Here is a 138,009-nt window from a genome sequence, read left to right as displayed (position 1 = left end):
CTCCCGAGGGGGCTGCGAGTGTCTGTTGGAGCTTCGCACGTGTCCACCCCGGCGCAAAGCAGGTAACCAGCTCGGAGGAAGGAGTTACCAGCACTCTCTCCTGCGAAGGGGTGGGCACAGCGGCGGAGGGCGGAGGGAAGGCGGAGGGCGCCGCCCGCGCCGCTCGCTGGGGGCGGACGGGGGCTGCGGGGCTCCGACTGGGGCTCGGGGCCGAGCCGGGGAAGCAGCGGGGGTGAGGGCGGGGGCCCCGGAGGCCGACTCTGCCGGAGACCCACCCGGCGGCGGCTGCGGGGGTTAGGGGCTCGCTGCGCAGTGGCAAGCAAGTGTGCAAATTAAAGCCTTCCGGAGAGAGGGGAGGCGGCCGAGACCCGGCTGTGCTCTGAGGCTCTCAGCTCCCCAGCTCTCCGCTCCGAGTAGGGGGCGAGGGGGGGGGGTGTAGTTAAATGAAAATTTCCGGCTTTGACTGCAACTGGAGTGAGGGATCTTGCAACTAAAATAAGAGGCGTGAGAGGAAGAGTGGGATGTGTCGTCGGGAGTCCGCGGAGTTTCCAAACACAGGGTCGCCCAGAGTTGGGGGTTTTGACAGTGAGGCAGGGGGTGGGGGTGGGGGAGTGATCAGCAGTCTGTGATGTGGACGGATGGAAAAAACACAAAACAACCAACCATAATTATGAGGGGCCGGTGGGGATGGTAAATACCAACACTTTCCAAGAAACTGAAAAATCAGACAAAAAAATAACTCTTCTCTATTAAAAAAAAAAGTCTGGCAGGGCGCCTTGCAGAAAAGAAAATACTAATCTGTCCAAGCACTTTTCACTTTCAGCATGAGCTACATTTGTTTTGTTTTCCTTCGCTTCCTTTCGGCCTCCAAAGCCCTATCTTTTCCTTTTGGACAGAGGATAGGATTTGGAAATTGTCAGGCACTCTGTGGTTAACGATCTACTTGAAGGGGCTCGCCGGCTCACAATTATTCAGTGGTTAGCAATTGCTGAGGGTTCACTAAGGTATTTCTGGGGAGCTAAAAAGACTAAGATCTAATATAAATATTAGAATTGGAAGATAATAGGCACACATACACACACACAACAAAGAGGAGAGAACGTGATTCAGTGGGTACTCAGTTTAAATGCATTGTTGGAATTCTGAAATTTGAAACCTTGTAAGAATGTATACTTCACCTGCTAAGAAAACCTGAACACAATTATTGCAGGTGAAAATGATTTTGGACTATAAAAAGTCTTCAAGATCCTACAATGGAGTAAAACAACAACAACAAAAAGCTCCTTTTTTTCTTAAGAATTCAGTGTTCTCTAAAGTCTGTATCTGTAGAATACTTGAAACCCCTTTACACATCTTAAAGCAAAGTTTAAAAACATGTATTTATTTCAGAGCTCTATGGAAAAATTGAAATCCAGCAAAATACTGTTTGAATTGGAAATATTACCTCTATAAATCTTTTGACTTTTTGAATTAAACCATGTTGCTAATGTCAGAGTAAATCAAAATTTTGCCCTTATAAAATTTATTATATACTACAGTGAGAAGTAACAGGTTAGGTGAATAAAAATTGTTGTATTTTCATTAGCAAATATTTTGCAATGCATTGCAGTAATTTGTTCTTGAATGATAAAAGTGGGTATTTGTGTTTCCTTATGCTTAAGAAAATTCATAAAATAGATTTTGTGTTTAGGAGTGTGTCTTCGAAAATTCAGTTTCTGAACAAAATTTGTAAAGATATCTATAACCTCATAGAGACTGAAGAAAACAAATGGTTAGATTTTATATTTATATAAAATATTGGATCAGTACAAATCACTAATTAGACTTTAAACTAGAGATACAAATGATTTTAAAAATTGTTATGCTCATCAATGATTTTTAAAACAAGATTTACTTGCTGGTGACTAACACATTTATGTAATTTAGAAATAATTGTCAATAAATAGTCAGGAACCAGCAAGTGATGGTAAAAATTTATTTGGGTAAATAATTTGTTTTAAAAATAGTAAGCCATAAATATCTTTAAAATTAAGAGAAAAATGTTCTTTCTAAACTGGGTTGCATTTTTAATTACTGAATTTGACAACAACCATAGATGGATTCGAAATTCCATGATTGAGATTACTAGATCACTTGTATGAGGCAGGAAGAAAGAAACTTTAATTAAATACACTGAGTGTTAACTCTATGTTATCTGCTTTCTCTGATACTGTTAATTTATCATTGTCCACTCTCTCTGGTTATGGTTCATATGAAATCCCAGTTGGTTACAGCCTTAGACCAGGAAGTTTTATAATGGATTGTGTAAAATTACTAAATACCAGATTGTTTTTGTTTATGGATAACTTCCTCTGTAGGTAACAGGTTATCATAACAAAATTTGTGCAAAGTTTATAAACTGTGAACAAAATTCCGACTCCTTTGTTTAGAAGCCTTTTATGAATGAATATATGGGATTCAAGAATAATGATTTACATGCCATGTATCTAATATCCTAAAGTTGCAAATCAACTTACAGGTTTTTAAAAATTAGAACTCATGGATTTATCTTCAGATATGATGTAGTTTATACTGAAAATTTTCCTAGTGTCACATAAGAGATGCTTTCTGTGTGTGAACACTTTATATCAAATATCTGTAAACTTTTGTTTTTACCTAAAATAAAAATAAAATTTAAAGTTCTGGTCTATAACTTGTAATCTTGTTTAAGGAATGAGTAATTTATTTAAAATGAGTAATTTGATGATGTACATCTAATTCTAAATCATCTCTGATTTATATTGGCTATTGGAATGTATAAAATGTATTTTCCAGAAACTTGGAAATAAGGTTTTGCTATAACCTACTACACAATTTTTTTAATTGGAGGTCCACCTAAATGTATACTTTTAGCCTATAAAGGTCTTCTGTTTATTGTTTTTAGTTAAATAAAAAACTTTTCTGGCTTAATAACTTTCAAATCAGTTACTCTTATCTTTAACTTGATTTATATGAGTATGTACATGTTATTTTTATTGAATAATTACTATGAAAAACTGTAATTTTAACAGAAATAGTAGAATGTAATACAGTGCATTTTCGTGCATTCTTTCTTACCCAGGCTTTTCCAAAATGTTTTCTTAGGTTTTCACTTAAAATACTGAAAATTTACTAAACATCCTAGGAAAACTCAATTACACCACCAATTTTTTCAATTGTAAAATTCTGAATTTTAAATGATTTGTAAATTCAATCTTCTAAATACATTACTTCCTGTCAATTTGGAAATGACCTGGGGTTTTCTCTTTTCTTGTTGCATGTGATCTAGAGTAGTGCATTGAAGAAACTTACGAAGGTTTTGGTATTTGCCCTGAGGGGGAAAGAAATATATCAGGTAGTAGCTTAGAAACTTAAGAAGAAAAAAACCAACCATAATATTTTTTTTTGAGACTTTCCATTTTCATGGGTTCTGTTGCTCTATAATTATCCCTGTGCTCCCTCTACAACATGTCAGTACTATGTTCACATTTGTGTAATTGTCATATTTTTCTCTTTTGATAGTTACTCCTATCTTCTATTTGCTTAGCGTGTTTGTGTGTATGTGTGTGTGAAGACTTGTACGTTCTTCGCATATTGTCATGACATGTTCAAAACGTGTTCTTAAGACCCTTTCATCTATATTAGTATTATGAGTAATCAGAAAAATAACCAGATATTTATAAAAGATGGTGATAATCACATTGAAAGACCTACATTTCCTTTTGATTTCTAGTGTTCTACTTCACTGATTTCTAGCATTTCTTTTCTAAGGTAATACTTGTATTTCAACCATACACGTGGCCTAACAATTGTTATTGTGTTGCCATAGCTGCCTTCTGTTGAGCTAAAAGGTGTGTCCACGTTTTAGAGAGACGGTTCAGATGAAGCAGAGAAGGTACAACACAGTCGGGGGGAATCATGATAAAGTGGGGTCTGGGAGGTAGGAGGAAGGGGCAAAGAAAGGCACCTGGGAGAAAGTTCTGTGAATGGTCTGGCGGCAGGAGCAAGTGAAGGCAATACTTGCCCAAGTCCTGGGACCAAGGGATGTAGCCTCTGGGCTCTAAGTATGGAGTGTCTGTGCAACCTAATTCTTCTAGAACGAATGGTGCTCTAGGTCAATCCTATTGTGCATTGAAATCTGTCTTCTTAAATGAGATTATATAATGTCTGGGTCTATATTCATGTAACTATTTTACCTTGTCTCATTAGGGATTTTTCCTCAAAATAATACAGAATGGTATTCTTGGCAGGGTTCTTTAGATTTCTAGAAGAAATTATATAATTGTGTAGCTCTATGGATCAAACAGTTTTCCACAAATTGGAGAGAGAGTCTGATTTTTAAACCCTGCTATAGATTTGTTCAGTTACTCAGCTCTTAGTGTCCTCAATACCTAATACAGTAACTGGCAAGTATTTTATGTCCAATGAATGTTAGTCAATGGGAAAGTTGGCTTTAGATCCTGCATCCCCTTTGGGACTACTTCTTCCTATTCCCCTCAGGGAGATATATGATAATCATGTTTTATATAATGCCAGCAAAGTTTAAGGATCGGTGTGCTGATGTCCGGACTTCAGAACCGTGTCTCCTCTACCCTCAGTTCCCTTCCTCTTAGACTCTCCTCCAAATCCGATCATCTTTTTAAGGCCCTGCTCTTAAAACCTAGGAGAGTCCCTCAGCTGACCGACGTCCCTCTTGGCTCCCACTTCTTGAAGCCATCTGCTTTCTCCGCCCTTAAAAGCCCGATGCTCTGCTCTCCACTACCCTGAGCTCCTCAAGTGTGTGCACCGTGCCTTGCTCCCCTTGGCCATGATCCAGCTCCTGGCTGTGCCATCTGGCCATAGTAGGTGGTCAATGAATGCAACAGAGGTTCTTATCTCTCCACATGAGCATTACGGAATCAAGCAGGCACAGACAGACTGGAACGGCGTGGCATAACTAGAATAACATTTGAGAAGTCGAGGACAGTGTTCCACTTTGCTTAAACAGGAAAGAACCAGTCATCCTGTTACTTGGTGTGGATTTGTTTTTTCTTGTGTTGCAGATATTGGTCACTAAAAACATTTTTTCTGAAAGAAAATGTGTTCAGATAAATTTCTAAATTTGTCTGGAAGGCACATTCTAAAATCTGACCTGCAAAAAAATGTGCTTAGGTAATTTTCTGCATTGTCTTCCCCAATTCCAATTAAACAATTTCTCTTTAAAAAGAGCAAGTACTAAACTCTGAGGTAAATGAGACACTCCATAACCCAGAACTGAGAAAGATTGCTAATTTTGTTGAGCAATATCCTTATCAGCTATGTGAGTGCATTTTAAAGGAGAGAATCCTTTATTTCTAAGCCAAGAACTTGTGTTTTATTCCCAGTTCTTCCTCTAAAGCAATGCTCACTGTACCCTCAGTTACCAGTCATTTAATCTTTCTGACCTTCAGGGTTTTACCTCTTTAACGGAGTTGTTAACCGTTCAGCGAGATGTTACGAAAATAGTTTGGAGAGATGCAACAGAGAGTTTTACTTTCACAAGAGAAGATACGGAAAGGTAATTGAAGTTGCTGGTCTTTGGGTCAGAAGACCTGAAATTTAAACTGAAGTTGCCCACACACCACCTGTGTGACCTTGGGCAACACACTTCAGCCCCTGGACCTTAAGGTCTTTGTCAATAAAAAAGATGATTAGACTCAACGATGGGTATAGCTGTTGCCGAGGTAGCGTGAAAATGCTGCTAGTCTGGCCCCGCCATTATATATCTATTCTTATAAATCCCCTAAACAGTAATAGGGTCAGCGGATGGGACTCGGATTTAGCAACCCAGAGGTTCTGGACCTCAAATGTGAAATGTATTGGGGTCTCTCTAAGATGAACCTCTGGACATTCAAGACTGAATAGAAATGAAGACTTCTAGGAAAACATCAGAAAAATTCACTAGATGAGGAGAGAGAAGCCGAGTTTTTAATTACTTGGCTAAAATGAAAGGTGATGGATTAAATTAATCAACCCCCATTAATAAAATATGATAAATACATGACAGTAGTGCTCACCACACCAGGATACTAAAGAGCAGAAATCTTGGGTGATCACAGAAATTCCTCGAAGATGACAAGAAGCATAACTCTGGGCGATGTGACATAGCTGTAACCCATTGAAAATGTTGGCAGCCAACCTCCTGTGAGGCAGTGGGAAGTTGGGGGGGGGGGTGTCACTGTATGGGGGGGGGCGTAAGAGACAATATGCTGTGAATCTGAGGCTCTCCAGAGATATCAGAAATCCTGAGTACTGCTGATCCAAAGCCGTTATTCGAATGTGTCAGGGGACAGGCTATTGCCTCTGTGTTCTTGTTTTCTATAACATTCGCCCTGTGCATGGTTGGTTTTAAGGTCTCCCCCAGATGTAGGGACATTTACACAGCTGGAACTGATGGTCCTGGATAAGAAGCTTGGCCACCATGTGACCTTGCAGTAGGTGCTTAAATTTTCAGATCCCCAGTTTCCCTCACCCGTACAGTAAGGATGCAATTATCCACCATAATAAGCTGGGGTGAGAATTCAGTCAGTGCAAACTGTATTTTGCATTTAACAGAACTTTTATAAATATAAATACACAATCAACATACCTTTCATGAAATTACATCTCCTATCTCTTTTTAAAGACAGCTAACCCTCTGACTGTCAGCTGGACTGAAACCTCTACCTATGGCAGGAAGAACACCACCAGAAACAGTGCAAACTCGAAATTATCCTAGGCTTTGACCAAACCACAGCAGTCTCTGGGTCTGTGAGGGATGGAGGAGAGAGTGAGTTGTCTCACCTGAAACCTTACACCAGTACTGCTCAACCTTTTAGTCTCTACCTCTCCGTCTTCCTCACCCTCTTCCTTCCGTTTGGCTCTCTCTTCTTCCTTCCCGCTGCTTGCGTGTGGCCCATGTGTGCTGACATTTGTATTAAAAGCCATGTACTATGTTGCTTCCTTACAAGAGCGCCCCTACTCCCATCACTCTCCCACAGTCTCTGGCTCCCACTTTTCTTGCTTTAAGAGCTGTTTGTTGGGGGACGCCTGGGTGGCTCAGTGGGTTAAGTCTCTGCCTTGGGCTCAGGTCATGATCTCAGGGTCCTGGGATGGAGCCCCACATCGGGCTCTCTGCTTGGCAGGGAGCCTGCTTCCTCCTCTCTCTCTCTCTGCCTGCCTCTCTGCCTACTTGTGATCTTTCTCTCTCTCTCAAATAAATAAATAAAATCTTAAAAAAAAAAAAGAGCTTTTTGTCATCCTAGTGATCTCTTCTCTACCTTTTGACCTTGTCTTCTTAGCTTAGCAGAAGTTTACTTGGCTTTAGATGGCATTGTATTTCCTATCCCATACTCTTTCACAGGAACACATGGGGGGCGCTCCCCGACCTCCCCTACCCTCTTTTTTCTTTTTCTTTTTTTTTAATTTCCCAGGGATACTTCCACAGTTTATATCACTGCTCTCCAGTGTCAGACCCTCCAGTGTCACCCCATTTCTCTCAGAATAAAATCTCAGTCTTGCCCGACACTGCCTCTTTCTGATTCTTCCAAGTGCCCTCCCCGTTGCTCTCTCTATGGCAGCCACACTGGCCTCCTCAGTGTTCCACAAACCCACAGAGCACATTCACATCTCTGAGGTTTGTGTTTGCTGTTCCCTCTAGCTGAAATGCTCTTCCACCGACTCATCGGCGTGGCTGTCTTCCTCACTTCCTTCGGGTCTCACTCCACAGTCACCAAAGAGACCTACTTTGAGCACCCTACATGAATTGCATCTAGTCCCATCTCTATCCATCTTATTTCATTTTGTTTTTCTTTTTCTTAGCACTTATTTCCATCTGACACATTAAAGCTTTATTTGTTTATTTGCTCAGTGTCTGTATCCCCCAACCTCCAGAATGGAATCTACAGAAGAGCTTGAATTTTCTTCCATATTCTCTTGTATCACTAAAATAATCCGTGGCACAGAGTGAGCAATAAATATTTGTCAAACGAATGAATAAATGAGCTCTCCTCTTGCCTAGGCTTACAACCAGCCAGTCTTTAGCTAACTGATGGTTTACTAATTAAGAATAACTATCTGTTTGGCAAGAGCCCCTGCTATCTATCTACCTATCTATCTATAATACATATCTTAGTACAATCTGTCTAAATTTAGGTATTTTACATGCAACCAATATTCTGCTAAGGGGCTTCAGCTGGGATTGTTCACAAAGGTGTTCTTTTTTTTTTTTTTAAGATTTTATTTATTTATTTGTCAGAGAGAGTGAGCACAGACAGAGTGGCAGGCAGAGGCAGAGGGAGAAGCAGGCTCCCCGCTGAGCAAGGAGCCTGACGCGGGACTGGATCCCAGGACGCTGGGATCAGGACCTGAGCCCGAAGGCAGCCGCTTAACCAACTGAGCCACCCAGGTGCCCCCTCCCCTTTTTTTTTAAGGGGTAATGGTTTCTCATTATTGGTTTTATTTACATTTATTTAATTACTACTTAGAGTGAACTTTTTTCCATAATGACATTAGTCATTTGGGTTTTTTTTTCTGTATTTACTACTCTTTTAAAAATTTATTTATTTTTATTGTTATTAACATATAATATATTATTTGTTTCAGGGGTACCGGTCTGTGATTCACCAGTCTTACGTAATTAAGAGCGTTCATCATACCCTCCCCAGCGTCTGTCACGCAGCCACCCCATCCTTCCCACCCTCCTCCCCTCCAGGAACCCTCAGTTGTTTTCCTGAGATTAAGAGTCTCTCAGAGTTTGTCTTCCTCTCTGGTTTTGTCTTGTTTCATTTCTCCCTGCTTCCCCTATGATCCTCTGTCTTGTTTCTCGAATTCCTCATACCAGTGAGATCATATGATAACTGTCTTTCTCTGATTGACTTATTTCACTCAGCATAATACCTTCTAGTTCCATCCACGTCATTGCAAATGGCAAGATTTCAATTTTTGATGGCTGCATAATATTCCACTGTGTGTGTGTGTGTGTACACATCACATCTTCTTTATCCATTCACCTGTTGATGAACATCTAGGCTCTTTCCATAGTTTGGCTATTGTGGACATTGCTGCTATAAATATTGGGGTGCACATGCCCCTTCGGATCACTACATTTGTATCTTTAGGGTAAATATGCAGTAGTGCGATTGCTAGGTAGGGTAGCTCTATTTTCAACTTTCTGAGGAACATCCATACTGTTTTCCAGACTGGCTGTACCAGCTTGCATTCCCAACAATGGCGTGGGAGGGTTCCCCACAAAGTTGCTCCTTAAAGATAATCTGATTCAACACACCACAGATAAGATTTTATCTAAAATAATTAAAACTATAAAGTCAGTATATTCAGTTAATTGAAATTATGCTGGAATGTATCTCTTACACTGGAATGTGTAGGTAACAAATGTGAGTTTTGTTCCAAATATCTGTCTCTCCTCATATAAAGGGTGGGAAGCGATTTGGAAGCCAGGGGTGGCCAGATTCATGTCTCAATCCATCCTGCTTTTTTTCTGCCATATTCCTACTCCAGGTTCTTGCATGCCTGGTGAGAGCCAGTGAGGGGGAGCGCAGTGCTTAAGGAGTTGCAACACTGGAGATAGGCTTTGGTGATTCAAATCTGGGCCCTGCTGCTCAGTGGCTTTGTGTCCTTGGGTAAGTTACTTAAGGTCTCTGAAACTCCATTTCTGTATCAGGGTTAAGACTCTCCTCCTTCAGGGTCATCCTGAGGATTTAATGAGTTAATCCATGCAAAGCACTTATAGGATTGGCACACAGAAAGTACATGTTAGCTATGATTATTGCTAATATTCCTCCTGATAAAACAGCTGTCACTTCTTAGAGTTTTACTGTCCTCTTTCCTGGGCACCTGGCCCAGGATTTACTGCACAGTACTCAGCCACCACACCCTTGGATCCCTTGCTACTAGTATTATAGGCTCCGTCTTCTCCCTTCGACTTTTCTCCCCCTCTTTCCCTCTCCTCCCTCCTTCCTTCCTTCCTTCCCCCTCTTCCCTCCCTTTCTCCTCATAAATCTTGCCTTTTCTTACTTTCTTCTACACTTTCTCTCTCATACATTGTACAGTCTGCTCTGGATTCGCTCTCCCTGTTTTCTCCTCCATTCTTGTGCTGTTTCTGTTCTCATTCATAGAGGAACGGTTCTGAACGACAAGGAGCTGTCATGTCACCACGAAGAGTCCCCAGAAACAAGTCTTTCAGAGCTCTCACTTCCTGGGTAGAATTCTCTTTCAAGGGACCTCTGCTTCTGAGATCTGAAGCCCTTCATCAAAGACTGCTTGCGACTCAAGTGGATCAGAAATGCCATCTCAGTGCTCTTCACCGGTGTGTGGGTTACACCAGCCGCATCCAGGGCTTTAGAAAACACGGACCTGGGACGCCTGGGTGGCTCAGTTGGTTAAGCAGCTGCCTTCAGCTCAGGTCATGATCCCAGAATCCTGGGATCGAGTCCCACATCAGGCTCCTTGCTTGGCAGGGAGCCTGCTTCTCCCTCTGCCTCTGCCTGCCACTCTGCCTGTGCTCACTCTCGCTCCTCTCTCTCTGACAAATAAATTAAAAAAAAAAAAAAGAAAAGAAAACACTGACCTGTCTGATCAACAATCACGGGCGAACCATAAAATCAACCATAACCAATTGTATTGCTTCCTGCTCCTGGGGGACATGGATGAAATAATGTGGTTTCTTTGATGCCTAATAAAGTTCAAGTCCAGTGATGGTGAGAATGTAGAAAGGAATGAAAGACATGTTCAGCGCAAATGTGTTTTTTTTTTTTTTTTTCCTCATTGCCCTATTAGATTAGGAACTCCTCGAGCAAAGGGACCATGTCTGCTATCTTCATTTGTAATGTTTAGGACCAGTGCCCCGCTTAGTGCCCTATTCACAATATGTGCTCAGTAATTCAACACTCCCGGAATTTTTGCTTTCCAAGTACAGGACAAACATGGTAAAAAATTCTGAATACACAAAAGCTAAAAAGAATGAGTGTAACGCTTTATGTGACTGTCATTCAGGTGGCTTTGTAAAATAGACAATTCTAAACACTAAATTGTCAGACTAGTTTAAAAAAAAAAAAACCACAAATCTCAATAGCCCCATACACTTTTACAGCATATCTTTTGTGGCAATTATTATAGTAGACCCCTTATTCATGGTTTCACTTTCCTCAATTTTAATTACCTTCAGTGGGCCATTGTCAGGAAGCAGATGAACTTCCTTCTGACCTATCCTCAGAAGTTCAATAGTAGCCTAACGCTAGGTCACAATGCCTTCGTCATTCACCTCACTTCATCTCATCACATAGATATTTCATCATCTCACATCATCACAAAATGGAAGATGAGTACCGTACAATAAGGTATTTAGAGAGAGCACATTCACATAACTTTTATTACAGTATATTGTTATTATTTTTCTATTATATTATGAGTTACTGTTGTTCATCTCTTACTGTGCCTACTTTAGAAGTTAAACTTTACCATAGGTATGTATGTACAGGAAAAACCAGTATATATGGGGTTTGGTTCTATCCACGGTTTTAGGCACCCACGGGGCATTCTGGGAAAGTATCTGGGTGGATAATGGGCAGAGGGGGGATCTACTGTACTGTAAATTATAGTGATATAGAAATATATCTTAATTCTCTCTATTGTTAAACTCCTTCAGGAACTAGTATCTGTTGTGTTATACACATCATATGCTTCTAATACCTGTTTGCTGAATAAATGAATGATGAAATGCATGATGTTTTATTTCCACTCATTCAGAATGTTCAAAGAGGTTTCACATAATTCAATGGTCTTATTAAGTAAAAAGTTACTATCTATTTAATATATATGGATTGACACCAAAATATAAAATTCTACAAGGCAAAATTATACCAAATGATATTATTTTTTATGATACAAAAGGCACTTCAAGACCTTTAACTTACAAAATTAAAAGAAACCAACGGTTTCCTAAAAATATATCTTCATCTCTTGTTTTGGTCTACCAGTAGTTTACCATGACTTTTAAATAAATCTGCTTTGTCAAGTTATCTAGTTGTATGGATACTGAATAAAAAGCGATTTTATATTCTGCTCGGAAAGATTTTAGAAATCTAAAGTACCTTGAGAAAGACAATGTAACATTGAACCAAAGTGATGAAAATGATTATATTTCAGTCTTTAATACATTTGTATCTCGACATATTACATTTCTAGACCAAAATGGTTTGTACATCTCTGTTGCTTGAGCAGGAGGAAATCATTATAATAAAAAGAGTTATTGAAAATGGTCCATGTTGTGTAATTCCCAGGATAAATGGGCTGAGTAGCAAATATTTCTGTTGTGAACTGTTTTATACTGAAATGTGCATTATTAAACCCATTTGTTGAGCACATTGAAAGATCGAATATCTTTCTAACTCGACACTGGAAAACGTTTATTTGCCATTCCTCTCCTTCCTCTGCTCTGATCTTGTTAGATACTGTTTCTGGGTTTTCTGGAATCCAACCATATTGAGGGGGGTGAAATCATAACTGAAGAAACCAAAAAAACAGAATTTATAATTTATAAACACATATTTTTAACAAGATCATAAGAAATTTTAAATAGCATACACAATAGAAACAGCATGTAGGAAAACATACAGAATGATGTGGTGGGTGACTATTTTTACACTATCATAGACAAACTACGCATTTGAAGAACACAAAAACAGTAGTCATCAGGTTATAAGAATTTGAATGTAGCAAAGGAATGCTAGTGATCAGATGGTTTGGAGGTGATATGATGCCTTCTTTTTTTTTTTTTACGATTTTATTTATTTGACAGATTGAGAGAGAGAGATCACAAGTAGGCAGAGAGGCAGGTGGGGGCAGGGGGCGGGTGGGAAGCAGGCTCCCTGCTGAGCAGAGATTTCCCAATGCGGGGCTCAACCCCAGGACCCTGAGATCATGACCTGAGCCAAAGGCAAAGGCTTAACCCACTGAGCCACCCAGGTGCCCCTGTGAAGCTCTTTTGATTTTATAAGTAGGTTACTTTATGCATACTGTGTACTGAACTAATATACATTTAACCATTGTCTTTTAAAACACTGTGTGTACAATCAAGTTGTTTTATTTCATTTAGAGTAATCATAGGTGGTTACTCTACTCCAATTACTTCCCCCCAAAACCCACCTCTGTTGAAAAATCAACTGAGCCCCAAAGACTAGAGTTGGAGGTAGTAGCAACAGCTGGAGTGGAAGAAGCAGAAAGCTATTTTCGTCTTTGATGATCCTTTTCTCCCCCAGTTAATGCCCCCTTATCTAGAGTCAAATCACAAGTAAAACATCCAGGTGTAGCTTTATCTATTTCCTCATTCATTCAACAAATATCTACTGAGCGCCCACCTGTGCCAGCTCGGCGCTCAGCATGGGGCCAGGTTATACAAAGTTGTTAAAGTGACATGAGGCTTCTGGAGAGAGCTTGAAGTTCAAAACCCAGAACTGGAAGTCAGATAAATGGTGTAAGAAGTGCCTTTGAAGCAGATGAAAACCAAGGGAAGTTAAATGAAGAGACAGGTGTGTGTTGAGACGTGGAGGAGATACAAGACCGGTTACGTTCAGTTGCTTTGGAAAGTCTCTGCTCTGAATTCTACAGGGAAGATACAGGAGAGTTTGAGGATAGAGAATTATGTGTGTAGAACTGTTGGGGAGAACGTTCCCAGCACCGAGTCAGGGGACTGTTGTGGGCATTGTGGCACAATGGAGGCAAGCATGAGTGTGGAATCGGGAGTCGGAGTAGTCCCGGCTTTCCCCCAGCAATGCTCCTGGGCATACATGGAAACACCGGGTAGCATGTATGATGTGCTTGTGCCTGCTGATGTCGTGGGTCACAAGGATGTGGCAGGGGCTTTGGCGGAGAGGGCAATGACAGACTGAGAAGAGGGCTCATGAACGGATTAAACTATGAAGGATTTTGCATTTCTTGAACTCAGTGAGCAGAAAGCAGGGAGGAGGTTGGAAAGGGGAGGAGGGCAGTGGTACACTTGGGGTCTGGCTGTCAAAAAACAAACATTCCAGGTGCCTGCTTGGTTAAATTCTGGGAATGATCGTGCTGGAGGACGGAGGCTGGAGTTGGAGGACTGCAGGAAACACGATCACGGGACTCTACAAGCTGAGGTGACGGAAAGGTGTCAGAAAGTGGTGATGAGGAATGAGCACATGGAGGAAGATCAGAAGCCAGGTGCTCTATTCCTTTAGAAAGATGGAAGTGGGTCTCATGAAAGTTCAGTAAACAACAGCTGTGGTGCCTCTAAAATGGGGAAACAGAGAACTGGTGTCAATTTTAAATGAAGAGGGAAAGAAGTGGACCGTTGAGTAGTCCAATAGTTGAAAGTCTGGGCTTGTAAATTACTGGAAGAAAAATCCCAAGAGGGCCAGAGTTTATTTTGAAGATATCCACGTGCTATATACAATCAGCCACATTTTTTTCTAGGTTCATTCAAATACATATTAATTTATTAGTTGTTGATTTGATTATTCATTATTATGAATACTGCCTTGGGTAAGAAAAAGAAAAAGATGTTATTTTTTAAGAAAGATTTTATTTATTTATTTGACAGAGAGACAGAGAGAGACCGAAGAGCCGGAACACAAGCAGGGGGAGTGGGAAAGGGAGAAGCAGGCTTACTGCCAAGCCGGGAGCCCGATGGGGGTTGGCTACAGGTCCGGCTTGATGTGGAACTTGATGTGGGACTCGATGCTAGGACCCTGGGATTATGACCTGAGCCGAAGTCAGATGCTTAATGACTGAGCCATCCAGGTGACCCAAAAGATGTTATTTTATATTCTGCCTTGATTCCTTTCTAACACCTTTTTGGTTGTATTTTTTTTTTTTCGTGGTCTCTCAGCTTTAAAAATGTCAAATAGTGGGAGGGAGGATACACTTTCCCAAATATCAGATATGCAAGGCTTTTTGCATATACCAAGAATGAGATCCCGTTGGCGCAACCAACTAAACTAGAGAGTATGTTATTTTTCAGAGTAATCCTCTTTATCTGAAAGGAAAACACTGTATTAATCCTTTTTTTCTTTCTAAATACCATAATTTATTTACTCTTACTTACATAATCATAGTCTTGGACTGGTTTTCAAAACCACCATTATATTAAGTATGTAAAATACAACTGATATGATTATTGAAGTGTGTACTTTTTGCATTAGAATGGAGAACACAAATTTTGATGAGTTTCCTGACATATGAAGAAGTGCTCTGATAAGCTTACAGACATATCAGTATATTCACAGGTATTCTGATTATCGCAAAGCTAGTTTTTTTGCATGGGTAGCTACCTAAATTGTTTACAAAGCATAACAAATGCTATTTAAATCACAATATAATAACCCTTTTGCAAGGAACTTCTTAACAGGGACAGCAGATCATAGCAGTCAAGGTTGTTGTTGACAAGCACGTGTCCTTTACAGTTACGTGCTAAAAGGCAGGTGTTCTTACATTTGTTATGCTTCTATCGTGCTTTTCATCACAACTATAACACTTACCTGAAAATGTTGGTAATTTGAAAGATTTCATAGCACTAAGAGCAAACCAACCCTATTCATGCATTGAGATGAATTTATTACTTTTCAATCCTTATTTAAGTAATCAGGTCCACGGAATTCCAAAATAAGGTATTACCACTTTCCTACTTTCCTGCCTGGCGTGTTAATTCTCCTTTGGAAGACAGTCATCTTGCCTGCTGGATCCTTCTCTTAGTCTGACTCTGTTTGATATGAGATCAAAGGGCTTTCATTTTCTGTATCAATTAGGCGGGCTGTCTTGTCTCAATGAGATTAAGTAGCCTCTGGAGAGGAGTGACACCAGAACAGCCAGAGATGAGCTGATGGTTAGCATACAATATGGCTGTCTTAATTCTTCTAAATGATAGTTTGTCTAGTCTGATGTCTTTCTTTTATGGTTGTGTCTGAGGCTCATTTGTTCAGGGCAACCATGCAGCACACACCAGACCTGATAATCAGTGGTTTGAGTTTCTAAAAAGGCTGGAAAGACACATCAATCCTCTTGCAGGCTTAAGAGGTTTCCCCTACTAAGGCAAAGTCCAGTTTTCTGTGGTTGTTTCTTTGAATTTTTTTTTTTTTTTTTTGGTAGGATACCAAGTACCAGAATATTTTACTCTAAATAAATTCTAAATCTTATACCCCCAAATTTACCTCAAAGTTGCTTAAAGGAAGCATTATCAAAAGATTTGTTTAGCCCCAGGCAAAGCTATGGAAGCCCAGTGTTAGTCCTGCTATGTACAGAGATTCTTTTGTATCTAGAATTTTGTGGTCTGCATTTTCCACTCTCGTATTTAACCACCTTTTTTTTTTTTTTTAAAGATTTTATTTATTTATTTGAGAGAGAGTGAGAATGAGCAGTGGGGAGGGGCAGAGGGAGAAGCAGACTCTCCACTGAGCAGGGAGCCCAATGTGGGGCTCAATCCCTGAACCCTGGGATCATTACCTGACCTGAAGACAGATGCTTTTTTTTTTTTTTTAAAGATTTTATTTATTTATTTGACAGAGAGAGATCACAAGTAGGCAGAGAGGCAGGCAGAGAGAGAGAGAGAGGAGGAAGCAGGCTCCCCGCTGAGCAGAGAGCCCTAGGCGGGACTCGATCCCAGGACCCCGAGATCACGACCTGAGCCGAAGGCAGCGGCCCAACCCACTGAGCCACCCAGGTGCCCCTGAAGACAGATGCTTAACCGACTGCACCACCCAACCGCCCCTTAACCACCCTTCTTGAGATAAGAATTTAATGATTTCCCTGGAGAAAGTGAAGCAATGTGTTTAAAGGAGTAAAGGAGACACTGGTTTTATTAACAACATCCTCTCCCCACCTGGTCACTCCGTCTTTACTTTCAGAGATTTCCTCACCAGCCGCATCGTCAAGAAAAAAAAAAGTCGTCAGGCATCAACTCACCGACTTGGTCTTCCTTAACCACCTTCAGACTTCTCTAGGCTTAAACCTATTCTTCCTTCTTCCCTCTTAGCCCAGAAGAAAAACTTCTACTACTTTCCCAGTCTTGGCCTTCACCCTGAGCCTTCAAGATCTGGCTTCCTCAGTATCTTCCCTCCTCTCATGTTTGTGACCCATCCTTTCTCTTCTGGGTACACATGTGCTCGAGACTCCACCAGACGTTAAAGAATAAAAAACAGTGACAAAAACAACCACTCTTTCTTTAGCTCAACTTCCTTTTTTTCTGGGCTAATGCCTTACATTTCACCTTTTCATCATCAAATTCTCGAGAAAGACTACATGACTTATTCTATTCATTAGGTCCTTTCTCTCTTTCACTCTCTCTCTTTTTTAAACAATAAACACCTTTATTACATGACTGAAGATAAGAGGAGGAAGATTTATTTGCCTTCCTGGGCTTTGATTTTCCTCAGAGAGGACTCTAGCTCCTTGCCTTCTAGGGTGGAGCCATTGACTCAGCCACACTGGCCGGGTCTTGAACCGATGCATGCAAGAAGCTCTCCTGGCTGGAGATGCTCCTCCAGAAGACAAAAACCAGGAACGCTCTGCGGATTTGCTTGCCATCCTTGCATGGGGATCTTCTCTGTATTGTTCCGATGTGAGTGTATGGACTACTGAAAGGAGCACGGTCCCATTCTCCTTCTAATCCACTGCTGTCTGATTCAGCGCCCACTGCTGCTCTCACCAGCATGGGGAAGGACATGGAGTTACCATTCAGTGGACACTGTCTTACTCGCCTCTCTTGTCCATTTGCCAGTAATGGTTAGTATTTCTGGCAGGGAAGTCCTCTTCTCTTCGGAGCTCTGCTTCTCTTCCTTCTTCTGGTCCCCCTCGTGTATCCTTCCAAGTGTGTGTGTTTTTTTTTTTAACTTAATTAAATTAAATTAATTTATTTGATAGAGATCACAAGTAGGCAGAGAGACAGGCAGAGAGAGAGGAAGGGAAGCAGGATCCCTGTTGAGCCAAGAGCCCAATGCGGGGCTCAATCCCAGGACCCTGAGATCATGACCTAAGCCGAAGACAGAGGCTTAACCACTGAGCCACCCAGACGCCCCTCCCTCCAAGTGTTCTGCCTCTTCAATTATTTTTTGTTTCTCTGTCCATCCTTGAGAAGTTGGGGTTCCTAGGGTTTGTTTCTTACCTTTTTCTCTTCCTTCCCCTCCTCATCCCCCTCACCCTGAGGCGATCTCATGCTTTGGCCTGATTTCTTCTCCAGCCATAGATCTGGATCTCCAGCTACTCATAGGAATTCCCCTTGAGGCACCTCAAAATTCAGCACACAGTAGTGAACTGACATGGCATTTTCCCTACAAATTGTTCACATAAATTTCATCTCTCTTTTTCCTTTGCCCAGCCAGGACCCCATCATTCTCCCAGACGCCCAAGAGTGAACCATGCCCCTCTCCTAACCTCCTTACATTGTTTCAGTTCTACCTCTTTAGAAGCCATCTCCTGCCCCTTCATTCTTCATTCCACTGCTCCAGTCTAGGTCAGAGCTCTTCAGTGAGGTCAGACTCACACTTTGAAGGTTGGCTTTTCCTTAGTCGTATTTCTACAACCAGATCCGATCACGTCACTACCAGGCTTAAGGACTTTCTTCAATTTCCATCTGTCAACGGTATACTTTAGCCCAAACTCTTTAGTGCAGTGTAAGATCTCCTTCAGAATGTAGTAGCCAAGTCTGATTTTTCTATTTACTCTCTGGTCTCCCACCCCCATATGCCTTTACACGCTCCAGAATATTCCCCATTTGTGCCTTCATAGCTAAGATCAAGGAGCTCCTTTTCCGTGAAGTGATCCTGGTTTCTTCTCTCCTCTTTCTGCCTGGAAAATCCTGATTCCTCCTTTTATGTGAAGTTACCATGTGGCCTCCTTTCTATTCCACCAATCTTTGCTGATCACAGCCTGCTTCCACCCCATACCTGCCTCTTTCACAAAATCAATTTTTATGCCTTGCTGTTCCAGAGCATTTTATGCAGGCTTCACTTAAAGTCCTTGTCTCATTGTCTTACAGCTATTTTTCTGTTGCCCTGTCTCCCCTATCAGACCACCAGCTCTTCTAAAGCCATGTTAACCTTTTCCACTATGCCAAAGATGCTCACCAAACTCCAACTATATTTTCAAGATGAAATAGAAAGCCTAAGAGGGGCACCTGGGTGCTTCAGTCTAAGTGTCTGGCTTTTTTTTTTTTTTTTTTAAGATGTTATTTATTTATTTGAAAGAGAGAAAGAGAGAGGGAACAAGCAGTGAGGAGGCACAGAGGGAGAGAGAGAAGCAGACTCCCTTGTTGAGCAGGGAGCCTGATGCTGGGGTTGATCCCAGCACCCAGAGATCATGACCTGAGCTGGAAGGCAGGCGCTTAACCCCCTGAGCCACCCAGGCACCCCATGCATCTGGCTTTTGATTTCTGCTCGAGACATGATCTCTAGGTCCTGGGATCAAGCCCCATGTGGGGCACTGTGCTCAGCAGGCAGTCAGCTGGAGATTCTCTCTCCCTCTGCCCCTCCCCCCACTTGCGCACATACACTCTCTCTCTCAAATAAATAAACTAAAAAAGAAGAAAAGAAAGAAAGAAGGAAAGAAAGGAAGAAAGGAAAAGGAAAGGAAAGAGAAGAGAAGAAAAGAAAAGAAAAGTAGCTGACTGCCTTGGGCAGCAGTAGTGGTCCTCTGTCCTGCCGTGATTTTGTATTCATGTACTTTCTTACAGCACTTGCTATATTGAAGTTATATGTTTACTTTCCCATTTCTTCCATCAGACTGAGAGTATCTCAAAGCAGGGACCTCATCCTGTTCATCACTGCCATCCAAATGGTGCCCAGAACACAAAAGGTACCAAGTAAATGTAAATGTTTGTTAAATCAACTGTCCCCCCGCCCCCCACAAGTCTTTATTATTTATTGGAGTTATTTTTTTTAAATATTTTATTTATTTATTTGACAGACAGAGATCACAAGTAGGCAGAGAGGCTGGCAGAGAGAGAGAGAGAGAGAGAGAGAGAGAGAGGAGGAAGCAGGCTCCCTGCAGAGCAGACAGCCCCATGTGGGGCTCGGTCCCAGGACTCTGGGATCATGACCTGAGCTGAAGGCAGAGGCTTTAACCCACTGAGCCACCCAGGCACCCCTATTGGAGTTATTTTTAGATGTGAATTGGTGCTCTTGTTTTGAACACCTACATAGAATATGTTTTACATGCCTATTAATTTTACTATGAATATTTCATCTACAATGACCACCACCTGCATAGTAGATCATTGAAAAATCTCGACTGCTAAACAAGGATCACATTAAATTGGTAGAAAACAACCTCGATTTGTGGGAAACTGAGCTGCAGAGAGTTCTGAATTAGAAGGAAAAGAGTGAGCACAGAGAGTGATATACAGTGCTTACTCATGGCATTGGAATGCCAGTAAATATGAAACATCCCACAGCCTAGAGTTATTATTTATTATTTTTTATAATAATTATTAACCTCATCAATTAGAAAAGAGAAAATCAAATGGAAGATAACTGAAGTTACTTAACAAATTTATGCTAAAAACCAACTTAAAAGCTGTACTAAAAATCCCCTTAGTCCCAGAACCATAGTGTATCTGGAGGGTTCTTCCCATTAGAGTTTTCCCCATAATTGTCAAGTTATGGGACAGAAGAAAACAGCTGAGGTTGGTGTGGGGGTGAGCTGGGAAAACGAGGAAACTATCAGGAAACCCAGCTCTTCTCTTTCCCCCTGCATTACCTTACCCTTGCGTGTTTGCAACAATCAGTCAACATGGCGAAGTCCCTGGGCCATAAGTTGGAATCTTGATCTGAGTGACTCTGGCTTCAGTGTTCTCATTTTCTAAGCGCTAACAAACTGAGTTATTTTGTGAACTCTCTAGTACCTCTTCAGTTAGGTGATTTAAATCACTAGTAATAGAAATTAGTAGTTTAGTTAATAAGGTAACTCCACATTTCCTTTTAGCATGGTGAGTCCTCTCAAAATATAGGGCTGTTTCAGCCAACCCAGTACATCTACCCTCACTGTATTTTTCCCTTTTTCTTTCTCCCCCACTTTGAGTCAGGCTGTGGTATGTTATGGGTATTTCCCAATAAATTACCAGCCCCTGTACATGCATTTTTACTTAGCCCATATCTTGCTTCCTACACTCTTCTAAGTTTTATTCATGAATCACTCAAAATTTTACACATTCCAGAAATTACACATTTACATTTCAGTATATAACAGCCATTCTTCCTCCCATGTTTGAAATACTTTTTTTTAACATTCGTTCTAAATGAACTCACCATGGCTCATCCTGGTTTGCATAATTATAGTTGGCTCTTATAGTAATTATCAAGCCTTTTTCTCTCTCCTTTTCTCTTGCTCATCCTTTTTATTTTTTGTACAGGGTGAAGGGTTGGGGGGACTTCCCTCATGGGGAGAAGCCACCTGGCGGTGAGGGCATTTCACAGCTCATTGTCTATGGGGCACTGGTTCATTTAAAGAGTCTTAGGCAGGTTGGGATTTGAGATTGGAGGAACCAGGGTGGAAAGCAATTTGTCCGCATTAGAAAAGAATCAAGATGGAGAGCCCTAGGCTCAGAGATGTCTCAGGGTTGCAAGAGGATTTTAGATTTGGGAGTTTTTAACAGCTTTTGAAAGATGAAGAAAGCACCTCTACTATGCTAGAATTAGGAGGCAACGCTTCACATTTAAGAAGAATAAATTCAGCTTCACCCAATGAGATGAGATTTGGGAATTTACATAAAATTTACATTTTTAGTTTAGATTAAAAATATAAGAAGCTTCCTGGGAATGAAAATATAGTGGATTATAAAGGGTAGATGGAACGCTTAGGAGTTCATAATTGTCCTTTCCAGTCTATCAAAAAAATAAATATGTTTAATAAATATAGATTTAATAGGTAATTTTAATTATGGCTTTAATAAAATCCAAACAGTATGAAAGGGTTTACAATGAAAAGTAAGTCCCCCTCTTTCTCTTCCAAAGCACAGTTTCCTTTCCCCTGTACCTTCTCCCCTGCTCCCCCTAGTTCCATTTGCTTCACAAAACCACAATTGTCTCATTGTTATTTATCCTTCTGGAGGAAGTCTATGCATTCACAAACATACATGTGTGTGAGTTGTTCTTTATTTCGCCCCACGAATGATAGCATACTATATGCACTTGTCTGCACCTTACTCTTTCCTCTGATTGCTGTGTCTTAGAGATCTTTTCCTTCGGAGTCCAGATAGAACTGCCTTATGCTTTACAACCACAGCAAAATTTAATTAACTATTCCCTTCTGATGGACACTTAGGTAGTTTGCATCCTTCTGCTGTTATAAAACTATACTGCATCACAGTTGAGCAGAAAGAACAACATGAAAACCTCCTGATGGGAAGGTTGGAGGCAGGGCAGGACAGAATGAAGTGTTGTTCTCACATGAACCAAACATTTTAAGGTTCTGATTCTCTGTGTACCTCATTGCCATGCATACATTGGGGGAAACATACAGGAGCTCTACACAACCGCCACTTACTGTTATTTTCCTATGAGGTCGGCACATTTCCATTATGTGGAGTTATTATGTAAAATATCCCACGTCTTATATGCCAGTGGGGGTATGTATTAGGAATATACCTGAGTTATTTAAGGAGAGAACTACAGTGTTGTGGAAAGAGCATTGTTTTGGGTCATAAGAACTTGGTTCAAGCTTCAACTCTGCCTTTTATTGGTGTGATCATTGAAATCCTTTTAGTCTCTCCAAGTCTTATTTTCTTCTTCTGTAAAATGGAAGTAATTGTACCTACCAACCTTGTGTTTCATAGATTTAATGAAATAATGCTTCTGAAGTGAGTCTACAAACCAGTGGTTCTCAAACTTTAGAGTTTCTGGTTCAGACAGTCTGGAGTAGACCTTGAGAATTTACATTTCTGATAAATTCTCATGTAATGCTGATGCTGCTAGTCTAGGGACCATAATTTTGAGAAACACTGGTATAAGTAATTAAGAACTGGTAGGTGGTGTTACAGTTTTTGTCACTACAGTTATTACCTAAGAAAGAACACTACCCTCACATGTGTCCTTGGAGACGTGAGAGAGGTAATTCATGGTAATCACTTTTGAATTAAAGTAGAAATTCTGCCTGTCGATTGATTACAGAAATCTCTAAAGAAATTGAACTTATTGGGGGGGGATACCGAACACATAATTACGCACACTTAGAGTTTATTTAAACGTTCATGCACCTCTGAATTTGCTGGTTAAGAGCACTTGACAGGAAGTGGAAGTACAAAAATAAACAAGAAAGGCTCATCTCGTGGCATTGCTGCCTTAACTGAACACAGGAAGTCCTGGAAATCTTGCAAGACTGTCTGTTCCTTCATGATGTCTAGCCTGATTTTTAAGACCCCAAAGAGTATTTTAGGTTTGTATTTCTCAGAGTTCTCCAGAGAAACAGAACCAACTGGAGAAAAAAAATTACACACACACACACACACACACACACATATACACACACATACAGAGTTACAGAGTTACTGTAGGTTGTAAGTTATTACAACCACAGTATAGTTCTAGTCTGAGTCTGAGAACCAGCAGAGCCAATGGTATAAGTTCCATTCCAAGTCTGAATCCAAAGGCAGGGGAAGACCAATGTTTTAGTTCAAAGACAAGCAGAGAGAAAGAATTCCTTCTTAATTTTTTATTCTGTTTATGTCTTCAAAAGACTGGACAAGACCTACCCACAATGGGGAAGACAACAGCTTTACTCAGTTTCCCAATTCAAACGTTAGTCTTATCCCGAGATCCCCTCACAGACACACCTGGAAGTAATGTTTAACCAAATATCTGGGCACCCTGAGGCCTGATGAAGTTGGCATATAAAATTAACCATCAAAACGTTGTGGATGGATGTGTGAAGTGAGCTTGTTTCCGTGTGCTTACCATGGTTTTCCAGTCCGCGTTGCCGCTTCGAAACACTTGAAGTTTCAAGGAGCATGAACATCAACTGTGGTTATGTATATAGTTAGTTTCATATTCTAGCTGTCGCGCTTCTTATGGAAAAACATGTCAGTGGACTACTTATAGCTAAAACTCAAAATATTCTTGTAAAAATAGAAAACTTTTGGTAACAATAGTTAGTTGCTATCATCAACAACCTCACTGTTACTGTATTTATTCTAAGAAAGGTGATGCCAACAGGTCTATTTGCCAGTCTGTAAATGCTGTTGAGTATTTAAAGATATGTCAAGAATAATCCCGAATCATTAATTTATTTTGTCACAAACGTGTAGGAATCTAGACATTCAGCTTTTAGCACTGACATATTACCTTCTGAAAATCACCATAGACATTCTGCTCTCTGTTCCCTTCTCAACTAATAAATACAACCTGTGGAACAAGAGACATACCACAGTACATTCCTGGGACCCCAAGAGACAAATATTAAAATATTTTAGAAGACAAATATTAAAATTAATGAGATAACCGCAAATGTTTCAAGGTAAATTCATGAATGACAAAGCAAATTTTAAGCCATGGTACAGTAGGTAGAAAATGTTGAGATTATGTGTGAATAATGCTTTTGAGAAGATGGCATATTAAATTGTGGTGGTTTTCCTTTCTTTCTGTCTCACCGATTCCCTTCTTGACACTGTACAGCTATTTCCTTTTGTAATACATAAACTCCCTTACAGAATCTTTTCCACAGCTGGCTTTCATCACTTCTTGATAGGTACCTAAATATTTCAGTTTCTTCCACTTTATTTTCCTTTAACAATAACTGCTGCCCAATCAAATCATTCATCTTTTCCCCCTGTGTGAGTATTTGAGATCTTGAATGAGTGTTTATGAAGCACCATTTGGAACCCCCTATTTTCTCTTGTTTGGCGTTTTCATATATCCTTGGTCTCAATTACACTTGGAAGTTTGCATTAAGTTTGTTTAACCATTTAAAAATTTTGAGTTCAAAATTTATTGTGGACTTTTTTTTGTTTTTCCCTATAGAAATTACTGTGTGTAAATAAAAGACTAACCTTAAAACCTAAGGCTTATTTTATAACTTGTATAATAGTGCCTGCACATTTATAAACACTATTCAGACATATGGCACAGAAAAGCAAATATTATGCTTTAAAACGTCCACAAATGATAATAACAACTAACATTTATTTTCTATTTTCTAGGAAGTGGGTGTATGACCAAATTCTTCATGTGCATTAATTTATTTCATCTTTCCATCAGTCCTAGAAGTTAGGAATTTTATTAAGTGCTTTCTTGCCCTTTGTGTGCAAGGAAATTTCAGGATTAATCTAAGAGTTTAAGTTGAATTTCTGGTATTTGTAACCCAAGGAGTATTCATTTATGTAAACATGATACATGTTATTATGTACGCAGATGTCATTATGGGTTTGTCAAACAAGAGTATATCCTAGGCAAGAGGAGATCAGATTGAAAAGGCCTGTGCTCTATCTGTTCCATACCCATTTACACTGATTAAATTTTAAAAAATTCCTAGAGGAATCTCCTGGGAGAAGAAAAACAAAGCAAAAACATAACAAGGATTGGGGCCAGGAACCCAACTTGGAAGGATTTTACTGACACGGGTCCATGGCAAGGCCTTGACTTTAAGAAAATCTGAAGGCTGAATAGAGAAACATAGATATGGCTTAAAAACCGAAGACTATTAAAAGATAATACAATGTCTCCCTATCATTCTTGTCATTCATTTGACCAATTTTTTTTTAAGGTTTTATTTATTTATTTGACAGAGTGAGACACAGCAAGAGAGGGAACACAAGCAGGGGGAGTGGGGCTCTATCCCAGGACTTTGGGATCATGACCTGAGCCAAAAGCAGATACTCAACGACTGAGCCACCCAGGCACCCCTCATTTGACCAATACTTACCCAGTCTCTACCATTGGTAACTCTGTCCTTAATTTCCTACATAAATTTCCATAGTTTCTTTAAGCATATACAAGCACAAATAAATAGGATTTCGCTTCTGTTCATTTTCTTACAAAGACGGCATGTTTTAATATCATTCTGGATCTTGTTTTTTGTTTGTATGTTTAGCTTGGGCTTCTTTTCCTGTCGGTGTAAAAAAAGCTTCCTGACTCTTTTTTACAGTTGTTTAATGCTCTGTGATATAGATATATTATCATGTATTTACCATTTCAACTAGTTGGGTTGTTTCTAATCTTTAGCTATTACAAACTGTGCTACAGTGAATAACTTTGTATCAAAGTCATTTCTCACCTGTGCATGAATTATCTGCACGATAAGTTCCTCTAAAAGTATTTCTGAGCCTTTAGTGGCTTTCGTTAATTTGAAAGTGACCACCTGGCTATCCTCTCTGATGTGTACCCTGGTGGGAGAAGGGATGTGTATGTGTAGGGCTAAAAAGAGCTATAAACCTTAGGGCCTAAGCCACCCTGTTTTAGGAACCCCCTAAGACAGCCTAACCCAGGAAGAAGAGCCATATTTCTGTTGACTTTTAGGGGAAGGATGAACATATGTCTTAGAAGTTGCTGAGGAGGTGACACTGGAGTGGAGATAGTGGCTTGAGTGAAGCACCAGGATGTAGTTCCAATGGGAAGCCAGGATGGTACTGTGGGCTGCTGAGACTTGAACAGAACTTTGCTAAGATTACCGACCCCAGGGGCACCTGGGTGGCTTGGTCGGTCAAGCGTCTGGCTTCTGCATATCATCTGAATTAGATATGTGAGATATGTGAGACACTCCTCTTTTCTCTTTTCTCCCCAAATTTCTCTCCAGCTCTGAGCCTGTGAAATCAAATAATATGTGCTTCCAAAGTATATGGAAGGGACAAGCATGGGATGAACTTTTCCATTCCAAAAGGGAGAAATAGGAAAGATGAAATGGGTAGTAATTTCTCAGTTCGTCCAAATCCTTAAAGCACAATGGGGTAGTGGTTCCACCTTCCAAACACACTGGGGTGTAATTTGGGTTCCCAAGGCTCCATGTGGTTCTGCCCCACAGCTTTGCTGGGGTAGCTCACTCAGCAGCTCTCATAGGTTGGAATCCTCATGTCTGCCCCTCCCTCTCTGGGGGTGGGGTCATTGTCCTAGGACCAGATGGGCACTGCCCTAGTCAGATTTCTCTGCAGTGGCCCCTCCCCCTCCTGAGCCCATGCTCTGGAAGGCTCCATCCATTCAGATCTAGGGGCGATACCCATTCTCCCACTGGTTAATGGCTAGTGGCTATGCCATGGTATGTGATATTTTGCATATGATTCCCAGTCATAGAAGATGGAGAATAAGCTAAGTTAGAGTAAGACAAGATGGAATCACAGTGGCCAATGCGAACTCCCATATTAGTTGTCAATGTGGGATATAGGACTTCCAAGTGTGCCTCTATAGATAAGCTGTGTGACTGATAGATAAGTAAACCTTGTTAGAAAAGGTCCACAGAGAGACGGGTGAGACCTAGTGGGCTGAGCTGATACGGCAAACACCATGGGGCAGAACCGTTACACCCAACTCAGAGGACCCTTAAAAGAAGGAGCTGTCTAGCAGTGGCGGGAAGGTTGACTGGCCTCCCATGCTCTATGTGTCCACAGCTGCTCCACACAGGCACTGCCAGAGGCTCTGAAGGCACAGAAGTTCACTCGACCAAGGTCTAGCTAACACTTACTGCAGGACCTATGATGCGGCTGGTGTCTTCCCCCTCACGTCGTGATTCCTCCTTCCCAGATCATCTTTGGTGTGGTTCATTAATCCCCTCTAACTTTCTTGTATGACTAACTTGTGTGATAAGTTGTACAATAAACTGTATGATTCATGTATTTAATGTTGATGCTACCTGGCTATTCGAAACATGTCTCAGTCCTATGGTTCTTTCTTTCTTTCTTTTTTTTTTTTATTTGACAGAGAGAGATCACAAGTAGGCAGAGAGAGAGAGAGAGAGGAAAGCAGGCTTCCTGCTGAGCAGAAAGTCCGATGCGGGACTCGATCCCAGGACCTTGAGATCATGACCTGAGCCGATGATTCATGTATTTAATGTTGATGCTACCTGGCTATTCGAAACATGTCTCAGTCCTATGGTTCTTTCTTTCTTTCTTTTTTTTTTTATTTGACAGAGAGAGATCACAAGTAGGCAGAGAGAGAGAGAGAGAGAGAGAGAGAGGAAAGCAGGCTTCCTGCTGAGCAGAAAGTCCGATGCGGGACTCGATCCCAGGACCTTGAGATCATGACCTGAGCCGATGGCAGCAGCTTAACCCACTGAGGCACCCAGGCACCCTGGCATTGCCATTCACCCCTGCTTCAGGCAAGTGCACTCTGATCTCTGTAGGGGCTCTGCCAGGGTTTACTACCTATACTCTCTGGTAGGCAGAGAGCCCCTCTGGTCCCCTTAGTCTCCTTCCACAACATCTGGAGGTTGAGGGGTGCAGCACAGACTTTTGGGGGAGCACAGCCCGCACTGTGAGGCAGACAACAGGCACTCCTTTGAAAGAGATCTGCCCCAGAGGCCCTTGAACTACAGACCTGTGGAGGTAGGGCCAGTCCGGAACTGCCTTTAGGTCATTCTTCTACTGTCTTGAACAATAAGTGCTGGCTTCTGTTTGGAAGGCCCACTAATCTGCCAATTGTCTTAAGGAATAGCTCCTATCTTCAGTCGGAATGGTCAATCCATACCAATTTCCTTTATCAAATTTGGCCACACTCTTGGTGCTTTCTACCAAACAAGCCTTCTTATTTCTTTCAAAATGGATAGGCTGAGAATTTTCCAAATTTTAAAATTCTGCATTCTTTTTGAGTAATAATTTCACCTTTAAATCATTTCTTTTCAAATTTTACTAAAAATATTCAAAAGAAACCAGATTGTTCCTCCAAGACTTTGCTTAGGAATTTCTTCAGATCTACTTTTCTTTCTTTTTTATTTAAAGATTTTATTTATTTATTTGACAGAGAGAGCGAGAGAGCACAAGCAGGGGGAGCAGCAGAGGGAGAGGGCAAAGCAGGCTCTCAGCTGAGCTCTGAGCAGGGAGCCCAATGCAGAATTTGATTCCAGGACCCTGGGATCATGACCTGAGCCGAAGGCAGAGGCTTAACCATCTGAGCCGCATAGGCACCCCTACTTTTTATTGCTTACAAGTTCTACCTTCCACAAAACACTAACACTAAGACAAGAACACAATTTAGTTCTTATTCACATTATAACAAAGATTGCCTTTTCCTCATTTCTATCTGAGACCTCAATAGAATGACCTTTATTATCCATGCTTCTACCAAGGTTCTGCTAACAACCACTTGGGTGTTCTCTAAGATGAAGGTTTTCTCTACACCTTTCCTCTTCTTTCTTTCCTCTTCTTTCTTTTCTTTCTTTCCTCTTCTTTCTTTTCGTTCTTTCTTTCTCTCTCTCTTTTTCCTTCCTTCCTTCCTTCCTTTCTTTTTTAACATTTTTATTTGTAAGTTATCTCTACACCCAATGTGGCATTCAAACTCACAACCCAGAGATCAAGAGTAGCAAGCTCTACTGACTGAGCCAGCCAGGCAACCCTACAGCTTTCCTCTTCTGAGCTCTTGCCAGACTTGCTCTTTGCAGTCCATTCATAGCAATATAGGCTTTCTCTAGTACACACTTCAAAACTCTTTCAGCCTTTTGCCCATTATCCAGTTCCAAAGCTGCTTGCACATTTTTAGGTATTTGTTACAGCAGCAACTCCATTTTGGGATGAATTTTCTGTGTTAGTCTATTTTGGGCTGCTATTACAAAATACCAGAGACTGAGTAGCTTCTAAACTATAGAAATCTACTACTGACAGTGCTGGAGGCTGGAAGTCCAACATCAGGGTACCAGCATGGTTAGGTGAGGGCTTTCTTCTGGGTCACACATTTCTCCTTGTATTTTCCCAGGGTTGAAAGAGGCTAGGGAGCTCTGTGGGATCTCTTCTATTCATTTTATTTATGTATTTATTTTTATTAATAATCTTAGATTGGATATAGTTGAAGTATGTAATAAAGGACTATAAGGTAGGTGGGGAAAAAATAAAAAATAGCATGGAGTAAAAAAAAAAAGAAATATAAAAAAGAATGGAATAAAAAATAAAGGAGGCAAAGTGAAAATGTCTAACTTTGGAAGGAGACTAGCAAGACAACTAGGCAGGAGAAGCAACCTGGTTACAAGGGAAGCAACCAGGAAGAACTCATGTCTGAAAATGTTCAAAACCAATGCATATTATTCAGGAAGTTCTTGGAATGACAGCATGGTAAATGCTTAGAAAACTGTACCTAGGTCCATCTCAGTAAAAAGTTGAAAATAAGAGGCAATTTAAAAAAACTCAGCAGTCAGAAGTGGGCCAAAGTACATATTACCTTTAAAGGAACAACAATTATAATGATAGCTGAATTCTCAACAGAAACACTGGGCTAGCAAAAATATATGGAATGATGTCTTCAAAGTGTTGGGGAGAAGATGCCAGTCTAGCATTCTATGCCAAGTGAAAATACCCTTTAAAAATAAAAGCGAAGTAAGTCATTTTCAGACCAATAAAAATTGAGAGTACATGCCGCCAGCTGTCTTACATTAAACAGGAAAAAAGCCCTCCAAGATAATAATATATAGAAGCAGAGGATTGGGCAAAAGCATACAAACAAATAAAATAAATAAAATGTAAGAGATAGGGGTGCCCAGGTGACTCAGTTGGTTAAGCAGCTAAGGTCATGATCTCAGGGTCCTAGGATGAAGCTCCACATGGGGCTTGTGCTCAGTGGGGAGTCAGTTCAAGGATTCTCTCTCCCTATCTTCCTCTGTGGCTCGCCCTGCTTGTGTACACACTGTCTCTTTAAAATAAATAAATGAACCTTTTAAAAAAATTAAAAAAAAATTTAACAGGTAAAGTTATTTTCTGAACAGAAACCTGTTTTAGAGGGTGAAATTCAAAAGGAATTTTGGGAAGCACAAGGCTTATGGCTTGGTAAACTTGAAAAATGAAGTTTTATTTTGTTGAGCAAACTTCTAAATTATGCCTGATTGCTACTACCAAAGTCTAGTTCCATATTCTCCAACGTCAGGCCATGAAACATGTCTCAATAAACTTAAGAAAATGGAAATCATATCAAGCATCTTTTTTGATCATAATGGTATAAGACTAGAAATTAATTATAAGAAAACACTAGAAAAAAATGCAAACACATGGAAGTTAAACAACATGCTACTAAACAATCAATGGGTTAACAAAGAAATCAAAGAGGAAATCCAAAAATACATGAAGAAAAAAGAAAATGAAGATACAGTGGTCCAAAATATTTGGAATGTAGCAAAAGCAGTTCTAGAGAGAAATTTATAGAAAGAAGAAACATATAGCAATAAGAAAAATCTCAATGAAACAACCTAAACTTACAACTAAAGGGATTAGAAAATGAAGAACAAACAAAGCGCAAAGCTAGTAGTAGGAAGGAAATCATAGAGTCAAGAGTGAATATAAATGAAACAGACTAAAAAACAAGCAAATAATATAAAATACCATGAAACCAAGAACTTGTTCTTTAGAAAGATAAACAAAATCGATAAACATCTAGCCAGAGTTGTCAACAAAAAAGAGAGGGCACTCAAGTAAATAAAATCAGAAATGAAGGAGAAGAAATGACAACTGAATGTCACAAAGACACAGAGGATTATAAGAGAATATTATGAAAAATTACATGCCAACAAATTGGACAACCTAGAAGAAATGTATAAATTTCCTAGAAACATACAATCTTCCAAAACTGAATCAGGAAGAAATAGAATATTTGAACAAACTGATTACTAGTAATGAAATTGAACTGGTAATTTAAAAAAAAAAAACAAACCAAAAAACAAAAGTCCAAGACCAGATGACTTCACAGGTGAATTCTACTGAAGAGCTAATGCCTATTCTTTTCAAACTATACTAAAAAATAGAAGTGGAAGAAAAACTTCCAAATTTATCCTATGAGACTGGCATTATTAGATACCAAAACCAAAGACATGACAAAAAATAAAAACAAAACAAAACAAAACAAAACAAAAAAACAAACAAAAACCCTGCAGCCCAATATCTCTAATGAACATTAGATACAAAAGTCCTCAACAAATATTAGCAAATCAAATTCAACAATATAATAAAAGGATCATTGACCACAATAAAGTGGGATTTATTCCAGGGATGCAAGCATGGTTCAGTATTTGCCATCAATCCATGTGATATATCACATTAACAAGAGGATGGATAAAAACCATATAATAATCTCAATAGATGCAGAAAAAGAATTTTATAAAATATAACAACTGTTCATGATAGAAACTCTCAACAAACTGGGTTTTGAGGGAACATACCTCAATATAACAAAGGTCATACATGAAAAACCCAAAGCTAAATCAGACTCAGTGATGTAAAACTGAAAACTTTTCCTGTAAGTTCAGGAACAGGACAAGGATGTCCATTCTCACCACTTTTTTCAACATAGTACTACAGCAATCAGACAAGAAAAAGAAAGATAAAGAAGAAAGAAAACTGCCACTATTTGCAGATGATGTGATACTATGTGCAGAAAACCCTAAAGACTCCAAAGAACCAAAACACCCCTATTAGAATTAATAAATAAATACAGCAAAGTTGCAGGATACAAATTATACAGAAATCTGTTCTGTTTCTATACACTAGTAACAACTAAGGAGAAATTAAGAAAATAATCCATTTACAACTGCACCAAAAGAAACAAAATATCCAGGAATAAATGTAACCAAGCAGATGAAAGACTTGCATTTTGAACACTGTAAGACACTGATGAAGAAAATTGAAGACAACACAAAAAAATGGAAAGCTATACCATGCTCATGGATTGGAAGGATTGATATAGTTAAAATGCCCATACTACCCCAAGCATTCTACAGATTCAATGCAAGCCCTATAAAAATGCCAACAGTATTTTTCACAGAACTAGAACAAATAATCCTAAAATTTGTGTGGAGCCACAAAAGCCCTCACCAGCCAAAGCAATCTTGAGAAAGAACAAGGCTGGAAGCATCACAATCCCAGATTTCAAGATACATTGAGAAGCTATAGTAATCAAAACAGTATGTGGTACTGGTGCAAAAATATAAACATAGATCAGTGGAACAGAATATCTCCATCCTATTTGCAGAAAGAACTCCATGTCTATATGGTCAATTAATCTATGACAAAGGAGGCAAGATTATACAATGAGGAAAAGGCAATCTTTTCAATAAATGGTGTGGGGAAAACTGGACAACTACATCCAAAAGAATGAAACTGGACCACTTTTACACCATACACAAGTTTAAACCCCAAATGGATTAAAAACGTAAATGTGAGACCAAAAGCCATAAAACTCCTAAAAGAAAACATAGGCAGTGGTCTCTTGGACCATGCCCTTAGCAACACTTTTTATGGCAAAAGAAGCACAAGCAAAAACAAACTAAAACCAAAATAAAAAGATTTTGCACAGGAAAGGAAACCATCAACAAAACTAAAAGGTAACTTAGTGAATGGGAGAAGAAAATTGCAAATGATACATCCAATAAGGGGTTAATATACAAAATATATTTTTTTAAACTTACATAACTCAACACAAAAAACAAAATCCAATTAAAAATTATGCAGAGGATCTGAAGAGACATTTTTTTCAAAGAGGACATGCAGATGGCCAACAGATACAGGAAAAGATGCTCAACATCACTAATCATCAGGAAAATGCAAATCAAAACCACAGTGAAGTATCATCTTACATCTGTCAGAATGGCTAGGATCAGAGAGACAAGAAATAACAAGTGTTGGTGAGGATGTGGAGAAAGGGGACCCCTCAAGCACTGTTGATGGGAATGTAAATCAGTGCAGCCACTTAGGAAAACAGTGTAGAGGTTCCTCATAAAACTAAAAATAGACCATCTGATCTAGTAATTCTACTACTGGATATTTACCCAAAGAAAACAAACACTAATTTGAAAAGATATCTGCACCTTTATGTTTATTGCAGCATTATTTACAATAACCAAGATATGGAAGCAACCTAACCATCTATTGAAAGATGAATGGATAAAGAATTCTCAACACACACACACACACTGAAATATTACTGAGGCATCAAAAAGCATAAAATCTTGTCATTTGCTGCAACATGGCTAGACCTAAAGGATAGTATTATGCTAAGTGAAATGTCAGAGAAAAAGACAAATACTATATGATTTCATTTATATGTGGAATCTAAGAGACAAAAAACATGAACAAACAATGAAACAGTCTTTTTCTTTCTTTCTTTTTCTTTTTTTTTTTTCTTTTAGAAAGAGAGAGTTAACAGGGGAGGGGAGGGGCAGAGAGAGGAGAGAGAGAATCCTAAGCAGGTTGACCCCATGCCCCTGAGAGCATGACCTAAGGGGAAATCCAGAGTCAGAGGCTTAACCCACTAAGCCACCCAGGCATCCCTAAAACAGATTCTTCAATACAGAGAACAAATTAGTGGTCGCTAGAGGGGAGATGGGTGGGGAAATGGGTGAAACAGATAAAGGAGATTAAAAAGTACAAAGTTCTAGTTATAAAATAAAAAGTCACAAAGATGGAAAGTACAGCATAGGAAATATAATCAATAATAACTAGAACAATGTGGGGTGCCTGCGTGGCTTAGTTGGTTAAGTGGCCGACTCTTGATTTTGGCTCAGGTCATGATCTCAGGATCCTGAGACTGAGCCCTTAGTGGGGCTCCATGCTAGGTGTAGAGCCTGCTTAAGACTCTCTCTCTACCTCACCCCTGTTCCCACCCTGTTTATATTCTCTCTCTCTCCCTCTCTTGAAAAAAATAATAAATAATCATAATAATGCTGTGTGATGACAGATGGTGCTTATGCTTACTGTAGAGAGCATTAATAATATATAGAATTGTAGAATCAATATGTTGAACACCTGAAAATAACATAACATTGTGGGTCAATTATACTTCAATAATAAAAATACCTAGTTCCACTGAAAACAAGTGTATCTAATATAGTAAGCTAATATGTAAAACACATTAGAAAACTTTAAGTAATGTCAGTGTTGCAAATGATCTACTGAACTGAAAAATGTATGCTTGTAGCATTACCTGATTTGGATTACATACGCAGATTTGGACATGTTCAGTGAGACAAAGCAGGCAAACTTACATAAGCTTCAGTTTTATCTAGTTACTATGATCGTTAAATCCTTTGCTCTCATGGAACTTCAAAACTGGCAAAAGAACAAAGTTAGAACTTAACAGTGCTGCTATTTTTAATCAGTCATGTGTTCCAAATACATTAATTGCATACCAACTCTTTAAAATAAGTATGCTTGGCTAAGAGACAGAACATTGTGTTTTAAAAAATAAAGCAGTTTCCCGAATGTCTACTTTTCATACATGTAATCCATGTGTAGATTTTATTGCAGAGTGATCAGGGATGTGATACCAAGTACAATAGGAAGTGAAGAAAAACAATAGCCAGTATTTAACCTTCTCAACATTCAATCCTATTTTGCACTGATAAGCTCTCTTCAATGGGGGGGGGGACTATTTTATGTGTGTGGAGGGGCTTATCCCTCTCTCCTAAACCAAATAACAAAGAAAATAACAGAGATTAAGGGTCAAATCACCAGGCTTGAATAAAGTCATGGAGGGGAGAGTCTAGGAAAGATGGAGAGCAGAAGCAGTTGCTGTGTTTAAATCAAGACCTAGAAAACAAAACCAGATTTGCCAAGTCAAGGTCAGGAGCATGTAGTAATTAGTAAAGTAGGACGAGTTAAGGGAAACACTGCAACAAAGGATAGGCAGATTGCAGCAAGAGAGGGTTTTAGGGAGTTTAATAATTCTTCTATCTCCCAACTGACCTCACCTATCAGATAAGCCCTTATATGGTCAACCCATGTGTTTCTCTGAATACTCATAGTAGTATGATCCATGAAAACCAGTCATCTCTTGCAAGCAAACAGAATGTTTTTGAGCCACCATATGAAGGTATATTTCTTGACTCACTGTATCAGTAGTGATGATACATTTGAAGGGATAAATTGTCACTTGGGATAACATTGTGAGCACCTGGTACATGGCTTGGTAGAAGAGTTGAACAGCATTAGCTATTGGTCTGTATTCAAGGTCATCGGACAGAATAAAACATCAGCTTTGACTAGTTGTAGGTCAAAGTCTTGACTTGGGCTTCAGTAGCACCCTTCTCTAATCTACGGAACTAACTTGCCATAGACAGATTGTGGCCAAAGTTGTGCATACAGAACCAAGGGAAAGAGAATTTTCTGGGTCTTCATTCTTAAAATTCAGTTTCAAAATATTACTTGCCTAGTGCCAAATAATAGCATTATTCAGGCTTTTTTTTTTTTTTTTTAGTCGAGGCAAAAAATAAAAAATAAAATGAAATAAGAGGAGGGTGGAGGGAACATCATTTATACTTGTTCCTGAGTATTGTGTAATGAGTGGTAAGATTTCTTTGGGAAAAATCAAGCTTTATGTATTATAATAGGGTATCAATTTTTGTGTTTATAAAGCAATCCCATTTAATCACTTTCAAGTTAGCACTTCCATTTTCTAAATCTGGGGCTTCTATGAAGGGTCAGAGAACAAATACTTTGGTTTTTGTGAGTCATACTACCTCTATGGCAACTATGTAACTGTGCAGAGTAAATGTAACCATGGCCAGTATGTAAATGATTGAGCATGGCTACGTTCCAATAAAACTTTACAAAAATGAGTGACAGACTGGATTTGGCTTTGTTTGCAGACCCCTACACTAGAGTTCTTGAAGGCTGTAGTATTTAGGAAATTGAAAATACCAATTTGCTTTCGATGATAATAATAGCTAGCATTCATGGGACACTACGGACACTACATGCCCGTACCATTCTGAAATGCTCATGATTCATTTAAACTCCATACTGATTGTCTTTCTATAGCTTAACTAACCTGTCTACAAGCTCATACTCAGCAGGTGGTGAAGCAGAAATTTGCATCTTAACAGTTTAACTTGAGAGTCTGAACTTTTAACTGTGAAAAGTAAATATTACCCAGGAGATAGTGAACCCTTTTCCAGTATCACCTTATTATTTGGCAATGGGCAAAGACTGGCAGGTGGGCTTACTTCAGAGTTCCTGAATTGCCCACCCTGCTGCTTTACTCCCACTTGGGAACTGGTTGACCCTAGTTCACCAGACTGCAGTTTCCCCAGCACAGGAAAAAGGATGCGGGTCAGGCCACATTCTTGGGTGCTGCCCCGGCTCGGTTCCTTACAACATGCCACACAAGCTTGCAGAGGTGCATTCAAATTGTCAGGAAGTCTTGGTGTGAGTAATGGGATTTCTGACTTAAGGGGGCAGTATGTGGAACTGTGTATATACTACACAGTCTGTCCCTATAGTCCAAAGGAAAAGCATTAACAAAAAGACAAACCTTTTACATGGGAGCCATGGATTAGGAACACCCTAGTTTTTCACTTTGGTCCCTAATTTTGAGACTTCTCTCCTCTTTAAGGAGCTTCTTTCTTCAAAACTGTTCAGTCTGAATCCTCATTCACTTTTTTTTTTTTTGAGAAATTTCACACTGCACCCACAGAGCGCCATCTGGAGCTTGGTTCCCTCTCCCAGTCTGGCACTCCAGAGGTGTGAGGAATCCAGTGATCTGTCAGGATTCCATCAATAGGTTCTGCCTTCTGACTCGAGAGCCAATAGGGCTTGGCCAATGGAGAGCCTGGAGAGTGAGGACAGGATGTGCCTTCCCTGGCTCCCTTCCTTCAAGTTGGCTGAGATGGTCAGTTTTATGTGTCCGTTTAGCTGAATTTCTCAGTCATTTAATCAAACACGAACTCAGGTATTGCTGTGAGAGTATTTTTTAGATATGACTGAAGTCTATAATTAATTGACTCTATGTAAGGAAGATTCTCCTAGGTCATCTGGGCAGGCCTGACTCAGTCACTTGAGCCCTTAAGAGCAGAAGTGAGGCTTCTCACTTTTAGAAGACCAAATTCTATCAATGGACAGGAGGTTCATCCTGTGTCTGAGAGTTTCAGCCGGCCCCTCCCAAAGGCCTATTATCACATTGTGGCCTGGCCTTGCTAGTCTCCACAATTACATATGCCAGTTCCTTGCACTAAATGCCTTACTGTTTATCTCCTACTAGTTCTGTTTCTCTGGTTGATTCCTGACTGATACAATAGCTTCATGCTGGCTCTGTCTCTTAACCAAAGGCCAATGCTCCTGTCAAGTGACCAGCTCTATATGACTCTCTCTCCTTCCTGTTCTGCAACTGCTTCTGGGCTAAGGGTGGCAAGAGCCTGAATTACTGAGTCGTTACTACAAGTTTGCATACCCCACGTTTGTACATAATCCCTATGTAAGTCACTTGTCGCCAAATCAACCTATTTTGAGTGTGTTATTTCCTCTTGGGACCTAAGTGATACATCCATTAATAAGAACACTTAATTTAGAAAACCATCATCAAATGCACTAATTCTTTTTTTTTTTTTTTTTTTTTTTTAGATATTATTGAGTGCCTCTTAGGAGCTGGCCAAGTGCAAAGCTCAAGAAATATGACGATTAATAGAATAACATTGTCTGTGTCTTCATGAGATTATAGTTTGGAGGGGGAAGTAGACAGCTCAACAAATAACAATTGTTTTTGTAGGATATTCTACAGTAGGGAAAGGACAGTACACAATAAGAGTGCAGAGAAGGGGCTCCTAAGCCAATACTGAGTTGAGGCATCTGTGAAATCTTTATGCAGGAAGAGATAATCCAAGCTAGGCCTGAAGTCAGAAGAAAAAATGAGCCAAGCAAAGAAAGGTGTGGGGTAAATGGTAAATGGGTGTATGGTGGGGAGAAGTGTTTCTAAAAAGGGAGTAACATGTGCAAAGGCCTAGAGTCCCAAGAGGGCATGGCTTCTTTAAGACTCCGAAGGTCACTGGGAATAAGAGGGGAGACAGTGCAGGTTGCAGAAGCAAGGGGCAGCCAGATCAGGAAGGATCTTGCTTTCAGGTTAAAAAAGGGTTTCAGGCCTGGGGATGCTGTAATCAGAAAGATCACTCCAAAGTGCAGAAAAAAATACTGAAGGGGTGAGACTAGAGTCCTAGTGGTACAGGCAAAAGAGAAAATGGTAGTTTTCGAGAGATGCTTAGAAAGTAGATTTTACTGATCTCAAGGAGAAATGGGATTTGGGCTCTGAGGGATGGGGAAGGTGAAGGAAAAAGAAGAGTAAAAATGTCCCTTCGTTTTCAGTGTTGGCTGGATGACTGACGGAGCAGTGCCTGGGCTAGGAAACACAGGTGTCAGGAGAAGAGAATGAGGTGAGTTACGAACACGTTCAATTTGTGGAGCCTGTGAGTAATGTGGGGGTGGGGTGGGGTGGGATGAGGAGCAGGATGTACAGGTCTGAAGCCCGGAAGAGAGTTTTAGACAAGAAATAAAAATCTGAGATTCATTAGTAAGTAGATGATCATCAATCCTATGGGACTGACTGAGAAATCTTAGGGAAAGAATATAAAGTGAGAAAGAGTAGGGTCACAGACCAAAGCAAGGAATGCCATATTTGGATGGATGGTAAAGAAAGGATCTTACGAAGGAGTCTGAAAAGCAGGAGAGAGGGAAAAAAAAAATGAGGGGAATCTTTTGAAATGTGAGAAGAAAGTGTTTCAGGCAATTTTTGTATAAAAGAGTAAGAAGGGTCTGGAAATTGCACTAGGGAATGAGGAAGACATCGCTCCCTCCTTCGAACCTGGACAGAGTGGGGGAAATGTGTAACTTCTACGTGAAAGACAGCAGAAGTATAGCCTCCTTATGGGAGAACTATGTCTTAATTGAGGCAAGGTGGTGCACATTCTGAGAAAAGAGAGAGTGTTCCTATATTACAGAAGGGATTTCTAGAAGATGTGGTTGGAGGTTTGGACAAAATGCCCTGAGAGGCATGAAGATGTGTTTGTAGGGTCCATTTCTCCTTCTACCACCGCAGTGTTCTTAACATACCAGCAAGACAAAAGCACCATCTGTCTGAATAATAATATCCAGACATATGGGTGATAGTCCACCAGACATGCAGGACTCCATGGTTGTGACCAATGGCGCCAATAAGTAAGAAGCAATATTTTGCAAAGTAAAACGAATCTGGAATACATAGGTTTAGTTTGACAAGCTCCATAAGCTGCTGTATATATCAGTGATTCCCAAATAACAGAGAAGAAATGTTCCCTGATTTGAGGCAAAGTGACAAAAATGCAAATAATGTAATGAATTTTTCAATAATATTAATAATTATTATTTCAATTCAATAATGGCCAAATAGATTCAATTTTAATAACAGTTCTTTACCCTTAAGTTATATTATTCCTTCAATTTTTGGTTGTTAAAACTGGTTCTTTTATGAAACGATGGTAATAATAAAAGACAATTTATCTAAATGATCTTTTTTGGTAAGATAAAAGAGTGGAAACCTATTAATTTTATTGGTTTTTGAAAACTCTAAATCTGGAAACTGTTCATTGGTTTCTACCCTTGTGAATATTTTTTTCCCAGTGTGATATAATTTATTCATACCAATTAAGAATTAGGAAGATGGGACTTAAATGTTACTTGACATGATAGTCTTTTTGTCAGCTGCCAAGTAGCATCCATAGCATTCCCTCTGGAACACAGTTTGGGGGAGCTAGTGGATGTATGAGAACTCTAAGAACAAAGGATTCTGCATTCACTTAAACTTGTAAGCCTTGCATACCAAATCTTTCTCCTGTGTTTTGTAATGTACATATCACATGAAAGACTAAGAAATCTTGGAGTCAAGAAATCAATTAAATTTTGTTTAATGGGTGAACAAACTAATTTGTTTGCTGCACAACTAATTTTGTTGTCTGGCACACCTAATTAATGTCTCCTGGAATAATCTTCTGTGAAGACCAGTTCAAGAAGTGTTTGAATGGTTGCTCTTGAATAGTAATTAAAAATGTATCTCCATGCTATATATAGGAAATCCAATCAAAGCTGAAGCCTATTGAAGTACAATTTAATTTTTAAAAAATTATATCATACTGGGGCACCTGGATGGCTCAGTGGGTTAAAGTCTCTGCCTTCAGCTCAGGTCATGATCCCAGGGTCCTGGGATGGAGCCCCACATCGGGCTCTCTGCTCAGCAGGGAACCTGCTTCCACCTCTCTCTCTACCTGCCTGCCTCTCTGCATACTTGTGATCTCTGCCTGTCAAATAAATAAATAAAATTTTTAAAAAAATTATATCATACTGATTTTTACATACCTCTGTCTGTTGGCCATGCTCAAAAATAACAATAGCAAATATATATGTGGCATTTACCATGTTTTGGGCACTATTCTAAACACTTTCAGACGTGTTAACTCATTCATTCTTTGAAATTGCCTACAAGGTATTATAATTATCCCCATTTTATGAATGAAGGTACTAAGCCACAGAGGGATTATGTCGCTTGTCCAAAATCATGCAGTTTGGTCCAGAGCTCAAGCCTTTGGTCACTCTGCTGTGTTGCTTTCTCACAGGTTCCTTATAGCTGGCAGAGTCGCCAAAAGTGAATTCATGGCTGCATGGCTGGACTGGCCACCTATAAACTTGCCTAAAGAATGAATGGTGGGAGCACTTGGGTGGCTCAGTGGGTTAAAACCTCTGCCTTCAGCTCAGGTCATGATCGCAGGATTCTGAGATCGAGCCCCGCATCGGGCTCTCTCCTTAGCAGGGAGACTGCTTCCTCTCTCTCTCTCTCTCTCTGCCTGCCTCTCTGACTACTTGTGATCTCTGTCTGTCAAATAGATAAACAAAATCTTAAAAAAAAAAAAAAAAAAAGAATGAATGGTGGATTGAGGTGCTCTGACACTATTCAGCAAGGGTTTACCTGATCAAGATTGACTGTTTCTCAAGCTTGGTCCCACCACAAGACATCATGAACTTTCCACAGACTTTGGAAATAATAAGGGCCCAGGGTAAATTCTCTTTGAAAGGAGTCACCAAGGTAGGGACTGACCACACTTCTAAGGAACCAGGGACTCAGGGAGAGAGCCTATCTCTAGTCTCTCTGGAAGGAGTTGGCCAGGATGGACTGATATCTTGGTCAGGATTTACTCTGGGAGAGGCTCTGGTTTCAAGGCTCTTGTCACAAAGGCTTCTGGGAAGTGGTTAGATTAGTGCTGGCTAGTGGCTGAGGCTGGGGTATTGGGCAGAGCTGGTGTGAGGGAGGACAGAGGACCGCTGACACCTAATTGGGCCACCTCCCCAGTTCTCTGTTGAATTCTCAGACTGCAATTAACCTTTCATTTGAGAAAAATAACATTCTGCTTTTGTGCTTGTTAAGAAACCGCTCACATAAAACCAGTGACTCAGTTGTCCTCCCCTGAAACAATTATTTGCCACCAGTAAAGGTCTGTAAGCATTCAGTACTAATTTAAGTTCAAGATTGTTCTGCTCCCCTGTTTTGTGGCCAAATTATATTGGGAAAAACACTTCCAAATATCTCTGGATATCTTCAAAGTTCATCCTGTGTTTCAGTCATAATCAAGGTTTTTGTTTTGTTTTGTTTTTTAAGAATGCCAAAGCCAATCCCCTTGGGGTGGGAAGGGGCGACTAAAACATTGAATTTAAAGAAATTAAAGCAAGAACTAAAAGAAAGTTGGTAGAGAGGAGTTGAAATTAAAGTCATACCTTTGGCAAACATAGTTTTAACAAAACCATATATAACACTGTTAATTACAAAAAAAAAAAAAACAACAACAACCAAAGGGAACTTACAAATATAAGTAGTAAATCTATTTGGCTAATTTGGGGGTATAACCAGGCATAGGCGCTGAGAGAGCATACTTGTCTGTTCCTAAAACGTTAGCAGCCAAGTCCAAGGATGGAAGGCAAGAAAACGCTCTTCTATAAGGGGGTAGTTTCTTACTGTTTCCTGAAAGAAAACTTTTCATCCTGTTATCATATTTTTGCCCCTTTCCCACTAAACTGACAGAAAAAAATTCAATTTTATCACAGGAGGAGATGGTCATCCTGGAAATCAAAGAGTAGGGTGCTGTTGAAATTGCTTGACAAATCATATTAAGATATAAGCACTTGGCTTATTTGGAGATGCAGCCAAATATTTGGGGGCCACTTGCTGATAAAATTGTATGTCAGAGAAATTCAAGCTTTTGAAAAGTCCCATGCTAGTATTCTTTTGGGTTGCCAGTTTGTTTTTACTAGTAATTACACATTAAAACTCCACTTTGTTTCGCTTAACAGATGGCATGTGAGACCGTAGGTGACAAAGACAGATTATCAAGGGAAGTGGTAGAAAATCCTTCTAAACTATTTGAAGAAAGGAAAGATTTTAAATCAGGAGTAATTAAACCCAGCAGGAACTAAAGTCAAGATGCCCAGACTACCTAGTAGAGTCATCATCTCTAGCCTTATAGTTAAGTGATTCTGTGGTTCAGCTTAGACTTTCATTCAGAAATGAGTCCATTGTTTGATAAAGCAAAAATAGAACAGAAAGTTCTTAACTATTAGTGGATAAATTATGGTTGATGATTGATTATTTTCTTAACGAATTGTGTTCTTATATAAATGCAGAATAAAAATTGCCCATAAATGTCTCAAACCACATACCTATGTCTTATTCTTTGAATAGCTTTATAGCATATTTAGTGCCTTTTAGGTATTTATTTAATTCTGCTTCATCTTTAAATAAGGATATCTATATATAGATATAGATGTAGATATATATAAGGATATCCATATATATACAATATTATATATATATATATGTATATATAGGCTCAATAGCGTAACAAGATTTTATATGCGGAGAAAAAATGCCAAGAGGGCATTGCAGGCATTTTTTTTGTTCATTCTTCAAGACCTAGCTGGAAGGTCACCATCCCAGGAAGCTCTCTCCGCTTTACTGGGACAAAGTTAACTGTTCCCTTTTCTCTGCTCCTATAGCTCTTAGTCCAGACCTCCACCAGAGCACATAGCTATTACTTTAATGTAATTATTTGCTTCCATTTAAGCTCAGAAGCAGAGAACTTGCTTTATTCGTGATTTTGTGTCCACACCTGGCACTGTGTATGGCATACAGTAGGCACACCATCATTACCACTGACCCATGGTCTTTTCAATGGGAAGTAAAGGTAGAAACTACGGGAGGCTTGCAGATACAGCTATCCACACGCTGACATTGTCTGAGACTTCTTTTTTGCCTTTGAACTTGCCTGGTACCTCTGTCCAAAAGTCCACCCAACCTTGATTTTTAAAATTATTATTATTGTTAATTGATTAATTTGAGAGAGTGAGAGCAAGCAAGAGATGAAGTATGCGCGTGCACATCTAAGTGAGAGGAGATAGGGGAACGGGGGAAGGAGAGGGACAAGCAGAGTCCCGCGTGGAACAAGAGCCCATCACAAGGGCTCCATCTCATTCAGGACCCTGAGATCACGACCTGAGTGGGAACCAAGGGTCAGATGCTTGACTGATCCACCCAGGCACCCTGCAACCTTGATTTTTTAGGTATGAATCTTACTGAGTCTTCTAGTGTGCCTAAACTCTAGCGTGTCCAACACTTTGGTTGTTCTAAATTGCATAATACTGAGCTCAATTTGCAGTTAGGGCACTGTAGAAGAAAATTCAGAAAACTTAGAATTTATATGTAAGACTTGGAGGTAAGAGTTAACCAGTTCCCACCTACCCAACTCTAGGGCAGTGCCTTAGCGTTATCTCATCTCACTCTCTGTATGGATATGACTACTATCCGGTCTTTAATTTAACTTAATTTATTGTGTTTTAAAAAACAAACACTTTATTGAGATGTAATTTATATCTATATACGACACCTCTTTAAAGTGTACAATTCAATGGTTTTCAGTATATTCATAGAATTGTGCAGCCAATACTACTAATTCCAGAACATTTTCATCATCCCCCCCAAAAATCTGAACCAACTGGTCACCAACCACCTACCCCCCTAGCCCTAGGCAATCACTAATTTCTTTTCTGTTTTTATAAATTTGCCTATTATGGACATTTCAGATAAATGGAATCATATAATACCTGGTCTTTTGTGTTGGGCTGCTTTCATATAGAGTTTTCAAAGGTCATTTGTGTTGTACATGGATCATTACTTTATCCCTTTTTACTGCCGAATAATATTCCATTACTTCTATGTACCACATTTCATTTATCCATTCATTAGTCAATGGATATTTGGGTTGTTTTCACTTGTTAGTTGTTACGAATAGTGCTGCTATGAACATTCCTGTGTAAGTTTTTATGTGGACATATGTTTTCATTTCTCTTGAATGTATACCAAGGTGTGGAATGTTGGGTTACAGGGTAACTCTATGTTTAACATTTTGAGGAGCTGCTGATCTGTTTTTCTTTTTTTTTTCTTTTCTTTTCTTTTCTTTTCCTTCCTTCCTTCCCCTTCCTTCCTTCCTTCCTTCCTTCCTTCCTTCCTTCCTTCCTTCCTTTCTTTCTTTCTTTCTTTTTTTAAGATTTTACATTCTTACATGTCAGAGGGAGAGAGCACAAGCAGGGGGAGCAGCAGGCAGATGGAGAACTGGTTTCCCCACTGAGCAAGGAGCCCGAAATGAGACTTCATTCCAGGACTCTGGGATCATGATCAGAGCTGAGGAAAATGCTTAACCCACTGAGTCACCCAGGCGTCCCTGCCATTCTGTTTTTAAAAATGGGTACACCATTTTAGACTGCCACTGGCAATTATGAGACTTCCAGTTTTCCCACATCCCCACAATAGTTGCTGTTGTCTGTCTTTTTGATTATAGCTAATCTAGTGGGTTGTAAAGTGGTATCTCATTGTGGTTTTGAGTTTTATTTATCATGGCTGATGATGTTGAACATTTTTTCATGTGCTTATGGGCCATTTGTATATAGTCTCTGGAGAAATATCTACTCAGATATTTTGCACATTTTAAAATTAAGTTATATTATTATTGAGTTGTAAGAGTTCTTTATATATTCTAGGTATAGTAAGTCCCTTAACAGGTATACAATTTGCAAATATTTTCTCTCATTTTGTGGGTTTTCTTTTCACTTTTGTTTGATGGTAACTTTTGCAACACAAAAGTTTTTCATTTTGATGTAATTCAACTTATCTATTTTTTATTTTCTGTTATTGCTTGTGCTTTTGGTTTCAAACCTAAGAAACCACGGTCTTCTCTAAGGTCATGAAAATTTAGGCCTTTTTGATAAAGTATTTTATAGTTTTAGCCTTATATTTAGTTTTTTTTTTTAAATCTATTTTGAGTTAATTTTTTATACAATGTGAGGCAAAAGTCCAACTTTATTATTTTGCTTATGGATATCCAGTTGTCCCAGACCCATTTATTACGAACATTGTTCTTTCTCCCACTGAACTGTATTGACAATTAATTGACTGTGAATGCAAGGCTTTATTTCTGGACTCTAAATGCTATTCCATTGATCTAAATGTCTGTCTTTATGCCAACATCATACTTATTTTATTATTGTAGCTTACAGTAAGTTTTAAAATTGGGAAGTGTGAGTCGTCCAACTTTGTTCTTCTATATCAAGATTACTTTTTTTTTTAACCTATTCTGGGTTGCTAGGATTTCCTTATGAATTTCAGGATCAGTTTTTTAATATCTGTAAAGGAGCCACTTGGGGTTTTGATAAAGATTGAATTGATTCTGTAAGTCAACTTGGGGGGTATTGCCAATGAACACAAGTGTGTCCATTGTATCTAATCCATGAAAAATACACCTTTTTATTTATTTACATTGTCTATTGTTTCATGATGTTTCGTAGTTTCCTCAATAGAGGTTTTACATTTCCTTTGTTAAGTTTATTTCTAAGTGTTTTATTCTTTTGATGCTATAGTAGATGGAGCTGTATTTATTTAATTTATTTGACAGAGAGAGAGAGAGAGAGAGAGAGAGAGCAAGAGAGGGAACACAAGCAGGGGGAGTGGGAGAGGGAGACACAGGCTTCCTGCCAAGCAGAGAGCCTGATGTGGGGCCTCTATCACAGGACCCTGGGATCATGACCTGAGTGCAAAGCAGACACTTAATGACTGAGCCACCAGGTGCCCCAGATAGTGCTGTTTTTTTTTTTTTTTTTTTGTTATGCCTACAGCTTTTCTTTTTTTTTTCTTTTTTTTTTCCCCTCCAACATTTCTTTGGCTGTTCAGGGTCTTTTGTGACTCCATTTTAGAATTGTTTGTTCTAGTTCTGTGAAAAATTGTATTCCATTAAATGTGCAGATCACTTTGTGTAGTATAGACATTTTAACAATATTTCTTCTTCCAACCTATGAGCGAGGAATGTCTTTCCATTTCTTTTTGTTGTCTTCAATTTCTGTCATCAGTGTTCTATAGTTTTTAGAGTACAGGTCCCCTCACCCCTTTGGTAGGTTTATTCCTAATAAGATACTATTATTTTTGGTGCAATTGTAAATGGGGTTGTTTTCTTAATTTCTCTTTCTGCTCCTTCATTTGATGTATAGAAATCCAACAGATTTCTGTACACTGATTTTGTATCCTGTGGCTTTACTGAATTCGTTTATCAGTTCTAGCAGTTTTTTGGTGGAGTCATTAGGATTTTCTACATTTGGTATGTGGTCATTACGCAAAAAGTGAAAGTTTTAATTCTTCCTTACCAATTTGGATGCCTTCTATTTATTTTGTTGTTTGATGCTGCATCTAGACTTCCAGTACTATGTTGAATAAAAGTGATGACAGTGGACATCATTGTCTTATTCCTGACCTTGGGGGAAAAGCTCTGTTTTTCCCCATTAAGGATAATACTAGTTGTGGGTTTTTCATATATGACCTTTATTATGTTGAGATATGTTACTTCTAAACCTACTTTGTTGAAGGTTTATCATGAATGGCTATTGCACTTCGTCAAATGTTTTTTCTCCACTATTTAAATGATCATAAGGTTCTTAACACTTTGTTTTATTAATGTGGTGTATCACGTTGATTGATTTGCAAATATTGAACCACTCTGGCAACCTAGGAATAAATCCTACTTGATCATGGTGAATGTTTATTTATTTATTTGAGGAGAGCGAGCATGAGCCAGGGGAGCGGGGCAAAGGGAGAAGAAGAGAGAATCTCATGCAGACTCCTCACTGTGCGTTTGATCCTACTACCCTGAGATCATGACCTGAGCCAAAATCATAAGTCAGACGCTTACTAGACTAATCCACCCAGGAGCTCCATGAGTGATTTTTTTTTTTAAGATTTTATTTATTTATTTGACAGAGAGAGATCACAAGTAGGTAGAGAGGCAGGCGGGGGGCGGAGGGAGCAGGTTCCCTGCTGAGCAGAGAGCCAGATATGGGACTCGACCCCAGGACCCTGAGATCATGACCTGAGCCGAAGGCAGAGGCTTAACCCACTGAGCCACCCAGGTGCCCCGATTTTTTTTTTTAATGTATTGTTGAATTTATTTTGCTAGTACTTTGTTGAGGATTTTTGCATCTATGTTCATCAGGGGTATTGGCCTGATAGTTCTCTTTTTTTAGTCATGTCTTTATCTGGTTTTGGGTATCAAGGTAATGCCAGGTTCATAGAATGAATTTGGAAGTTTCCTTCCTTTACTACTTTTTGAAATAGTTTGAGAAGAATAGGTATTAACTCTGCTTTAAATGTTTGGTAGAATTTTCCTGTGAAACCATCTGGTCCTGGAATTTTGTTTGTTGGCAGTTTTTTTGATTACTGATTCAGTATCTTTACTGGTTATTAGTCTGTTCAAATTTTCTATTTTTTTCTGTTTCAGTTTTGGTAGTTAATATATTTCTAGGAATTTATCCATTTTTTCCAGGTTGTCCAATTAGTTGGCATATAGTTTTTCACAATATTCTCTTATACTTGTACTTCTGTGGTGTTGGTTATTATTTCTCCTCTCTCACTTGTGATTTTATTTTTTTGATCTTTTCTCTTTTTTTCTTGATAAGTCTGGTTAGAGATTTATCAATTTTAGTGATTTTTTTCAAAGAACCAGCTCCTGGTTTCATTGATTTGTTTTATTTTTAATTTTTTTTTTTTTTTTTTTTTTTTTTTTTTGTTTTGATGTCATTTATTTCTGCTCTAATCCTTAATATTTCTTTCCTTTTGGTGGCTTTAGGTTTTGTTGTTCTTTTTCCAGCTCCTTTAGGAGTAAGATTAATTAATTTTTTTGAGATTTTTTTCTCTTCTTAAAGTAGACCTGTATTCAATATATTTTCCTCTTAGAATCACTTTTGCTTTATCCCAAAGGTTTGGGACTGTTGTGTTTTCATTTTGATTGTTTCCACATAATTTTTTATTTCTTCTTTTATTTTCTGGCTAGCCCAATCCTTGTTCAGTAGCAGGTGATTAAACCTTCATGCATTTGTAATCCTTCCAGATTTTTTTGTGTGACTGTATCCTAATTTCCTAGGGTTGATGATCAGAAAAGATGCATGGCATAACTTCGATCTTCTTAAATGTGTTAAGGTTTTTTTTTTTTTTTTTTGTGGGCTAATATGTGATCTGTTCTGGAGAACATTTCATGTGTACTGGAAAAGAATGTGTATTCTGTTGTTTTAGGATGGAATGTTCTGAATATATCTGTTAAATCCATCTGGTCCAGTGTGTCATTCAAAGCCATTGTTTCAGTGTTGATTTTTTGTTTAATCTCTCCATTGATATAAGTGGGATGCTAAAGTCTCATACTATTATTATTATCAATTAGTTCCTTATGTTTGTTATTAACCCAACATAGGGTGCGTAAATATTTAAAATTTAAAATATTTAAAATCTTGTTAGAGTGGCTTAATTATTATTATATAGTGACTTTCTTTGTCTTTTGTTACAGTCTTTGTTTTAAAGTTTATTTTATCGAACATAAGTATTGTTACTCTGGCTTTCCTTTGCCATTTTCTTGATAAGTGTTCTCCATCCTCTCACGTTCAATCTGCAGGTGTCTTTAGGTCTAAAATGAGTGTCTTGTAGGAAGCACATAGATGGGTCTTTTTTTATCCATTCTGTAATGCTGCGTCTTTTTTGATTGAAGCATGTAGTCCATTTACATTCAAAGTAATTAACTGATAAGATACGTATTTATTGTCATTTTGTTATTTGTTTTGTTGTTGTTTCCAAAGATTTTCTCTGATCCCTTCTTATTTTTCTCTTTCATGGTTTGCTGATTTTCTTTAGTGATATATTTGGATTTCTTTCTCTTTATTCTTTGTATATATGGTTACCATTAGGTTGTAAATAACCCCTCCTGCATATAGCAGTCTATATTAATTTGATGGTCATTGAGTTTGAACCCATTCTTTACTCCTCTCCTCCCCACAGTATTAGGTTTATGTTTTTATATTTTACATCCTTTTATTTTGTGAGTACTTTGATTTTTTTTTACAGTAACATTCATTTTTACTGCTTCTGTGTTTTCTACCTTTATATGGTCACTTTTTCTTATACAGTTGCCAGGGTGATATATATTTGACTTAAAAGCCAAATTTGGCCTGTAGGTATATACGCTCTTGAAATTTAGGCCAAGAGTGTGCTCTCTAGACAGACATCACATTCAAGCTTTTTATTCTGCATTTTTTATATTTTTACATTTATGTTTATATATTTATATTCTGTGTATTTCTTCTATTCTGCAGTTAAGCCAGGTATTTAAAGGCTTTGAAGTTGGTAATGCTTGCAATAAACCAGCTTTCTTTTGGCATATTTATTTATCTCAATGGAGTAATTTCCTGGTCTCTGAACTTTGAAATCTTGCAGTCATTGTTGATAACTGTTTTTTTTACCCTTTAAAATCATTACCCTATGTATTTAACAGCACTGAACTGTACTTAAAAATGGTTAAGATCGTTAAAAAAAAATCACCCAAATTAAATACAAATAGATTTTTATTGTATATGATTTAGACAATCAAAAGTACAAAAGCTCTGAAAGTCCTCCTTCACTTCTCTCTAGCAACCCTTCCCCTTTTACAGATAATTATTGTCACTAAATTGGAGTATGATTTTTTTGGTTCACTTAGAGACTTTTACACACACACACACACACACGGCTATTAGTTTTTTACATAAAAAGTAGGCTGGGATAATATCATGGAGGTTCCTTAAAAAGTTAAAAACAGAGCTACTCTATGACCCAGCAATTGCGCTACTGGGTATTGACCGCAAAGATACAAATATAGTGATCCAAAAGGACACCTGCACCCCAATGTTTATAGCAGCAATGTTCACAATAGCCAAACTAGTAGCCAAACTAGAAAGAGCCCAGGTGTTCATTGACAGATGAATGGATAGAGAAGATGTGGTATATATATATACAATGGAATACTATGCAGCCATCAAAAAATGAAATCTTGCCATTTGCAATGACATGGATGGAACTAGAGGGTATTATGCTGAGTGAAATAAGTCAACCAGAAAAGGACAATTATCATATGATTTCACTCATAGGTGGAATTTAAGAAACAAAATGGAGGAGCATAGAGGAAGGAAGGGAAAGATAAAACATGATGAAATCAGAAAGGGAGAAAAACCATAAGAGATTCTTTTTTTAAATTTTATTTTATTCATTTATTTGACAGACAGAGATTACAAGTAGACAGAGAGGCAGGCAGAGAGAGAGGAAGGGAATCAGGCTCCCTGCTGAGCAGAGAGCCCGATGTGGAGCTCGATTCCAGGACTCTGGGATCATGACCTGAGCAGAGGTCTTAACCCACTGAGCCACCCAGGCGCCCCACCATAAGAGATTCTTGACCATAGGAAACAAACTGAGGGCTGCTGGAGGGGAGGGAAGTGGCTTGGATGGGGTAACTGGGTGATACGCATTAGGGAGGGCACAAGATGTAATGAGCACTGGGTGTTATATACAACAGAAGAATCACTGAACTTTACTTCTGACACTGATAATACACTGTATGTTAATTAATTGAATGTAAATAAAATAAAATAAAATGTAGGCTGGACAAATATATCCCTATCTTATTGACAATAGGTGCCTTTAGATGGAGAAAGTTCAGTAAAGGGGAATGAAGGAGAACTTTTCAGTTTTTAGCCATTACTGTCAATGTTGCATGAACAAGATTTGCATACATCTTTGTATAAAAGCTACCTCAGCAAGACAGGAAACCTGGATGCTACAAATGAGAAGAATGGTAGACTATGTAAAAATACTATACTGTATCAGTCAGGGTTCAACCTGAGAAGCAGAGCCAATAAGGAAAATAAATAAATAAAAATATTAGATAGATTGATAGATAGATTGATGTGATATTGGGGCTGATTAAGGAAATCTGAAATGAGCAGGGCAGGTCCTCAGGAAGCAAGAATCATAGGTAGCTTGGAACTGTATCTTCTTTTGGAAAAAGCCTCTGTTCTATTTTTAAGGCTTTTCAGCTGATTGAATCAGGCTCACCCAGATTATTCAAGATAATGCACCTTACCTAAAGTCAACTGATTAGGGGTTTTATTTACATTTGCAAAATACCTTTACAGCAAAACCAAGATTAGCATTTGATCAAATAACTGGATACTATAGCCTAGCCAAGGTGACACATCAAAAATTAAAAATTTATGGATAGCAAAAGACACTATAAACAAAAAGACAACAGACAGGTAAATATATTTACAATATAGGTAATAAAAATATTAATATTCAAAATTTATTGAGTTCCCCCAAATCAAAAAGAAAGCCAGGGTGCAGCTGATAGAAATATGGGCAAAAGATATGAACAGGAAATTCATATATATAATATGATAGTCTGATGGAAAAATGTAAGAAAATGCTTAAACTCACTAAGAATTAAGAATAAAAGGTAAAATGATTTGAATTTTCAAAATTAAAAAAATAAAATTTTAAATTTCCCTGGTAATTTTGGCAAACATTTTTTTAAGATTATTTATTTATTTATTTATTTTAGAGAGAGAGAGAGACAGAGTGTGTGTGTGGGGGGGTATATGAGCAGTGGGAGAGGAAAAGGGAAAGAGAGAGAGAGAATCTCAAGCAGGCTCCACACTGAACATGCAGCCTGACAAGGGGTCTGATTTCATGACCCTGAGATCATGAGTCAAAATTAAGAGTCAGTTGCTTAACTAACTGAGACACCCAGGTGCCCCTTGGCAAATGTTTAAAAAGGTGGATAATATCTAAAGTTGGCAAAAATGCAGAAGAACGGGCATTCTCATTCATACACAATCCTTTGGTGAGAGTATACATTCCTAAAGACTTTTTTTTTTTTTTTTTGGATAAAGTCTTTAAAAAGGAAATGTAGCAGTAGCTATGAAAATTTTAAATAAGTATAACTTTTACTTGGTGAACTATTGCCATGAATCAATTGCCTTATTCCTTCTGTTAATCACCGACTTCCAGTGTTAGTCTTGTATGACTGATGAGCCCAGCTGAATTCTCTGATCCTTCTCTTTGTATCTGAGTTCAACTTACACACTACTGCTAGATAGATCTTCCTAATCCTCTTTTTTTCTCTTACACACACGTGCGTGCACACACACACACATACCACAGCATTGTTTGTAACAGCCTCAAGCTGGAAATGACCCAAATGTCTAACATAGCATGGATAAACAATTTGAGATATATTATGGAATATTTACAATAAAGAAAGTGAATGGACTATAGATTACAAACACTGACATGGATGATTCTCAAAAAATATTCTTGGGCAAAAGAAGCAAAGATCAAAGAAAATACAGTATGATTCCATTTAAACAAAATTCAGGAAAAACTAAATTAAAGTGTGTTATTTAGAGATGCATAGGTAGGTAGTAAAATCATAAAGAAAAATGAAATAAATGACAATTCCAGATGTCAGGGTAGAGATTTCCTTAGCTCAGTGAAGAAGGGAGTTTTGATTAGGGATGTGAATTCAGGAGACTTCTGGGATGCTGCTGATCTTGGACTTTTTGACCTTGATGAGGATAACATGTTAAGCTGAACATACATGCTTTATGCTTTGTCTCTATTATCATAATTTTTAAAAATGCCACTAGGGTACTTTCTGAGGAACTGGCAGTCTCCTATTTCTATTCTCCCCGGGCTTTACTGAGATATAACTAATGTGTAACACTGTATAGTTTAAAGTGTACAATGTGTTGATTCAATATACTTACACATTGCAAAACGATTACCACCATAGTATCATTGACCCTTGAACAACACAGATTTGAACTTCATGGGTCCTCTTATATGTGGATGTTTTTCAATACAGTACATTCCTATAATGTGTTTTCCTTATGATTTTCTTTTCTCTAGCTTACTTTGTTGTAAGCATACACTATATAATACCTATAACATACAAAATAGGTGTTAATTGACTGTTATTGGTAAGGCTTCTGGTCAACAGCTGGTTAGTAGTAGTTAATGTTTGGGGGAGTCAAAAGTCATACTTGGATTTTTGGCTGTGCAGGGAGTGGGGGTTTGGGGAAAGGAAGTCAGTACCTGAAGCCCAGCATTGTTGGAGGGTCAACCCCAGCATTAGCCACTACCTCCAACCTGTCACCTGTAGTGGTTGCAACACATTTTGCCTTATCATTTTCTAAATTAAATTTACTTTTCTGTTTATTGTATTTGACTTAAAAATTGTTAAAAATAAATTAGATGAAACAGACCATTATGAATTACTTCCTGCCTACAGAATAAAGGTCAGACTTCTTCACTTTCAAATTCCTCCATATACTGGCTACCTCAGCCTTTGTAATCCTACTCCTACTCCTGTCTTCACTGGAAGACAAAAAATCCCCCAAACAAAACCAAACCCAAAAAAAAAGCCCCAACAGATACTAATTTTACCAAATTGCCTTTACAAAAAAAAAAAAAAAAAAAAAAAAAAAAAAGACCTTTTCTCTTGTTCTTTATTTGAAAGTAAATGGGGGAGAATTTTGAATAGCTTACCACACATTTTTCTAAGATGAATCAGAGCAGGATGAAATGCCTGCTTGGTCTTTGGCTATAATGAAAATGTATCCACGGCACAATTTTCAGGAAGAACACATTTCTCCCAAGTCATTATCTAGTTAGCATCACGTGTTCACATTATGACTTTTCTTTTAGCTTAAATAAGCTCAAAAACTTTGTCAAAATGAGGGTATATGATGTTAGATGTTCTGTTGTGCCCAACACAACACATGAGAAATACAAAATGACAAGAATTGAGCCCAGAGTCCTCATGCACAGACTATCGGTTTTCACACTTAGTCATAGCCAACTTAACACACAGACGCCGCTGAAAGAACCAGGGCCAAATGTTCCTGGAAAATGGGACTTCTGAGCCTCACAGACATTTGCTGCAAATACCTGAGCCTCATGCCTGGGTGGAGATCTCAGCAGGAAGACTGATGGGCAGCTTCCAGGGGAAAAACTGAGGGAGGGGCAGGATGTGGTCTTGGTGATTCATTAGTGGCCCCCCCTTCACCACCCATCTGAGTCAGCATGCGGCCACATGGCCCCACATGGTGGCTCTTGAGCTGTCATACCAGACCTTCTATACTTGCCTTTATTAAAGCAGTTGGGTGATTTTGGAAGCCCAATTTACAGATGAGTACTTTTATTCTTTCTTTCTAAATCAGTCAAGCAAGAAATTGTTGATGCTTTCTGATGGACATGATATGGTGGCGTGAAGTGCTGTGGGGTGTTTTTAGACTTGCTTGCCTCACCTGGTTCTTCAAATGGTAAAGTAATATCACATATCTGCAGGCAGCCTAACCTAGGAGATGAGAACCCGGGTGCTGGGGCCAAGCCCACCGGGTTCAAATCCCTGCTCCCCACCCTTGGATTTCTCATTTCAGAAGTGTGCACATATCATTCTTTTTTGCCCTTCGGCATGAATTGTGTGCCCTTAATGGGATCGGTGCAGTGGAAACTAAAAGTCATCCTCGTTGGTGCAACAGTGGCAGAGGTCCCAGAGAGTTCCGGCAGAGCAGCGGTGGTTCTGTTGATGGCCGTGTCTGGGTTCCTGGCTGGCGGACTGGATCACATTGTCCCAGGCTGGGCATTAACTTTCTGTGACCTCATTTGGGACACTGTTCTTGATTGCAGAGGCCTCAACTCACCATGCTGGCAATTCTGGGAGTTACACAATGACCTTTAAATGCTTAAACCAAACTTTTGGTTGCTTTTGGATGTAACTAAGGATAGGGCGCCTGGCGGGGGGATTCAGTGGGTTAAGCATCTGCCTTAGACTCAAGTCATGAGCCCCAGGGTCCTGGGATGGAGTACTGCATCGGGCTCCCTGCTCAGCTGGGAGTCTGCTTCTCCCTCTGCCTTTCTCTCTCTCTCTCTCTGTGTCAAATGAATAAATAAAATCTTAAAAAAAATGTAAGTAAGGATATTTACTGATTCAATGACCTGAGGAGCATTTATTACATTTTTCTCAACCTATTTTTTTCATCTGTGAAGTAGCTTAGTAATACCTCTCTCTTAGGGGTAATGGCAGACTTAAGTATGCAAATATATGCATATCCAGCACTCAGTATGGTACTGGCCCATAGTAAGACTGCATAAAATATTAGCTATTATTATTAATAATTTGTTGGGCATCAGAGTGATAACGGAGTGTCTACAGTAAGAGTGAATTTTAGTATGAGGAGGTTCTTGCCATTTACCTTGGAGCCAGGAATGACAGTTTGGAGTCTTAGAAATTGAAGATTATTACATGTTAGTTTCAAGATTCACATATGGTGACCCCATCTGAATGGTTATATAGAAGAAATAATTCTCTTTATTGCAATGATAGGAACTAGGAATTTTTACGGCTCATGGCTTTAATTTATGTTTGGTTGATTTAGGTAACCATATATTTTTAGTTTTACTTATTTAAATGTAACATATCGACTGGAAAGGGCACAAATCTTAAGTTTGTAGCTTGATTATCATACAAAACAAGATACTGCTCAATACTAACATTACAAAGGTTTACTTTGTGCTCTCATCCTCCAAAGGTAACCACTACACAGATTTCTCTTGCCATAAATTGGTTTTGCCTATTTTTGAACTTTAAACCGGATTATATAGTAGGTACACTTTTTGTTGCTAAATGTTACATTTTTAAAATTCAATCATGTTGCTACGCATACAAATAGTTTTCTTCACAGATGTATAGTATTGCATTATGCATATACTTTATTTATCCATTCCATTGTTTTTTTTTTAAAGATTTTATTTATTTATTTGACAGAGAGAGATCACAAGTAGGCAGAGAGGCAGGCAGAGAGAGAGAGGGAAGCAGGCTCTCTGCTGAGCAGGGAGCCCGATGCGGGACTCGATCCCAGGACCCTGAGATCATGACCTGAGCCGAAGGCAGCGGCTTAACCCACTGAGCCACCCAGGCGCCCATCCATTCCATTGTTAATCGACATTTGTGTGGCTTCTAGTTTGATTCCTTTTTTTTTTTTTTGGAAGATTTTATTTAATTTGACAGAGAGAGAGAGAGAATAAGCAGGGGGAGTGGCAGGCAGAGGGAGAGGGAGAAGCAGACTCCCTGCCAAGCAGGGAGCTTGATGCCCCACTCCATCACAGGACACGGAAAACATGACCTGAGTCAAAGGCAGATGCTTAACTAACTGAGCCACCTAGATGCCTCTTGATTCTATAAAGAATAATGTACTAAGAATATTTTTGTAACTATGTTTTTGTGCTCATATGTAGGCATTTCTTTTGCATTTACTCCTAGGGGCTGAATTGCTGAGTTACAGAGTAGGTATATGCTTAACTTTACTGGCAACAAAATTCCCAAAGTAGTTTTGCCAATTTGCAGTCCCACAGCATTTTAAGAGTTTCTCGCAGTCTATACCCTCACTATTGTCAACCCTTTAAAATTTAGGCATTCTGGGGTGTGATATCTTGTTTTGTTTTCAATTTGCCTTTTCCTGGTAACTAATGATGTTGAGCACCTTCTACTGGTCATTGGCCATTTGGATACTCTCTTGTGTAAGAAATGTATTTATATCTTTTATCCTTTCTTAAAAATAATTGAGTCATCCATTTTTTCTTATTGATTTATAAGAGATATTTATATGGCCTAGAAATAGTTCTTTGTGTGATTTATCCATGTAAAATATCTTCTCCCACATTGCTTCTTGTCTTTTCATTCTCTTAATGGTGTCTTTTGATGAATAGAGGTTTTATTTTTTTTTTTAGAAGATTTTATTGACTCATTTGAGAGAGAGAGGGTGAGTGAGTTGGGGAGGAGCAATGGGAGAACAAGCAGACTTTGTGTTCAGTGGGGCTCAATCCCATGCGGGTCGATCCCATGACCCCAAGATCATTACCCGAACCAAAATCAAGAGTCAGATGCCCAACTGACTGAGCCACCTAGGCATCCCATGATGAACAGAGGTTTTAAATTGTAATGAGTCTGAATGATCAATCTTTCCTATTATGTTTAGTGCTTTTTTTTTTTAAAGAGTCTTAATTTTTTGAGATTAGTTTTTTTAAGTAATCACTATACTCACTCTGGGGCTTGAACTTGCAACCCTAAGATCAAGAGTTGCATGCTCTACCAACTGAGCTAACCAGGCACCCCCAAGAGACTTTATTTTTAAAAAGAAGTTTCAGGTTTACAGAAACATGAGCAGAAAGAACAGAGATTCCCATATATTTCTCTCCCCTCCCCAGATTCCCCTATTACTAACATCATGCATTGGTGTGGTTCATTTGTTACAACTGATAAACCAATATTAATACATTACCATTAACTAAAGTCCATAGTTTACATAAGGGCTCATCACTGTGAAAAAGTGTGAACACTTTGTGAAAGTGTTGTACACTTTCTTTTTGGCTCTGACAAATGCATAATGTTATTTATCAACCGTTACAGTGCCACATAGAAGTTTCACTGCCCTAAAATTCCCCTGTGCTCCACCTCTTCATTCTTTCCCAGCTCCTGACAACTGCTGATCATTTTACTGTCTCCACAGTTTTGCCTTTTCCAGAATGTTATATTGGTGGAATCACATGGTGTGTAGTCTTTTCAGACTTACTTCTTTCACTCAGTGATATGCACTGAAGGTTCTTCCATGTCTCTTCATTTCTTTTTAGCACTCAATAGTATTCCATTGACTGGGCGTACTGTAGTTTATTTAACCATTCACCTACTGAAAGACAACTTGGTGGCTTCCAAGTTTTGGCAGTTATGAACAAAGTTTCTGTGAACATTTGTGTATAGGTTTTTGTGTAGTCATAAGTTTTCAATTCTTTTGTGATAGCTGGATCATATTCCAAGAGTATACTTAGTTTTGCATGAAATCACTAGATTGTTTTCCAAAATGGCTGTACTATTTTGTATTCCCACCAGCAAAGATTGAGAGTTCCTGTTGCTCCATATCTTTGCCAGCATTTGGTATCATCCATATTCTGAATTTTGACCATTCTAATTGTTGTGCAGAAGCTCATTGCTATTTTAATTTGCATCTTCTTGATGACACGTGCTGTGGAACATCTTCTCATATGTTAATTGTTCAGCCATATATATTCTTTGGCAAGGTGTCTGTTAGGATCTTTGGCTCATTGTTTGTTTGAGAGAGAGGGAGAGAGCATGTGCATGTTTGAGTGAGAGCCCAGCACGGGGCTCCATCTCACAATCCTGAGATCACGCTTTGAGCTGAAACCATGAGGTGGACACTTAACTGACTGAACCACTCAGGTACCCTTAGCTCTTTTTAAAATTAGGTTGTTTGTTTTCTTATTGTTGACTTTTTTTTTTTAAGATTTTATTTATTTATTTGACAGATAGAGATCACAAGTAGACAGAGAGGCAGGCAGAGAGAGAGAGAGAGAGCGGAGGAAGCAGGCTCCCCGCCGAGCAGAAAGTCCGATGTGGGGCTCGATCCCAGGACCCTGGGATCATGACCTGAGCTGAAGGCAGAGGCTTTAATCCACTGAGCCACCCAGGCACCCCTATTGTCGACTTTTAAGAGGTTTTTTTGATTTTGGTTTTGGGTTTTGTTTTGTTTTGATAACAGTTCTTTATCAGTTGTGTGTTTTGCAAATATTTTCTTCCAGTCTGTGGCTGGTTTTCTCATTCTCTTGATATTGTCCCTCATAGAGCAGAAGTTTTTAAATTTAATGAAGTCTGCATTAACCATGATTTTTTTCATGGGTAATGACTCTGTAAAAAGCCACAGACATACCCAAGGTCATGTAGGTTTTCTCCTATGGCCTCTTCTAGGAATTTTATAGTTTTTGTTCTATATTTAGCTCTGTGATTCATTTTCTGTTGATTTTTGTAAAGAGTATAAGGTCTATGTCTAGATTTACTCTTCTTGTATATGGATGTCCACTGTTCCAGCACCATTTGTTGAAGAGACTGTCTTTTCTCTATTGTATTGCCTTTGCTCCCTTGTCAAAGATCAGTTAACTTCATTTATTGGAGTTATTTCCAAGCTCTCTGTTATCGTCCACTGACTTATATTTCTTCTTTCATCAATACCACTGTCTGGTAATACCATTGTCTGGACTGCTAAGTCACATTCTTATGGATGCCTAGACATCCCCAGTGTGGAAAATCAAGCTCATTATATAGAGGATGGAATTATGGCTCAGTATCTATTTGGGCTTATTGTCCATGGATCCAGAACTAGTTTATTTGTGACCAACTTAAAATGTACTAGTCTGTCTCTTTCAGTGGCAAGAGATAGAAACCCAGCTCAAACTTAAAGAAAGAAATGTTTTAGCTCACAGGAACTAGGAAGAACTGAGTGGAACTGGCATCACATACATTCCAAATATCTGTCTCTTTCTGCTCACCTTCTTATTTAGAGGATTTTTAATAAGAAGAAAAATTAAGGGGCACCTGGGTGACTCAGTGGGTTATAAAGCCTCTGCCTCCGGCTCAGGTCATGATCTCAGGGTCCTGGGATCGAGCTCCACATCGGGCTCGCTCAGTAGGGAGCCTGCACCCACCACCCCCTGCCTGTCTCTCTGCCTACTTGTGATCTCTGTCAAGTAAATAAATAAAATCTTTAAAAAAAAAAATTAAAAACCAAAAAACCTACTTCTTACTGGCTTAAAGAATAATTTCTTCATTTCCTTCAAGTGTTTGTTCAAATCTCACTTCCTCAGTGAGGCTGACCAACCTTCACTTTATTCAACACCTGTCTCCTTTTTACCGTGCTTGACTTATACACTTTATCCACTTACTACTTCTTAACATACTGTATTATTTCTTTATTTATGTTTTTAGTTTATTATCTCTCTTGGCTAGAATGTTAGTTCCACAAGGGTAGGGTCCTTATGTATTTTGTTCACTGAGAAATTCAAGCTCCTAGAACAGGGCACTGACAGCACCCCACAGGGTAGGTGCTCAACAAATATTGCTGAGTAAATGAAAGGGAATTTATTTTCTCATATAAGATGAAATCCTGAGTTGGATGGTTTCAGGATTATTGGTTCTGTGGCTCAGTGACATAATCGAAGCCATGTTCTCTTCATCTTCCCTGTCTGCCACCCTCAGCATGCCAGCTTGGTCTCTTGGTCTGGCTCTCTTCATGGTTGCAAGATGGCTGCTGCAGTTCTGGGCATCCCATTTATGTCTTTTTTTTCTCTAATCAATGAGGAACCCTATATTGATTTTTTAAAGACCACGCTTGCATATATAACAACAGAAATTAGAACAGATGCATAAAATAAATGCAACCCTCACAGGCACAGTCTTAATATAATTACTCAGTTGCAACAATGTTAATTTTGTTAATGTAAATTTATTAATGTTAAGAAGGCATTTCTGGGTATAGCTAAATATAATAATTTGGATACAGCTTTTGAAAAGTTTAATAGCTGGAAATTGTTTTTTAAAATACACATTATTTATTTTAATAAAATTTCTTAGGAAAAAAATGAGGAACTCTGTCATGAGGATGACTAAAGGGCTGAATATATTAAAGTGAGATAAAGTATTTTTTAAAACTGTGAAAATGTATTTAAAAATATAGAATTTCCATAAGGCATAATACAGCCAAAAGCACAAGAAAGATAACTAACACATTTTTTTGATGAGATCAACTGAATGCATATTTTATTTAACGTAGGTCAAATGAATTAAGAAAACTCCCTTTTGCTAAAATAGAAAATAAGATAGCGGCAAGGGATCTGCTGAGCTCTTTTAATATTAACTGCTTTGAAAAACTAAAGAATAATGTGAAAATGTTAACAAACAGACTGCATCGGTTGCAATATCGCTCCACCTATGTGAAAGGCTCATGCTTATAAAATCTGAAGAGAAAATAACTACAAATCACCCTGTTAATCCAGTGGGCATTTCTAGCTGAATTAAGTTTGTCCTTATTAAAGAAATTATCTCCGTTTTTTCCCCCCTCAGGAATGCATGTAAAACAGTTCCTGTCTCGATGTATGCCTAAGGCAAAAAGTTCAGCGCTCAGTTACCTGCTGTGTGAAGTCTCCTATTTTGCCGGGAGCAAGTGAAATAGCATTTTAATCGGGAGTCTTGACCCATGCTCTTCTTTCTCCCTTCACAGCTCTGCAAGCTATTTGGCATATGAAGGTCCTGACCTGAGAAAACCATCTTGGATAACCACGCAAGGAGAGGGGAAAATGCAACACCTAGGAGATTTCAGTAAACAGTAGAATCATGCCAACCTAATCTGTGTTAAAATGCTTGGAATGTGGGAGCCGCCGATGATGCCTGTTGTCTGTGTGTCTGACTGAATCCTTTCTTTTCTCAGAGCAGCAAAGCCAAGCCTGGGAACCAGGCCAAATGCCTGCCACTTACCTTAAATTGATCAGCCACTTTGAGATTAAAACCCCTGAAAGCTGCCACACCGTGAAAACAAGGCCTCCTTCACATTAAAGGCAAATGGCGACTTTGGGTTTGCTGTGATCTTTTTTCCATTTTATCCAGTTTTTCACTGTGCACACTTTTTTTTTTTTCTTTCCATTTATGCTCCAATGTAGAAGCCAATAGTTACAGCATCTTGGCCAGGCATTCATTAAGGTTTATAAGAACAAAATTTATGGTTATTTAGGAGCTGGTACAAAGACAGACTGTTGCTGGAAAAAGTAAAAGAAATACAGGTGGGAAATATAAGTCTCAACAAAGGCCCATACTATAGAGGAGGGTGCTGGGCGCTCAGGTCTTGGAGGAAAATTAGACTGTATTTTAAACCAGCTTCTCCTCTGTTCTGAGTTGTCCCCATTTTATGGTTCTGTAGATGATTAAAACAAGTATAGCGGTCATTCCAAGAGATTCTTCTGTCTTGTGTCAGGGTTCCCACCGACGGGAGTGGGCAGCCATAGAGATGAATAGATGTGTGTCAGTCTGGGTGGTAGCCTGTCAGCTTGGCTCATGGGAGCACATTAAAAAAAAAAAAAAAAAAAAAATATATATATATATATATATATATATATGATCAGAAGAAGGGCTCTGTCGTGAAGAGATGAGTTAGGTTATCATCTCAGTGGACCTTACATAATGGCAGGCCCTGTATTTCCAAGAATGTAGGGTGTGGACAAAACACACCCATAAGCTCTGAATTCAGGTAATAATGTGGAATTCTGGTACAGGCTGCAAGTCTATATTCTCCCTTGAGAAATACTGCTAATGATTCTTTTTTTTTTTTTAAATACTCCGATTTCCTGCAGTAGGGGAGTAAGAAGGCTCGTTGTCCTGTCATTTGCAATATTCATGAAGCGGGCATTTTAAGCATGTATTTTAGTTTCTACTCATTGTTTTCCAAGAAGTACCTAGGAGGACTGGCATATATTGAGAAAAATGTAAAGCCTCAGTGTTTCATGATGTAAACATTTCCCAAAACACCACCGGTTTTAGCTGTGCCAGTAACTCGCCGTATGACTTAGGGCAAGTTAAGGTAAGTGCCCAGCCACCCATCTCCTATTATTAAATGGGAATATTACTACCACCACCACCACCACGCTTTCTCTTGCCAGGTACAATGCAACAAAGTATTTGTTTCCACTTCGCAGGCCTTGTACACACAAGAATGTTTCCCCTTTCCTCTCAGTGACATTAAGTTCATCTTTTTTACAGTCTGTGTTTTGGAAATCTTCCACACCATTCTTTTCATTCCTTTTTATCAGTATCATCTCAACCTGGAAATACGTACAGAGTTCTATGAACTGGGATTCGCCTACATGTTGCTCTGCAAAGGACCCACTTACTTGTGCATAGATGAGAGTATCTCCCCCGATTTGCACACATTTTCAGCTTTCCAGGAGACAGCATGGTCTTCTTGATATCTCATCACCAACAAGGTGCCCATTAAATTAGAACTGAACACACACACACAAAATCTTTTGCCTCATTTCATAAAATGTTAAATATAACTTTGGCTGCATGAACACACAGTGTGAGCCTCATTTACAGGTAATACTGATTATTTCCGAGCATGGGTGAGCCTGTTTGCTCAGTAAGTGATTAGAAGTCACTTTCCTGGTTTTGCAGAGTACCAGAAAACCAGGGTCATCAGAGAGGGAACAGAAAAACACCATGGTTTGGTCTGGTGCTGATTTCTGTCTCTGCAACTTTTTAACTAGTTGGCCATATAGCTTTGTTGATTAAATTTCCTACCATGTCCAATAGACTTTTATCTTGATTCCCAATTTTATCCTAACTTCCAAAGTCTCCATACTTTGTATTTCCTCTTAATTCTGATTCTACCATATTTCATCAGTCATCAAGTATTTATGGAGGGGGCGCCTGGGTGGCTCAGTGGTTTAAAACCTCTGCCTTTGGCTCAGGTCATGATCCCAGGGTCCTGGGATTGAGCCCCGCATCTGGCTCTCTGCTCCACAGGGAGCCTGCTCCTCCTCTCTCTCTGCCTGCCTCTCTGCCTACTTGTGATCTCTGTCTGTCTAATAAATAAATAAAATCTTTTAAAAAAAATATTTATGGAGGACCTGATATGTGCTCAGTGTAAGGCTAAGGGTAATTGGAAAAACTCCTATATAACAAGAAAGGGTTGGTAAGAAAATAAAGAGCAAGCAAATCCCTGCAGACAGTGTTTTGTTGCACAGGGTAACCATTTGAGGACAATTCAAGAGAATGTACGATGGAATTTTGTTTCATGATGAAAGAGCCAGTATGACACTCCAAAGAGTGTACACTGAAGCCATCACAGAATGCAGAAGTCTCGAACAGGGACCAGAGAAATGACGGAGGAAGAAGGGATGTGTCTTTGAGAGAGGGGAGTAGCGTGAACACAGGCAGAGTTGAGAATGAACTTGGTGACCTCACGAATCAGCCAATACATGCTTTCGGTGGGACATGAGAGGATGGCTAAGAATGTTTTGGGAAATAGGACTAAGAGATAAGTGCCAACTAGTGGAAGTCCTCGCAGGTCAAACAGAAGGGTTGTGATGGTCTTGGGAGAAAAATGGGACCCTCTTTCGGGTCGAGAATGAAAGATTTAAGATGACTATGAATTCTTTTTGATGCAAAGGGCCCTAGACTTGGAATCAGAACACCTAGGCTCCCGTCTTGGTTTTACCACTTTGAAGACATACGATCTTGAGCAAGTGAGTGAATCATGTGAGCCCTGAGCTCTTGCACTGGTAAGTGGGAATGGCTTGGCACACCACTGATAGCCACTGCAGACACATGAGCATGATGAACTTGGCATCTGGAGTGCAGCAGTGCCTACAGGAACCGAGGGGAAGAAAGTGAACAGAGAAATGTTGCAGAGGCCAACGCTGCATCATACAGATGACTCTGGTCCTCTGGACCCCAGAAATAACAGTCCTGCCAACCGACTTCTTTCCCTGGAACTCAGTCTCCCCTCCTTGGCTACTCTACAAACCGTGACATTTTGCTACTCTCTCTCTTGCCTCATCCCTCTTCAGAAAGAGTTATCCTGTCCCAACTTAAACCACCTAACACACCCTTTCTGAGAAGTCACCAACACATTCCCCAAAGACCTGTGGTCTACTGGGCTTCTCCTTTACTCAAATGACACACTCTGTCTGTGACATTATTCTTTAGTACCATGCGTCCTTATTTTCCGTAACTCTCCAATTTCCAGGGAGTCTAATTCTACATGATTTTTTAACATTTCTTACCTAAAAGAATTCACTTTCCTCCACTTTTGCAAACCTCCCCACTGACTCCTTTCCCTCCTGCTGGTCACCTGATCTCTCTGATGACTCACTGGATCTTCTTGCAGTTGAAAGGATGAGGAAGCCACTCTGCTGATGCCAGTCCCTGGTGAGAATGTGGGGAACGGAAGAAAGCCACATAGTGCTGGTGAGAGTGTAAATTGGTATGACCAACTGGAAATCAATTTGGCAACACTTTATAAAGCCAGAGATGCTCAGACTCTTTTCCTACCTAGGTGGTCGCCCTGATAGTAATTGTCATACATGGAGTCTTACTTGGTTAAGACGCTGATCTCACTGCTTTGTTCTCTTGAAGGAGGTGCTTCCGTTATCCTAATTTTACTGAAGGAGGCACAGAGAAACGAAGAAACATGCCCAAGATCACACTGTTGGGACTTTGTGGTGGAGCTTGGATCAGGAGGGGGCAATTGGGCTTCAGAGCCTAAGCTGTCATCCACCAAACTTCCTAGAGAAGCTCATACCCCAGAAGTGACATCTACAAATGTTCACAATAGCACTGAGAATGCCAGAAGGGGTGAACGACCATACTGCCCCTCCATAGGGGAACGGGTGGATGGATCCGTGGGCTACTGTTCAGGAGCCCAAAGGAATGAACTGGCTCCATGAATATCAAGAAATAGACTCTTGTAGTAAAAAAAAAAAAAAGCAAGGTGCAGTAAGATCTATACAATAACACCAGGGATGTAAAACTTTAAAATGCATGCAACAATAGCACATAGTTTCTAGGTAGCTATTCCTGAAGTAGTTAAAAATCTTAGATGTCCATGAACTAGATCTGTTGAAAGATATCTCAAGGGATGGAAGGAAAGAGAAGGAATGAAGGTGATTTTCTCCGGGTTTGTCACATTTAAGCACAAAGGAGAGGATGGATGAAAATATGGCAAAATATGAATATTTGTTTAAACCAGGTACTGGCTCTGTAAGTATCATGTTATGTTTTCATTCTTGTCTACATGTGGGAAATATTTTATACACACAATTTGAAACATTCCAAAGAAATGAGAAATTAGCCAAAAACCTTACAGGGAGGGACCATCATTCTGGGGGCTTTTCAAGTGAAAACAAAGTAATTCTCTAGAATTACTAGAGAATGGATTAAAGTCTCAATATTGTGAGGGAATAAAGGGAAGGAAAGGTACTTTCTAGAAGCCTGGAGATTAGTTAAGGAGACAGAGCCAGACCTATACAACAATTCAGAAATAACACAGGCACAGGCAAGGAATTGTGAAGGGCAGCCTACTCCTGCCCGAGGAATCCCACTGGAGTGGTTTCAGCAGCTTGGCTCTGGGCGATGTCGCAGGAGAAGGACACTGTGCAGAGCTAGTCTTTGAGCGATGACTGGCCCTTTAAGTGTGATCTCCGGTGTGAGTGACAGCAGAGGCTCTGCTCTTCAGGAGTGGAGGATAGGAAACACCTCGGCCGCCCATCTACATGGACAGCCTGTTACCAATGTAAAGGAACCAAAAAAATGTAATCATATTATTTTGTAGCCAGCCCTCAGTTTGTACATCACGTGTCCACAGATTTTGTGTAATTAGAGCCCAGAGACGATACCTGAGGTATTTATCGAACACGTTCATTCTGACTGTGTAATATTTGTTATTTATTTATCTCTCTAAACGTACATGATACTTGACAAATATGTAGAAAGACAAGTTTCCTGCCCTGGGGAGTTTATGTTCTAGTGTGCACAAATAGAACAGAGGGGTAGGATCTTGACTTGGGGAAGGCTTGGCAGCTAGGGAGAGACTGCCTAGGTCGGAGAGAAGGGAAGCTGAAATCTCCGGAAAAGTGGGGATGGGCATGCGAAGGGAATGGAGGACTTTAAAAGAAAGCCTTTAAAAATAAGCATGATGTTGAGTCAGTATAATGTCCTTGAAAAACCTTGATGAGAGCAAGGTAAAGGTCAAGATTGTGACAAGAAGCTGAATAATGTGGAAACATTAGTACCTGGGGAGCTGCCACCATGTACTGCACCAATTGTATGTGATGGACTGGACTCCTCATGTCTATCATGTCACAGAGTCCAAAAAGCTGATTTTAGTGTCAACATACTCCATATGTGGAAACTGAGGTTCAGAGAGGTTAAGTATCTTGTCTAGGATGTCACAGCTCATAAGTGGATGAGCCTGAATTCAAGTCATATTTGACTCCAAAGTCTATGCTTTTTACTCTACACTCCCCACAAAGCAAAGAGAATGTCAAGAAATGAGAAATAGACAGGAGGATTAGAACACAGGCTAACTGTACACCCTTAGCAACAATCCAGGGCAATCACCACAGCATCGAAGGGAACAAATTTCCTTATGTGAGAAAAAAGTGAGCCACTGCTAGTAAGTTCAATGACTGAACTGAACTGCATTTATCACTAGTATATTAAGACAGAAGAATCTGTTGAGATTTATGCTAATGGACAGGTAGAGCAGTCAGAGAGTAGAAACATATGGTGTGACCATGGAGAAAAAGAGCAATGAGGAAAGATGAACAGGAAACTCTTCAAACTTCCTCAAGAAGTGAACATGGGGCACCTGGGTGGCTCAGTGGTTTGTGTCCCACTCTTGATTTCAGCTCAAGTCATGATCTCAGGGTTGAGATCAAGCCTATGATCAAGTTGGGCTCTGTGCTGGACATGGAGTCTCTTTGAGATTCTCTCTCTCTCCTTATCTCTCTGCCCGTTTCCTCCCACACGTACACTCTCTCCATAAAAAAACAAGAACAAAACAAAACAATCAAATAAACAACCACTGAAAAACCAGAACAAAACAAAAACGTCTCCCAAACTAGTGGACATTTAAGAGCTCTGGATTTGCAAGTAAATGTACCTTTCATTCTTTTTTTAATTATTGAAGTATAGTTGACACACAATGTTTCATTATTTTCAGGTGTGCGACATAGTGATTGGACAACTCTATACATTATGTTATGCTCACCACAGGGATAGCTACCTTCTGTAACCATACAATGCTATTACAGGTGGCCAACAGACACATAAAAATGCTCAACATCATTCATCAACAAGGGAATGCAAATCAAAATCACAATGAGATATCATTTTATGCTGTCAGAATGGCTAGTATCAGAGAGACAAGAAATAACAAACGTGGGCAAGAATGCAGAGGAAAAGGAACCCTGTTGGTAAGAATATAAATTGGTGCAACCACTGTTGGAAAATAGCGTGGAGGGTCCTCAAAAAATTAAAAACAGAAATAACCATACAATCCAGTAAATCCACTATTGGGTATTTACCCAGAGGAAATGGAAACACTAACTTAAAAAGACATATGCACCCCTATATTCATGGCAGCATTATTTACAATAGCTGAGATATGGAAGAAACCTAAGTGTCCACCATAGATGAGTGAATAAAGAAACTGCAGTATATATATACAGTGGAACATTACTCTGCCATAAAAATGAGTGAGATCTAGCCATTTAAGACAATATGGATGGACCTTTCATTCATGAATCTATGATTAGGCTGTATTGGCTGCCTGCCTCTTTTTTGCCCCAACTGCACAGGAATCCATTGGCATGGAAATTTGCCTATCATTTCCCATTTCTTTTCCAAAAGCATTAAAGAAACTTTGAATAAAGTATATCTGCCCAATAATGTTCATAAAAGTGAAATAATTATAAATTTATAACTATAGATTATAAATTATATATATATATACATATATATATATATTCTTTCCTAACTCCTTACCCCCAGTCAACCACCTACTAACTCAATCTCATACTTAAAGACCCAACTTAAAATTCCTTATCCATCTGGTCCTTCTATCTTGTCCTACTGCTGTTCCATGCACTTAATTTTATTATAGCATTTATCATATGGTCTTACAGTTAGCCGTTTCATGCAAGCTTTCTTATTAGACTATGAAGTCCTTGAAGGTAGGAATCAAGTTGTGTTCATCTTTGTGTGCACTGTACTTTGCAAAGTATCTGACACATGTTAGGTACTCAAATAGTTATTGAATAAATAAATGATTAAATTTGAATCAAAGAAAAAAAGAAAGCAAGTATTCTAAACTAAAGAGAAACAGAAAATCACATTATCATTAACAAAAGGAAAAGGCAAACCATTCTTCGAGAAGCAGTGTTTATTCTAACTGGAGTGCTGGGGCGGCTCAGTCAGTTAAGCGGATTGCCTTTGGCTCAGGTCATGATCCTGGAGTCCTGGGATAGAGCCCTGCATTGGGCTCCCTGCTCAGCAGGGGAATCGGCTTCTCCCCCTCCCCCTGCTCATGCTCTCTCTCTCTCACCCACTCTCTTTCAAATAAATAAATAAAATCTTAAAAAAAAAAAATTATGGGGCGCCTGGGTGGCTCAGTGGGTTAAGCCACTGCCTTCGGCTCAGGTCATGATCTCAGGGTCCTGGGATCGAGTCCTGCATCGGGCTCTCTGTTCGGCAGGGAGCCTGCTTCCCTCTCTCTCTCTCTCTGCCTGCCTCTCCGTCTACTTGTGATCTCTCTCTATCAAATAAATAAATAAAATCTTAAAAAAAAAAATTATGCCTAATTACCTTTGGGGGGCATTTAATAAGTTATAAATTAATTTTCCAAGCAAAAGCTTTATGTTAAATAAAGAATACAGATCTACAAAACAATGATTGGCTTGTCAAAGAATTATGACTAGGAATTCCCAGTACCATTGACAAAAGACCCCTACATTTATTAAAAGATTATGACACTATTACCATGAAAGTGTTTTTTGCTTTGTCATTGGTGAGTTATGATGCCACCAAAGGAAATACCATTTTAATCACCCATCAATGTAATGGACAATGGCATTATTTTTTTTAACAATATGCCGAGTTCCCTCTCTTCCACCGTATTTGTTTTGAGACATTGTGGTTCAGTAGAGAGGATGCACTTGGAATCAGGCGTCCTTAGCTTCATTTCCTAGTTCAGCCACGTACTGCTATGAGATCCTGGAAAAATTATAGAACCTTTCTGAGCCTCAGTTCCTCATCTGTAAGAAAGATAGAAACAGCATAGCAGGTAATGTATGTCAAGTACTTAATAATACAGTGGTCCTCCTATGGTGCCTTCTCAAGGCTAGTTACTATTCGGGGCAAAAATCCAATTGTTCTTAATTAGGACACTTGCAACCAACCATTCCATACATTTTTAGGGTAGTACGAAGGCAGTGAGCACATTGCACATTGTTTCCTTGGGGTATGTTTCTTTGACCGTTGCCCTCCTGATGATTGCCAAAACAATAGCTATCTTAGCTCTCGCTCTGGGGATGTTACCACGTGTTCCAACAGGGGAGCTGCATGCAACTTTTGTCCAGGTGAAGCCATCTTGCTTCCACTGGTGCTATTTTCCCCTGGTATTTATCACACAGATCCTGCCGGAGCAAACCCCAGAATTTTCATCGATCTATGCTGTCCTTTTTAAATCTCCACAGCCTACATCTTGGTCTTTATCATCTACCTACACAGACCTTGTTCCAGTTCTTTCCATAAAAATAACCAGGAAAATCTTCAAATAATGGGTTCAGGGTTTAATTACCCCTTTCAAGAATTTAAGAGGTAAGATGTGCTAACCTGTCAGATTATGGGCCTACCCGTATCAGTATTTTTTTTTTTCTACATCAAGGAAAATTATATGAGGAGTCTAAAGAGGTTATGAAAATACTGTAGTTATCTCCCAACAACTTCCTAATAACATACTACTAATATAGCTAGAATGTCTATGTTTCTTTAGGATTGGTTTCTTGATATAGTCAATTACTGTGTGGCAGAGAGGGTCCCACAAGAGAAAGGACATGAATCTTTTTTTTTTTTTTTTTTGGTTAATCTCAAGGTCTCTGTAGAGAATGGGAAATCATCACCTAAAGCATGGTAGCTAGAGCTGGGGTGGGTGATACCTGAGATCATGTGTTTATTTCAATGAAGAAGTGAGGAGAAAATTGCTGATCTGGTGATTTCTACTTCTCCCATAAAATGGGACTTCAGAAGGAAAAAGTAAGGACATATCTGGGCTCACAGAGAAATGATAAAGCCCTGCCCATGAGGGAGGGTCATAGTAACTATCTCAATAGGTACTATTGACTTAGAGCCTTCTGTCCCTGAGTGTCATTCTCTTTTTGAATCGTGATTTGTGCTCCTCAGAAATAAAGATAGGGCTGAGATGCTGAATTCTGTGGCTTCCCAATTATTTTCTATATAGTTAAATTTAAACTACTCCGTTCTTTATCAATCACAAATATTTATTCACTGACCACTGCACTGACTGCTACAACATAAATAAAGCAGGATATGACCACAGTGGACCTTTGAAGGATTTAAGAATTTTTTTCTTTTTTATTGGCTGCTTAGTGTTCAAGCCCCTTCCTCCTTGTGGGAACGCACTAGTGTGTGGTATTGGTGGGATGGAAGAAGAGTGGGACAGATGTCCTTCTCCCTGTCCTTCCTGTAGCTACCGTGTAGGCATAATGATGTAGACTGAGATCATTTCTCCCTTTGGGGCTTTCGCCCCACCAGCAGTAATACAAAGACACTGGGATTGGTTAGATATTATTTACGGCAGCACAGAGAGTCCAGCAGCAGTGGTGTCTGTCGAGGCAGGGATGGTGTGACCTGTAGCGGTATCTTAGCCAGACAGTTCCTATTGCCTGAACTTGACTGTGATTCTTATGATTGCATCTCTGGTTCCTGTCTGCTTTCTGACTCTGCCTCTCAGGCCTCCCTTTATATGTTGTCTGAGTTGGTTAGAGCAAGTTTTCTGTTGCTTCTCAGCTAAGTCTGATTAATGAAGTACAAACACGGCTCCTTTCCACACATGCTGTCTCAGGCCTTCAGTCTGTCTCCATCTTGCGGCTCCGCTAAGTGAGCTTGATGTCCAAGGCGGCTGCAGCAGGGAAGAAATGCGAGAGCTTCCGCTCTCTCGCACGCCTTGGCTCAGGAGCACACACAGCACTTCCTCTCCTGACCATTAGCCAGAACCCGTCACACGGCCCCACCCGACGACAGCAAGGAGGCAGGAAGTGTCATCTTCCTGTGTATTGAGGAGGGAGAGGAGATTTGCGTGTGGAGACACTGGATGTCTGTGCCATGGAGAGTTAAGACTGAGTGGCTAGAAGTTCACTAGCAGGGGAAAGTGAGAGAGGCTTAGAGAGGCGGAGAAAGGAGATCCGCAACAGTCAGTGCTTCCTCAGACTTACTCTGGACCAGGATCTCCTGGTCCCTTAGCCGCTTGCTCTGCCTCAGCCTTGGCTAGAATCTAAGGTGTTGACCAGTCACTGGCAGGGCGGGGCTGCGGAGCTTCTCTTGTCTCTTCTGGACTTGAATGAAATGCTGAGCAGGCAGGGTGTGTAGTCTGGCTTTCCAAGAGGATGCCAGAGGGGCTGAGTGTGGCAACCTGGAAGGGCTGGCAGGCTAACTGCCTGTGGGTCCCACTTTGGCTGATGGAAACCAGGAGTCAGGAGGGAAGAAGGCAGACACATTTCCTCTTATTCCTCCTTCCCCTGAGGCACAGTTTTTCTAGAAGGTCAGACAGGAGACCTGCTGTATCTGCCTCATTGTAAAGTAGTGCCCCCCCCCCCCCCATGGAAATCCTTCATGTTCTATGACCATCTTTTCCTGTTTCATTTTCTTTTCTCTATACTTTGGGATTGTATTCCCAAATAAAACCTTGTAAGAAAAACCTCCGTGTCCTCTGCTATTACTTTACTTTCTAGTACTACCATACTTACACTTCTGATCACCAAATGTGTGGGGTTTCTCCCCACACATTAAGCATTTCCCCAATTCTTGGTGGACCCCTGCTGAATGTCCTACAGTTATATTCAGTTCTGACACTATCTACCTTGAGTTATCATCAGATCCCACAAGGTTAGGGCTCAGTCCCACAAGACTGTCACCACTTTAGGGGCCAATTAAAAGTTCCAGGTTGTCACCTGCACTTCCGGCCCACCGGCTATCACTCAGGGTTCCCATGACCCTCTTTTTCAGTTCAGTAATTTGCTGGAACAGCTCACAGAATTCAGGGAACTGCTTTCATTTACTGGTTTATTATATAATGAAGGCTGTGATAAAGGATGTCGATAAATAGCCAGGTGAAGAGATATGAAGTGCAAGGTTCAGAAGTGTCCTGAGAGCTGGGGCTTCCGTCCCCATTGAGTTGGGATGTGTCACTGTTTTGGCACATGGATGTGTTCACCAAGCCAGAACCTCTTTGATCCCATAGACTAGGGATTTTTATGGAGGCTTCCTCACACAGGTTTGATTAATTATTAACTCAATCTCCAGCCCTCTCCTCTCCTCAGAGGATGGGGGATTGAGCTGAAAATTCCAAATTTTGGAATCATGGCTTAGTCTTTGTGGTGACCAACACCCATTCTGAAGCTATCCAGTAACCTACCAAGAGTTACCCATTAAAACAAAAGATTCTTGGGCACCTGGGTGGCTTAGTTGGTTAAGCATCTGCCTTCAGCTCAGGTCATGGTCCCAGAGTCCTGGGATTGAGTCCTGCATCAGGGTCCTTGCTCTGCAGGGAGTCTGCTTCTCCCTCTCCTCTGCCCTTCCTACTGCTCATGCTCTTTCTTGCTCTCAAATAAATCTTAAAACAATAACAACAACAGATTTTCCTACCACCCAGGAAATTTCAAGGGGTTTAGGAGGTTTGTTTAAGCTTTGTTAAAGACCAAATATTAGAACAAAAGATGCCCCTAGCACGATTACGGCTTCAGGAATTACAATGGTTTTAGGAGCTCTGGCCAGGAGCCAGGGACAAAACCTCAAATATATATATCTCTCTCATTATATCACAATATAACAAACATCAACACATCAGCGATTAGGCTCTGCTTTCTAGAGATCCCAGACTAAAAGAAGCCTTCATGTAAAATGAGTTAACATTATACAAGCTTAGGTGCCTGGCTGGCTCAGTCAGTAGAACACGTGACTCTTGATCTCAGGGTCAGGAGCTCAACCCAGACCCTGGGTGTGGGGCCTACTTAAAAAATATACACAAGCTTACTTATGGTTTAAAAATACCAGTTGCATGTGAGATTTACACTAAGAAAACTTACAGAATAACAGTGCAGTTGGTTATAAGTAGAGACAACTGTGTAAATTCAGAAAGGATTCCTTTTTGTATTTGGAGATCTTTCACTGTTAACTTGAGAGGGATACAGAGTTTTAGGGACTTTCAGATCATATAAACAGAACTAGAACTATATTGTAGTGAAGGTAAATCCAGTCACTACACAAGAGCAGGAGGTAGCACAGATCAGTGCAACTATGAAAACAATAAGTAGAATTTGTAACTCGGAATATGTCATATTCAGATATAAAGCAAATAATTTAAGATACAAATAGATAGGAGTCAGATGGAATAGAGCCAAATCAGTTAACTAAGTCCAAAATCACTGAACTGTCTGAGAACAAACTTAAATTCCTGTTAAGATTCTTGCTGAGTTATACAGCAATTTGATAAACACGCAGACTGTTCTACAAGGTTCTGAATGGAATGTGTGCCTAGAAAAAAATAACTTCTACTAGAAATGTCAAGCAGATTCAAAATCTGGAAATATATAAGAGCATATCATACTATAGGTGTTTACGATATAAAATCTCTAATGGAGGAGTTAAAAATTTAGTTTTCTACACCTTATACTGTCCTACGCTATCCTTACCTTATCCTTCAGCTTCTGTTTGCAGCATTCTAATCACTGAAAAATTCAACCGATGTTTTCTGACGTCATCATATGCGAGTGTATGCGTGTGTGTTTTAAAAGCAAAATCTGCCTGTCTTTAAATCGAACTGATCTTAGGTCCCTAAACCAGCTAAGAATGGTCTAATCCCTTTTCCACATGATGGTCCTTAAAATGCTTGAGATAGTTTTCATGTTTCCCCTGGATCTCCTGTGCTCCAGGCTGAATGTCTACTACATCATCCATCCTACCTTCTAGGATTCTGTGTTTTAGTTTTGTTTGACATGGTCCATATTTAGTTTCTAAGTGAAGGGGACAGTCGCTTACTTTCTCTGATTGAGGAATTATATCCTTCAAAACTGTGGTGCCCAAACCTGGACACAGTATTTTAGGTATTGTCAGGTCAGTCCAGAATAGATCAGATTGTCAATTCCCTCAGTAATGATTCCATACTTCCACTAATGTAGTCTAAAACTATGCTGTTATTTATTTATTTAACTGTTGTTTGTAATAAAACTTAGAGTCAGCCAACCATTAGTCTTTTGCCCCTTTTTTTTGTTTCTCAGGCAGGTCTTTCCCATTCTGCCCTTGGTACTGATTTTTTTTGAACCCAAATTAAAGGCTTTTCACTGTTACTAAACTTCATCTTATCTGACTCAGGCCATTATTAAGGCCCGTGAAGACTTTTTTTTATTATTATTAAAAAATCTGCCAACTGAGTGGCTCAGTTGGTTAAGCGTCTGCCTTAGGCTTAGGTCATGATCCCAGAGTCCTAGGATTGAGTCCTGCATCAGATTCCCTGCTCAGTGGGAAGCCTGCTTTTCCCCCTGCTTGTTCTCCCTCTAAATAAATAAAATCTTTTAAAAAAAAAAACCCTGCCACCTAATGTATTTACTATATGTTTAGATTTTGATCACATGTCTTCAACAATAAGCAATTGACAAGGTTGAACCAGGATGGTGCCTGTAGCAAGCCAAGAGATAGCCCAGGTTGATTGCATCCAGTTAATCAATTCTCATTGGGGTACCATCATCAGTCACTTAAAATTCTATACGATTGTACCAAACTCCAGGAGACTTTATTGGAATACCACTGAAATACATTTCCCCTTGGTTTACCACTGTTCTCATCTACCACATTATTAATGGACATCCAACTAGGTGTAATCAGCTAGTCTAGACATTGCCAACTGGCCTGGCAGTCATAGGCAGGTCTTGGTGTTCACCTGTTGGGCGTAAGCAATGTCACAAAACATCAACATCAGACTAGACCACTCTCTGACCATGGTGGATCAAGATAATGACTCTGTAATTATGTCTGAACACGAACAAGACATGAACACTGTCCAAGCCACAGATTACCAAACATTGCCCTTTTCCAGCTAATGTGACTGCTGCTTCTTTGGCCATGATAGCTTTATCCTCACCCTAGTCTGTCCTTTCTATAGATACGATTTATTGAGATACTTAATCATAGAAATATCCCTGCTCTCTGATAATAGAGAGCCTTGCCTAAATCACCTATTCAAAGCATAAATTCTGTAAAGGTTCTTTCTAACATCCTCTTACTAACATGCCCCATGGTTTCCCCTTACGGAATGCTATCCCTTGCTGTAACAAGTGATAAACCCAGCGTTGTCAACTACAGGTATGTTCCTGGTGGCCTTTGGCTGGAGGATGTTCACACACTGCCAGAAAAGAAGGTATTCTTCACAAGTTTGTGTGTGTATGCAAACGCACACCCCCCCATGTATTATTTTCATTTTTGCTCTGAATATCAGACAGGAGTCCACAGTCACCAAATGCTATTACTATATTCCCTGCAAGGATCCAGAATGGCCCACTGGCTCTCCAATCAGGAGGAAATACCCTTCTCTCACCTCTACTTGGGCATGGCTCTGTTCATGCTGGTTCAAGCCTCAGTGGTGAGAACTGGGGCAGAGTCTATACACTCCTAATCCCATGTCTCTCAGCTCAAGTCTTCTACTTAAGCTGCTGCCACCAAATCCAGTGATGCTTGAAGTGGCATAAGGAAACGACTTCGTTTGCGGTGACTGTGGTGTCTGGCTCTGGAAGAGCAATTCTTCCCTGAAGTCATGGGCCAAGGCCAGGGGTGGGCTAGAGATAAAAGATTTCCTCCCCCCTGCAGTACCAGCTAGAACCCTCACTGAACCAGATCCAGCATTACAAATACCGTATTCATATGTAGCTTGATATAGTCATTTAGTTTCAGGGAACGTCAGTGTTTTCTTGGCACTGGATGCTACTTGCTCTTGAAGCCTGTGATTTAAAAAAACAACAAAAACTTTTCTACTACCAGTTTCCATACTAACTGTGGCCTCTTACATTGTAACAGCTTTGCTCTTTCCATTGACTTCAGTAAATTTATTTACTCCACCATGGAGCTGTGGAGAATACGAAGATGAATCAAATGCAGCTCTTATTTGAAGAAGTGTCTAATCTACAAAAGGGTGTCAGACATGTTTGTAAGTAACCTGGGCATCACTCCTGCAGTCAACAGAGGTCTGTTAAGAACCTAGTCAGTGCCAGACACTATGACCTAAGTTGCACGTTGATGAATGTTATGAAGATGACACGCTACAAGGATGGCCTTCAAAAGGTACTAATCTCTATTTACTGAGCACCTTCTATGTGCTGCTACTAAACCAAGAACTTTTGCCTGAGCATCTCCCTTCATCCTCAGAAGGACCCTTTGGGATTCACGATGTTATCACCCCGATTTGCAGAGGAGATAGCTGTGGCTATGGCAGAACTTGCTAAGATCCCAGAGCTAGTTAGTACTGCAGTCAGGATTCAGACCCAGACAGTCTGCCTTTGGATCTGCGCCCTTAATAGATACTCCTAATTGGTGTTTTATATTCTTTTGGCCGGCAGCTTTTTGGGATGTTGCTGATCCTGGAGAACCTCTGCTCTGGGGAAGCTTAGAAAAATTACAGTGCAACCAGACATTTTAGAAGGTGTGTGAGGTTTTTTTTTTTTTCTTTTCCCTGCAGTTGCTTCGCATGGGAGCACGTGTGAATACATAGGCACCAAAGCAGAGCCTGGAGTCCACGGCTCTGACTGTACTCCCCTTGTTCTATGTATTCTGTACAGTCTTGGGAGGTTATTTTTAATGCAACATGCCAGAGTGGCATGTTGAAAGATCCATAGTAACCAGCTAACAGTAACAGCAGGGCCTGCCAAGTAAAAGTTCCGTAAATCAGTCATAAATGCAGTTACAAAATCCGGCCAGCATCGTGCGCAGGAGGGAGTGTCCTTGGAGGAGGCACAATTCACGCACAGTTTCATGGGATCACCTCAAAATTCCCTGGGAGTAAAGAACTCTTGTGGCATTTTTTTTTTTTAAAGGATCAAAAAAGGGAGAGAAGGCTTCCTGTAACTTTATTCTAACAGGGAGCTCTCTCCTGTGGAATCAGGTAGATCGGAAAAGCTAAGGGTAAGATGCTCAGAGAAACGAATGTTTGAGATCCTGAGTACCCTCCTTTCTCACGTCTTTAATATTTTTGGAATCATTCCTCTTCCACTACCACAGCCCACGTTCAGGCCCTAGGAAGCTGGAGTACTGAAAAGCCTCAGAGCCTTTATCCCTCCTCCCTCAAATCTACCGAATTCTCAACAGTAAAAACCACCTCGGGCAGGACTTCGGACGTCTCACTTACCCTTCAGTGAAAATTTTACAAGGAGCTCCCAAGTGCTACCAAACCAAATAGAAGCTCACACTTTGAAACACTAGGGGCTTTCTCCTGTGACAGACTTAGAGCAAACTCTGTGAGAGGGTAAGGTGCTTTACTCGGGATTTGGGAATAAGGACTTTCTTATCAGGCAATGGGTATGTCATTAACAAATACTAACAAGTAAGGGGTTACCTCTGCAAAGCCAGAGAAATCATCTTTATGGATTTGGCTCCCTGGTGTTTCAGAAAATCTAGACATAGGAAAAAGGCCATTCATTGCCCCCAAAGAATATTATACAAATAGAGAATATCTCAGGAGCAGACAGTTTTTAAAAAAGATTTTGTTTATTTATTTATGTGAGAGGGAACACAAACAGGGGGAGGGGGAGAGGGAGAAGCGGGCTCCCCGTGGAGCAGGGAGCCCCATGCGGGACTCAATCCCAGGACCCTCAGATCATGACTTGAGCCGAAGGCAGACTTTTAATGACTGAGCCACGCAGGTGGCCCAGGAGCAGACAACTTGAGTCTTGATAACTTAATGCTCAGTGAGAGTTCATCTGTGCATTGCATGCAGGAGTGGACCCTTACACGCCTTTTCCCAACCACCCATGACCGTTCACATCACCCGTACCTCTTTACTTCACTTTGCAAGGGGCTGATTCTCCCCCTGCCTATCTATTCCTTTACAAATCACTGCCTCCTGGAGAGGGAGACCTTGGGGAAAGGTAAGAGAGTACTCAAGAAACCCTAAGGGAAAACTATTCAAGCAATGCCACCCAAAGAGCAATTATAAATGACATAAAACCTCTTTGACTATATAACGTTAAGTTATTGGGAAAATAGGCTTTAGCTGGTGGAATGAGGTGTGGCCGTGCAACCGGAAAGGCTAGAGATAAGGTTAAGTGGAAAGCTCTTTCCAAGATGCCTACTCAGGACGCCTACCTGCGTTGGGATTTCCCCATTGTAGGTTTTCCCCCAGAATGAGATTCTAGGTGAACAGAAGGGAGTTATGAAACTGATTTTTCTCTATTTACTGCAAACGTTTTAATTTCAGGGACTTCAATACTTTAAGCATTCCCTTCCCCTCCCTACCCTTCTCCGTTCTGTTCCCTTCCCCTTTCCCTTCCCTTCCCTTCCCCTTTTCCTTTTCTTTCCCTCTCTCTCCCTCCCTCTCTTTCTTTCTTCCTTTTCCCCACTTTGATGCAATATACATGACATAAAATTTATCATTCTAGCCATTTTTAAAGTGTCCAATTACCTGGCATTAAATACTTCACGATGTTGTGCAACCATTACCACTATTCATTTCCAGAACTTTTTCGTCAACTCAAAGAGAAACTCTACATCCATTTAACAAGAGCTCCTCCCCCTGGCCCCTGGTAACCTCTATTTTCTGTCTCAATGATTTGCCTTTTTAAGGTACGTCATATAAGTGGAATCATACACTATTTGTCCTTCTTTGTGAGCAAAATAAGACATTAAATATAAGGTCTTCAAGGTTCACCCCACATTATAGCATGTATTAGACTTCCATTCCTTTTTAGGCTGAATAAATATTCCGTTGTATGTACATACTGCATTTTGACGATCGTTGAAGTCTATTTGTATCATGTCTACCTTTTGGCTCTTGTGACTGCTACCACAAACATCAGTGTACCAGTATGTGTTTGTCCTTGCTTTCAATTCCTTTGGGTGTATACTTAGAAGTGGAATTGCTGGATCATGTGGTAATTCTTATTTAACTTTTTGAGAAACTTTGGAAAATTTTTCAAGACTATCAGTCACAGAGGCAAACACATTTCAGAATCTGAGCTTTTCAAACCTAAATGAGAAGGGCCAACTGGATTTAAGAAAAAAAGAAAGAAGTGATTGGTGACCCTGATGTGAGCAGTTTGGGTGAAGGGGTGGAGCCAGAAGCCAAATGACAGTGGGTTGGCAAGTAAAAGGGAAGTGAATAGGTAGAGATAACTATTTTTATTTAATTTTAATTTTTTTAAAAAGAGATTGCCATTTAAGTCTTGTGAGAATGTGGTCTGTGAAAGATTGAAAGGTGAGAGAAAGGTAAGGTAGTAGCTGGAGGGACATAATTGAGAACAGGCTTTTTTAAGATGGGAGAATCTCGGATATGTGTAAGTGCTTGTGGGAGACAGAAATAGGTGTGGTGGTAATCCGCAGAAGTCTCCAAGAAAGCAGGAGAGGGCCGTGGTGGGGTTGCCTTGGACTTGCATTGAGGGTCTGCTTCAGCGGAATGAGGGAAAGGGGGCAGGACAGCCTCAGATGCAGCTCAGATTAATCATTCAAAGATATCTGTTGAGTCTGGCATTGTAGGGGAATGCAAGTGAAGCACTGCCTGGAGTTTACTATGACTGGTACAGTGGAGGAAGGGAGGCTTGAACCCCCACACTAAAGCTTGGGTGGAAAAATGTTAAATGCCACAAGGGAAACATACAGAGAAGGTACCGTGATCTTTAGCAGAGGGAGAGAGTCATTCCAGATGTGGAGGACCCGTAATAGGGGAAACCTTCACCAGACGGTCAATGATCTGGGATAGGATTTGAGATCTAGATTGGCATGGACAACTAGCAAAATGAGGCAAAGTTCGTGTTTTCCAAACCGTTTTACAGGATACTTAGATATTCTATGACAAACAGGTATGGTAATCAAACTAATTTAGAAAGTGCCATGGGGGCGCCTGGGTGGCTCAGTGGGTTAAAGCCTCTGCTTCGGCTCGGTTCATGATCCCCGTGTCCTGGGACCGAGCCCCACATCGGGCTCTCTGCTCAGCAGGGAGCCTGCTTCCTCCTCTCTCTGACTGCCTCTCTGCCTACTTGTAATCTCTGTCTGTCAAATAAATAAATAAAATCTTAAAAAAAAAAAAAGTGCCATGAAGGGCGCCTAGGTGGCTCAGTTGGTTAACTGACTGTCTTTGGCTCAGGTCATGATCCTGGAGTCCCAGGCTTGAGTCCCGCATGGGCCTCCCTGCTCATGAGGGAGTCTGCTTCTCCCTCTGCCTCTACCCCTTCTTACGCACTCTCTCTCAAATAATAAATAAATAAAATCTTAAAGAGAAAGTGCTGTAAGTAGGAAAGCCATATTGTACAGCACGAAAGCACTTTCAAAGTTGAAGAGACACTATTCATGACACTGGACAACAGGTCTACATTGGGAGTGTCCCAAGCAAAGTGCGGTAAGTGGTTCCTCTTATTTTATACCGTAATCTCCTTTTGGAGATTTAAATGAACATCAGGATTTTAAAAGGTTCTGAGAAGTACTCTAGTGAAAGAAACCTGTTTTATACTGGTAAATCCTGCATTTCCCAAATTCATGTGACCATGGAACACCCTCCCTCTTTCCCCCCTTCGAGGAGCCCCTAATAAGTGCTACAAAAGCAGAGAAGTGAGAGCGGTGGGAATCCAAGGAGGGTTTGTTCTGGCATAAAGACAACAGTGGAAGACAGACTTATTAGAAAGGTGGATTGAGCCATATCATATGGCCTTTGAGGGCCCGACTGAGACCTTTTTTTCTTTTTTTAACTTGATGAAAGCCATGTCTCACAGTGGCACCAGAATAAGTGCCTATATCTTGAAAAGAATTTTGAAAACCTTTCAGGAAGCTAAAATGGTATATTTTTCCTTGTTTTCCTATTCCTGTTCCTTTTTTAATCTCTGAAATTAGGAGGGATGAAAAACTACAATTTAGGGACTTTCTTCAGTTCATGAGGTATTAAGGGCTGAGTGGTAAAACCCCTATCTGAAGTCATGTCTTCTTCTCTTACTCTGGTTTCATTTCTGAGTTCTAAAGGATAAAGGGATGGAGGAATGACAGGTTTTTAAAAGAAAAGTCCTTTTGATTCTACTTGCTATTGTGGGTGCTACATTCTAAGATGTAGATTTGGATAGAAAGAGTTGGCCTGGCTAGAGAAGCATGGTGATGAAACAAGTATGTTATTATCATTGCTTGATGACAGACTTAAAAAAAATTATGTATGTATATATGTATGTATGTATGTATTTTAGGGAGAGAGTGAGTGGGAGGAGGAGCAGAGAAGGGGGGGAGGAAGGGGGAAAGAATCGAAAGCAGACTCCAAGCTGAGCACAGAGCCCAAGGACGCAGGGCTCGATCTTAGGACCCCGCGGTCATGACCCTAGCTGAAATCAAGAGTCAGATGCTTAACCCACTGGGCCACCCACATGCCCCTAGACTTTCCTTAAGTAGGGAGTCACATATCACACAACCTGATTTATAGGCCAATAGATAAGAAGGAGGAATAATTAAACTCCTTGAGAAGCTAAGTTCCCTACGCACTTGGTGCCACCAACAATTCTCAGAAATACTCCCCTACTCCTTCATCCACACTTCTGGTAAATTTAGTAAGCTCGATTTCTAACGAATAATAAATTTAATAGCAAATCAAATGGAAGGAAAAATTAACAGTGGTCCATACATTTAAGTGAAATGCGGAGTGTAATATTATAAAAATTTGAGACAGGACTCAGATTGTGTCAGGTTCTAAAGGCATTTTAGAGGCAAAGAGTTCATCAGATCTTGACTATGCTCTCTGATAATACTATTCAGTCATACCATAGAATTATACTTATTCATAAGGACTATGTTGGTCCATCAGAGGATGTAGAAGCATGTTCCATTATTCTGTTTAAGATGGTAAGAAAGCAATAAGATATTTTAGAAAGGTTTCAATCCAAAATGCCTGTGATTTTGAAAGTGTGTTCATTTTAAGGTGTCCCTTATCTTGGGGAGTCATTGTATAAATCTGCTATTTCATGCAGGTGTCATTTCCTTCAGAAAGAAGTCCATTGTCAATTTTTTCCCCAACCGTATTTCAACATAAATTATTAATCCCGTAGGTTAAACGAGGATCAACGTGGCAACAAAGTGTTTTGAAAACAGTCTCTTGTGATTTGAAGATCAAATAAATCATTAAATTAAATTACTCTACAATCAAAGGTTTATGACTGTTTAAAGTCAGGCAGCCAGTGGCACTCTATAAAGGAACACCGACTGAATTCTGTCATAAAATACAGCAGCTAAACTCTCTTATCGCCTTAAAAGCCACTTGTGGTTCTTATATGACGCTGGCTGTTTGGGTTGGCGGGGGCAAGTCCCTGTGTCAAGGAGCAGCTGTGGGCCCTATATCAGCTGCCTTCTAGAAAGCAGAGGGCCAGTGGTGTGGTCCACAGGCAGCTAATCTTTCTTCAGAATATTTGATTTTGGAGTGTTTTGGCCTACCCTAAAAACACTTGGCAAATTTTAACTTCATTGGAAAGTAGGGAGGTGGGGGGAAGTTGCCCTTAAGGTAGACAGAAATAGAGTCCAGAAGTTCTGAAAAATTAATGCTATTTAATGCTCAGTTTGCCAATGTTGAAAATAATAAAACACAGTTTATAACATATGGCCATCCTCCTTATTTCTTGGCAAACAATAGCATTTCTACTTCCCATTCCAAATTGAACTAGACAGCTGAAGAGTGAATCATATTAGAAAAGTACATTTCCTCTTGGACTATCTGAACATGCTCAAATTTATCAGAGTCCTGTCTAATAATTTAATGAGGCTTGGTTTTATTCATTCTTTATCAGAAATCTAGATGGATTTCTAAAACAATGACAACAAAACCCCAAAAGTCCTGGTCTCTGATATATTAGCAAACTTTGGGCCTTAAAAAAAAAAAAAATAGGGGGAAAGCCTGGGTGGCTCAGTGGGTTAAAGCCTCTGCCTTCGGCTCAGGTCATGATCTCAGGGTCCTGGGATCAAGCCCTGCATGGGGCTCCCTGCTCACCAGGGAGGCTGCTTCCTCCTCTCTCTCTGCCTGCCTCTCTGCCTACTTGTGGTCTCTGTCTGTCAAATAAATAAATAAAATCTTAAAAAAAAAAATAGGGGCACCTGGGTGGCCCAGTAGTTGGGCATCTGCCTTCCTCTCAGGTCATGATCCTGCGGTCCTGGGACCGAGTCCCATATCAGGCTCTCTGCTCAGCAGGAACTCTGCTTCTCCCTCTCCCACTCCCCGTGCTTGTATTCCCTCTCCCACTGTATCTCTCTCTGTCAAATAAATAAATAAAATATTTTTTAAAAAACCAACAGCTATAATGTTTATTTGCTCAATTGGTTGAGTGACTGTCTTCAGCTCAGGTCATGATCCTGGAGTCCCAGGATCAAGTCCTACATCGGGCTTCCTGCTCAGTGTGGGGTCTGCTTTCCCCTCTGACCTTCCCCCTCTCATGCTCTCTCTCTCTCTGAAATAAATAAATAAAATATTAAAAAAAATATGCAGGACACTCTATTGACTGGGAACTTGAATAGAAAAAAGCAAAAAAACAGACCTTGTTGTCTGGCTTAGGGACATTATGGCTGCCATTGTATGAGAGAGGTTGTGAAGGACACAAAATGTATCCCAGCTATAGAGTATGCTTTTTATTTATTTTTATTTTTTAAAGATTTTATTTATTTTCCAGAGAGCGAGAGAGCGAGAGAGTGAGTGCGAGGGCACACACAAGCAGGGGGAGTGGCAGGAGGAGGGAGAGACCAGCTACCTGCTAAGCAAGAAGCCTGACGTGGAGACCCCGGGATCATGACCTGAGCTGAAGGCAGATGCTTAACTGACTGAGCCACCCAGGTGTCCCTACAGTATGCTTTTTAAAAAGTCATAGACATTGTGGGTTTGAAGGGATCTCAGTGGGTGACCTGGACCGGCAGCACTGGCATTGCCTGGGAGCTTGAGGGAACTGTAAATTGACAAATATCACCACCTCAGGAGATTTACATCAGCATTTCCAGAGATAGAGCCTGGCAATCTGTGTTTCAGAAAGTTCTCCCTGGATATTCTGATACATAGTGAAGTTTGAGATCTCTCTGACATCACTGCTGAGTCACTGAACCTACATGAAATGTGCACAGAGGCATTCATCATCTTTCAAGGCAACCCAACCCATAGTTGGATAGCTTTGATTTTTCTGAGATAAATCTTTCAAGTATTAAGCTGATATCTGCATCTCTGAATCTCTCTTCTGTGGTCCTCTCTTGTGGTCCCATGAGGAGTCACGCAAACAAGCCCAGGCCCTTTTTGGTTTTGGGAGGAGATAGCCCTCAGTGATGGTCAACAGCGCAGACAGGTTCTGGGCTTGAATGGAGACTTTATCATTATTGTATGTGTGACTTTGGACAGCTCATCTGACCTCTGAGAGCTTCAGCTCCTTCATACAGCTATCATGGTATCGCTGAGTCTGTCTCTTTCTAAACCAGAGGTCCCCGCTCTCTCCACCATCTGTATTATGATATGATTCGGGATGCTCTCACCATTCTGACTGCTTTTCTATAAATAAACTTCAGTCTCTACATCAAAATCCTTATCAGAGAGGGGCTCTACAAGCCAGATCACATCTTATCTCTGCATTGTAGAACACTACAATGGCCTCTCTATTTTAGATGCTAGTTTTCTGTCAACAGAGCCAAACTTAGGAATTTTGACACTTGTTTCAGTCTATGAACTAATGCTGACCTTGCTTTCAACTAAAATACTGTCTCTCAAAATACCTATTATTTTTAATTACACAAACGGCACATATCTGATAAGAAAAAAGAAAAATAATGCTACTGATATTCATTATAGAGAGAATTATGATAAAAATTTTAGTATGTACCTTCCTAGACTGCAAAAAGAAAATCATGTAGGAGCATACATTCTGAAATACTGGCTATCTGTTTAACATTCAAAAAGTTGTATAATATCTCCTAATCCCATTCCTCACTGGGAAAGTAAAAATAATAACATTTACCTTATTGTTGGGAGATTTAAATGAGATAGTCTGTAAAGTACAAAACATGACTTCAGAAAATGGCACTCTATTGTCATTGTCATAATTACATGAATTGTATGTATATTTTATAAAAAGAATTATTATTTCTGATTTATTGCTTTTCTTCAAAGGTATATTGTGAACAGCTTTCTGTTTTGATAAGTTTATCTTTTCTATTTTTGATTTGGAAATTATTAACAACTCACAAGAAGTTGCAAAAATATTGCAGAGAGGTCCTGAGTATCCTTCAGTTAGCTCCCCCCAACAGTAACATCTTACCTAGGATTCTACACTATCCAAGTTAGAAAATTTATATTAGAATACCATTAACTAGACTGTAGATCTTATTTGCATTTCACCAGTTTCAATGCATTTATTTCTACAAATTCATTTGAAATTATTGCATATATTAAAAAAACACCATATATGTACCCATTCCCACCTTGGGACATTTGTTTGCATACAACTGTCTATGTGTCTGTATGTGCTGCCATTCCTAACAATGCTGTGATAGTCTCTTTATGTGCTAGGAAACTGTATATTCCCAAGAAAAAGAATGAAAATGGACCTTTATCTTACACACTTACAAAAATTAACCTGAAATGGATTAAAGACTTATATATAAGACCTGAAACTGTAAAACTCCTAGAGGAAAACATGGGGGAAAAGCTTCTGGTCTTAGCTAGGAATTTTGAATATGACACCAAAATTTCAAGCAACACAAGCAAAAATAAAAAAGTGGTACTATATCAAGCTAAAATGCAACAATCAACAAAATGAAGAGGCAACCTATGAAAATATTTTTAAACTATATGCTGATAAAGAATTAATATCCAAAATATACAAGGAACTCATGCAACTCAGTAACAGAAGAACCCAAATAATCCACTTAAAAATGGGCAGAAGATCTGAATACACAATTTCCAAAGAAGATATCCAAATGGCCAACAGGTACACACTCAACATCACCAATCATCAAAGATATGCAAATCAAAATCACAGTGAAATATCTTATCATACCCGTTAGGGTAGGTATTTTTAAAAAAGACAATAAATAGATAAGTGTTGGTGAGGATGTGGAGAAAAGGGAAACTTTATGCACTGTTGGGAATATAAATTGTACAGCTACAATGGAAAACACTATGAAGGTTCCTCAAAAATTAAAAATACAACTACCACATGATCCAGTATATACACAACCTCATTTCTGGGTTTATATGCAAAGGACATGAAAACAGGATCTCAAAGAGAAATGTGTATGCCCATGTTCATTGCAGCATTATGCATAATAGCAAAGATATAGAAACAACCTAAGTGTCCATCAACAGATGGATGAGGTAAACGTGGTGTACACACACACACACACACACACACACTCTCACACACACTGGTATATTATTCAGTCCTAAAAAAGAAGGAAATCCTGCTCTTTGTGACAAAAGGAATGGGCCTTGAGGAGAGTATGCTAAATGTAATAAGTCAGTCAGAGAAAGACAAATAATGTATGTTTTCACTTATATGTGGAATCTAAAAAGCCAAGCTTATAGAAATACAGAGTAGAATGGTGGATGCAAAAGGCTAGGGGTTGGGAGAAATGGGGAGATGTTGTCAAAGGATACAAACTTCCAGTTTGTAGATGAATAAATTCTGGGGACCTAATATACTTCATGGTGACTATAGTTACCAACACTGTATTATATACTTGTAAGTTTAAGTGGTTAAGGGAGTAAATCTTAAATGTTACCACCACAAAAAAAGGCAATTATATGAGGGGATGGATGTGTTAATTAACCTTATTGAGGTAATCATTTCACAACATATATATGTGTAATTATATATATATGTGTGTGTGTGTGTGTTGCATACCTTAAACTCACATGGTATGTATTAATAATATCTCAATGAAGCTGGAAAAAATAAATGCTGTGATTAATATTCTAGTAGCTAAATACTATATGCATTCTGAATTATTTAAGAAAATTCCTGGGGGCGCCTGGGTGGCTCAGTGGGTTAAGCCGCTGCCTTCGGCTCGGGTCGTGATCTCGGGGTCCTGGGATCGAGTCCCGCGTCGGGCTCTCTGCTCGGCGGGGAGCCTGCTTCCCGCTCTCTCTCTCTCTCTGCCAGTCTCTCTGCCTACCTGTGATCTCTCTCTGTCAAATAAATAAATAAAATCTTAAAAAAAAAAAAAAAAGAAAAAAGAAAATTCCTGGAAGTGTAACTATTAGGATCAAAGGCTTGCACAGTATTGTGATTTTCTTTCTTTTTTTTTTTTTTTTTTTTTAAGATTTATTTACTTATTTGAGAGAGAGAGAGCACAAGCAGGGGAGGCATAGAGAGAGAAGGAGAGAATCTGGAGCAGACTCCCCGCTGAGCATCTGTTCATGATCCCACGAGCCTGCGATCATGACTGAGACAAAATCAGGACCTGGGTGCCTTATAGACTGAGCCACCCAGGTGGTTGTATTATGATTTTTAATACATGCTGCCAAACTGTTGCAGAAGGACTTATGAAGACTACTATTCTTTCTTTATCATCTTTATCCATTTGGTAGATTGAGGGTTCCTGTTTTGATTTTAATTTCTTTGATTAATAATGGAGATAAACAGTTATCTTTATTTATTAATCACATATATCTTTTTTGTATGGTTGTCAGTTCAAGCTAGTTCAAGTCTGACTCTAAAACACACACACACACACACACACACACACACGCATGCACTCACACACACACTGTTCCATGCCTCTCCCATCCTGCATTTGTGCAGTGTTTTTTTTTTTTTTATGGGCCAGAGTGCAGGAACTTACATTTTCCCCTTTGTAATCATCTTGTTAAATTCAGCCAAATGTTTCAGCTTTTTGGATCCTGAGTCTCATCCTGTGTTTGCTGTCCTGGTTTGTTTTTAACTGCAAATCTGATAACTTCACAAAATAGCTTTTTATTCTCATGTTTGCAAAAAGTGTGAGCAGGACAGGGCTCTGTGCAGAGCCCACAGCAGCCCCTCAGGAACTGGCCCTATCTTGACATCAGTCCATTAATTAGATGGGTTTACAGTATTACTTTCTAGTAGAGAGAGCTGTCACCACCACTGTGGGTAATGTCGGAATCCAGAGTTCTCTTGGCTTTAGGATTAATCACCGCAACTCTGTGTTCAGGTCCACTGAAGCAACAGGATTACAAAGTTTCGATTTCTCCTCTGGCTATAAATTTCTAAGAAATTGGTGATAGTATCTCACTCATCTCTTTATGTCTCTCTTCATCCCTCCCCCAGTTTCTTCCATAGAAGGCATTCAATTTAAGTGCATAAAATGGAATATAAACTTTCCTGGCTGCTTTGCTCATAGGGACAAATGACTCACCTCCTTTCCTTCCCCCCACAGTTAGGCCTATCTATCCTACATCAAAGTAGCCATACATGCACAATAAAACTTCAGTTAACTGGACTAGAACTTAAGAAATCTCATGTTATACACTCTACTGCTTGAAAAAAAAAGTGGGGGGAGGGGAATTGCATAAAAAATCCTTATAGCCTATATTTTTTAAAGAGTAATTTTTTTTGTTTCCTGTAATTAAGGATCTGTAGAAATTTATTATTGGAAGATAATACTGAGGCACTCTTTCTAGGTCATAAAATAAAGGTAAAATTATCTTCTACAATGGGAAAAGCATCCCAAATACCTTAACAGATGTTTCCAAGGGGACTTGAAAATGAAAACTGAATTTCTGGTTATTCAAAACACATCAGTCTCCATCATTCTAGTTAATGGAGGTTGACTCCCCACTTAGCACAGAGCCCCATGCAGGGCTTGATCCTATGACCCTGAGGTCACAAGCTGAACTGAAAATCAAGAGTCTGACATCCAACTAACTGAGCCACACACGTGCCCCTAAAATCTGCATTTCTTGCCTTAGCACTTTACAAACTGCCTCACTGAATACCCACAACAAAGAAATGCATAGAACCTTTGTAGGGGAAAATAATTTACATGGACTTCTAATGTCGAGGTCAATTATTTTTAATATCATACTTTCATAACAGGTACAACGATCAAGCTAGATTTAAACTCATAATACTTAGAGCTCTTATTCAAATAACACAACAAAGACAAATTTAAGAATCTACTACAAATAAATTCACATAACAGTGATGTGATGGATGGTCTGTTTGAACTTTGGGTTCAGTATGGGAAAGAAATATTTATGTTAACTTGATTCTTTTCATTTTGAGCACTAAAAACCATGGTCTGAATCATTATTATTATCATTATCAATGTTATTAGTTTTCCCTTAATGATCTTGTTTTTCACAAGATCATGTGAATCCCAATCATTTGAATATACCCCCAAAACAACAGTGAACAGTTGCTTTATGACAAATCCTTCACAGTAGGTTTATTATTACTCTCACTGTTAATACCTAATGAGAGGATAAGGACAGACCAGGACCCCACAATAGATCTACACCAGGGAAAGCTTGATCCTGGCTCCTGTGGGTGGGTTCTGTGAGTCTGGTCTCCCTTTATTACCATACACTGTGGTATGGTATTACCAATACTGATGGCTGGGTTTTCACACCATGTTTTGCTACTGAAATGACTCTGAACCTTTAATTTATGCTATTTACTTTGAGCCTTTTGGCTTTTCACGTGGTGAGAATGAGGCTGTAAACAAGAATGGAGCATGGGACCTAACACTTCCTGGTGGTTATTATAGGCTGGTCATTGAAATCATCTCAATAAATGTTCTTATTACACTTAAAATTTTTTCATTTAAATGAAGATTTCAAATTAAAAATTTCTAAGCCAACTTTCTGGGTTTTAGAAACATTTTTTAATACAGCTTTATCAGGATATAGTAAGAGAGAGAGCATGGGCAAGGGGAAGGGCAAAGGGAGAGAAAGAGGGAGAAGCAGACTCTCTGCTGAGCAGGGAATTAGACACAGAGCTTCATCCCAGGACCCCGGGACCATGACCTGAGTTCAAGGCAGACACTTAACTGACTAAACCATCCAGGTGCCCCTATTTTTCTATCAGTAAAGATATCACTGGCTTACATATCCCTGGTTCCCAGAATCCTCACCTATTATTCACCTACAAAATAGGGATAAATAATAGTATCCGTTTCATAGAGAAGCAGGGGCTAGGAGAGCACAAGGTAAAGCAACTAGAGCTTTTAACACACATTCCAGTTGGGACCACCATCACTGTTACTATAATTCCATGTGAAATTTAGAGGAGAGAGATATCATCTTGGATTGGTCTGGTCTAGGAGGGATTCCTACATAAGATTTTAAGTAGATCTTAAAGGACAAGTTGTTTGAGTCAGAGGAAAGAGTAAAAGCATGACACTGAGGTAGAAGAGAGCACCGTGGCTACAGACTACCAGGGATTGTGAAGAGGAGGGTCAGGCAAAAGGTGGGGGGGTATGCGGTAGTGGAGCCCGTATGGAAATCTCACTGAGACCTGAACCAATGAGCTGGGCCTTTGTCTCAAAGGAACTGAGAAATCAGGGAAGATCTTGGATTGGGAAATAATGTGAATGAGGTGGGATGGCTTATAATGAATAACTCTTCTATAGGCAGAGGAGAATAAGCCATCATCCCAGATGATCCTTTACTATAGCCTCTTGATGACACAAAGCCAAAACACACACAGGAGAAGGCCCAGGAGCATGAAGGAGGAAAGTGAAGCCAGAGAACATCTTCCTCCCCACTGGATGGAGAGCCCATGTTTCAGTTTTTGGTGTTTTAACCAAGTCAGCTTTCCTTTATCTCTAGGCCATGAACCAGTGTGTATGCTTTTTCTGTGTTTGTATACATACATACATATGCATATATTTTTAGCAGTATATAAGTTTATGCAAAATTATATTGTTTCACATAAATTTGCTCTTTGTACAAAATTATACAGAAATTTTAATGATTTTTGAATTTGTAATAGTTGGTGGGGTTCACATCCCTTTTACTATTCTTTCCTTAAATAAATAGATCATTGTGGGGACTCCAGCAAGATGTGGGCAAGAGACACCTAGCCTCCATGTGAAGACATGGCATCAAATACCTAGACTGGAACAGTGACTGTTCCCTTCCGAGAAGAAATGTGTTCCATACTCGGCTATAGTTGTCATCATGACTTCCTGTTATTCTCCAACCCTGAGCCTCTGTGTCAATGTTTATCATCACACTCGTGCTATTGTTTTGTTCCTACTCAGTTCCATATATTGATTTCCATTCCTAACTTGGCCCTGTGGGCCTTTTAGCTCATGACTCATGGATAAAACCAATTTCTATTTTTCTTGTCTGAAGTTGAATTTTTATAGGTATTCTAAGTATTCTAGACAAGTTAAAAAACAGCATTGATTATCCTAAATTCTGAACAGCTAAGGTCAGGCCAACTCTCGGTTGTAACTCATGTATACCACCTTTCTCGGCCTGGCTAGTTTTGTGCATTCATTGAGAAAGGAGATTGCAGGGGTTCTTTCTGATCTGATGAGAAGCCAACAGATGCTGTCAAATCATGCCCACATATGCTAAGTTGTCATCTCTGCATCCCTGTTTTATCTGGGACTTCATCGCACAAGTCCCATCTACTGTTATGTCATATTTACTTGCTCAGATAATACAGGTCTATGACCAGATGAACAAATTCTTAGGAAGGTGCTATTTTTACCCAATTCCCTAAACCACACATGAGTGACAAATATTTCCATAGGATTAATGAATAGGTGTTTCAGTCTCCTCCACCCTTATTAAATACTAGCTTTTTCTTTCATTCTTGGAACTCTGTTGAATTTGTGGATGAGAAACATTTTCCATATGTAGTGAATCCAAGGACTTTTTAACCTATTAGATTTTGTTGAATGTATTGGTCAAGCTTTTAAGGAATTGTTTCAAATTCAATGAAAAATCCAATATTCTGAAAATCTGGTACTCCTTCATTTAGAATATTTTCATATTTTTGAATAATAAGCATATGGAATATTTCCTGATAAGATCAAGAATTGACCAAGGGAATCATGTAGCTTTAGCTATCCTTGTTTTTATCATCTGCCAAAAAATTTCCTTAGCTTCATAGAAACCACATAGAAACCAAATGACTTGGTTTTCTTTCCACTTCTCTAGGCAACAAACCAATTTTTTTAGTTTCCATGGACACCCAGTTGAGCAACAGTCGTTAGATCTGTAAAAACTGCTATCTGAGTTGGAGTCTGATGGTGACCTACCCATCAGCATTGGGGTGGCAATTCAGGCTTGATCCTCTAAGGGATAAAGACGTATGAGATTGCACGTGAGCATCTGGGACAGTGCCAAGTTACTTCCCCGGCTCTTTTCCAGTTTCTTAACTTGAGGAGGTTCACGAATTATTATCGATCTTGTCTCTATACCTAGGTAGTTAGGAAGCTCCAAAATCAGGCAATGGGAATGGTCATAGAACAGGTCTGGCTGAAAGAGATTTACTTTTTACTTAGTTAAGCAAGAGTCCTCACAAACTGATGGCTATGTTAATTCAGTTGAGAATAATACAGATTTGGAAATCCTTGTGGAAGCCCAAAATACACTTGAAATGAGAGAAATCAGAGACTCGTGTTTTAGTACATACAAAGGATAGCTTTGAATCTAAGCAGTCACCGGAAAGTCTGCCTTTTCCAGCTCAGCAGAAACAGAACACGAGATTGAATTAAACTGTCCTATATCATGTACAAATTCTCCAAGGCCTGCTCCCTCACAGCCTAGGATAGAATAAGTGATTACCTGAAAAGATTCATCTGGTTTCCTGGTTTTGAATATGTTGTTCTTTGCTTTTGCTTGCATTGTGTAAAATTCTCCATTTCTCAGTTGCTCCAAAATGAAATTTATCAACTGAATCTTACAGACCATTAATCAGTATTGCAAATGTTGAAGAAGAAAGACATTGAAAAATAGTGAAAATGATACTTTAATTGGCATTACAGGACACAACTCTACCATAAGTGTGCTATACCTTTACAGGTATGGTATTTCTCTCTTCTCGGTCTCTGTCTTCTCATTCATAGAGGGAGAGGGAGGGTTGCTAAAATTTCTTCTAGCATTAATGTTCTACTACTCAGTGAAAAATCAATTTTAATTCTGCATACAAAAAAGGTCATGTCATGATCTTGAGAGCTCTAGCTCTCAAGGTTGATGTCATAGGGAATCAAAGGAAATAATTTATTCTGAATTTTCCAATAAGCCTGTAAATACTTCTATTTCTCTTTGTGCTATGGAAGGTTTCCATGAATACCATAGAAAATGGATTCCTGGGAGCAAAATAGGTATTTTTCAGAGATTTTTATTTTTGGTTTGCTCCTAGGAATTTGAGGTAGACAAACAGAAATGGAATTAAAATCACAATTTTTTTTTAAGAGATAGTAATTAGATGGTAGCTAGCTACGGGAAATCAGCCAGAATGTTATGGATGTATGTGAAACTGACATGACATATTGTCATTAGTAAATCAGGAACAGGAGAAAGATTTAGGAGAAACGTACAGGGAAACTTTAAGCTTTTCAAACCCAAGGACAGATTTACCTACCATAGTTCCTTTTTTTTTTTTTTTAAAGATTTTATTTATTTATTTGACAGAGAGAGACAGCAAGAGAAGGAACTCCTGGGGGAGTGGGAGGGGGAGAAGGAGGCTTCCGGCTGAGCAGGGAGCCTGATATGGGCTTGATCCCAGGACCCTGGAAAATGACTTCAGCCGAAGGCAGCCGCTTAATGGCTTATCCACCCAGGTGCCCCCTACCATAGTTCTTTGACAGCTCCTTAATTGTGTGTAAAGTTTCCCATTTCACTTAAGTAACTTTGGCAAATCAGGAGGGAAAGGCCTCCCAGGTGGAAGGACCACCATAAACAGAGCTTGTGGAGTATGAGTGTGATGTGTGGAGGCAGTAGAGTTTGTTTAGTCCTCCCGCAGTATAAAGTGTAGAAGGAGATGGGATCATTTAGAATTCAGATGCATGTAACAGAAATCACTTCAGCAATTTTAAGAGAATTGTGGCACAGAATTGTGGAGAAATGTGGAAGAGAAACTAAATGAAGGGAGTTACTCAACAGGATCAAAAGCAGCTATAATGTCAAGTAATATCAGTGCTGAGGCATGTCCAGTGGTTCTGACTACTAGGAGACCTTTGAGGTCCTTAGCAAAAATGGGCCCAGGGGTGAACTGGGGCCATACTGCAGTGGAGGTAATTTGTGTTTTCGGGGAGTCTGGCTCTGAAGAGAAGGAAGTTTTTATCTAAAGAACACAAAACAGAGGGAGATTTGGATCTTAAGCTGCAAGGTTCTTTTTTTCTTTTTTTTTTTTTTTAATTTCCTGCATTTGCACAGTGCTTTATTACATCTTATGAGATAAGTTAATATCTTGATTAACTCATGATCCCTCCAAATAGGCGCTTAAGCTGCAAGACTCTTAAGGAGGTTTGGATGCAAAAGGAAAGGAGTCAATCGTTAGGCAAGACTTAAAAATACAAGAAAGAGACAGATACTCAATACTGATGCCTACAGATTTGGAGGCGAAAGATCCAGAGTCTTAGAGGCAGTGCTGGCCTTAGATAAGAGAAGTACGTGTTTCTTACAAAAGGCAAAGGAGGAAAGCATGAGTGAAGAAGTAGATGTGTTTGTAAATTGAGGAAAAGAAGGAAGTAGAAATCATAGTCGGATGATTTTCTTGATGATAGAAGAAGCGGATCATCTATTCAGAGAAGGGAGATTGGGTTGGGGGTAAAATAGGGTGGGGTTAAGAAGTTTGAGGAAGAAATACATTGAGGGAGGGGCGCCTGGGTGGCTCAGTGGTTCAGCTCAGGTGATGGTCCCAGGGTCCTGGGATCCAGCCCCGCATCAGGCTTTCTGCTCAGCAGGGAGCCCGCTTCCTCCTCTCTCTGTCTGCCTGTCCGCCTACTTGTGATCTCTGTCTGTCAAGTAAATTAAAAAAAAAAAAAAAAAAAGAAATACATTTAGGAAAATGAGCCAGAAGTGATCAGAGACCCATGTCAGAATTGCTAAGTAAAATTCACCTTCAAGAAATGCGAAGCTTTCTGAGGAAAGATATAAAATAATATCATAACTGCCATGACCTTGGGATCTTTGGTCTTTTTTTTTTTTTTTAAGATTTTATTTATTTATTTTACAGAGATCACAGGCAGTCAGAGAGGCAGGCAGAGAGAGGGGGAAGCAGGCTCCCTGCTGAGCAGAGAGCCCGATGTGGGGCTCAATCCCAGGACCCTGAGATCATGACCCAAGCCAAAGGCAGAGGCTTAACCACTGAGCCACCCAGGTGCCCCAAGGGATCTTTGGTCTTTTAGAAAGTGGTAGTCAGTTCTCAAAATGGAGATGTTCTTCCTTAAAATATATTTGTTTTGGAGCTGTCCACTTGATGACTAGGTAAGACTTTTAAATCATCACCATGATCACCCGATAATCACCTATTAATAAAATTGATCTTTTATTTCTACTGCATCCTTAAATGCTTTGAATAGGAATGAGACAAAATGGCAGAAGTGTATCACTAAAGAAAGAATTTTCTGACAACTTACATTTTGAAGTATTCTTCTGGAACTGAAAGTCATTGCTTTAGGTTAAACATGATTTAAGATTTGAGAAATCTGTCCAACAGATTGAGTTAAGGACATGAAAGGATACTGAACATTATTAGTCATCAGGGATATAAAAAAAGAAACCACAATGAGATACCACCATATACCAATTAGAATATCTAAAATTTAAAAGACCGAACATACCAGGTGCTGGCAAGGATGTGGAGCAACTGGAAGTCTCTTGAACTGCTGGTGGGGATGGAAATGATTCAAATACTTTGGAAAACAGTTTGGTAGTTTCTTAGACACACACACCCAGAGCACCTGGGTAGCTCAGTTGGTTGGATGTCTACTCTTGATTTCTACTTGGGTTGTGATCCCAGGGTCATGGGATTGAGTCCTGCGTGCGGCTCTGTGCTCAGCGGGGAGTCTACTTGAGATTCTCTTTCTCGCTCTCCCTCTGCCTCTCCTCTTGCTCTCTCTCTCAAATAAATAAACAAATCTTAAAAACACATACACACATATGCACATCATATGACCAAGACATTTCATCCTTGGATGCTAAACATTTGTTCATAAGTCTTTGTGTAGACTATCTAAAAGAAAAACATATATATGGCTACACAAAGACACACACAACGTTCATAGCAGTTTTATTTGTAATAATCAACAACTGGAAACAACAAAGCTTATCAACAGGTGAACAGAGAAATACAACATGGTACATCCATACAATAGAATACTGCTCAGCAAGAAAAGGGAATAAACTACTCATTGCACAGCTGCATAGATGAATCTCAAAATACTTATAATGAGTGAAAGAAGTCAGACAAAAGAGGGCACACAGTGTATCGATTCATTCATAAAATAGTCTAGAAAATTCAAACCTATTTAGCACAACAGAAAGCAGATATGAAGTTGCCTGGAGACAGTGATGGGGTGGGAACATGCAGGAGGGAGGGATTACAAAAGAGCATAAGAAAACTCTTATTTTCTGGGTGAGGCACATGTTCATTGTCTTGAGTGTGATGATAGTTTCTCAGGTACATTCGTAGGTTATAACTTACAAACTGTATACCTTAAATATGTGCAGTTTGTTATACTTTAATAAAGCTTCTACAGCAAAAAAAAAGAACATGTATGTTCAAAAGTCAGAGAAAAATATAATTATGTTATATAAAAGAAAATTTTTGAACACTAGCTTTTAAAAATCATGCTTTTGAAGAGTAGTTAATATCATCAGAAAATGGTCATAATTTTTAGATGCAAGTACATTTCTGATTTATAATGGACCATTCATGTTTGTTGAATGTTAAATGAGTGCTGCAGTGTTAAATTTTAAAAAACAAGCTATGAAAAATGCATTTATAATTTAACATGATCCCAATTGTGGTAACTCTCTTTCTTGTCTCTCAGAGCTGAACGGAAATACTTCAAAATGTTAACATTAGTTGTCTCTGTGAGGTGAAATAACATATGATTTTTATTTTCCTTCTTATGCTTTTGGGGATTTTCTAAAGTTGAGCTTCCATTGCTTTTGCGAACAGACAAAAACCTAATAAATACTCTTTCCCACACACGGAACTCATTGGTAAAAACATATTTAGAAAATATATCATCTAACTGAACCACATTGCATCTTTTCTTGCCCTTTTTTTTTTTTTTAAAGATTTTATGTATTTATTTTACAGAGAGAGATCACAAGTAGACAGAGAGGCAGGCAGAGAGAGAGAGAAGCAGGCCCCCTGCTGAGCAGAGAGCCCAATGGGGGACTTGATCCCAGGACCCCGAGATCATGACCTGAGCTGAAGGCAGTGGCTTAACCCACTGAGCCACCCAGGAACCCTTTTCTTGCCCTTCTTGCACACTAACATGTACCTGACGCTGAGGGGTTTTAGCTGGGATGCTGGATATGCTGGAAAGAAAGGCTCTCAAGTTAGAGCAGCTCCAGCCTGAAGCCAGCCTATTATACATGGACTAGAAATGCTTCCTTATAATGAAGCAGCAGAAAGGGAAATTAAAGAACGCCCTATTTACAATTGCACCAACAGCCATATGAAACCTAGGAATACACCCAAACGAGGACATGCAAGCCCTGTACTCTGAAAACTATAACACACCAATGAAAGAAGCTGAAGAGGGCACAAAGACGTTCCATGCTCATGGACCGGAAGAAACAATATCGTTAAAACGTCCATACTACCCAAAGCAATCTACATATTTAATGTAATCCCGATCAAAATATCAAGAGCATTTTTCACTGAGCTGGAACAAACAATCCTAAAACTTGTATGGAACCACAAAAGACTCTGAGTAGCCAAAGCAACCTTGAAAAAGCCAAGCCACACATCTTAAAAAAAAGATGCCCAGAGGCACCTGGATGGCACACTTGGTTGAGCATTGACTCCTGGTTTTGGATCAGGTTGTAATCTTAGAGTCGTGACATTGAGCCCTGCATCAAGTTTTGCCCTGAGTGGAGACTTGAGACTCTCCCTCTGCCCTTCCCCACCCTCTCTCTCTCAAGTAAATAAATAAATCTCTCTCTTTCTCTCTTTTTTTTTTTTTAAGATTTTATTATTTATTTGACGCAGAGAGAGGCACAGTGAGAGAGGGAACACAAGCGGGGGAGCGGGAGAGGGAGAAGCAGGCTTCCTGCAGAGCAGAGAGCCTGATGCGGGTCTTGATCCCACGACCCTGGTATCATGACCTGAGCCAAAGGCAGATGCTTAACGACTGAGTCATTAAATAAGTTTTTAAAGATTTAAATAATTTTAAGATTTTTAAGATTAAAAAAAAAAAAGATGTTCAGTAGCATGAAAATTAAAAATAAAATGGAGCTTGAGTTCCAAATGGGCTGGAGAAGTGTTACACCTCAGGGCATCTTGGAGAAGGCAAATAATAGCTTTTCAGGTTTGTAACAAAACAAGACAAAACAAAACCACGCTGCCAAAAATGGGAAAGAACCAGAATGGAAACAGTAAAAAGTCCTGAAGTACTTGTGGTGGAAAAAGCACAGGACCGGTGGGTAGTGGCTGGAAAGGGAGAGGCGAATTTCCTGATGTGGAAGGTGATACACATGCTGACAATATGGGCAACCTGAAGAAACAGATTGTCCAGGGTTCGTCAAAATACTTCTCAGTTCTCAAAGAACTGGGTAAAGAAAAAGAGGTGCAAAAAGAACATCTTTATCTGTCAGTGAATCTGATGATAGCAAATCAGAGAAAGAGCTATTGCTGACCAAACAAGAGGCTTTGCCAGAGCTCAGGATCACAGATGAATAACGGGGGCCATGGACTGCAGTGGAGACTTAATGTTTCCTATGAAATGGGAATATTCAGATGGGCCGACTTAGTATCAGTAAAAGAGGCAAATATGAAGTGTTGTCAAAGTACAATTCCTTTTTAGGGCGCCTGGGTGGCTCAGTCAGTTAATCATCTGCCTTTGGCTCAGGTCATGATCCCAGGGTCCTGGGATAGAGTCTCGCATTAGGGCTCCCTGCTCAGTGGGGAGCCTGCTTCTCCCTCTGCCTCCCCTGCTCATGCTTTTTCTCTCTATCTCTCTCACTCCCTCTCATGCTCTCGCTCTCTCTCAAATAAATAAAATCTTTAAAAAAAAAAAAGGTAACATTATTGTAAAAAACAAAAAAAACTGCAATCCTTTTTCATGAAAAAATTAACTTGGCATTCTTGTCCAGAAAATGAAGCTCAATAATTGTTCACAACTATATATGTAATTATATTATATAATTATTTATTTGTTTATACATAAAATCTGGGTCTTGATTTTATTAGTGTGAGGAAATAACTACATTCTAATGAAAACCAAATTTGATATTTTTGTTGTGAAGTAGTGTTGTGGGAACTGGAGTTTTATCTGTTGCACTGGTTGCTTTGAATAAATAAATAAAGCTTTCTTACTTGCTTTCTTTATCAGGAAAGAACATTTGATACCATGGTATACTATTTCCTCTGCATCAGAAAACAGCTTTTTCTAAATGTTTGAGAAGATCTCCATAGTCCTTTCTCAATCAAGATTTGTGTTCAACTCAGATATGCCTAAGGACCAGTCTGAGATTTTTTGTTTATTTGTCTTTTTGTGGGCACACACATAAAATACACATATAGATGGTTTTCGTTTTTTTAACTCTCACCAACGACAAAACAAAAACACCCTTTCACAACCAGGGACAAGCCCATGTTCTTGGAATGCCATCCCTCTAAGCAACCTGAGAAACAAACCACTCCAAGCTACATTGAAAAATTTTCCTGACGTCTTAGTATTTCAAATTAGGAGATTCTGTCATTCATTGGACAATTTAAATGTATTACAGATGACTCAAATTGGACAATTTTAAAATGGCCTTATTAGAATTCATATTTATATCTACAGTCACATAAATGCACGTTTATTTGCAAAACCTCTAACAGGAAAATTTGATCAGTTCCAACAACTTCCCCTCACCTGAAGAAGAGAAAAAACAGACACATCCTGGTGTGTTTTAATTAGCCAAGCAAGACTTAGTTAAATGGACAAGAAAACTGGGAGCATAATGTTGCCTGATTTTAAGCTTTACTACAAAGCTGTGATCACCAAGACAGCATGGTACTGGCACAAAAACAGATACATAGACCAGTGGAACAGAGTAGAGAGCCCAAATATGGACCTTCCACTCTCTGGTCAGATAATCTTCGACAAAGCAGGAAAAAATATACAGTGGAAAAAAGACAGTCTCCTCAATAAATGGTGCTGGGAAAATTGGACAGCTACATGTAGAAGAATAAAACTCATCCATTCTCTTACACCATACACAAAGATAAACTTGAAATGGATAAAAGACCTCCACGTGAGGTAGGAATCTATCAAAACCCTAGAGGAGAACATAGGCAGTAATCTCTTTGACATTGACCACAGCAACTTCTTTCAAGATATGTCTCCAAAGGCAAAGGAAACAAAAGTGAAAATGAACTTTTGGGACATCATTAAAATCAAAAGCTTCTGCACAGCAAAGGAAACAGTCAACAAAACAAAGGCAACCCAAGGAATGGGAGAACATATTTGCAAATGACACCACAGACAAAGGGCTGATATACAAGATCTATAAAGAACTCCTCAAACTCAACACACACAAAACAGATAATCACTTCAAAAAATGGGAAAAGACATGAACAGACACTTCTCCAAAGAAGACATACAAATGGCTAACAGACACACAAAGAAATGTTCATCATCATTAGCCATCAGGGAGATTCAAATCAAAACCACATTGAGATACCACCTTACACCAGTTAGAATGGCCAAGATTAACAAGACAGTAAACAACATGTGTTGGAGAGGATGTGAAGAAAGGGGAACCCTCTTACACTGTTGGTGGGAATGCAAATTGGTGCAGCCACTTTGGAAAACAGTGTGGAGTTTCCTTAAGAAATTAAAAATAGAGCTTCCCTATGATGCTGCAATTGCACTACTGGGTATTTATCCTGAAGATACTGATTAGTAAAAAGAAGGGCCATCTGTACCCCAATGTTCATAGCAGCAATGGCCACAGTCACCAAACCGTGTAGAACCAAGATGCCCTTCAACGGACAATGGTAAAGAAGATATGGACCATATATTCAATGGAGTACTATGCCTCCATCAGAAAGGATGAATACCCCACTTTTGTATCAGCATGGATGGAACTGGAGGAGATTACACTGAGTGAAATAAGTCAAGCAGAGAGAGTCAATTATCATATGGTTTCATTTACTTGTGGAGCACAAGGAATAACATGGAGGACATTGGGAGATGGAGAGGAGAAGTGAGTTGGGGGATATTGGAAGGGGAGATGAAGCATGAGAGACCATGAACTCTGAGAAACAAACTGAGGGTTTTGGAGGGGAGGGAAGTAGGGATTTGGGTGAGCCTGGTGGTGGTATTATGGAGGGCACGTACTGCATGGAGCACTGGGTGTGCTGCATAAACAATGAATGCTGGAACACTGAAAAGATATAAAATAAAATGAAAAAAAAAAAGTATGGTGTACACCACCACTGGGTGTTGTACATAATGAATCTTGGAACACTGCATCAAAAACTAATGATGTATTTTATGGCAACTAACATAACACAATAAAAATAAATAAATAATCAAATAAATTGATTGATTGATTGATTGATTGATTAAAAAAAATAAAGGTTCCTTCCAGCAAAACTTTCCAAGGAGTTGAAATCCTGTGCTATATCAACTAAAAGGTTAGTGTATAAGACTTTGTTCACGGAAACATAATAGGATGGTTAGAGATGCTGGCAATTTTGGATCTGCTGGAATGAGTGAGTGAATTCACTTTTGTAATCTAAACCATTGATCCTCATGTTTTTCTTTACTCACAACTCATTCTTTACATGTGGGCTCAGTCTTTTTGGTACTTGGGGTGCTGGTTCAGCAGAAGCCTGAAAAAAACATAACTTTGCAGTAATGAAAATGCTATCCAACTGTGTATTGTTTATTATCAATAATGGTGAACAGTGTTTAATAGTTTTATATTTTAAAAAATGAATATGTGAAAAAAACGAATCCGTGAACCTTACTTTTGAAAATCATCAGTAGTTTCTAACATTTTAGCTTAATGTCCTCTTTTGTTAATTATTTAGAGTTTAAGCAAATGTTTGAAAATGTATTTCTTCAAATGTTCCTGGGACACACTGTCAGTCTTTTGCTATGGGAACAATCTCACCTTTTAATCTATTAGCCTACAAATTTATCTTTAGGTAGTTAAGTATTCTGTGTGTGCCTTCCTCCCCTCAAAGTTCCCTAGAATTTTGAGGAAAACCACTGGTCACTCCATCATAGTTCTTTAGCCTTCTGAAATTTACCCTCAGGCTTTGTACCTCCTCAACTAGATCATCAGGACATAGAGGTTACTATCATTGGGAAACTATGGGAAGGCAGTCCCCATTGCCAGCCTATGGTCAGGGGCAGCAAGTGGAAAAGGGAGTAAGGAAAGTCTTCTATCTAAGAACAATTTAGTCACCACAGACAAGAATTATTATATATGTGTTTTTCCCTGGGAACATTGTCATACATGTAAATTAAGTTCTAGAATCCTAGGATGACAGTACTTAACCACTATTTGTTTTAGTGGCTCACCTGGGCACTGAACTTCTCTGAAAGTTGTTATGTACATGTGCATATATGTTATATATCTATTATGTATCTAGTTATATGCTATATTTTTATATAAAGCTTTTGTTGAATGATCATTTTACTTGAACCTTTGATTAAGAACAACATATTGCCAATTACACTTGATGCCAGGGTTTGCCACATCTAAAACAGAAAGAATGAAGGGATGTAGGAGTTACATGTTCAGAGAAAAATAATTTTTTTAAATCATGTCTCCATGGTGTAAAATCTGGTCATTGATCTGAGTTTTCTCATTTTACAAATTGTCCTTAACATTTAGCTGAACAACAGCTAACTCGTGGTTCTCTCTACCAGGCTGTTACTGAATCATTCAATTTTGTATGAGCAATAGTGTTTCACAAATAATGTTAAGTTTTTTCAGTATTTAAAAAAATATTTTTGTACCTCAGGTGAACTCCACACATTTGTGAATAAATAATTAGTGAAATTCTGAATGGAACATTGATTTAAAATGTTTTTAAAACACTCTTGAAAATTTGAAGAATCTTGGTATGTGTCAGTATTCAAAAATGAGATGTCCATAATTACTTTGAGGAGGAGATTTTTCTAAAGTCTGCAATAAACGAATTTAGGAACTCTGAAATAAAACATGGTCAATTTAGTTCTTGGAAATGGATTTTAGAAAACACTTAAAATGGCATTTTCAACACTTAAACCCAGGGTTTATTTCCTACAACAGTTTATTAAGGTATGCTTGTCAATAGATCAATGTTCTTTTTAAACATAACTCTAACCCAGATGAGAAGTTCATTATTGCGTAAGTTTTTGAGTTCTGAGGACTATAGATATGTGCCATTAATACTTTCTTGCACACACAGAGGGGGAAAAAAAGTCAATTTGGAACAGAAAATTGCTTCATTCCATAAGCATGCCATTAATGCATGATCCAAGATGTCATAGTTTGGATGAGATAATCAAATTCCTAGATGAATCAACTGAAAGCAGCTGCTTAGTTTAGAACCGATTTAGAGATATGAAACTGAAGACAGTTGATTGAAAGAAAAAATGAGTTAAGTGTAAGGTTATTACCAAAAATGCAAAATGATTAAAAATCATCATTATGACTGTTAGGTCAATTAAAAAATGTTATGCTCATTCATCTTTCAAAGAACTGCCTCCAAATGAAAGTATGGCTCTAGTTCCACTATTAACAAGTACATGTTTGATATTGACAGATGTACATGCCATCACTTTAAGACTATGAATTTGAAACCCTTGGGAATCATCATAGAATGAGTGAACTAAAGTTCTTTGAAAATACCAATCCGAGAAAGTTTATCCACAATAATAATTCATGTTTATAGGTGCCTTTCATTCAACTCTTAAGACTCTGTGTATAGATGTGTTTAAATATGCATGGTCATATATCACTGTCTTCATACATCACAGCCCAAATGTTTCAATTCTATGGACATAAAGCAACTCTTTATTTTATGTGTGAAAATACAATCTCTGCCCTTGCCACACAAATTCTCTATAAATGGCACCTTCTTATTTATGCTTCTATATTGCTTGTGCTGAAGGATTATTAATGGAATCTTTTCTTAAAGCAAATTTTAAAAACTTCTTTAAAAACAAAACACCTGTGTTTTCTGGCAGGACAACAATGCATCAGCAAAAATAGCTTTATTTAATGACTGACTGTGGTTAGCTAGCGCCCCATAATTCACTTCATAATTGGAAAAAAATGTAACATTTGCTGACATCATCTGAGTGCTGATCTGGACCCAATGAACAGAGAGTTTTCCAACAAAAATGATTTAATTTTCCACTTCACAATTCAGGAAGAATTTAGGATTAGAGCATTCGTGGAGTCTAGAAATGATTTTCATTTTCAGGATTTTAGCTCAAAATTTGGACAGGAAGGACTGGAATGTAGTTTAATTTCCAAGGAAAAATTTCATCTGTAAAATTTTGCTTCCTTTTATGCATAACGATACCAGTCTGAGATCAATCATATTAAACTCTAAAGAAAAAAAAGTTGTTAGAAATGAAAAATCTAATGGGTGAGGAGAGAGAGAGTTACCCAAAGTTCTATTCTGAAAAAGTTTCTTTTTTTTTTTTTAACAGATTTTTAAAATTTATTCATTTGACAGAGAGATCACAAGTAGGCAGAGAGGCAGGCAAAGAGAGAGAGGAGGAGGAAGCAGGCTCTCTGGCAGGCTCCCTGCGGAGCAGAGAGCCTGATGCGGGACCGATCCCAGGACTCTGAGATCATGACCTGAGCCGAAGGCAGAGGCTTAACCCACTGAGCCACCCAGGTGCCCCTGAAAAAGTTTCTTAACAAATATGTACTCACTTGATTTTTGTCTACCTGGATCTCCAGTCTATTTGGGAGTCTGCAGTGCAAATTACACATGAATTGCATCAATAATTATTTAAAAGTGGTGCACTATGAGTCATAATGGTATTATTTGATATTGATATGGCAATGGGTTCAAAATTTAATATATTTCACTGCAAATATGGGTAAAAAATATCTGGCCTAATCTTTCTTAAGAAAGCTAATCTTTATATCGGAAAGAAGGCAGAGGAACTTATTTCTAAAGTTGTCATCATCAATATTTTTGTGTCATCTCACCTAAACACTGTCTTATGAATACTCTTAAGTCTTTGTCTTCTCTTGGCCGGACTTTTTTCCAAAGTCATGATCTGGGTTAAACCCATCTGTCTGCTGATGCTGTGCCGGCATATGCAGCTGAAATGACTGGGAAAAAAACCACAGACACCCATGCCCCCTTCCTCTTTTTCTGTCTCTCTTCTTTCAAAGTCATAGTCCTATCATGTCAGGGTCCCACCTTTATGGCCTCATTTCACCTTAGTTAGCTCTAAAGACCCTATCTCCAGAGACAGTCATACTGATGGTTAGGGCTTCAACATAACAATTTTGGGGAGACCCAATTCAGTCCATAGCCATTCCCGAGTGATCATTTCACTCCTTCTCTTTGAAACTATTATATCACTCAGTCTCTCCATTACCTTCCTGCTGACTATAAGCTTATAGTTTTTAGGAAAGTAGAAACATTTAGATAGGAACTCTCTCATCTTCTCCTATGAAAACTTGCCTCAGACTCCTACAACTTCCTGGTTTTTGCTTTGGATGATGTGTCTTGGCCCAAGACATCCTGGGCAAAGACTTCCATGGTGTTCCAGATCCTTGCCAGTGACTTAGTTTCTAGAATAATTTGCTCTCAGATTCTGTACTTTGAATTTGTTCCATTTTTCTGCCACTCTTTGTTAAAATTTTCTTCAGAGTTATCTAAAGCCGCTGCATTTACTTTTTCAACTCACATTCTCTCCTAACTGACCTCAATTGGACATCTGTCTCTGTAATTTCATTGACTCTGTGCTTGTTGGGATTATTGATAACCACTGGAATTTAAACATTAGTGGCCACTCCACCATTCCTTTTTTGCTTGCCCTCTCAGCAGTATTCAACAAAGTTGATCACCACTTCCTTCCTTTTTTCTAAACAAGTATTTATTAAAAAAAAATTATTGCGCTGGCACCTGGGTGGCTCAGTTGGTGAAGCATCTGCCTTTGGCTCTGGTCATGATCTGGGAATCTCAGGATGGAGCCGGAGACTTGCATGGGGCTCCCTGCTCAGTGGGAAGTCTGCTTCTCCTTCCCTCCTTTGCCCCTCCCTGCTGCTTGTGCGCACGCGCTCTCTCTCTTATGCTCTCTCTCAAATAAATAAATAAAATCTTTTAAAAAATTCATTGTGGAAAGAACACTTAACTGGAGATCTACCCTCTTAACCAGTTTTTAAAGGATATGATACGGTATTTTTATCTATAGGCACAATGTTGTAGAGCAGATCCCTAGAATGTATTCATCTTCCTTCTTGAAACAGTTACTTTTCTTGGAGTCCATGACACCACTCTCTCCTGGTTTCCTTCTATTTCACTGGCTACTTTTCTTAGTCTCCTTTGTGAGCTCCATCTTCTGTGTCTGAATGCTATAGGTATGAGCAATCTAGGACTCTATCTTGGTCTTCCTTCTTTGCTCTATTTATGCAGTTTTTCAAATAAACCTCATTAATCCCATGGCTTTAAATACTGTACGCTGATGATTTCCAAATCTTCATGGTCAGCTCTGATTTCTCTTCTGAGCTCCAAATTACATATCTAGGTCCCTATTAGACATCTTCACATTAATTTTAAATGGTTATCCTCAATTTAATGTGGACCAAATAAAGCTTTTATTTTTCTTTCTCAAGTACAACCCTACTGAGTCTTTTTTCTTTTTCTTTTTTAGTATAAGGCATCACCATCTATCTAGTTGTTGAAGTCAAAATTCTAGGAGTCAACATTGATTCCTCTCCTCCTTCATTCATCCTCATATCTGAACCCACTGTAAGTCCCACTAACTTTACCTCTAAAAGTATTCTGAAAACTTCCATTTTTCTCTGTTTCCAATGTATCCTTTCATCCCACCCACCAGAATCTCTCTTCTGGACTATTTCCATAATCTGCTAACCATACCAGGGCTCTCTCCTATTTCCTACCCCTAGGACAAACAGAATCCAAGTGAAATGGGTATGTGGTAACCAGAGTACTTTTTAAAAATAAAAACCAAATCATAACCCTCCCTTGATTGAAATTTCTGTGATGACTTCTCATCAAGATAGGAATAAAATCTAAAATCTTGACCTAGGAAACTCCAGGGTTTGCAGCATTTTTCAATGTATTCTTTGATGGAATTATGGTCTGCAAAATGATTTCACCACAAAGAATGATATTAGCTCTGAATTTTTCATAGATGTTCTTCAGCAGGTTGGGGAAGCTGCCTTCTATTTTTAATTTGTTGAGGTGGGTTTTTTATGGGGGGGTTGTTTGTTCATTTGTTTGTTTTAATCCTGAAAGAGTGTTGAATTTTGTGAAATACTTTTTCTGCATCATTTAAGATAATCATGTGGTTTTGTGCTTTCTTCTATTATTATGACATATTAGATTGACTGATTTTTGTATGTTGAGCCAACCTTCCATCACTGGGATACATTTTACTTGGTTATGGTATATAATCCTTACATGTTGTTGGATTCAGTTTGCTGGTATTTTTATTGAGGAATTTTTTGTTTTCTCATGATGTCTTTGTCTGGTTCTGGTAGCAGAGTAAAAGTGACCTCATAGATTGAATTTGGAAGTATTTCCTCCTTATTTTTTGAAAAAATTTGTGAAAAGATTGGCGATCATCTCAACTAGGTTATCTAATTTGTTGACATACAATAATTCATAGTATTCCCTTATAATTCATCCTATTTCTGTAGATAAGAAACAAATTATTATTTTAAAATCTTATTTTTAGAGGGACCTGGGTGGTGTAGTGAGTTAAGCCTCTGACTCTTGGTTTCAGCTTACATCGTGATATCAGGGTTGTGAGACTGAGCTGTGCATTAAGTTCCATACTCTACTTAAGACTCTCTCCCCCTTTCTCTGCCCCTCGTCCCTGCACTCTCTCTTTCTCTCTAAAATAAATAAATATGGGGTGCCTGAGTGGCTCAGTGGGTTAAGCCTCTGCCTTAGGCTCAGGTCATGATCTCAGGGTCCTGGGATCAAGCCCTGCATCCAGAGCTCTGCTCAGCAGGGAGCCTGCTTTCCCCTTTCTCTCTCCCTGTGTTGCTCTGCCTACTTGTGATCTCTCTCTCTCTCTGTGTCAAATAAATAAATGAATTCTTATAAAAAAATAATAAAATAAAATAAATAAATAAGTCTTTTAAAAAATCTTATTTTAGTTATCTGAGTCTTCTCTTTTTTTTGGTTTCTGACTAAAGGTTTGCCAGTTTTGCTGATGTTTTCAAAGAACATATTTTCATTGATTTTATTTGTTTTTCTATTCTTAGGTCATTTATTTTTGCTCTAATCATTGTTATTTTCTTCCTTCTGTTTTCTTTGCATATAGTTTCCAAATTAGTTTACTGAGTTGAGATTTTTCTTCCTTTTTAACCAGTGTTTATTGCTATAAATTTTTCTCTAAGCATTGCTTTAGCTACATGTCATAAATTTTGGCATGTTCTATTTTAATTTTCATCTACTTCAAAGTATTTTTAATTTTGCTTTTGGTTTAGTCTTTTACCTATTGATTCTTTAGCAGTGAGTTGCTTAATTTCCACATATTAGTGAATCTCCCCAATTCTCTTCTGTTACTAATTTCTAATTTCAATTTACTTTGGTTAGAGATCATCCTTTGTATGACTTCAATCTTTTAAATTTACTTAGATTTGTTTTGTGCCCTAATACATGGTCTGTAATGGAGAAAATTTCACATGTACTTGAGAAGAATGTGTATTCTATTGTTGTATAGATTGTTCTATGGATATATGTTAGTTCTACTTGATGTATAGCATTAAGTCTTCTATTTCCTTGTTGATCTTCTATTTGTTCTATTTATTATTTAAAGTGGAATATGGGAATCTCCAATTATTAATCCTAAACTGTGTTTTTCTTTCTTCATTTCTATCTGTTTTTACTTCATGTATTTAGTAGCTCCATTATTGGAAACAGATATATATAATATATATTTTTGACATAACTCTATCTGAATTATACCATTTCATTTTAAATGAAATTTTCTTGTTTGAAAAACTCTGTAAGAACCACAGTACACTCTTGGGGTGCCTGACTAGCTCAGTCGGAGGAGCATGTGATTCTTGATCTCTGGGTCATGAGTTCAAGGCCTACATTGGTTCATTTATTACTTAAATAAATAAACTTAAAAAATATTTTAAGAAAAAATCCACAACATATTTATTCTTCTGTTGTATATCTGATCACCAGTTTCCTATGTCTTATTTAATAAACTCTTAGAAGATAGTCATTCTTGAGTCATATAGCTTAACTCTTTTACATTTCCATCTGAATTTGTAAACTTTGAGTTATGTTTCCATTTTATTTCTTTGACTGCTGTCATTACAGGTTGTGTTTTCCTGAACATGAACAAAACATTGCCTGAATTTTAGAATCTAAACAAAGTCATCTTGATACTCATTTTCATTCTCTCTCTCTGTGTGTGTGTGTACGTGTGTGAATCTCTCTGTCTTTCCTTTTTCCACTTATTCCATCTTGTTGTTGGCTTCTTTTTCAGGTGGATAAATTTTTTTAAAGCCAGAGGAAAGAGAGCTCTTCTTTTCAATGGTTTCAACATTCCAGGATTCACTTTTACACCTATCTCTGGACCCATCAGTGTGAGCAGAGATATTGATGATTACAATGATTGAACAGGCCTGGTACTGAGACCTCCTATGAAGCTAGACCACCCACAGGAGCTGAGAGCTGGGAAGGAGGGCTTTCTCAAAAGAAAATTGAGGTGCTTTTTATCAGAAGAAAGAAGAGATGTCACGCAAGCAGAAGCAACAGATGATCGATGTCCCTGATGTGTAAGATCATAACAATCACCAGAACAAGTGTCAAAAACAGAGATTCCTGGGGGCTACCCCATTCTTACTGAATCAGAATCACTTAGAGGAGTTGTCTAGAAATTGGTATTTTTAAGAGAATTCATGACTGCTCCCCTTTTGTCACTGCTTCTACTACAATGTAAACAAGTACTTGGAACATTTTCTTTCCATCTATCTTAAACATAAACTTTGCAGCTGGGATACACACTTAAGCTAAAGAAGAGTGAACAGTTTTTGACTGCATTTAAGTTCTGTAGATGTGCACTTGAAATTGGTATGGGGATGATCTGGAATAGATATTGATACCTCTCTAAACCATCAGAAAATCATTAATTCCTTTGTTTGACTTCTGTGGTCTAGAACTAATGACATGTTTTATTTTTAAAAGAGGACAAGAGAAAATAAAACAGAAAACTCTACTAATTCATTTCTTTTTTTCCTCCTAAAAGATAAAATAGATAAATGGCTGTATTCTGGATTTCTTAGGAGGGGAGACCATATATTTCATGTCTATAATTATACCCACACTCCTCATTACTAAACACCTGTTTAAGCTTCTTGAACATCTCATGAAGCTTAAACAGTAGATTGAAAAGTCATAGCACAAGTGAGTTACTTGCTGGTCAGCTTTGTTAGTTGATTTAAGTGTGTATACGTGAAGTGGCTCTGAGAGTAGAGGTTTATTGCCTCTCTTGTGCTTTCATGAATGTGTATTGCCTTCTCTGAATTCTATGTACCTTGTGGATCTGAGTTTTAAAGCCAATATGTAACAATGCTAAAGAAACGGAAGCTATAAGACACGGGCAATTAGCATCATGGAACTTGGGCTTTAAAATGTCCAGCAAGAATAGCAGCAATAATAACAACAATACCAACAGCATTAAATTGAAATTAAAGTAACATTTATTGAGCATTTTCTATGTACCTACCTTTGTGTTGAACACATAACATGAATAATCTACTGATTCCTTAAAACAACCTTATGAGGTAGTTGCTATTATTATCCCTATGTTATGGTGATGAAACAGAAGTACTAAGAAATGTACTTAAGTTCACACAGCTATGATATGGCTGAGACAAGTTTAATACAATCTGTCTCCTTCCATATCTACCTGTCCCCTTCTCTTAGTGAGTACTGGATATACAGTGCCAGTGGAGATATATATGTTTGGTAATAATGTGTTTATTTCACACACAGGAGGACAAGATTAGCAGAATCATCTTACATATATCTGAGCCAAGGACCCTGACTTCATTAACAGTACTTCACACAGCTAAATGAGCTTAGCACAGACTTTGGTATCTTAGAACACTTGGAAGTGATTAAAGTCTTGCCTCTAGGTTGAAGTCTCCTGGGCTGGGAAGGAAAGGACTTCAGGAGGCCCTGCTGTCTGTTGATGTGGGATAGACAAATTAGATGCACAGAATAAAGGCAAACGAACATGCAAGTAGAAACCTGCACCTTTTGAGGTCAGTGAAAGCGAGAATGGAACTCTTTCATTTATGGCCACCACCAAGAAGTCCTCATTTATTTACTGTCTGTCTCCAAGGAAAAATTTTCATTTTTTTCATTAAAAAGTTACTTCCACATTAATGTTATTTCTTTAAAAATGATAGTAGGTTTTTCAAAAACTTCTTAGTCTTTTTTAGCTTCTTGGAAGTTAGAAGGATCCTCATTATCTCCAAAATTGGTTTGAATTAGGTACACAATTAGAGTCCATCAAGTTGGAGAGAGATTTAAACTTTCCAACACCAGTTTATCATCCTTTTTTATAAAACAGGCATCAACAAAAGAAAAAGGGAAAGCCTGCCTCAACAATCCTATGCAAAGAACCTCCCAGTTTGTTTTTTCTTTAATTATTGTCAGTCCTTGAGAAATGTACATATCTGTTGCAATAAGCAGGAGTTGTGGCATGCTCTGTGAAGATGGGCCAAACCTCCTGCAGGACTGTGTGAATGGAATTCAGTATACATTGCAGCCTAAAAATATTGTAAGAGCATTCCATTCTTCTCATGAGACTTTTCTTCCTTTCTTATTCAGCTGCATTCAGATCTCTGTGGGGAGCAAGTGAGAGTCTGTGGATTCAATGAAATGTAAAAGCAGAGGAGACTTCCAGAGAGCCTTCTTTCTGTCCCTAAAGGTCTTCATTTGTCTACAATGCTTGATAGATCAGTTTAGTCCAGAATTCACTGATACAGGAGAGATATTGACTTGCCCTATTGTGTAAACATAGAAAGCCCCAAATCAAAACCCCTGCCAGTGACCCCAAGCCCCAAGCTTTAGGAACTATGGGATTGAGACAAGAAATTGTGAGAGTCAACAATGGCACTGACAACCATACGTTATTGATTCAGACTGATTAGAAATTAAAGCACCAACCCCAGAGGAGAATTTGCAAAGAAATCAGGGAGCGCTCGTGTGCTCTATACTCTTAAGCTCTTATTTTTGCCTTGACTGGATCATTATTAGCAGAGGCAAGTAGAAAACCTGCAAAATACTTTTGTAACTTCTTTCCCTTTAAAATAGTTGTCATTGACTAACGCCCCATGTGAAAAGCTGGGAAGGGACTTGGATGATTTCTATTAAATTCTGCCTCTACTTCTAAATTGATCTAACTATAAAGAACTCATATCATTTCTGGATGCCTCTATTTTTTGAATATACAAAGAGCGAGGTAATCGTATCTTCCTCCTTTCTAATCTACCAAGACAGTTATCAATCAGACTATAGGCAATGATGTATCGAACTCTGAGCAAAGAAAGATCTGATGCAATGTAGGGGAATACTTTTTCCCCTTACTGTTTTATTTTCCCTTCAGTAAGGATCAGTGTTTTTCTTTGCATCCAACAGACAACAGAGAAGCACAGATATGTCCTGTCTTGTTCCTGGTATCTTCCTTCTCTCCAAAACATTATCAGTGATTTCACCAATAGGAAAGCAGAGTCTGGGAGGTTGCATTTGTCAGCTAACTTGTACTCCCTCTGCTGGTTGAATGGCTCATATTTCTCTTTCCATGACTCCCAGGCTCTAAGAGTGATTAATTAATTAATTAATTAATTAATAATTGACTTATTTATTTACTTCAGGGAGGTTAAAAATTATGCGTATTTTTTTTAGGGAATGACCAACTTAGAATGAATTTGTGATACAGTATGTTTTCCCAGGACTTGGAAGACTTATTTTATTTAGCACAAATGAGAAGGACAGGTTCATAAGGAGGTTTTATCAAAGTTGTGTTATCAAGGATTAGCAATTCTATCCAACTCCAACCTTCTGATGGTACATACAAGTAAAGACCTAAGAAATAAATATTTATCTGGCATATGTATCAACCTTTGCCTTTAAAACACTGGACAGGTAGCTTGGTACACATGGGAGCAGTCTGATAAAAACAGCCAGAATTCATCAAGTATGTTTAAATTCATGGGTTCATAATAATCCCAAATCAGTCACCTTTAAATCATGACAAAGAATCAATTAATTATTTTGAACACTGGTAAACAGGAAAGAATAAAGCAACTATCCTGTCTTCTTTGTATGAATTATACTACTAAGTAATCTGAAGTAGATGAAAGAAGTATTTCTTTTTATAAGTAAGTATTCCAGCCAATAACTATAAGAGAAATGATAAAGTTATACTATCACCACCTTTTTTTTTAAAAAAAGATTTTATTTATTTATTTGAGAGAGAGAGAGAGAGAGAGAGAAAGTGAGAGAGAGCATGAGAAGTGAGAAGGTCAGAGGGAGAAGTAGACTCCCCATGGAGCTGGGAGCCTGATGTGGGACTTGATCCTGGGACTCCAGGATCATGACCTGAGCCAAAGGCAGTTGCTTAACCAACTGAGCCACCCAGGTGCCCTAATCAATCCCTAATCAATTCATGTATCTAGGCATCAAGGATTGAAGCTACTCAATATCACAGAAAGAGCTAGGTCATGTGCCTCCTGATAAAAGAATACATCACCACCTTTGAACTTGCCAAAGGTGTACAACCTGAATCTGATCAAGCCTCTGGACCCAGCTGCCAATATGCAGGAAATATGGAGGGCAGAGGAAATGGTCAACTACATCATGAGTGTACAATCAGCAAAACTCGGACTGTGGGAATCTTTACTAGTCAAATGCCCCAGGTTCTTCAGTAGATAAATTGCAAAGAAAAGAAATGGGTAGAGAGGAAATCTCTAGAATGAAAATGACTTCAAAGAGATATCATTTTTTTAAAAGAGCACATCTTAACCAGAGTGTTTGAGGTGCACTCTTGGATAATAAAAATAGGAAGAAACAGAGAGGGCTGGTTACAATGCTAGTCAGGTTGGTACTTGCTTCTGGGATGAGACAAGGTATTGAGATTGGAATGGGACAGGTGGTGGTTACAGGGTACTCACCTTATAATAATTCACTAAGGTATGAATTTTGGTATTGTTATTTGGTTTCTGTGTTTTATTTTATCATAACAAGTTTTTGAAATAGGCATCCAGAATGAGAAGGACTGTTATTAGCTGCTTAGTCTGTCCCCCTTCTCCCTGTTTCCTACATTTCTCTCCCGCTCTTCTCTTTCTCAGTCTCTCTGATTATCATCTTGATTACTCTTCCTAGTTCCCGCCTCTCAACACCAAGCTCCCTCATGTGGCTTTTTTAGAAGCTCTTGTCTGCTTGTTGGTTTTGAAGACTGCCTGTGCCAATCTAATGTCACAGCCAAGTGGTACAGCTGGGAAGGGAAGAAAGAGTCAGAAACTCACTTCTTTTCCTTGATTTTCAAGCTCTGCCATGTAAACTCAATTTCATCAGAGCTCATGTTGCATTGTGCTTCCCATTGTATATTTGGTACATGATTTCATATTTTTTAAAAATATGGTTTATCTTGTCATTTTTTGGTAAATGTAACTTAGAGTTCAATGGTAGACTCAAAAGGATGAATAAATATATTAGACAAAGGTGTTTAAGAAGCAACTACTTTTGTTGAGCACCTTCTAGAAGCCATTCACCAGGCTGCTTTTCTTTATAGAAGTTATTTAAAAATAGTAGCTACTATTTTTGGAGTATCATTTATGTGCTAGGCAGTTTACATACTCCACTCCTAATCCTAAAAGGGACATCTCATCTCTACAAAGTAGGTATCATTGTCTCTATTTTACTGAAAAGAAATGTGAAGTCCTGAAGGGTAAGATGATTGGTCAAAGTCATACGGATAGTTACTTCTGAAAACCAGATTGAATCCATACACTTCTGGCTCCAGAATTTGCTCTTTTTCACTATAAGATGGTGATTGAATATTGGCCTACAACATGGAGGTTTTCAGTATATCGTTAAAGTGCCACTTTCTAAATTAACCTCATGATGAGGTACGACACTGGACTTGAGTAGTCCTGTGAGCTTTAAGATCTACTGTGAAGATAATGTTTTGGGTGTGGCTGTCCGTTCTGTCACAAGTGGAAAGCACAACTGTCATGGCAAATAGATAAAATTACATTTGAATCGTACAAATTAAAGCAAATTTTGGAGAAGACTTCCTAACTGCCCTGACAACTGTCACCTTTCCTTTTCTGCCTCTGGCACAGCCTCCCTTCATTCATGATTTCCTTTTCTCTTATTACCATGCAATGGAAGCTTGATGTGTTGATCATACACTGTCGATTTCTTGGTAAATCAATAGCAAATACCTTTCTTCTGGACTGCTAGGTATTGATCAAGAAATAGAATACTTAAAGGAGAACTGACCCCATATTATATTCACTCTCAGAGCCCTTTCACATTTGGACACATTAGGAGATGGTAAATAAGCTCAAACTAAAAGAGAACATACTTATCTTCTTGTAAAACAAAAACAAAAACAAAAACATTCTTCATGTGACCTATTCCTCACTTGGCAAAAAAACCCACTTGACGCTGGGAATTTTCTATTCTGGGGATTTGCACAATCTAGTTTATTTATTGCATAGAAATACATATGCCTAGATGGGGAATAAGAACTTGATGGAGGGGTGCCTGGGTGGCTCAGTGGGTTAAGCCTCTGCCTTTGGCTCAGGTCAAGATCTCAGGGCCCTGGGATCGAGCCCCGCATCGGGCTCTCTGCTCCACGGGGAGCCTGCTTCCTCCCCTCTCTCTCTCTGCCGGCCTCTCTGCCTACTTATGATCTCTGTCTGTCAAATAAATAAATAAAATTAAAAAAAAAAAAGAACTTGACGGAGTTTCTTGTTTAGTAGCAGTCCTATGAAAAAGAGAACCCTTTTATTTCATTAAAAAATTTGCCTTAAAAACTTGTCTCTTCTAGCTTTTCAGATGGAATTCAGAGGAGAGAATGATTTTTGGTTTGGTTAAGCATTAATGGATTGGCACCGTTTAATTACTCTGCCACAAATGCAGCAGAAGCAGCATAAAGACACATTTTGTGTGACTCACACTTTCATAAGGCTATATATTTTTTCATGCTTGTATAAGTGTGGATGTTGTTGATATTCCTTTTTTTTTTCTTTTTCACAAAATCTAAGTCACACACAAATACACACGCTTATGTAAAGTAAACTAAAACCTGTGTTTTTCTCACTGAGTTTACTTGAGAGAAGAAGGCCTCTAATATCTGAGAAGAAGTCTTTGGCTTTTTTTTCTTTTTTAATGCAACTAATGATAGATTTTTAAGGTGCTAAACATGGACTTGAAAACTATATACTAACACCTGGACTTACTGAATATTTCCAAAACAATCAAGTTACACATCTATCTTTTGGAGAACCTGGCTACCACTAGAGAAACTTAGAACATTCTCCAGACACAGTAATAACATGTACATCTAAAAATCCCTCGAAAAACAACAGTTTCACGTTTCTGACCCTACCATACTTCATGAAAGTGATTTGGCCAAATGAGAGGCTTAAGTTAGTTAAGTTAGTGGGCATTAGTAAAGAAGATCTCCCAACAATGAAAACACGGAGTTCTAAATACCAGGAATCTCTCAACCACCAGTGGTTCTTAGCCCAGCTATCTATCAGAATTAGTGGGAGGAAGTATGTGTGTGAATGCTTTCAGTAAACACTGATGACCTGTCCTTCCTAGGTCTTTCGGAGTGAATCGCAGGCAACAATATTTTTTAAAAGCTCTCCAGAGAATCTGTGTGTGGCCAGTGTTAAGCACCACAGATCTACATGATAATTTCTCAACACGCTGCAAATTCTGGGGAAGTGTGAAATGATTTATTCTTTCATCAGAAGGTCTGATTTAAATATGGAAGGCAATCAGCAAGGTTTGCTCACTGGCAATTTCATTAAGGCAGTGCTGCATGCGGGGTTAAGTAAAGGCTCCCTAAATGTTTTGCCAGACATCTGTGGCACCAGAAAGTGTGGAAACTTTTCAAAATGATATGTTTCCAGACTAAAGAAGGTTTCTTCACTCAGGAGCGTGTGAAACAAGTGCTTCTGGGGGTCTAGGAAATCTTTTCACATAAGGGCATTTAGTGGAGATGAAGCTAGGAAAGTTTCCTCCCTCTCTTTCTGTTTTTATTTTCTGAAATGTGTCAGTGATATCTGGACTGATTAAGGTATAATGACAGGCACATGAACGACCTGGAAATGATGTTTCCCCTAATGAAGGGCAGTTTGGGAAAAGCCCAGAGATCACACTTAACATCAAAATCCTGATGTTCATGTTCTCCAAAGCCAACCCTCCCACAGGTAATATCTTCTAGTTTCTTTTGATACAGTGGGTAATTTGCCACGTTGGGAAGCATGTTCTTTGCTCAGTTCATCTAATCTGAAACAAGGATGGTGTGTGGGGTGGAACTGCTTTCTGGACACTGTGGCATTTTAGGGGAAAAAAAAAAAAAAAAAAGACCAGCCTGTGTAGCTCATTCTAATTTATCAAAAGCTGCCAGTCTTGGCTACACTACAGATCTAGCAATTTACTTCAATGTAAACATTTTAATTACTACTGATAACATTTGGCTTTCATTAAAAGTTAGAGAAAAACTTAAAAATTTTTTTCATAAAGTAAATACTGGAAAACCCCTTTAAAAAGCCTGTGTCCCCAACACACACACACACACACTAGGGGCTGGGGGAACTGGGTAAATGTTGTTTAAAGATACAAACTTGCAACTAAAAGATGAATAAATTTTGAAGATCTAACACATAGCATACTTATTATAGACAATGCTGTATTACATACTTTCAAATTGCTAAAAGACTAAATTTCACATGTTTCTACCACAAAAAAGAAATGTGTGTGTGTGTGTGTGTGTGTGTGTGTGTGTGTGTGTGTGTAAATTAGTGGATGACTCTGTCCCTTCTTCCCCCAAAAAGCTGTAGTACACTTTGATGAGTTCTTCCCATCTAGCTCTGAAGGTCCCTGTTAAGTTTGATTTGGCAGGATGTATGTTACTGGATAACACAAGATACAACTGTACCAGGAGTGTTAGTTTCAGTTGACATCTGTTTCTTGTTCTGATATGCAACTCTCTGCTATATGTTTAGTCTTACTTGAAAGACTAACTTTATATTTTAGGAAGTAGTAACATATCAAGATCATAGTAGCTCTTCAGAAAGCAGAGAAGGGGCAAAATAGGTTTGGGAGGTGGTGGGGGATGAGTAGGCTGTAGACATTGGATATTACCTTGAGTGACATGGAAAACCACTGAAGGGGTCAGAGTAGAGGAGTGCTATAACCTAGCTTCTCTTGTAAAGCAACCGCCTTCATTATTGGGTTAAGGACAGACTACAGAAGGCAAGGACAGAAGCAGAAAGATCAGTTAAGACAAGACTCCAACAGTCCACGAAAAAGATGATGTGACTTGGACCAGGATGATAACAATGGAGGTGGATTTGGTGATGGATTGGATGTTAGAGAGAAAGAGGGTAAGGAGTCAAGAGTATAAGCTTTTGATTTTGGTACACTTAAAATGACAGTAGCCCTTAACTGAGATGAAGGAGATCACTGGAGGAACAAATGTAAAGATGGAGATTTAGGATTTCACTTTGGATGTGTTAAGCCCGAGAAACCTATTAAGCTCCGAGGTGAGAATGCAGCATTTGGTGGCATACAGACTCAATTCCTCAGGGAGTCTGGAGTGCAGGGGACAGGTTGTGGCTGGAGATAAGAATTTGGATCAGAGCCAAACAGTGTGGCAAGTCATGTTGCTGTAGAATATTGGTGAAGGCATTGCTTATAAAAAGGTGACTTTTAAGACTACTACATTATATCCTTTTGAGTTGCCTTTTTAACTTTAGATTCTTCAGCTGTTATACTTTAAAAGTTTTAGCTTTCCTATTTTCATCTTTTATATGTATTTACTATGACTTATTACAGGTAACTATGCTTTATGTATTTCCAGATCTACTCCATCCCCAGAGAAGTGATCAATACATCCAGTAATGGCATGAATTTTATGTTTTTGTACCATCTTTATAAAATGGAATCCAAAAGGTTTTCTATATTGTTTGGTATGATTTATGAATATCTTTGATGTTTAATTTCTCCTAGAAAAGCTAACCTCTCACATTATATGAAAGGTATTGGGAAAATACGATTCAGAACCTTGAGCACCCACATGAGGAAAACTGAGGCCAGAGGCCACCACTGAACCCCCTTCCCCCACTCAGTCTGGACACCAGTCATGACCTAATGACTGGTAATGTGTGGGATGGAAATGACCCTAAAAATTCTGGCCAACTTAGCCCAAATTTAACTGTGAAAATGTGCCAAGAGCCCAGAATATCATAGCAGGTCTGGGGGCAGGTACTAGTAACTGAGGGCTTTAGAAGTTCTGGGCCAAGTGTAATCAAAAGAACAAGTAAAATGTCATACAGTTTGACTGACCAGCCTTGGTAAGGTTGAAATAATACTTCCTGTGTCCTTCTGGAATGGAGGAAACTTAAGGTTTGGTTGGTGTTCTCAGGTCTCTTCTGGATGGGATAGTCATCTGAGAGATACTAGGAACTGGAGGTAAAAATGGCACTTGCTTAGATACTTGTTTTAGCATCTTGTATTTGATACTTCTAAAGCCATTAAAGTCAGAAGAAAGATAGGACTTAAACAGAAACAGGAAAGTTGTAACTTTACCACTTGGATTCTGGCCTTCTGTGCACTATTTCACTCAGCAATGGTTTATTGAACCCCTACTCTGTGTTGAGGGCTGTGATTTATAATTGGGTTTTGTTATTATTCTTGTCAATTGCAATGTATCAATTTATTAAACATTAGAAAATAATTCTTTTATTACTGTTATAATTAATAGTTCAAGGCAGCTAACATCAGCAATAGAATTTGATAGGCTCTAACTACAAGCAACTTCTTCACAGTGAAATAAAAGTATTCATTGAAATAGGATATTAAAAGACAGTAAGTTGGAAGAAAATTTTTGTTCATACATGGCAAACAAATGGATCTTCTTTGTAGAGAAATATCCTATGCACTGTTTTTATTTTTTTTATGATTTTTTTTTTTTTTAATTGGAGAGAGAGAGGGAGCACATTAGCAGACGGGGAAAGGCAGAAGGACAGGGAGAGGCAGACTCCCCACTGAGCAGGAGGTCTGAAGCAGGACTCAATCCTGGGACTCTAGGATCATGACCTGAATTGAAGGCAGACCCTTAAATGACTGAGCCACCCAGGTACCCCTGCTTTTATTTTACTTTATTTTTTCATATGCATTGCTTTTTTAAAAAAAATACTATAAAAATAGAAAAAGAGATAAAAGTTAAGAATTAAACTATTCAAATAAGAAACATGTGGCTGATAAACATGAAAAACCTTGAATATTACTAGTAATAAGAATTTTTGCATCCACAAATAACAACAAAATACTATTTTTCCATTAACTTTTTATGAATTAGGTTTTGAAGGTTGCATATAAGTTGTATCTATCTATCTATCAGATGAGTTGAATGTGAATTAATGAAGTGGACAAGAGGGTAAGGATCCAAGAGAAGTATCGAGAGTACCAGAAATTTGAAGTAGTACTTTGTGTTCAGAGCTACATGAAAAGTTCAACACTGCTAGAGTTTACTATGCAAGAGGGAGAAGAAGAATGTAGATTGAGCCAAGGTAAGTATGAAGGGTCAAGATTATGGAGGACTTTGGGTAGGTAATGGTGAAGACTTTAACTGAATCCTGAGGGTGATCAGGAGTAAGTGAAGGCTAGGAGAAATCCCAGTTGAATTAGTTTTTAGGGAGAGCACTCTGACCTTGTAGGCAAGCTGAGGCTGAAGACAGGGTGACTCTTCAAGCAGAACAGGTGCTCTACTGAGATGGGGGTTTTGACTCTAGCCAAGAAATAAGGGCTGGAGAGAAGATCAACCAGAGCAACAAGCAGTTTCTGAGGCACCTCTCCTCAAGTTTACAGGGGTTAGCTTGTGATATACACTTAAATTTAAAGGAAAATACCACCAAGGACACATTTAGCTTCTTCTAAGTTTTAACACAGATTGGTCTTAGAAGTTAAGATCCCGTCCTTTCTGTTTCCCCTAGAATAACCACAGAATGGGGTTAGGAGGCTGAGGCTGTTTTTCCAGAGAGGGATGCAGCTTGTGGTCAGTAAAATTTGTGGGCTAATTTCTGCATGTCACTGTGGTCACCTGGTCCTCACCCTGGCTGGAGGTATCTGATAAAGCAAGGATTTGGACTTGAGTTGTAGGTACTTCCTATCTTAAGGCTCCTGCCCAGACCGTGGGGAGTTTCCTGGAATATTGAGCTCTATTGCTTTACTCTAATCAGCTCTCCTGAAATTGCAACCGGGAGAGATGGGCTCGGAGAAGAAAAGAACCCAAGTAAATCCCAAGAAAGACTGAGAGGGTTTTCAATTTCACATTTGTAATTTATTTTTTTGCCTTTCCATGAACATAATACATCTGGTTATTGCCCTCCGAATTCATCCTGCATAGAATGAGGGCAACTAACAGCTAGCCTTCCTCTCTTACTCCACTTTTTTGTTTAGAAAATATGTTGTCAATAACTTCACAAGCTAACCAAGAAATTCATGATTTCAGTTTTAAAATGTGAATTATACTTCAAAATTTAAATGACTAACATTTTTATTTATTTAGAAAAATTTCTGTGACTACTATTTTTTAAATGACAGAGAATAGTTAGCAGATCTCTAGTGAATATTCAGAAATATGTATTAGATGCTTCATGTTAAGTTTAAGCTGAGACTTAGAGTTAGCAAGAAAGTACATGAGTAGAAATTTGGCAAAATTAAGAGTCAAATACTGAACTAAAGTAAAAAAGCAGTTCTCTGTTGGGTTACTGGGAATGAATCAGAAAACCCATAAATGTGAGGAAGGATGTTTCAGAGGTAAAGGTGTGCAGAGTACAAAGCTGAAGGAGAAAATGTGTTCTCTAGGTATTTTAGAAGTAAGGAATTTGAAAGCCAAAGCAGTTAACTGCCTTGGCAAGATCACACAGTTAGGGGCAGAGCCTGGATGAACACTTACCTCTCTTGACCCAGAGCTTACTTTTTCCTATGTTATCCTGTGATGAGGTATGGAATTGGGAGATTTCAGTGTCTCTTGAGCCACACAGATAAAGACATCAGAATACAAAAAGATGTAAAATTATATGAGAAGATAACAAAGAGAGAGCTTCAAGACTGAAATAATAGGTCTGATTAATTTTTCCAGGTTGAAGAAAACGATAGTTGTCTCTCCAAGCATGGCGTGGGGTGGGGGGTTACTATTGACAAAAGGGCACTCGGGGCCCTTATTTGGTATTTAGTCCAGAAAATTTTGTAAAAATCCAACTTTACGAAAAGCCTTCAGGTTATATGTTACACACACACACACACACACACACACACACACACAGCAAAGGATGTAAAGGTCCAATTAAGGAGCTTATCTGCTAGAAGACTCTAGCACATTGTTAAATAATTATATTGCTCTTCTAATTGCCAGGGAGGAGGGTGGAGATCTGTTAAACTGTACAATTGACAAGGCACTACAGGGAATCCAGATAAGAGCCAACAGAACTGGTTATAAAAAGATTAGAAGCTCTTGAAGTTAACCAAACAGAAGGAGCAGATAACACACATCTGTAGGTTCTAAAGGCAGGAGCAAGGGAAGGGTGAACCTTAGGACTGCAGCCTATACACATGGAAGGTTGAGAAAGAATCTGACTGACCCAGGTTATCAACTGTCTAAGGTATTTTGGTAAAACGGAGAGGTGGAGGGTTCAGGGGACGGGTAAAGGGAGAGGGAAAGAGAGAATCCCAAGCAGGCTCCACACCCAGGGCAGAGCCTGATACAGGGCCCAGTCTCATGACCCTGAAATCAAGACCTGAGTTGCAATCAAGAGTTGGATACTTAACGACTGAGCCACCCAGGTACCCCTGGATAAAAATATTTTCTGAACAAAGTTGGCCTAAATAACTGGTCTTCAATTTTGGACAGTCTTCTGAAACTGAGTCACCAGATTTTCATTTTTTAAAGATTTTCTTTCTTTCTTTCTTTTCCTTTCTTTCTCTCTTTCCCCTCCTTCCCTTCCTTCCTTCCTTCCTTCCGAGCCCATGTGAGCTTGGGGTGGGCAGAGGGAGAGGGAGAGAGAATCCCAAGCAGACTCCCTGACAAGCAGGAGCCAGACACAAGGGTGAATCTCATGACCCCAAGATCATGACCCAAGCCAAAATCAAGAGTCGGAAGCTCAACTGACTGAGCCACCCAGGTGCCCCACAAGACTTTTATGACAGGTATGAGAAAGAACACTCCAGGGATCTATGACTCATAAAACTTAGGGGTAGTGTTCTAACAAAGTGGAAATAAAAATAGAGATATAATGCATCTCCTGTAACAAGTAATCTCTAGAGTCTTAATTCTAAGACCCTACCCTGATGTTATCCCTACTGTACAGACCTCAGAAAGGGTTGACTGATTTGGATGAGACCATCCTGCCGATAAATAAGCAATGGACAGGAATTATTCCTGGTTGTATCTGATGCCTGTCAATTTCTCATATACCACAAAGTAGACCAATGGGAAGAGTTACAACTTCTCATTTTCTTCTCTGTCAAGATTGGAGCAAAGGGGACAGCGGGGGATGTTTATAGGAGGCAGGTCAGTTCACCCTGTGTCAATTAATGTGTACTTGGGTCAACATGTATCTTACAACCTTTTCCAGGTGGTTTTTAAGAGAACTTAGAAAGAGGCTCCTGGACTCAGGACCCCAAATCCTATGCAGATAGCAAAGGTTCCTCTATAACTACAGGATAAAATTTAGCATCCAAACCCTACATTTTGGCATTCAAGACCCTCATCAGTCTAGCTCTATTCTAGCAATTTTGCTTAAACTTTTTTTTATTGTGAACAATACTAAAAGCATAGAAAAGCATATAAACCACGATGCACAGTTTAAGACATGGTGATTATGAGTAGTTATTCTAGGCACAGTTATCAGTGCCTTCTTCCTATTATCTCATTTGATCCTCACAAAATCTTAAGGTATCCTTATTTTGTAAACTCCAAGGGTGCATGAGTGGATGTGGTGGCGTTTCAGTAACTTGCTCAAAGTCCTTACAGCCCCACATCCTATAAGAGAGAGAGGGATTTGAATTCTGGTCTGACTATAACCATGTACTTCCTGTCTGGCAAAACATGTCTTCCCCACACTTCTCAGTGCATCATCAACTTTTTCTTGCCCCATCACCATCCTCATCAGCCTCAGCCTCAGCCACAGCGTCTGTTCATCATAGCTGTCCTGATCCTAGGTGAGGAATAACGTTCCTGGGGAAGAGTGATTAGGAAGCCAAGATCTATATATGAGGGTGGTGACCACTTTGTCATTGTTTATTTGCTTTAAGGCAAAAAAAAAAAAAAAAAGTACAGTTGTGAGCAAAATATTGTTTGATTCCTAATAGCACTGACAGATAAGTTGTCAGTATAAATATGTTATAAATATTTCATGAAACTAAAAACTATACATTGCTTATCTGAAATCCAAATCTTATTGTGTGCACTGTATTTTATTTGCTAAACCTGGGAATCTCTGAGGAGAAAGGCTTCCCATTGTCTCCCATTCTTGAAGTAAAAAATAAAGGAAAATAGCTAAAGGAAACATAGAGCCAGAAGCAAAGCATAATATATAGAGCAAAACTCTTCTCCCTCAGCTCTCCCTCAGGCTCTGTTACTTGGAGCATTACAGTTGAAGGCAGGTACTTTTAGGAAAAGGATCTATGTGAACTGGAAGCTGGACTTTTAACTCTGACTGTGTAAACTTGAACAATACGCTTAATCTCATTGAATCTGGTTTTCTCACTTGTAAAATTAAAGCACTGGACATGATAACCTCTGAGTTCTAAAAATACTCTTTTTCTAAAAGAAGTGAAAGGAAATAAAAATTTGGTAAACATATATTGAGTGCCTGGTATTATATAAGTTATTTAAATATCTTATTTAATTCTCAAATAATTTAGAGAAGTAAATTGTATTATTCTTGTAATCTCATGTGACTGCACCATAGAGGTGACCTTCATTTTTCTCTACTCCCACTTTGAAGAAGGACTAAGTGCTTAGATGCCTTGCAGAAAAGGGTTAAATTGCATAACACATTAACTAGAAATGAACAGTTCACTGAAGATTTGGTGGGTGACAAGTACCACCACTGCACCAGATTTTTCTATTCTAAATTGTTAAGTATTAATCTGGTACCAGCTACCATCTCTCTTCTCAATTCTCAAGTTTCTTTCTTCCCAACCCTCATCAATCGTACAGTCAATTTTCTCCATTTGTCTTCTCTGATGGGATTAGACACAGAAGCAAGGTAGAAGTTAGGGCATTTTCCAATTGGAAAGAGGTTGTTTGAACTGGCCAAGAACTAATTTTAAGCTCTGAACCTCTGATGGTAAAAAGCTTTTGGCTGACATTAGGAGAAGCTCTTTAAATTCCACTGATAAGCAATTTCATTAAGGAGAAAACAACAATTATGAGTTTAACCAAAAAGAAAATGCACACAAAAACCTTGCAGTCTGAAATGTGCCTCTGTGTTGTGTGACAATTTTAGTTATGTTAAAGAGGTTAAGTGCAGAAACATGAAACCATATAGTAGGAAGCCTCTGGCTTTTACTCAGCACAAAGCTCTTGAGACTCACCATTCTGCCTATCAGTAGTTTGATATTTTTTATTACAGAGTAGTATTCTATTGTATGGCAGTACCAAAATTTGTTTATCCATTTACCAGCTATTGAGCATGTAGGCTGTTTCCAGCTTTTGGTGACTATGAATAAACCTGTTATAGACATTTGTATATATAGGTTTTTGCATGGAGGTACATTATTTCTCTTGGGTAAATTCCAGGAATGGATTTCCTATATTGTATGGTAAGTTTATGCTTAAATTTAATGTTTAACTGCTAAACTCATTTAAACGTGGCTGTGTCATTTTACATTCCCACCAGCACTGTATGAGAATTGCAGTTGTTCCAAAACCTCAACACTTGTTATTTTAAAATTTTAGACACTGTAGAGGTGTCTGGGTGGCTCGGTCAATTAAGCAGCAGGTCTCTTGATTTCAGCTCAGGTCATGATCTCAAGGCTGTGAGATCAAGGCTGTAGAGCCCTGCATTGGGCTCCTCGCTCAGCTGGGAGTCTGTTTCTCTCCTTCTTCCTCTCCCTCTGCCCCTCTCCCTGCTCTCTGTCTCTCTCAAATACATACATACATACATACATCTTTTAAAAATAAGTTAGCCACTCTGATGTTTGTATGATGATATCACATCCTGGTTTGTGATACTATTTATATTTTCGCCATGACTAATGACACTGAGCATCTTTTCATATGCTTATTTGCCATATTTTTTTTTTTGCCATAGTCATATTTCTTTAGTGAATTGTCTATTCAAATCTCTTACCTGTTTTTTTTAATTGGGTGGTTTGCTTTTTTACAAGTTTTGAGGGTTCTCTTACACATCCTGATACAAGTTCTTTATCAGATGTGTAATTTGTAAATGTTTTTCCCAGTCTGTGTCTTGCTTTTTAATTTCCTTAACATTGTGTTTCAAAGAGGAGGCATTGTTTTTTTAAGAGAAGGCATTTTTAATTTTTTTTTTTTAAATATTTTATTTATTTGACAGACAGAGATCACAAGCAGGCGACAGGCAGGCAGAGAGAGAGAGAGGAGGAAGCAGGCTCCCCGCAGAGCAGAGAGCCCGATGCGGGACTCGATCCCAGGACCCCGAGATCATGACCCGAGCCGAAGGCAGCAGCTTAACCCACTGAGCCACCCAGGCGCCCCAGAGAAGGCATTTTTAATGAAGTGACTTAATGAAGTCCAATTTACCATTTTTTTTCCTTCATGGTTCATGATTTCTATGTCCTAAGAAATCCTTGCCTAACCCAAGATAAAGATTTTCATCCGCTTTTTTCCCAAGAAGTTTTATAGTATTAGCACCTATGCTTAATTCTATTAAACCATTTTGAGTTAATTTTTGCATATGGTGGCAAAGACCAATGTTCATAATTTTTTTATATGGATATCAATTTGTCTTTTATCATTTATTGAAAAGACTATTTTCCCACATTGAGTAATCCTTGTCAAAAATTAATCAGTTATAGGGGTGCCTGAGTGGCTCAGTTGGTTGAACATCTGCCTTCAGCTCAGGTCATGATCCCGGAGTCTGGTGATTGAGGCCTGCATCAGGTTCTCTGCTCAGTGGGGAGCCTGCTTCTCCCTCTTTCTCTCTGCTTCTCTCCCGCCCCCCTACAACCCCTGCTCATGCTCTTTCTCTTGCTATCTCACTCTCTCAAATAAAATCTTTAAAAAAATTAATCAGTTATATATGTGTTGATCTATTTCTGTCTTCTGTTCATCCTTATGCAAACACCACATTGCCTTAATTACCATAGCTTTATCCTAAATCTTGAAATCAGATGGTGGACAACCTCCAGCTTTCACTACACTCTTTATAGAGTTGTCAAATTTGGAAATACCGAGAGGGGAACTTTTTCTCACATAATTACTCTGAACGCTTGTACACATTCTGGAAACATCCTTTGCTTCTTATAATAATTTATGTCAGTTGCTATTAAGCCTTAAGTATCCTAAGAATTCATTATAAGTTCTTGCTTTCATGTTCTCTTGCGAACGAACCCTTTAAATGAATCATTTCATGTCCATGATGTGTGTGATTTGTCATGGAGGTCACAAATACCAGGTCTCCAGCCCTGTGGGAGGCAAGTGGGCGGCATTACTGAACAGCTCTACTTTTCAGACTGTCAAGTTATCTTGCTCTCCCATGGCCTCCTGATGCATGGGAACCTGGCACCTCACTTCAGAGGCTTTGAAAACAGGTTGTGCAGGTTGCATTTGAAACAGCAAAGAGCTCACTTTTAAGTCTTAGGAATTCCAGGGAAAGTAGAATTACTTGCACGAATTCAGTCCATGGAAATGAGGAATCAAAAACATTAGTCATGCAAACTATTATGTCACAAAGCAAAGGGATTTACACTGCAGACAGAGCCCTAGCCTTGTCTTTCGAACGCAGGAAACCTTGCCTCTGTCACCAAAGGATTCTTTTGGATAGAAATTTTTTTTTTTTTTTGGCTAGAGTATTTTCACAGTTGAAGAAGTGTATATTATATCTCACTTACCACTCTGTAATTATTTTCCTATCTGTAATCTTCTCTCCCCAAACTAGTGACAGACAAAACTTGACAAATGCAACAAATGTCTTTGCAAAATAGCAGCTCATTTGTTTAGCAACACTATTGAAGAAATGGAACAAAGTACCAGCCTCAAAACAAAACATTTTTTTCTAAAATGAATTGTACCCTTCCTTGTCTTCATAATGGAATATGCTGAACAAATTTAGTCTCGCCTGGTAACCCAGGCACTATTGAGGATGCAGTGTTGTTTGTCCTCGTGTGAAATTATTGTGCTTTTTTACTTCCTGTGTTCATTTAATAGCTTCCCTCCCCTCCTGTTGATTTTGGCCTTTTATTTTGCAAACTGCAAAAGACATGAGGTTACCGAGCTTGCTAGAATTGTGAAAGAAGTAAGAGCACATGGGGTCTTGTGGGGCCCGAAGGCTTCTCCTATGATGAGTTCATGATTTCTTTTCATTAAACTTTGTGACATGTTTTGCCTCCCCAAGTGACTCAGAGGTTCGTGGCTTTGTAATACTGAAAGTCTCTGGAAATAACCAATTTGTGTGTGTGTGTGTGTGTGTGTGTGTGCGCGCATGCGTGCGCGCACACACATGTGCAGGAAGGCCTGGCATGGTATCTATGTGCTAAATATGTGAGAGGTAAATACATGGATATGTACACACATAATATGTATCTTAGGTTCCTCAAGAGTATCTCTACATATGTGTGTCTGGTATAAACTAATCCCTCAATAAATTTTAGTTGAATTAATGAAAAAACGTATAGACTTATTATGTTTTATGGGTAATACTCATAGCAACTTTGACAATTATATAATTCTTTCTGCAATGTGGGAAATGTGTTATGTCACCCTGGAATGATGCCCTAGTTCCTTTTGGAAGAGATGGTTATTCAGATAGCATTGTAATGACCACTGGCCACACCAGCTTTGGGGCTGAACTTCCAGGCAACTAGCTTTGTGTAGAAGGGTGTGAACTATTCCACTCGTGCCCACCCAGCTGAAAACTCCTTTCTAGGGACTGGGGCATCTTTGGTCTAATTTTCCTCAAAAAAGAAAAAGCTTATTTGCCACTTTCTAGTTAATAAAATGTTACTTAGAGTATTAATATCAAAGGCAGCTGCAACATCACCATTGTCATACTGCTGCTGGATTGAAGGGGAGTGGATTCATAACTGCTAATGCATTGAATCAAAAAATGAAAGTAGAATGTAAGATTTAGAAGCAATTAGCTGTATTTTCCTCCTGGAATCACTCAGTAAAACACAATTGGTCTGAGAGTGGAGAAGGATCTGGGGCCCCACTTCCCACCGATTTCATCAGAGATAAATAACAAAATTAAGACTAATAAAATTAGTCTGTCTCTACTATGGAATAAGATATTTGATTTGATAGAGTCTTGCTTAAAAATTATTTCCATTATTTTTTAATCCTTTTTCATGACATCTGGGGTCTTAGCATGGAGGGCCAGTTATTTCCAATAGTATCTGTAGTACTTCTCCTTTTAATATTTATTAGATTGGTTTTGCATTCACATCCTCTTCTAAATTATACTAATGTACCTTGATGCTTAAAATGACTTGTTTAGGTTTCCAAATTGCTTGATGTTGACTCTAATTTTGAATCGCCTTACTTCACTGTCAACAAGTTCTATCAGCGGCCAAATGACCCCCTGGATCATACTGGGATGCCTGGGGAAAAGATTACAAGGAGGGAGAACACAAAAGAATACAGCATCTCATGAAAGACTCCACCTCGAAACCTCTCGGAGGATCTCTTTGTGTGCTTGGTTGATCTAGCCCTCAACAGCCCAAATCTGCATGTCCTTCTAATCAAAATAATCCCGAGGTTGAGGTATCTGCTGTGACTCCAATTAGATATTAGGTGCTCTCAATCTCACCCTGTCAGTTGGAAAGACATGATAAAGAGATCACCTTATGATATGGAAATGTTAACACGACCTGAATCTTTGTAAAACCGCAGCAGACCTCCTCCTGCAGAGACCTAGCCCCTCATTAGTCCCGGTGTCGCACAACTGACGCAAACTGTGTCCACACAGCCTTCATCTTGTAGGAGGAAGGTACTGTTACCAGTGGTGGATGGATTGGTAAGCCAAAGAAGCTTAAACCTCACGGCCCTTCCCCTGTCAGGGCCCCTTCTAAATAACTCTTCCCATCAGTACATAATTTTGTATTTGTTATTAAAAAATTTTTTTTTTTCTGAAAGAAGGCCCCAATATTATACAAGAATCTGGTCCACAAGACATGGCGTCACCCAGCTGCTACTAATGGGGTTTCTACCTGTGGAGGATGTGACAGAAATGGCAGATTTGTGAGCAGTAGTCTTCCCCACACCACGCATGTCTAAATGTTACCCTTCTGTTTCCACTGTTTGTCTGACTTGGTTTTGTTTCTGCCTCTACTTCTGCCTCCCGGTCTGCAACTACCTTCACACCGTACGAAATGCATTTCCCGAAGTCGGAGTTTCACTGTATCACACCTGTCTCTCTGCCTCTTAGATTTCAGGGTAAGTCCTGAATCTCCCCCAGAGCAGGCAACAGCTCAGACATGTGCTCACAGCTGGTCTGGTGCCGAAGGGTGATGGCCTTGGTGGCTGGGCTGTTAAATGCGGGAGACTGTGCAGATCTGCAAATCTCCAGTGCTCCCCATTATTGGAGCTGTAAATTTCTATTGCACAGAATTTACGACTGTTTTTCTCTGAATCATCTGTCCCTCCAAATACTACCAAGCACATTGTTGGAAGTGTTTTTGTGTTTTGGTGTCATAGAACCTCTAATAATACTACAGGATTTCTGGGGTTAGACTGGGAAGGCAAAAGTTTGAATATTTAGGGCAAATTGTTTTTGTTATGATGGGAAGCCAGGATTTTTTTTTTTTTTCCAAATAAAAGTGAACACATTCTTTCTGGACTTACAGACCCAGCTTTCTTTTATGATTTAGAAAACTTGGGAGACACTGAAATGCAAATATTTGAAAACTGTATCACCTTGTCTGAATTAAGGGAATTTTAATACTTTGTTTAGGTGGGTACTGGTAAGATCTATACTTAATTCTGGTAGTGCTGTGATGCTGCCAGCAATTTACAAACATACTTCCCTATCTACCTGATGGTCAGTGTCCGGATAGAGGCAAGGGATTCTTCTTTTCTCCATTGCTTGGGCTCAGGACTCCGACAGCTGGCTTTTTAAGTGCAGCTGAATGGAACTCAGTGTGAGAAAACCACTATCCCAAGCCATTAGAAATGGACAGAGTGCCTCTCCCAGCCCTGCGGGCGGGACAACAGCTTCCTTCTGCCAAGACAGTCAGTAAGGACAACCACTTTGAAACACAGCCCTCTGGCTACAAACTACTGAAGTTTCTCGAAAGTTCTGAATAAGCTCTCCAATTCGAGTCTGCCACTGCTGTCCTTTCTTAGACAGAATACCCCTTGACTTCAGTAGGTGTTCTGCATGAAGGAAGACTACGGGATTTGCTTTTAAAGGAGTTAAAGGTTTTCAAATGAAGTCTGAGAACCATCCTCACACCCACTGAATGGCTCCTTTTCAGACTCCCATGAAAATGAGATGTCTGTTATGCCCTAAGTATGGGGTGATAAGTAATTATTAAACAATTTTATATAAGGAAGAATGATATCCCCCCCCCATGTCCATCTATTTAAAACCCTTTCTGAACCTACAAGGCATATCCCAAGGCTGTTCTCCAAGAAAGGTTAAGAATTAAGTCCCCTACCCTTCCCATCTGGTTCTTCTTCTTAAAAAAGTTCTCAGGCTTCCTTCCTGCCACTCTTACTAGGCTCGTGACAGAGGTACACAGATGATGGCTGATTTCAAAATAAGCATGTGGGCACCAAGATGCGAATAAAGAAAAACCGAATGGCGGCCTGAGAGAACTGGGAGGTTTACAGAAATGATGTACCTCCTGTAAAAATCTTAACTGCTCTGCAAGGCTCGGTTTCATGGAATGCCTCTCTGGAATGATTTTCTTTTTCGGTGGCTGCAATACATAAAGGCCACTGAAACTTGCTGTTACCCTCCCCCTGCCTTCTACAAACCCCTCAAGTTCGGGTCAGCTTTCATGCATCTAAGCCCGGGTGGCAACTCTGGTTTAAATGCCATTTCATGCCTGATAAAATTTCATTAGGCATTTTAACTTTTAATTTCTTTTATTGACTTATCGTGCAGATGGAGAGAAATGTTTAGAAAGGGAAAAAAAATTTAAACAGGGATTTACTGAAGTCATGTTTCAGTAAGGAAGGAAATACCATTGACTTTATTACAGCTGCCTAATGTTTTCCACAAACTGTAGAAATAATGCGTTGTATCTCGGTGACCTACAATAGCAGCTGACTGTTTGCACATGATGGAAATGCAATTTTGCCTTGCGTTTGCTAAAAATTAACTATTTAATGCCCTGGTGTCTGGGTCTCACCGTATCTTTTGTGCTATAGGCTATTTCAAGTTGTGGACAGTCATTGGGTGCAGGTTTGAAGGCGGTGTGTGGCTTCGTGAAAGGCAGCTGGGGTTGGGTGGGGAGAGGCCACACAAGACACACATGTGTCTGTTTGTTGTCCCTACATGGTCCTAAGAGCTGATGTGAAGATCTCCTCTGCCTTCTTCCTGTGTCCCTTTCACCTGCGCCACCCCCCCTCCCCTCCAGGGCAAACCAGCCAGACCCCTCCCTCTCTCCCTCACCCCCTCCCTTCCCGAGGCCTTATCTGGTATGTTCAGTGATGCGATAAAACAAAAAGGGAAGTTTTTGATTGCACGAACACACCCTTTGGAGAGATTCCAGCTAGAGAAGCGTCCGTGTAGGAAAGTGAGAGCTGCGTGGGGAGGCCTAGGTGCCAGGATCGAGGAAAATGCAAGCTTAGGAGGAAAAAATAATAACATGCTAGAATGGCAGTGGTGGTTTCGAGAGGTCTGGAGGGTGGAGGCAGTTCAAAAAGGAACTTGCCTAATGAGGCCTCTCTGAAGATTTACTGCTGTGGCCGCTGCTGAGAAGAGGATCCGGAGAAAAGATGTTCTGCCCTGACTAGCTTCACAGGAAGTCAGACAGGGCTTGTGTTCTCTGGCAGACAGAGAAGAGAGACTGCTCAGCCGGCAGCATCTACGGACTTTAATTGTTTTTAAAGAGGCCCCTTCCATGCAGCACTCATGACCCTTGCACATGCAGTTCTCGAGGCAGAAAACCAAATAGAGAAACCATTCTGGATGAAAGCTGTTCCCATTTGTCCCCAGGATGACCACATCAATTCCTGGGGGTACCACTTCCTCCCCTAACTGCTCCTCTGGAACGGGAGTGGGGGGGGGGGGTGGGAATGGGGGGGGTGGGCCTCAGGGCTCATCCTAACGGCCATCAGTTTCTGGGCGGAGAGGACATGACAGACCATCCAGGGAGCTCAGAACACTGTCTGTCCTTTGCCCAGTGGACTGGAGGCTGGGCTCTCCCTGTTTCCCCAGAGGAACTCAAAGCCCTCCTGACTTCCAAGGACTGGAAGCAAAACTCTACAGGGCAAATTCCACAGCACCAGGGTCTGTACTCAATGGGGTGCTCTCTGCACACTGATGGAGCCACTCGTGGAAAATACTACCTTTCAGGTGAAAGAGCGCCATCTCCCCACCTTTGGAGCAGGTACCATCACTGCCATTTTCCTCACAAGAAAACAGGGGCTTAGTGAGCAGCAGTGATTTGCTCAAGGACACAGAACTGTTTGGCCTTAGAACACTCCTATCCCATCTGACCGCTGGAGGCCACACGCACCTGCTCCCACGGACTGGCTGATGTCATCTTGAGAACTCATTCTGGGTAATAAATCAGAAGCCTTTGAGGGGAAGAAAGATAAATGGGGTTCTGGGCATTTTCTCACAGAAGACAGGAAAGCAGCCCATCTGGTCTACCGTGTAAATCCCAGTAAGTGAGGCAGAATGTGGAGAGAGACCCAGAGTTTGGGATTCCAATTCCATCCCACCAAATGGCTGAACGGGCTTCAGATGGCTGATCCCAACCCAGGAAGCTCAGGTGGATCCAAGTGAAGGCTGAGCACAGCCAGGCCTAGAGGCGGGGCAGGGGTGGGGACTGGGGAGGGGGTGAAAGCAAAGGAATTCTCCGAGACAGAGAAATGGAGCTGCAGGAGGAAGGGAGTCTCCCTTCTTCCTTCAGTGGTGTGGGGCAGCAGGTGGAATGCTGTGTGAAGGCAGGTGTGCTTGGGGTAGGTGAATGTGGGAGCTGGGTTCTGTCTGCAGTTCCTGAATTAGCTTCAGGTGCCTCGGCAGTGTCGTGCACCTGTGCATGTGTGTACTTTCTACGGTGGGTGTGAGCATGCACCTGCTTGTGAGGAAGACTGAGGCAGAGGGACAGAGAGATTCACAAACTTGTAGAACAGGGTATTTCATAGACATGCTTCTGCCTTCTTGAATGGATAGGGGTTACAAAAAACTTCTGAAGGAAACCTCAGCATAAAATAAGCACTTCACTAACATCTGTTCTCATAAGAGATAAAGATGACTGCTTGTTGCCTACTGAACATGTTTTCCTCTTCTTCCTTAGTAACAAAAACCTGATTTGGGGGGGGGATGTGGGGGAAGCAAGTTGCCTAGGAAGCTTCATTTCTCTACCTCCCTTGTTGCTGAGTTCTGGGCAATGGAATGTAAAGTGAATTTATTTGGTGGAACCTCTAGAAAAGTTCCTCAAATGGAAAACAGACAGATGGCAGCTCTCTTGTCACTGTAAAGTACAAAGCAAGGTGCTGAGGATGTCAGAGAATGAAGGGGGAAAGCCTGCGTCTCTAGTGGTATCTCAGTGGTTACATAAAGATTCTGGGTTTCTCTTCCCCTCTTACAAGAAGGAATAAATCCCTAATTTGTTTGAGCCACTGTGACAGGATCTCTGTTACTAGCAGGCACAGCCAGCTCCTGACTGGTAGAGAAAGCAGGCTGCTTATTTTTTCTCAGTGCATGGGTAGTACACACAACACAAAGAAGTGAATGCTCATACTATAAAGTCAGTCAGTAAACATAAGGGGTAGGTTCTCAGTGCAATCACATTCAACCTTTGGATG

At 39.4% G+C, this 138,009-nt stretch overlaps 2 long non-coding RNA genes across 2 annotated transcripts; one reads left to right on the top strand and one right to left on the bottom strand.

Annotated features, from left to right (window-relative positions):
• Window positions 1–37,710: 37,710 nt before the first annotated feature.
• Window positions 37,711–62,847, top strand: LOC116569483. Its single transcript, XR_004277054.1, has 3 exons — window positions 37,711–37,763; window positions 39,227–39,294; window positions 62,450–62,847. It is a non-coding gene; the product is annotated as an uncharacterized LOC116569483 (long non-coding RNA).
• A 19,259-nt stretch (window positions 62,848–82,106) lies between these two features.
• On the bottom strand, window positions 82,107–100,233 carry LOC116569589. Its single transcript, XR_004277091.1, has 3 exons — window positions 100,169–100,233; window positions 82,236–82,240; window positions 82,107–82,122 (listed from the first exon to the last, which is right to left on the bottom strand). It is a non-coding gene; the product is annotated as an uncharacterized LOC116569589 (long non-coding RNA).
• Window positions 100,234–138,009: the final 37,776 nt, after the last annotated feature.

This window comes from Mustela erminea, chromosome 11 (assembly GCF_009829155.1).
Source record: "Mustela erminea isolate mMusErm1 chromosome 11, mMusErm1.Pri, whole genome shotgun sequence".
Classification (NCBI taxonomy): Eukaryota; Metazoa; Chordata; class Mammalia; order Carnivora; family Mustelidae; genus Mustela; species Mustela erminea.
This window is presented reverse-complemented; position numbering and strand designations above follow the sequence as displayed.